Below are 141,180 nucleotides of genomic sequence, written 5' to 3'. Positions count from 1 at the left end.
ATTCTACCAATACTCAGCGCCAGCAATTCACTAGGCGTATCTTCGCCACTGGCCTTCATCGTTCACATTTGTTCACTCTCTATATATTTTCACTACAACAGCATGCTCAAGTGTTTTGGAAAGAACATAAAGAAGGGATACAGGTCTATAGTTTTTGACATCAGATGAGTCAAGTGTTGGTTTCTTGAGGAAGGGAGCAACTCGGGCCATTTTGAAGTCAGAGGGGACGCAACCAGTGGTCAGGGATGAGTTGATGAAACAGGAGGGAGAAGGATTTAGCAGAAGGGAGAGATGATAGGATAGAAGGCGATGGAGTGGTGGGAGAGATTGCGACGGCTCATGGCCATCTGGGTAGGGGCTGAGTGGCTAGGGTTGGTGGAAAGGGAGACAGAAAAGGAAACAAAATAGGGATCAGGGGGGTTGCAGTGAGAATACTTGGTGAACAGCCTCTAGTATTGCTTGCCTTGTGAGCGTATTGCTTGCCTTGTGAGTTGGAGGGGATTGGGAAAGGGTGAGGTCAAGAGGCAAGGAGTGGAAAGATAATTCATCGAAGGCAGACGTCTAGAGGTTGAAGTCGCCAAGTACAAAGAGTGATGTGCCATTGTCAGGAAATTTGCTTTTCAAGGTGTCGAGCTCATTGAGGAACTCTCAAGGGCACCTATTGGGTGATAGAAGACAACAATGTTATGCTTTAGTGGACAAGTGACAGTGACAGCATTAAATTCAAATGAGATGGACAGGTGAGAGAAGGAGAAAATAAAACATCTTCACTTAGGAGAAATGAGTAGCCCTGTGCCACCACTGCGGCGACCAGATGCACTTGTATTATGAGAGAAAACGTAATCAGATGAAGAAAGAGCAGCTGGATTAGTGGTGTTCTCTGGGGTGATCCATGTCTCCGTCAGGGCCAAAAATTCAAGGGACTGAGGGGCAGCATAGGCTGAGATGAACTCAACGTTCTTGACCACAGATCGGCAATTCCAAGCGCTGCCAGAGACCCAGAATTCCACATGGATTGTGTGCGCAGGGTACACTAAATTAGAAGGGTTGCAGCCAAGATGTGTGGAGCGTCTGTAAAGCCTACAGGGAGAAGAGCAAACAGGTATAGAACACACACACACAGTTGCCAAAGCTACAAAATAGTGTAATTTTTATTTTCAGGTGTTTTCAAGACTGATAATTTACAGTCACCTCAGGCTCCCTATTCACATAGTTATTTCCATAATGTTCATTATTTGTTTTAAAAGTGGACATTACCAAGCCACTGACAGTAACATGATGCCATAGCCTACGCAAACAGGTTTTAAGAGTCTATATGAAACATGTGAGGGACAATTGCTCCTCCTGATGTTCAACAGGTGCACTTCTCAAACTATTTACAATGCCAATCTTGTATTAGTGGTGTGGCTAATTTGGCAGAGGTAGATTTGTGTTCTGTGTGTTCTGAAAATATTTTGATATCATGCCATCACAGATCTGGCACCTGAGGGCTGTGGCACCCATCTTACAAAGTAAAGGTTGAATAGAAAATGTAATAAATAAATAAACACATCCAGGACAGAGCAGCTTAGCATTACCACGATGGAGGAGTAAACAGCATACGACTGACAGGAACGACTCCTATGGAAATTTAGCCGTTTTTTCAAAATTATAATTTCTTGCAGTTCTACACTTTGTCCAAGAGGTGGAGAGGAAAATGTGCAGTTTTAAAGCATATGTCCTGCCATTCCACACATTTTGCCATGAGTTATGCAATATTCATATGATATCTGAGTGAGTGACAAACAAAATCAATTGGGGCCCACTGGAGGTCAGGGCCCCTGGGCACATGCCTTGCGTACTCGGTCAGTAATTCTGCCACTACAAGGTTTAGATAGCTGGCTAGACTCAACTAGCAATCTATAAAATGTTAGCTGACATGGCCTAATTAAGTGACTGACATGAGAATAACTGCTGCTTTTTCATTTATTTATTTTTGTTTTGGGGTCCCCTAGCAGATGGTTGTCGCTTATGTCTAGAAACGGCACTGCTCAAGTCATTGCTGCCAGTACGACTCCTGGGTCAAGTCATTGACCCAGGAGTCGTTCCTGTCAGTCGTGTGCTGTTTACTCCTGCATCAACGTTCATGCCAAGCTGCTCGTTCAAGGATTTGTTTATTTATTTTAGTCAGTCAACCTGTATTATGCTGGCCCAAAACAATGGAGGGAATGTTCTGATCAGTGGTATAGTGGTTGGTAAACACACAAACACCCTAGTGACATCTTATCAGAACAATCTGACATTTGGAAAAATCAAGAATAATTATTCTGGGAGCTTGTATATTAATTAAAAGCTCCATCGCTTGGGAGTAGAAGCTGTTAAGAAGTCTCTTGGACCTAGACTTGGCGCTCCAGTACCGCTTGCCATGCGGTAGCAGAGAGAACAGTCCATGACTAGGGTGGCTGGAGTCTATGACAATTTTAGGGCCTTCCTCTGACACCACCCGGTATAGAGGTCCTGGATGGCAGGAAGCTTGGCCCCAGTGATGTACTGCGCTGTACGCACTACCCTCTGTAGTGCCATGTGGTCGGAGGCCGAGCAGTTGCCATGCCAGGCAGTGGTGCAACCAGTCAGGATGCTCTCGATGGTGCAGCTGTAGAACTTCATAACAATTTCAATAAAGACATTTGATGAAGGTAGGCTTTATCAAGCCTTTATTTAACCTCATGGATATGCCTCCTTTAATTTAAAATACCTTCTGCACACATTGAAGGCTTTACCTTTTTAAAGTAGCCTAACAATACATAATATTACAGCAATAAGGTACAGTTACTAATGGATAATTGAATTGCTAATCTATTAACAAGTACTCTTGCCTTAGATACTAGCATTACTTTTTCAAAGTAGCACATGCAACATAAATATGGACTGAAGTGGGAAAATGGCTCTGTCCATCAGAACTTTCTTCTACAGTAGGACGCAATGATCTACGTCATCTGCCGAGCTATCCACAGCCAATTACAATCATATTTTACAAACAGGCTCTCTCCCACTCCTCGGAATCGCTCGCTCCGAAGCTGCCGACAGTCAATAATATTGAAAGCTGATTGAATAATATCAACCGGCTTATGTCCAGTAAGAACGTATCAATGGGAGCCTATAACGAACGGTAGGTATACTTGCGTATCATAAAATAGATAAGTAAAGACCGCATAATGAAATTGTTATAATGAATTGTGGATTTTAAATTTTTTAAACTTTATCAGTATTTGCAAAGGCTAACGACGGTGTAGTAAGCACTGTGGATTTTAGTTTCCTCACTGGAGATAAAAGGATCCTAGAAGACTCTTCTGCATAATTGTGTCCTGTCTTCTGCGAGGTATCCCGACAACCATCGATACTTCGCTGATCAGTCACTATGGAAGGCGAAGGAAAGGTAATGACGAAGAGATACCCAGAAACTGGTCAAATTAGCCGAGTAGCCAAAGTATGCTGATGGGCAAAGATAGTCTTGTTAGCATGTACAGTTTGGTTTGTCTACATTACTTATGGATAGTCTACTAATGTTAACTTTTTTTGCAGTGTATATGGAATAGCCTGGGCTGCACTTGGGCACATGCCATGAAACGACTCGACACAAAGGATGTTTTTAATGTATACCTTTGACAATATCTAGTGTTGTTGGGTTAGGGTTCAACGGGATGGTTCAATTTGTTTGTGGGACCAAAGTCTCAAACTTGCATATCAGTATAGACTGGATCCTTATACTTAAAGCAGAGTATGATGGATTGTTTATTTTGTGAATTACATAAAACGAAATGCTTACAATTCTTTACTTTATTTGAGTTTGACCAAGTGTCAAAACATCTACAGTTGAAGTCGGAAGTTTACATACACTTAGGTTGGAGTCAATAAAACTCGTTTTTCAACCACTCCACAAATTTCTTGTTAACAAACTATAGTTTTGGCAAGTCGGTTAGGACATCTACTTTGTGCATGACACAAGTAATTTTTCCAACAATTGTTTACAGACAGATTATTTCACTTATAATTCACTGTATCACAATTCCAGTGGGTCAGAAGTTTACATACACTAAGTTGACTGTGCCTTTTAAACAGCTTGGAAAATTCCAGAAAATGATGTCATGGCTTTAGAAGCTAATTGACATCATTTGAGTCAATTGGAGGTGTACCTGTGGATGTAATTCAAGGCCTACCTTCAAACTCAGTGTCTCTTTGCTTGACATCATTGGAAAATCCAAAGAAATCAGCCAAGAAAATAAAATAAATTGTAGACCTCCACAAGTCTGGTTCATCCTTGAGAGCAATTTCCAAACGCCTGAAGGTACCACGTTCATCGGTACAAACAAAATAACGCAAGTATAAACACCATGGGACCACGCAGCCGTCATACCGCTCAGCCGTCATACCGCTCAGGAAGGAGACGCGTTCTGTCTCCTAGAGATGAACGTACTTTGGTGCGAAAAGTGCAAATCAATCCGAGAACAACAGCAAAGGACCTTGTGAAGATGCTGGAGGAAACGGGTACAAAAGTATCTATATCCACAGTAAAACGAGTCCTATATCGACATAACCTGAAAGGCCGCTCAGCAAGGAAGAAGCCACTGCTACAAACCCGCCATTTAAAAAAGCCAGACTACGGTTTGTCCCCACATGGGGACAAAGATTGGACTTTTTGGAGAAATGTCCTCTGGTCTGATGAAACAAAAATAGAACTGTTTGGCCATAATGACCTGAACAGATAAGATATAGATTGTTTTGCTGTTTAAGCATTGACAGGACATATGTTTTTGTTGATACCCAGTTTTAGAGGTATTTATTGGTGTAGTGCATGCGGCATAAGGTCCAAAAAGAATTTCACTAAGAAGATTTGTAGGAGTAAAGCTACTCTTAGTGCGTCTCTCTTTTGACATAATAGATTCTCGATGCAGATTCTAGAAGGTGAAATAGCTGAGAGATTCCTGTCGATTTGAGTAAGGGTGAAACTTCTATGGATGTCATTGTGACTGCAACTATTTCACATGGGGTTGAATAGCTTCCTGTTGATGTGATCCCAACATGTGTGGCTAGATCTTGGAGATGGTGTCACTAAGACGACCTGACACAAAGGATGTTTGTGATGTAAAACTTAGTGTATATTGTCAGAGTGTAAAAAACATTAGGAACACCTTCCTAATACTGAGTTGCACACCCTTTTGCCATCAGAACACCCTCAATTCGTCTGGGCATGGACTCTATAAGGTGTCGAAAGCATTCCACATGGGTGCTGGGCCATGTTGACTACAACGCTTCCCACAGTTGCCATGTTGGCTGGATGTCCTTTGGGTGGTGGACCATTCTTGATACACACAGGAAACTGTTGAGTGTGAAAAAACCAGCAGCGTTGCAGTTCTTGACATTCAAACTGGTGAGCCTGGCAAGGCTTAAAAATCCTTCTTTAACCTGTCTACTCCCCTTCATCTACACTGAATGAGTTTAACAAGTGACATCAATAAGGGATCATAGTTTTCACCTGTATTCACTTGGTCAGTCTATGTCATGGAAAAAGCAGTTGTTCCTAATGCTTTGTACACTCAGTGTGTATTGCTGTTGCGTTAGGGTTGAACTGGATGGTTAAATTTGTCTGTGGGACCGAAGTCTCAACTGGATCCTGATACCTAAAGCAGAGTGTATGAGATGGTTTGTATATTTTGTGAATTACATAAGGCGAAATGCTTAGACTGAGAGTTTCATGTTGATGTGAGTAAGAGGGAAACTTCTATAGACATTAGTGTGACTGCAACTATTTCACATCTTGGAGGGGGTGTCACTCACTAAGAGCCTACGCACTTAAGTGTGTTTGTTACGTAAGTTTAAGTGTTCGCGTGTGGCTTGGCGCAGTGTGGCCTGTGTAAGCAAGCTGTCCTGTTTGCGTGCCCTGATTCTGATGTTCCTCATTCCTTAAGTGGATTATACTGAATGGACCACCAGTCTCGGCCAGTGCTACCATAGTGTCACAATGGTGGTGCACCTGTGAAGCTCAAGGATATGACAGGTGTCCTGATCAATTCATACTTTTAATAAAGCGGATACTCTATGTGAACAGTTTACCGACTTCAGATGTGTTGTTCCAACATCAGACATAGCTAGAACATTTGTCATCAACTGTTCCCTCCAGAACACACTACTCTCACTACAGAAATATCCTTCTCCAAAATAAGTCATAACAGGCCTCACATTAGAGCCACCCATGAAAAAGAAATGTGCACCGCATTTCAAGCGTAAACAACTAAAACAAGGACAACTTTAGCATATTACTGTAACAGAACATTACTGATGTTCCTCAGTCCCTAAGGGGATTACACTGAACGGACCACCTGTGTCAGCCAAGTGTTACCGTAGAGTCACTATCACTTGTTAACACAGAGTCCAAGTCAGGTCTCAAGTTCTTGTCCACATTTATTCCACATTTAGTCTTAGTCCCAATTCACCTGTCCTCTCATCCAAGTCTGAGACTTCTTAAATAAAAATCAGATTAGGCTAAATATATCCTCTCAAAGATAGTAAAAAACAACAATTACTTGTAGGCTAATGCTTTAATGCATATGTTCTGAAGAGGATAGAGCACTTTTAGCTATTCTTTGTTAAACTGAAGAGATGTTTGTTTTTCCTCTGTGCCCACAGGGGTTGACGCTCCAGCTGATGATGGCAGTGGGAACAGCTGTGATTGGCTCGCTGCAGTTTGGCTACAACACAGGGGTCATCAATGCTCCCCAAAAGGTGAGTGAGAAGAGGCCCTGTATAGAGTTAAGTCAAGTTACATTTTTTAAATGTTTGTGACCCTTAGAAGCCTGTCCAAATCCATTGAATGCGAAAACCGTATTCTTTCTTGACACCCCTGACTAGCTCAGCAGGTTAAGATGTTCCTCAGAGATGCATGGCGCTCATAGATCTCCTACCCAAAGGTGCCGTAATGCATGTTCCGACAGATTGCATCTCATCTCTCCAGCAGGAGCCCTGCCAGGTCAATCAAAGATGATACATCACATACATGTAGGATCTTTGACTGACGTGGTGAGACTCGCTGGTACGATGCAGTCCTTCTACTGAATTTAACACTTGGCTAAGTGAGTCTGGCAGATATACTGGAGAGACTCTGGTACTGTATGTACTTCACTCCAGCAGCTTCTTAAAGTTACTTGAGGTTTCACTGATGCCTGCTCTGTAAATAAGAATGTGTGAGTGCATGCACTTACATTTGTGTGTGTGTGTGCGGGCGTACGTACGTCACGTGTGATTTGGGAACGGTGTAAGGCGAACGGTGAATCCTGGAGCCTCTTCAGGACACCTGAGCACATAAGCACTGTAAATGGTTGCGGAGATTAAAGATTGCATCAGTCTGAAGGTGTGTAGGCCAGTCAGGTAGCTACTAGGATCCAAGCCTCTTTGATACTTTGTTATGCAAGGCGTGTAATTTCCTCCACGGTCTAGGGTGGAAAGTCACCATCTATTATAGCGAATTCCAGTAACTTTCCCAAAATGCCCAGGTTTTCCTGAAATCCCAGTTGGAGGATTCACAGATTTCCATCTTATTCCAGGAAGCCTCCAACTGGGAAGTTTGGGAAAGGTTTACCATTGTGATCAAATCAATTGTGGTGTGTCCATTACACCTGGCAGAGATAACAAAGATTGTTGTCAAATTCACAGGATTTAAGGGGAGGCTAGAGGAGTAACTGAGTTGTCTGATGAAACGAGTGTCTTTTGCATCCCTCTGATTTTTTAAAAGTTGACATTGTGCACCAATATAGCATTTTAAAAGCCTGTTATATTAAATGAAGTGCCCTTCTATAAATCTCATTCAGCATTTTGACATGTCCTTCCGTGTGACTTCTAGGAACATTTTAACCCACTTAACGAAAAATATTGCCATGTCATTGGATTTAGGTTCAAAGTTGGGTGGAAAAAAAGATGAAAATCACTTACCTTGATGACTTTCTCAAATCCAAATCAGTTTTCCACGTTGATTCAACGTCATCACATTAACTTTTTTTGTTGAAACATGCTCCAATGTTTTGTCACGATCATTTGGATAAATCATGATTTCGCAATGTTCGCATTGTTCCAATTTCGGAAGGGGTGGGGACATTTGGCACATACTTGTCCGTAACTTGCAAAGAGGGGGGTGGAGCTACCACCCTACTTCTGCTCCTCGTTCTAGTATCTTTTATAACACATCTTTCCCTAGAATTTAAACAAGCATCTGACTCAATTATGCAAGATTTTAGTTCTGGGAAATATCTATAATTTCACTATGGTTGGTAATTTACTATGAAGTGAATTGTGATGTGTGTATGATAATTATATTATTTAACGTCTCCATCAACCTTCAATGATGACTATAGTTTATGTATATTCTTCATGTGTTATGTTGTATTGTACCGTAGATCATCGAAGGCTTCCTGAATGACACGTGGAACAGCAGGTACTCTGAGCCCATCCCTACCACATCCCTGACCACCCTGTGGTCCATCTCCGTGGCCATATTCTCTGTCGGGGGCATTTTTGGCTCCTTCTCCGTGGGCCTCTTTGTCAACCGCCTGGGCAGGTAAAACTGCAGTGTTAATGTATTTTAGGCTGGTATTCACATTAAAAGGGTGTGGTAATCAGTGGTGATTTTAGCATGTAAATCTTGGTGGGGCAAACTCAACAACAAAAAATGTGATGCATGCCAGCAAAGCCCACTACACAACACAACACTAAACAATACATGAATTGCACAATAATTGTGACAAACGTTGCCCACAAACTTTTAGGGCCATAAAGCTGTCCCAACAGCAGAGTCTCAACAGCAGTCCCAACACCTTACCACTGCTACACCTGGCTATCAGCGGAGCCTTGCCTGGCAGCAAAACAGTTAATTCAGCCTCGTTTACTGCCTTTAAAAAAACATAGCTGACATGTCTGACTTGCTTAAACAAATGTGGTTTCTACTGACAATTGAGATGTACAAACTATGGCATAAGGCGATGACGAGCAGATAAGAGGCAATCCGTATTTTCGATTAAGACATTAATGAGCGAACTAGGACGGACGTAGTCAATATACCTATTTGTTCAGTATTTTGAAATGTACAGCGACAGATTCCAGAACATGGGCCGTTCTTACAGTATTGTCCCTGTACAAGTCAGAACCGTAGGATAAATGAGGCGTTTAAGCAGACAATGAAAGCTCTTACAATATTCGACGATGACATTTCTCTAAAACAGGCTATAGGCTACATGTGCACCATCACGTCAGAACAGTAGGCTGTTATGAGGGAGGAAATTGACCACATTTTTACGGTGAGGCACATGGGCTAACAGCTTACTACACAACATACATGTAACGGATGTGAAATGGCTAGCTAGTTAGCGGGTACGCGCTACTAGCGTTTCAATCAGTTACGTCACTTGCTCTGAAACCTAGAAGTAGTGTTGCACCTTGCTCTGCAAGGGCCGTGGCCTTTGTGGAGCGACGGGTAACGATGCTTCGTGGGCGACCGTTGTTGATGTGTGCAGAGGGTCCCTGGTTCGCGCCCGAAGTCGGGGCGAGGGGATGGCATAAAGTTATACTGTTACATTGGTGCCGTGACCCGGATCACTGGTTGCTGCGGAAAAGGAGGAGGTTGAAAGGGGGGTGAGTGTAACGGATGTGAAATGGCTAGCTAGTTAGCGGGTACGCGCTACTAGCGTTTCAATCAGTTACGTCACTTGCTCTGAAACCTAGAAGTAGTGTTGCACCTTGCTCTGCAAGGGCCGTGGCCTTTGTGGAGCGATGGGTAACGATGCTTCGTGGGCGACCGTTGTTGTGTGCAGAGGGTCCCTGGTTCGCGCCCGAAGTCGGGGCGAGGGGACGTACTAAAGTTATACTGTTACATACACTTAGTATTCCTTTCTTGGCTACAGTATACATATGTCCCTGGCATATTACATCATTCATGCAGCAGCATACAATACATTTTTGGACTCACTTTGTTGTGCTGTGCTCACTTGAACAGGACGGTGGCGCGGCAGTCCTTCTTGTGGGCTCTATCTAGAAAGAGGTCCAAAATCCCGACTTGGAATTCCGAGTTGGTTAACCGTTATTTTAGGTATTTTCCCAGTCGGAGCTGGTTCCCAGTTGTCTTGAACTAAAGTCTGAGATTTCCCAGTTCTGAGTTTCCAGTTGATTTGAATGCAGCAGAACTGATGCTGGATTGACAGCATGGCAAATGTTTTCAAACTTTTCTGTCCCATGGCGTTACTCCTTTATTCGTGATATCCAATTGGTAGTTACAATCTTGTCTCATCGCTGCAACTCCCCTACCGACTTGGCGAAGGTCAAGAGCCAAGCAGCACTGCTTCTTGACACACTGCTCGCTTAACCCGGAAGCCAGCCACACAAATGTGTCGGAGGAAACATTTGACCTGATGGAGTTCAGCTTGCAGTAGCTCGGCTCGCCACAAGGAGTCGCTAGAGCACGATGAGACAAAGACATCCCGGCCTGCAAAACCCTCCCCTAACCCGGATGACACTGGGCCAACGGTCACTGCCGGCTGTAATACTGCCTGGGATCGAACCCCGGGCTGCAGTGGCGCCTTAGCACTTATTGGTGAATTTGCGATTTCCAACTTGTTGTGTAATGTTTATGGCCGATGAGCACCGATACGCTTTATCTATAATTTCTCTTCATATGACAAGGATTGAAAACGATTTGCCAGTAGATTGTCGACTTGATTCATGATGATGAATGCCAGCTAAGATTTTTAAAGTATGATGTTGACATGATCAGTCCAATCAAGGCTACTGTATATATAATGTGATTTGATGTCATTTTAACTGTGGCCAATGATCTTGAGCCTTCTTGGATTGGCACTTCTAATGTAAGTCTATGGCAGCACCCAGGGGGCTTGAATTGTCTAGCTCCACCCATAGATTTTGCGGTGATGTAGTGTCCCCATGAGTGACAGAACACTGAGCCAATCACGGCGCAACTAGAGAACTGTGTCTCACCACCACAGAAAGCACTGAGCTAGGCTGAAACGCCTGCAAAAAAGAGACCATGTTTGTATGCGGCTTTATTAACTCAATTATTATAATTGTTTTACATTGTTTGCAAACTGATATGTGACATGTATTAATGGCAAAATAATAACATGCTAAACAGGCAAACAGGTGGGGTTCCCACCTGCCCTGAATGACGCGTCGCCACTGGTGGTAATCATGGGTCATTTCGGTTTGTTGTGCTGTCCTGTGCACCTCAACAACAGTATAGCATTTTTGTTGCTTTAGGAAGTGAAGACCTCTGTGAATGATTTGCAGGAGAAACTCGATGCTCATTGCCAACGTGCTGGCGTTCATCGCCGCCGGGTTCATGGGCTTCTCCAAGCTGGCGGCGTCGTGGGAGATGCTGATTATCGGGCGCTTCATTGTGGGGCTCTACTCCGGCCTGTCCACTGGCTTCGTGCCTATGTACGTGGGGGAGATTGCGCCCACCTCGCTCCGCGGGGCACTGGGCACTCTGCACCAGCTGGGCATCGTCCTTGGCATCCTCATGGCACAGGTAGGCACTGTCCGTCGGGTGACTTTATTTTTTAAAGCTAGTGATACAGCACAATCATCTGGACAAATATGGGCTTTCCACCAACATACAGTACTCAAGTAAACTCACAACCTTACCACAGTGTATTTCCATGGTAGTTTATCTTTCATTGACAGCATAATTACAGTGTAGTTAAATATTGTTTCTTACAGGTGTTTGGGATCGAGTCGATAATGGGGAACTCCACTCTGTGGCCCTTTCTGCTGGGCTTCACATTCATCCCAGCCATGCTGCAGTGTATCCTGTTACCCTTCTGCCCCGAGAGCCCCCGCTTCCTCCTAATCAACCGCAACGAGGAGCTCAAGGCCAGAGAAGGTAAGCCTTTGACCAGCTACTGCTACACCCCTCAAACTCCACTCTGGACCTCAAAGCCAGTTCCACTGCATTTTTTCATTGTTCCCATTTATTCAGGGACTGATTTAGACCTGGGACACCAGGTGTGTGTAATTAATTATCAGGTAGAACAGAAAACCAGCAGGCTCCAGACCTCGTAGGGTAACAGTTGAGTATCCCTGTCCTACACCCCTATTCCCACGAAAAGCAGGAGAGCTCTTGGGTGTGCTGGCTTTTGTTCCAGCCCTGCTCTAACACACCATTGAACTTATCAAGGTCCTGACCAGAAGCTTATTAATAGAATTTGGTGTGTTACATTAAGACTGGAACAAAGGGCTTCACCTCGAGTAGCTCTCCAGGAGGGAATGGAGCTGAGTTGTGTATTTCCCTGCAGTGCTGGAGAAGCTGCGAGGCACTGAGGAGGTGGGCGCCGACATGCAGGAGATGAAGGAGGAGGCCAGGCAGATGATGAGGGAGAAGAAGGTGACCATCCTGGAGCTGTTCCGCTCGCCACTCTACCGCCAGCCCATCTTCATCGCCGTCATGCTCCAGCTCTCCCAGCAGTTGTCTGGCATCAACGCTGTGAGTGTGGGACACTCTGGGAGACACACACTGACTAGCAAATAGACATGCTAACTCATGCACAAACACACACACACGCACTTCAAACTATATGGTCCACTCAATTATTACATTTTTGTGCAGGTTTTCTACTACTCCACCAGGATATTTGAGAAGGCGGGAGTCTCTCAGCCAGTCTACGCTACGATTGGTGCTGGCGTGGTCAATACAGCCTTCACTGTTGTGTCTGTAAGTCTGATAAACACTGTACAACATCCATAAACAGGAGCCCAGTCCCAGTGATCATATGAGCATCTCAACAATGAGTATTAAGATTTTTGGGTGGGAATGGAATTTATCAAATTCATTATTGTTTCCATTATAATAGATTATGAGATAAATGTATTGTCCATCTGACTGTAACAACAGAAATGTGTCTTGGAAATGAATCCACTTCCCAACTCCCACTAACACCACCATTCTTCTTCTCTTCCTCTCTCTTTATTTAGCTATTCGTCGTGGAGCGTGCTGGGCGAAGATCCCTTCACCTCACTGGGTTGCTGGGGATGGCATTCTCAGCTGTCCTGATGACAATCGCTATGGCACTACTGGTATGTATAATGGCGCAATAAAAAACATTTTTAAAAATCACTGGATTTGCGTATATCATATTTTATGTAGACGACTACCTCAGGCAGCCTCCTCCACTGATGTTCCCCCGTGTTTTTCCTCAGGACCAGCTGCCATGGATGTCTTACGTCAGCATCGTAGCCATCTTTAGCTTTGTGGCCTTCTTTGAGATCGGCCCGGGCCCCATCCCCTGGTTCATCGTGGCTGAGCTCTTCAGCCAAGGTCCTCGGCCCTCTGCCTTTGCCGTTGCTGGATTCTCCAACTGGTCGGCTAACTTCATAGTGGGCATGACCTTCCAATACGTTGAGGTAAGAAGAAAGAAAACTCACAGATTTCTGTGTTATTGCCTTGATGGCTCTATTACATATGCATATCAATTATTACAAACCGTGTAGTTTGGGTGCTGATTGGCTGAAACAGCATTTCAGCCGTGTCTATATCCAACAATATACCACAGTTATGACACAAAAATAGTTGTTTCCTATTCTTTTTATGTTGGTAACCAGTTTATAATAGCAATAAGGCACCTCGGTGTTTGGTATATGACATAGCGTCGTGCCTAAGAACAGCTCTTAGCCGTGGTATATTGGCCATATACCACACCCCCTCGTGCCTTATTGCTTAAATATACCACACCCCCTCTGGCCTTTTTTCTTAAATATACACAGAGTATACAAAAGATTAAGAACACCTGCTTTTCCATGACATAGACTGACCAGGTGAATCCAGGTAAAAGCTATGATCCTTTATTGATTACTTGTTACTTCTTAAATCCACTTCAATCAGTGCAGATGAAGGGGAGGAGACAGGTTAAATAAGGATTTTTAAGCCTTGAGACAGTTGTGACATTGATTGTGTATGTGTGCCATTCAGAGGGTGAATGGGCAAGACAAAAAATGTAAGTGCCTGTGAACAGGGTATGGTAGTAGGTGCCAGTCACATCTGTCTGTGTCAAGAACTGCAACGCTTCTGGATTTTTCTGTGTTTCCTGTGTGTGTCAAGAATGGTCCACCACCTAAAAGACATCCAGTCAACTTGACACAACTGTGGGAAACATTGGAGTCAACATGAGCCAGCATCCCTGTGGAAGGCTTTCAACACATTTTAGAGTCCATGTCCTGTCGAATTGAGGCTGTTCTGAGGGCAAAAGGGGGGGTGCAACTCAATATTAGGAAGGGGTTCCTAATGTTTGGTATACTCAATGTACATTGATAGTACAGTATATATTATATACCTGTAGTTTTATAATAGCCCTGATGACTTCCATTTTCAATTTGAAGTTGAAATTCAATTTGAATGGAAAAATGTGAAAATAATGTTACTTTTCTGTCTTCTCTGTAGCAACTGTGTGGCCCCTACGTCTTCATCATCTTCACTGTGCTACTGCTGGGCTTCTTCATCTTCACTTATTTCAAGGTGCCTGAAACCAAGGGACGGTCGTTTGATGAGATCTCCGCCGGCTTCCGCCATGAGGCTGGACAGTCAGGAGAAAAGTACGCTCCTGATGAGATGAACAGCCTTGGGGGAGCCGACTCTCAACTCTAAGCTCAACGACAACACTCCCAACCTCCTTCAATACTACTGATAGACTGGGGGGCAACATATGCCTGGGCTTTTCTAGTGTAGGGACGAGTGCCACTCCTATAGGCCTTCAGAGTCCCACCTCTCCTGCTCTCTGTGGTAAACTGATGACTGCAGTATGCATGGGGTTCCAGGAGGGGGGGGGATGAAACTGCGAATTCACAATAGAGATGTATAGAGATAGCAACGTTGTATGTTTCATTATGGCGTCTGACAGCATGGGCAGCACCATTGAGGCCATCTCCATTTTACATCTCTATAGTATTGAGACATCTCACAGGCAAATTTTTTCATGTCTGATCGGGTGGTGCAAACGGGGGAGAGGGGAATAAGTAGACCAGAGCCAGCTATCATAAAAGGGCATTTATGAGACATCTTCATTATCTTGTTGGTTTAAATCCTCATCAGCCTGAAAGGGAAAATAGCTCTTCATCCTATTTTGGTCTCTACCTGCAGCTTAAAAGGGCTGACTAGGTTGCTATTAAGATAACAAAGTGAAACACTGAATTAAACAATGCTTTCCATTCCACTTATCCAATACTTAATATCACCACAAACTATGCAGACACATTCTCAATTCCAACTGTTCATCCACAATTTACTCCAGCAAACTCTGACAATAAAAACAAAACCCCCTGACCAATCTTATTGACAAAAGGTTATAACAAGGCACCATATCCCTGACCTAGCCAAGATATTGAATGTCAATATTTTACTTATTTGTGTCTTGGCTCTTCTGTTACTGAGGAGCAATATGAACTATCTTTGCTAAAGCATTCTATTTACACCATTAGAAATTAATTAATTATGAAGCCAACTCTATTCATGGATGTTTGTGATTATATATCCCTCAAATATTTTCTTTATTAAGTGAAGTGTTATATTGTATCTTAATATATGACTCTGGTAGGACCTAATGCTTGTAATGGAATACCAACAGTAATAATGTATTTTTAATCTCTTTATTTAATGAATTAACTTAATTTAAGTTTTACAATAGTCTTGATCTTTGCACAAAACCTTACTGTGACTAAGTGGGACTTAGTAGTTTCAGCACACCATTCCCTGAAAATAACCTTACATTTCCTCAACCACAGTCCATTGGCATAATAATACTGCACATTTGGTATAAAATGAAATGTCAAACTATACTAGCAACAGTGGTGTAGTGGAGTTACCAGCTTTTTTTGCCCAACAGTTTACCATGCATGGTCTTGTCCAAATTGTTGAACTAGATCACATTTTATTAAAAAACTTTTTTTATTTTTTATTCTCTCAACACAATTGATTTATATTCAACAATAAAATGGAAACTTTCAAATTATATTGCATAATTAGATCATTCAACTAACCAGGCCTATCAAGTGTATTATTGAACTATATTTATAACATTTCTGTATCTGCCCTTTGATCTGTTTAACAAATTGTAGCTGTTGTTTATCCTCAATGTTACTTTTGGAATATGCATTTAAATAACTCAGCAAAAAAAGAAATGTCTTCTCACTGTCAACTGCATTTATTTTCAGCAAACTTAATGTGTAAATATTTGTATGAACATAACAAGATTCAACAACTGAGACATAAACTGAACAAGTTCCACAGACATGTGACTAACAGAAATGGAATAATGTGTCCCTGAACAAAGGGGGTATCAAAAGTAACAGTCAGTATCTGGTGTGGCCACCAGCTGCATTAAGTACTGGAGTGCATCTCCTCCTCATGGACTGCACCAGATTTGCCAGTTTGTTTTTTTTTCTCTGTGAGATGTTACCCCACTCTTCCACCAATGCACCTGCAAGTTCCCAGACATTTCTGGGGGGGAATGGCCCTAGCCCTCACCCTCCGATCCAACAGGTCCCAGACGTGCTCAATGGAATTGAGATCCGGGCTCTTCGCTGGCCATGGCAGAACACTGACACTCCTGTCTTGCAGGAAATCACGCACAGAACGAGCAGCATGGCTGGTGGCATTGTCATGTCAGGATGAGCCTGCAGGGAGGGTACCACATGAGGGAGGAGTTCTTCCCTGTAACGCACAGCGTTGAGATTGCCTGCAATGACAACAAGCTCAGTCCGATGATGCTGTGACACACCGCCCCAGGTCATGACGGACCTTCCACCTCCAAATCGATCCCGCTGCAGAGTATAGGCCTCGACGTAATGCTCATTCCTTCGACAATAAACGCAAATCCGACCATCACCCCTGGTGAGACAAAACCGCGACACATCAGTGAAGAGCACTTTTTGCCAGTTCTGTCTGGTCCAGACGTTGTTGCCGGTGATGTCTGGTGAGGACCTACAAGCCCTCTGTCCGCAATAGGCTGAGAGAGGCTGGACTGTCTGAGCACTGATGGAGGGATTGTGCGTTCCTGGTGTAACTCAGACAGTTGTTGCTATCCTGTACTTGTCCCGTAGGTGTGATGTTCGACTGTACAGATCCTGTGCAGGTGTTGTTACACGTGGTCTGCCACTGCGAGGACGACCAGCTGTCCGTCCTGTCTCCCTGCAGCGCTGTCTTAGGCGGCTCATAGTACAGACATTTATTGCCCTGGCCACATCTGCGGTCCTCCTTGCAGCATGCCTAACCACGTTCACGCAGATGAGCAGGGACCCTGGGCATCTTTCTTTTGGTGTTTTTCAGAGTTAGTAGAAAGGCCTCTTTAGTGTCCTAAGTTTTCATAACTGTGCCCTTAATTGCCTACCGTCTGTAAGATGTTAGTGTCTTAATGACCGTTCCACAGGTGCATGTTCATTAATTGTTTATGGTTCATTGAACAAGCATGGGAAACAGTGTTTAAACCCTTTATAATGAAGATCTGTGAAGTTATTTGGATTTTTACGAATGATCTTTGAAAGACAGGGTCCTGAAAAAGGGACGTTTTCTTTTTTTGCTGAGTTTATAATAATACAATGGGGTGTTCACAGGGTAACCTTTTCAAATGAAATATTGAGCAATAAAACCTTTTTATTACGGTATTTTCTATCATCTATACACCGAAGACTAAGTTCCAACATTAATAAGTAGGACAATGATATCAGCAAATGTGAATATATATATATACTTTTACTAGCAAATGTTACATACACTCCACTTGTATTTTAGAGGGTGACTGCTTTGTGACTACAAATGGGGATTTGTAGTGTGTCCTCTGATTTTCAGAAGTATAGCTACTGTAGTCTTTCAGTCATCTGAGGCAAAACATTTAGGAATTTATTGATTTTTATCCTTGTCTTTGATCAATACAATGTATAATAATTTCCCTACTTGTTTCAAGCTGTGTGTGTCCGTGCATGCATGCAATTGTGTCCCTCTCTCTCTCTCGTGTGTTCTCGTGTACACACCACAAGTCACTAGGCTAGTGACTTTTCTGTAGTGTTGAATGAACACTTCCTGTAAATAACATAAAATATAAATAACTGTAGTTGTAATCCCAAGTAAGCTCTAAGTTGTCAATTACAGAGTGGGGACATATATTATTTTCTAAAACAAATAATTTATTTGTGAGCTGTACAAATTCTGTGTGTTGTGCCTAGGGGGTGGGGGTGTAGATTTTTAGCTTTCTTTTTTATGTAAAAACAATGTGCCAAGACTGCTATATTCACAGTTTTTCCCCTTTTTTATGAGATATTGTATCGTAGCTGGATATTTGTCTCAATAAAAACAAGCTGCACCCAGGGAACCATGTTCATGGTTGTCTTTTCTGTTATTTTTATGTTCAACACATTTAAACAGAGTTGAAAGTTTTCCAAATAATATCATATAAAACTATTTTTGCTGTACAATTTTGCCATATCTTTACCACATCAAATCAAATTTTATTGGTCACACACATGGTTAGCAGATGTTAATGCGAGTGTAGCGAAAGGTTCCGACCATGCAGTAATATCTAACAATTTCACAACTACTTTATACACACAAGTGTAAAGGAATGAATAAGAATATGTACTGTGGCGTACAGCAGGTCAGCCACCAGGGGGAGACTCGTCGAGGCCTGGTGACAGACGGAGTATACATCACGAGGCGATGGCTCCATCTGCTGGATGTGCCAGGACTAATTGGGAGTTGGTGAGTAATCAAGGGCTGATTACTCACCAGCTGCACAAGTCTCATAAAGCTGCCAGAAGGGCAGCACACAGGAGGAGACTGGGGGCAGAAAGGACTCCTGTATAGTTGGGGGACGGTTACAGAGGTAACAGGAGTGAGTTCAGTTTTTGATCCCCACAGGATACAGCAAGACCCAGAGCCCAGAAGACGGTATCCCGGAGAGGGTCTCATGGGGGAGACCTTCTCTTTTTGAACTATTATTTTTAATAAACACATTTGAAACTGAGCTAATCCTACTCTGTCCGTGTCTGATCTGTGTTAATGTTTTGACCCAATCCTCTGGTCTGCCACAGTACAGATAAATATATGGATGAGCGATGGCCAAACAGCATAGGCAAGATGCAGTAGATGGTATAGAGTACAGTATATACATATGAGATGAGTAATATAGGGTATGTAAACATTATATAAAGTGGCATTGTTTAAAGTGACTAGTGATACATTTATTACATCCAATTTGTAATTATTAAAGTGGCTAGAGATTTGAGTCGGTATGTTGGCAGCAGCCACTCAATGTTAGTGATTGCTGTCTGATGGCCTTGAGATAGCTGTCTCTCGGTCCCAGCTTTGATGCACCTGTACTGACCTCGCCTTCTGGATGATAGCGAGGTGAACAGGCAGTGGCTTGGGTGGTTGTTGTCCTTGATGATCTTTTTGGCGGTGTAGGTGTCCTGGAGGGCAGGTAGTTTGCCCCCGGTGATGCGTTGTGCAGACCTCACTACCCTCTGGAGAGCCTTACGGTTGTGGGCGGAGCAGTTGCCGTACCAGGCGGTGATACAGCCCAACAGGATGCTCTCGATTGTGCATCTGTAAAAGTTTGTGAGTGTTTTTGGTGACAAGCCAAATTTCTTCAGCCTCCTGAGTTTGAAGAGGCGCTGTTGCGCCTTCTTCACTCCGCTGTATGTGTGGGTGGACCATTTCAGTTTGTCCATGATGTGTACGCCGAGGAACTTAAAACTTTCCACCTACTCCACTACTGTCCCGTTGATGTTGATAGGGGGGTGCTCCCTCTGCTGTTTCCTGAAGTCCACGATCATCTCCTTTGTTTTGTTGATGTTGAGTGTGAGGTTATTTCCTGACACCATACTCCGAGGGCCCTCACCTCCTCCCTGTAGGCCGTCTCGTCGTTGTTGTTAATCAAGCCTACCACTGTAGTGTCGTCTGCAAACTTGATGATTGAGTTGGAGGCGTGCATGGCCACGCAGTCATGGGTGAACAGGGAGTACAGGAGAGGGCTGAGAACGCACCCTTGTGCGGGGTGGAGATGTTGTTTCCTACCCTCACCACCTGGGGGCGTCCTGTCAGAAAGTCCAGGACCCAGTTGCACAGGGCGGGGTCGAGACCCAGGGTCTCGAGCTTAATGACGAGTTTGGAGGGTACTATGATGTTAAATGCTGAGCTGTAATCAATGAACAGCATTCTTACATAGGTACAGTAATCCCTCGTTTATCGCTGGGGTTACGTTCCGAAAATGACCCGCGATAAGTGAAATCCGCGAAATAGAAAACTTTTTTTTTTTTTTACAATTAGCAACTATTACATGTATACAAATACAGTGACTCACGTGTAGGCCGTTTCGTCGACATTATGGGTTTAGGAGATGTTCGAAATTACAAGATAATTTGGCCAACTTAATGTAAATTTGCCAAGCTGTTTTATGTACGTACACATAACTGCACGAGACGACAAAATGATAGCACAATTCGTAGCATGTTTTGATACAAGAAGCGGGAGTGAGTTTTTAGCGAATCAGAATGCAGAGCACAATGCACCAAAAAAAAAAAAAAAATGCATTATGAAAATCCGCGAAATAGCGAATCCGCGATAAGTGAACCGCGAAGTGGCGAGGGATCACTGTATTCCTCTTGTCCAGATGTGTTAGGGCAGTGTGCAGTGTGATTGCGATTCCGCCGTCTGTGGACCTATTGGGGCGGTACGCAAATTGGAGTGGGTCTAGGGTGTCAGGTAGGGTGGAGGTGATATGATCCTTGACTAGTCTCTCAAAGCACTTCATGATGACGGAAGTGAGTGCTACGGGGCGATAGTCGTTTAGCTCAGTTACCTTCACTTTCTTGGGAACAGGAACAATGGCCCTCTTGAAGCATGTGGGAACAGCAGACTGGGATAAGAATTGATTGAATATGTCCGTAAACACAACAGCCAGCTGGTCTGCGCATGCTCTGAGGACGCGGCTAGGGATGCCGTCTGGACCGGCAGCCTTGCGAGGGTTAACACGTTTAAATGTTTTACTCAAGTTGGCTGCCGTGAAGGAGAGCCCGCAGGTTTTGGTAGCGGGCTGTGTCGGTGGCACTGTATTGTCCTCAAAGCGAGCAAAGAAGTTGTTTAGTTTGTCTGGGAGCAAGACATCGGGGTCCGCGACGAGGCTGGTTTTCTTTTTGTAGTCCGTGATTGACTGTAGACCCTGCCACACACCTCTCGTGTCTGAGCCGTTGAATTGCGACTCTACTTTGTCTCTATACTGACGCTTAGCTTGTTTGATTGCGTTGCGGAGGGAATAGCTACACTCTTTGTATTCGGTCATGTTTCCGGTCACCTTTCCCTGATTAAAAGCAGTGGTTCGCGCTTTCAGTTTTGCGCGAATGCTGCCATCAATCCACGGCTTCTGGTTGGGGAAGGTTTTAATGGTCGCGGTGGGTACAACATCATCGATGCACTTGCTAATAAACTCGCTCACCGAATCAGCGTATACATCAATGTTGTTGTTCGACGCTATCCGGAACATATCCCAGTCCACGTGATCGAAGCAATCTTGACGCGTGGAATCAGATTGGTCGGACCAGCATTGAACAGACCTGAGCACGGGCGTTTCCTGTTTTAGTTTCTGTCGATAGGCTGGGAGCAAAAAAAGTGGTCGTGGTCAGATTTGCCGAAAGGAGGGTGAGGGAGAGCTTTGTATGCGTCGCGGAAGTTAGAGTAACAATGGTCCAGAATTCTTCCAGCCTGAGTCACGCATTCGATATGCTGATAAAATTTAGGGAGCCTTTTCAGATTAGCCTTGTTAAAATCCCCAGCTACAATAAATGCAGGCTCAGGATATGTGGTTTCCAGTTTACATAGAGTCCAATGAAGTTCTTTCAGGGACGTCGAGGTGTCTGCTTGGGGGGGATATACAAAACTGTGATTATAATCAAAGAGAATTCTCTTGGTAGATAATGTGGTCGGCATTTGATTGTAAGGAATTATAGGTCAGGTGAACAAAAGGACAGTTCCTGTTGTTATGATCACACCACGACTCGTTAATCATAAGGTATACACCCCCACCCTCCTTCTTACCAGAGAGATGTTTGTTTCCGTCGGCGCGATCAGTGAAGAAACCAGACCGACTCTGATAACGTATCCCGAGTGAGCCATGTTTCCGTGAAACAGAGAATGATACAATCTCTGATGTCTCTCTGGAAGGCAACCCTTGCTCGGATTTCGTCTTCCTTGTTGTCAAGAGACTAGACATTGGCAAGTAGTATACTCGGGAGTTGTGGGCGATGTGCCTGTCTACGGAGCCTGACCAGAAGACCGCTCTGTCTGCCCCTTCTACGGCACCGTTGTTTTGGGTCGCCTGCTGGGATCCGATCCATTGACCTCGGTGGTGGACCAAACAGAGGATCTGCTTCGGGAAAGTCGTATTCCTGGTCATAATGTTGGTAAGTTGACGTTGCTCTTATATCCAATTGTTCCTCCCGGCTGTATGTAATAAGACTTAAGATTTCCTGGGGTAACAGTGTAAGAAATAATACATAAAAAAACTAAATACTGCATAGTTTCCTAAGAACGCGAAGCATAGATTAAGGACGATCCAACTTGTAGTAACCTGGTATATATATTTTAAGTATTATGTTTATAAATAGATCGCAGTATCACCTCAATATGGAGTTTGCTTTCCGCTATCTCTAGCCCTTAAAATGTCTGCCATATAACTGTGCTCAAGAGAAGCCTCAGGTAGCTTACGCCAGGTGCATTCCTGTAATGTTATTTTTAAGTTACAATTAAATACTAAAAAGGTACTTACGTGTCCGAAGTCATCGATCCAAGAAGCATCCTAAGATACTAATATACGCTACAAAAGCATGTGGACACCCCTTCAAATGAGTGGATTCGGCTATTTCCACCAAGTCAGTTCATCAAATTTCTGCCCTGCTAGAGCTGCCCCGGTCAACTGTAAGTGCTGTTAATGTGACGTGGAAATGTCTAGGAGCAACAACGGCTCAGCCGCCAAGTAGTAGGCCACACAAGATCAACAAGAGCTTAGTGCGTAAAAATCATCTGTCTTCTGACGCTCATTGGATATGGCAGGGCTTGCAAACTATTACAGACCACAAAGGGAAGCACAGCCGCGAGCTGCCCAGTGACATGAGCCTACTAAAACGAGTTAAATTACTTCTATGCTCGCTTCGAGGCAAGCAACACTGAAACATGCATGAGAGCATCAGATGCTCCGGATGATTGTGTGATCACACTCTCCTTAGCCGATGTGAGTAAGGCCTTTAAACAGGTCAACATTCACAAGGCCGCAGGGCCAGACAGATTACCAGGACGTGTACTCCGAGCATGCGCTGACCAACAGGCAGGTGTCTTCACTGACATTTTCAACCTGTTCCTGACTGAGTCTGCAATACCAACATGTTTCAAGCAGACCACCATAGTCCCTGTGCCCAAGAACACTAAGGTAACCTGTCTAAATGACTACCGACCCATAGCACTCACATCTGTAGCCAGGAAGTGCTTTGAAAGGCTGGTCATGACTCACATCAACATCATTATCCCAGAAACCCTAGACGCACTCCAATTTCCATAACGCCCCAACAGATCCACAGATAATGCTATATCTATTGCACTCCACACCATCCTTTCCCACCTAGACAAAATGAACACCTACGTGAGAATGCTATTCATTGACTACAGCTCAGCGTTCAACACCATAGGGCCCTCAAAGCTCATCACTAAGCTAAGGACCCTGGGATTAAACTCCTCCCTCTGCAACTGGATACTAGACTTCCTGATGGGCCGCCCCCAGGTGGTAAGGGTAGGTAACAACACATCTGCCACACTGATCCTCAACACGGGGGCCCCTCAGGGGTACGTGCTCAGTCCCCTCCTGCACTCCCTGTTCACTCATGACTGCATGGCCAAGCACGACTCCAACACCATCATTGCGTTTGCCGACGACACAACAGTGGTAGGCCTGATCACAGACAACGATGAGACAGCCTATAGGGAGAAGGTCGGAGACCTGGCCGTGTGGTGCCAGGATAACAACCTCTCCCTCAATATGATCAAGACAAAGGAGATGATTGTGAACTACAGGAAAAGGAGGAGCGAGTACGCCCCCATTCTCATTGACGGGGTTGTAGTGGAGCAGGTTGAGAGCTTCAAGTTCCTTGGTGTCCACATCACCAACAAACTTTCATGGTGCAAACACATCAAGACAGTCGTGAAGAGGGCACGACAAAGCATATTCCCTCTCAGGAGAAAGAAAAGATTTGGCAAGAGTCCTAAGATCCTCAAAAAGTTCTACAACTGCACCATCGAGAGCATCCTGACTGGTTGCATCACCGCCTGGTATGGCAACTGCTCGGACTCCGATGGCCCAGTACATCACTGGGGCCAAGTTTCCTGCCATCCAGGACCTCTATACCAGGCGGTGTCAGAGGAAGGCCCTAAAAATTGTCAAAAGACTCCAGCCACCTAGTCATAGACTGTTCTCTCTGCAACCTCACGGCGAGCGGTACCGGAGCGCCAAGTCTAGGCCCAAAAGGCTTTTTAACAGCTTCTACTCCCAAGCAATAAAACTCCTGAACAGCTAATCAAATGGCTACCCAGACTATTTACATTGTCGTCGTCCCCCCCTCCACCCCACACTCTCTGGTTATTATCTGTGCATAGTCACTTTAACTCTACCTACATGTACATATTACCTCAATTACCTCGACTAACCTGTGCCCCCGCACATTGACTCTGTACCGGTACCGTCTGTATATAGCCTTGCTACTGTTATTTTACTGCTGCTCTTTAACTATTTGTTATTTTTATTTTTTACTTAAGACTTATTTTTCTTAAAACTGCATTGTTGGTTAAGTGCTTGTAAGTAAGCATTTCACTGTAAGGTCTACCTGTTGTATTCAGCGCATGTGACAAATAACATTTGATTGGATTTGACACGCATTACAGAGCTGAAATCCTATCGCTTCCTCCCTAACCTCTCAGCTCCACTGCATCAACTGTTAAGGAAGGGTGTGGCCTGGAAATGGTCAGAAATACAGGAAGAAGCTTTTGCTACGTCTGAAATCAGCAGAAGTACTGGGGCACAACTCAGCAGACAGACCTCATCTTATCGTGTGACGCCTCATCGTATGGTGTGGGGGCGGTTCTATCACACCAGATGGAGAATGGAGCAGAACATTCACTGTTGTGACCGACCATAAGCCTCTGAGCTCTATGTTCCATGAACAAAAGCCAGTACCACAAATGGTATTTCCAAGAGTTCATCGTTGGGCTGTGTGGCTCAGGGCCTACAAGTACAGAATAATCTACAAGCCAGGTACATACCATGGGAACGCTGATGCTCAAGTAGACTGCCCGTTCCAGAAATCATCGCTCAGGAAGGAGAAAATTAGCAAGTCTTGATGATCGATGTGTTGGATGATGCACCGGTGAACACAGAACAAATCAGGCAATGGACTTTAAAGGATGTAACGCTATCACAAGTGCATGAAGGCCGCTTGGCCTTGAGGCCGCTTGGCCTTGAGTGTTCGAGATGGGTGTGTACGTACTATGGGGTTCAAGAGTAGTTATCCCACCATAAGGGTGGGGTATGCTACTGTAGTTGTTGCACTGGTCGCATCCAGGTACGTCGAGAATGAAAGGCCAAGCGAGGTGGCCAAAGATGGACAAGTACGTGGAAAATGAGGTCAGCCTGTGTACAGATTGTCAGAGTAACAGGAAGTCACCCCCCACCGTGCCATTACATCCATGGAAATGGCCAGGAAAACCATGAACACGACTACATTTGGACTACGCTGAATCCTTCCTAGGAAAAATATTCCTTAAGTGGATGAATGTTACCCCATGAGCACATCACCATCGCACGCTATGATTGAGAAGTTGAGATAAAGCTTCAGTGTCATGGGATTGTTATCCAAGATGGCGAATTTGAGATAAAGCATCAGTGTCATGGGATTGTTATCCAAGATGGCGTAGCAGTCAGACGTCTTTGTCTTGTCCCATGTGTATATATCTTTTTCTTCGCGTTCTTTTTAATATTTTTCCTAAACCTCAACTTCAAAATACTCTCCTGAAACCCGCCTCACCCAATGTGGTGTGGATCTGTTTTTTGTTGTTGTTTTTTTACTAAAGTATTTCAATTTACCTCCGAACTGGAATACCTCAACTGAAGCTAGCTAGCTAACTAGCTACCAATCAGCTAACCACTGCTAGCGGTCATCAGCTAACCTTTAGCTCGGAAAGCTCTCGCCAGTTCGTACAACGCGCTTCAAACCAGAGCATACCAGACCTATTTTTCTCTCCATATCCCCGAATTCCTACCACAAACTCTGAACCTTTTCATCTGGATCATCACAGCTAGCTAACCACAACCCGGGTTGACTACTCCTGGCTAACGTTTCCGTCCCGGAGCTAGCAACAACTAGCCTGGGGCTAGCCCATGCTAGACTCCCGGCTCATCTCCCGGCTCACTCCTGGGCTACAATATCCAGACCCTTTCTACTGCCGATACGGGGCACGGAACCCCATCGATCCTCTACGACTGGAATACCGACATAATCTGCCGAGGATTCCATCAGGCCCCTCAGGCGCGACGCCGGCTGAAGGCCCATTCTGCTAACCTGCTAGGCCTACTAGCTACCTAGAGCTACTTGGAACCCTACTAACTCCAAGACAGGTCTATCGACGTCACCGCACGAAGAGGCAAAAACAGACTTACCCCCAGAATTTGGGTTTAATATTTTTTATGGAAAAGTTTGATCCTACTGATATATGGAGAGAGAGGTTTCCGGCCGTCAGATCATTCACTTGGAGTAGCAAAACAGGTTCCAGACAATCGAGAATAGATTTTTGACTTATATCCAAATGTATTGATAGTGAGTGTGTTACTACAAATATTTGTACTACTCCCCTCACAGACCATAGGGCCATTTACATTGATATCAAAATATTTACCCCTGATACTAACCTTGGCAGAGCATCCTACTGGAAGCTAAATAGCTCATTATTAAATAATGATATGGTTAAATTTGAGGTTAAAGATCTGCTCTCACACTTTTGGGAAAGGGCTTGTGAAGAAAAATCTTATTGCAAGAACTGGGAGCTCTATAAATTTGAGGTGTCCAAATACTTAAAAAAATATGGTAGTAATCTTGCTAAGACCAGAAGAGCTGAGGAGGAAAAGGTGATCATTAAGATAACTTCCCTTTCTCAGAGGTCCCCAGCCGGCCTCTCGGGGGAGGAGAAGATGGAACTAATTAAGTTACAAAATAAACTGGATAATATATATAGATTAAAAGCAGAAGCATGGAGGAGGTGTGGTGGTGTGGGGGTGTTTTGCTGGTGACACTGTCTATGATTTATTTAGAAGTCAAGGCACACTTAACCAGCATGGCTACCACAGCATTCTGCAGCAATACGCCATCCCATCTGGTTTGGGCTTAGTGGGACTATCAGTTGTTTTTCAACAGGACATATTTTCACGCTGACTGGCTAAAGTTGACTAGCTCACTAGCTAGCTACCTACTTCCAGACACAAATGAGAGAACACCTCACTGACCATTTTACTCGCCGTAGCAGAGCTGGTTATTCACTTCATGAATATTAGGCATACAGGGCATGCTTCTGTGCAAATGCACATTTATTATCTGCAGTTGATTGAATCGTGGATTGAATAATGACAAAATGAAAACATGTTTTTAGAAATTGTTGCTAATTTCTTGAAAATGAAATACAGAAATATTAATATCATAATTACATAAGTATTCACACCCCTGAGTCAATACTTTGGCAGCGATTACAGCCGTGAGTCTTTCTGGGGTCAGTCTCTAAGAGCTTTCCACACCTTGATTGGGAAACACTTGCCTATTATTATTTTTTAAATTCTTCAAGCTCTGTCAAATTGGTTGTTGATAATTGTTAGACAACCATTTTCAGGTCTTTACATAGATTTTCAAGTAGATTTAAGTCAAAACTGTAACTCAGCCACTCAGGAACATTTACTGTCTTCTTGGTAAGCAACTCCAGTGTAGATTTGGCCTTGTTTTATGTTATTGTCCTGCTGAAAGGTGCATCTTCCTCTAGGATTTTGCCTTTGCTTAGCTCCATTCCGTTTATTTTTTATCCTGAAAAACTCCCCAGTCCTGAACGATTACAAGCATAACCATGACATGATGTAGCCACCACAATGCTTGAAAATATGGAGAGGTACTCAGTAATGAGTTTTATTGGATTTGCCCCAAACATTCCACTTTGTGTTCAGGACAAAAAGTGAATTGCTTTGCCGCATTCTTTTGCAGTATTAGTTTAGTGCATGTTTTGGAATATTTGTATTCTGTACAGGCTTCCTTCTTTTCCCTCTGTTAATTATGTTAGTATTGTTGAGTAACTACAATGTTGTTGATCCATCCTCAGTTTTCTTATATCACAGCCTTTAAACTCTGTAACTGTTTCAAAGTCACCATTGGCCTCATGGTGAAATCCCTGAGCGGTTTCCTTCCTCCCCGGCAACTGAGTTAGTAAGGACGCCTGTATCTTTGTAATGACTGTGTGAATTGATACACCATCCAAAGTGTAATTATTAACTTCACCATGCTTAAAGGAATATTCAATGTTAGATTTTTTTCATTTGACCCATCTACCAATAGGTGCCCTTTGCGAGGCATTGGAAAACCTCCCTGGTCTTTGTGGTTGAATCTGTGTTCGAAATTCACTGCTCGACTGAGGGACCTTACAGATCATTGTATGTGTGGGGTACAAAGATGAGGTAGTCATTCAAAAACCATGTTGAACACTATTATTGCACACAGTTAGTCAAATCAAATATTATTAGTCACATGCGCCGAATACCTTATAGTGAAATGCTTACTTACAAGCCCCCAACCAAAAGTGCTGTTTCACAAAATATAGATAAGAATGAGATAAAAGTAACAAGTATACCAGGCAGTGATGCAATCAGCCAGGATGCTCTCGATGGTGCAGCAGTAGAACCTTTTGAGGATCTGAGGACCCATGCCAAATCTTTTCAGTCTCCTGCGGGGGAATAGGTTTTGTCGTGCCCGCTTCACGACTGTCTTGGTGTGCTTGGACCATGTTAGTTTGTTGGTGATGTGGCAACCAAGGAACTTGAAGCTCTCAACCTGCTCCCCTGCAGCCCCGTCGATGAGAATGGGGGTGTGCTCGGTCCATGCAACTTATTAAGTGACTTGTTAATCACATTTTTACTCCGGAACTTAATTAGGCTTGCCATAACAAAGGGGTTGAATACTCATTTTTAAACCTCCAATATGTAACTTTTTGGGAGACCTGACAAAATTCACATTGAAATGTGATTTATAGAAATGTCATTCTCATTGAAAGCAAGTCTAAGGAATGGTAGATTTGTTCTATGCGCGCAATTTCTATGCTTGCCGGTTTTTACTTACGGGTTTTGTACACTAGCTTCAAACAGTTTGAAAATACAATATTTTTGGTAATGAAAAGATATTTCACAGCGGTTTAGACAGTGATTCTCTACACTATACTTGCTTGTTTTGTCACATAAACTGAAATTAGGCAAACTATTTGAATTTTAGCATTCAGGAAATGGCAGAGATTTCTACATAGTGAATCTTTAATTAATTTGTTTAAAAAAATCTAAAAACCTAATTCCACTTTGATGTTATGGGTTATTGTGTGTAGGCAAGTGACAAAAAAAATTGAAATTTAATCCATTTTAAATTCAGGCTGTAACACAAAATGTGAAAACTTTCTATAGTTACTGTACATTTTTGCTGATAGCTGCTTTTTTAGGGCAATGACTGTGATATGTGGTTGTTATGCCTACATTAGTTGACTGTAAATCGCTCTCAGGTTTGGGTAGGTTACTTTCTAAGTGTAATCCCTTATAGTTACCTGTTCAAAACAGTACAGTAATGTAATGTAACAGTAATGTAATTTTTGGTTTATCCAAACTCAGTAACATAATCCTATTATATTCAGTTACTTTTGGATTACATTCCCCATGAGGAATTAGAAAAAGACAAAAAGGATCCATCAAATGCCTTTGGTGTGTCATCATAGTGGTCTCTAACCAGGGCAAGGTGACCGGAAACATGACCGAATACACACAGTGTAGCTATTCTCTCCGCAAGGCTATCAAACAGGCTAAGTCCCAGTACAGAGACAAAATTGAATCGCAATTCAACAGCTCAGACACAAGGGGTATGTGGCAGGGTCTACAGTCTATCACGGATTACAAAAAGAAAAGCAGCCCCGTCGCGGATCAGGATGTCTTGCTCCCAGACAGGCTAAATACCTTTTTTGCCTGCTTTGAGGATAATACAGTGCCACTGACACGGCCCACTACCAAAACCTGCGGGCTCTCCTTCACTGCAGCCGAGGTGAGTAAAACATTTAAACGTGTTAACCCTCGCAAGGCTGCAGGCCCAGACGGCATTCCCAGCCGCGTCCTCAGAGCATGCGCAGACCAGCTGGCTGGTGTGTTTACGGACATATTCAATCAATCCTTAGCCCAGTCTGCTGTTCCCACATGCTTCAAGAGGGCCACCATTGTTCCTGTTCCCAAGAAAGCTAAGGTAACTGAGCTAAACGACTACCGCCCCGTAGCACTCACTTCCGTCATCATGAAGTGCTTTGAGAGACTAGTCAAGGACCATATCACCTCCACCCTACCGGACACCCTAGACCCACTCCAATTTGCTTACCGACCCAATAGGTCCACAGACGACGCAATCGCAACCACACTGCACACTGCCCTAACCCATCTGGACAAGAGGAATACCTATGTGAGAATGCTGTTCATCGACTACAGCTCAGCATTCAACACCATAGTACCCTCCAAACTCGTCATCAAGCTCGAGACCCTGGGCCTCGACCCCGCCCTGTGCAACTGGGTCCTGGACTTCCTGACGGGCCGCCCCCAGGTGGTGAGGGTAGGTAACAACATCTCCACCCCGCTGATCCTCAACACTGGGGCCCCACAAGGGTGCGTTCTGAGCCCTCTCCTGTACTCCCTGTTCACCCACGACTGCGTGGCCATGCACGCCTCCAACTCAATCATCAAGTTTGCGGACGACACTACAGTGGTAGGCTTGATTACCAACAACGACGAGACGGCCTACAGGGAGGAGGTGAGGGCCCTCGGAGTGTGGTGTCAGGAAAATAACCTCACACTCAACGTCAACAAAACAAAGGAGATGATTGTGGACTTCAGGAAACAGCAGAGGGAGCTCCCCCCTATCCACATCGACGGGTCAGTAGTGGAGAAGGTGGAAAGTTTTAAGTTCCTCGGTGTACACATCACGGACAAACTGAATTGGTCCACCCACACAGACAGCGTTGTGAAGAAGGCGCAGCAGCGCCTCTTCAACCTCAGGAGGCTGAAGAAATTCGGCTTGTCACCAAAAGCACTCACAAACTTCTACAGATGCACAATCGAGAGCATCCTGTCGGGCTGTATCACCGCCTGGTACGGCAACTGCTCCGCCCACAACCGTAAGGCTCGCCAGAGGGTAGTGAGGTCGGCAGAACGCATCACCCGGGGCAAACTACCTGCCCTCCAGGACACCTACACCACCCGATGTCACAGGAAGGCCATAAAGATCATCAAGGACAACAACCACCCAAGCCACTACCTGTTCACCCCGCTATCATCCAGAAGGCGAGGTCAGTACAGGTGCATCCAAGCAGGGACCGAGAGACTGAAAAACAGCTTCTATCTCAAGGCCATCAGACTGTTAAACAGCCACCACTAACATTTAGCGGCCGCTGCCAACAAACTGACTCAGCTCCAGCCACCTTAAAAATGGGAATTGATGGAAATTATGTAAAAATGTACCACCAGCCACTTTAAACAATGCCACCTAATATAATGTTTACATACCCTACATTACACATCTCTTATGTATATGTATATACTGTACTCTATATCATCTACTGCATCTTGCCATCTTATGTAATACATGGACCACTAGCCACTTTAAACTATGCCACTTTATGTTTACATACCCTACAGTACTCATCTCATAGGTATATACCGTACTCTATACCATCTACTGCACCTTGCCTATGCCGTCTGTACCATCACTCATTCATATATCTTTATGTACATATTCTTATCCCTTTACACTTGCGTGTATAAGGTAGTAGTTGCGGAATTGTTAGGTTAGATTACTTGTTGTTATTACTGCATTGTCGGAACTAGAAGCACAAGCATTTCGCTACACTCGCATTAACATCTGCTAACCATGTGTATGTGACTAATAAATTTGATTTGATTTGATTTGACATGTGGTCAGACATGCTCAGGGGGAAGATATTTACTTGAGCCTATTTTAAATGCTGAATTGAATGTCATTGACAAAACAGAAAGGTGTCATAATGTTTTTCTTCTTTTTTACAAACATCCTTTCTGAATTTTAAAGTAATTCAATAAGTAATCATCTACTTTTTCAAAAGTATCTGTCATTTGATTACAATATTTGTGCTAACATTACAGTATTTTTTTTATCAGATGTAGAGGTTATTCCCCAACCCTGGTCACTCTCTGGATAAGAGCGTCTACTAAATGAGCAAAATATAACTAAAAGAATAGAATGTGGGCAGAGAAAAAAACTAAACAATGCGGCTAGAGATTGATTGTTTTGAAGTTTGGGGTGGCAGGTAGCCTAGTGGTTAGAGCGTTGGACTAGTAACCGAAAGTTTGCAACATCGAATCCCCGAGCTGACAAGGTAAAAATCTGTCCTTCTAACCCTGAACAAGGCAGTTAACCCACTGTTCCATCTGGGCCGCCATTGAAAATAACAATTTGTTCTTAACTGACTTGCCTAGTTAAACAAAGATAAAATAAAAAGTTACAGAAACTCCTCACGTGACCGGAAATATAACCTGAGTATACCGTGACGTAGACAATCGGGAGCCAATGGAAAACCGATTGATCTGGACGAGGCTGTTGATTGGTTGGTTCAAATGGCGAGAAACTTTAAACGGTTACGCCAAAACTCATTTGTTATTTTGCGCTCGCAACACTGCAGTTCAGCTGACGGCTCACTCGATTTCTATTACGTGTTGGTTGTGTTTAAGAGGTACGTTATAATATTTTGTATTTTAATGGACATCTCTTTTGTATCTAATTTACCCAGATAATTTTGATCAACAGTAAACTTACTAGCTAGCTAACGTTACCTGGTCGACTAATGCTAGCTAACATTATTTTGCATAGTTAACTTCAGTACACAATTTCTGGTATTAATTTGGATTTTATATAACGTTAGCTCGCGTGTTTGCTGTAATAACGTATATTTTGTCGCTACGCAGTTAAATGTGTTTGTGAATGAATAACCTTAGCTAACTAACTCTGCTAGACCCATTTGAACAACTCACATCATGCATAATCTGCTTGTTTAGGCAGAGACAATAGGTGCGGTGATGGATGCTGAGATGGCGCAGAGCGAATCGGCTAGTCACTACGAATTCGATGCACCGTCACATGTCATTGATTTCCAAGCATTGGAAACGGAGGACAACGCAGATATTTGGTTTGGTAAGATAGTTAGCAACCTATGTTCACGTGCTTGTGAACAATATTTTGAATGTCATTTAATTCTACGTGAGCCTCAAGTAGAATTCAATGAAATAACAAATGTGAGGGCATAAATGATCGTTTGGATCAGGAAAGTTTCTTCTAACGACTTCAAGTCAATGTTGAATAAAATTATATTTTAACTTTACCGGTTTTCTGTGTGTTTGGTCCTTTTGCAGGTAGGAATGAGACAATATCCATCCACAGGAAAATATAATTACATCAACTTTTCAAAGGGCCAGAAATCTGAACGCACTTGAAGCATGTGCACAATATTAAAATGCATGTAGGAGACTCATTCATGGGTGTAGAGCTCCTGCACATGCTTCAGGTGATAGAAGTCTTAATGCCCTAAAGTTTATGTAGTTACACTTTCCGGTGGAAATATGGTCTCACAATCCTACCTGCAGAAGGACCAACCAAGGACTTGGGTCAATTAAGTTAAAACCATTTTATCCAATATACTGGCTTGTAGAGGTCTTGAGAGGTAACTTTAGCTGACTGAATGCAATTCAACTTCAGGTCTCCAGGCTAGTAAGAATGGTGCTTCCCAGGATGAATGCATGCATTTCAATGTTTGTCAGCATGCTCCAATGGGGGCCTGACTACATGCTTTTGAAGTGGCAAACTTGCCAAGTTCTTGAATTCCCACAATGTATTCCTGAATCATTTGATGCTCTGCAGACCAATGTGCTGGCCAGGATGAGAGACTGTTTGGCCATCTTGCCACCCCAAACAGAAACATACCATTTGGTGCGACCCCCAAAGCACACTTGCCCAGGGCGATTGTATCTCCCAGGGTGAAAGAGAACTCCGACTCGGGTTGGTACTTTAGACAGTTGTGTGATTTATCTAGGCCAGATACATTCACAAGTTTGACTGACCATTGTGTAATGTGCTAATTATTACTGTTTCCACAATAGAAGCCCCAAGCACATCCTCAGTACCCACCACAGCAGATGCCCTGAGCACGTCCTCCAACATTGTCACATCCTGGGGAAATAGGCCAGCACCGGTAGCTGCCCCACCAAAGGGACCGCCTGCCCGACCACGCAGGTATTTTGTTTCTAGAACACTTAGCTAACATCTTGTTTGAGAGTTCTGTGAGGCTCTACATTGGTCAAATTGAGTTTTCACAAACCGATAGATCATTTAGTGCAGCTTTCGTCCTGCTACATTCATGGGTGTTCAGAATATTTTGTTTATTGCAAAAGTTAAAAGGAAAGATCACAAGGATAAAAACTTTTACTCTAAAGTATTGTCTCTGTTCCAAAACAAGCTTCTGCCTGTTTAGCTGTAGACCACTCCAGGAGTAAATGAAGTTCCAGTTGTCTTTGACCTAACTAGTCAGCATTAGACGAACCAACTGTATGCTTCCAAGTGGCAATCCTGTTTCTTCACTGAAGGGTGTCAAAACGCAAAGATGCAGCCAGCAATGAAGGACAGCACACAGCCCCTGAAGCTGCACCACCTGTTAAGAAGCTGAGGAGGTCTGTAAACATTTCCACTATCCTGCCCTCTGCCACCGGTCTATTGTTATGAGCAGCTTTGTGCCTAGGATTATTAAATCCAGCCCTGGATGTAATCATGGTAGTCATCAGTCTAACTGTTTACAGCTCAAACCCAACTGCTGTAAGAACCTTTCGCCCACGTAGAAGGTAAACAACTGGAGGGTCTTCCCCCTTCCCACCATGGTGAAAATGTTTAGAGGGGGCTATTTCGGCATGGTCAAAACTCTTCATTTTTGGGATTGGAATTATAAACAAACATTGGCTGTTGGTCATTAGTGACTGTGCCAATGTACAGTGGGGCAAAAAAGTATTTAGTCAGCCACCAATTGTGCAAGTTCTCCCACTTAAAAAGATGAGAGAGGCCTGTAATTTTCTTCATAGGTACACTTCAACTATGACAGACAAAATGAGGAGAGAAAAATCCAGAAAATCACATTGTAGAATTTTTTATGATTTTATTTGCAAATTATGGTGGAAAATAAGTATTTGGTCACCTACAAACAAGCAAGATTTCTGGCTCTTTCTGGCTCTCACAGACCTTCTTTAAGAGGCTCCTCTGTCCTCCACTCGTTACCTGTATTAATGCCACCTGTTTGAACTTGTTATCAGTATAAAAGACACCTGTCCACAACCTCAAACAGTCACACTCCAAACTCCACTATGGCCAAGACCAAAGAACTGTCAAAGGACACCAGAAACAAAATTGTAGACCTGCACCAGGCTGAGAAGACTGAATCTGCAATAGGTAAGCAGCTTGGTTTGAAGAAATCAACTGTGGGAGCAATTATTAGGAAATGGAAGACATACAAGACCACTGATAATCTCCCTCGATCTGGGGCTCCACGCAAGATCTCACCCCGTGGGGTCAAAATGATCACAAGAACGGTGAGCAAAAATCCCAGAACCACACGGGGGGACCTAGTGAATGACCTGCAGAGAGCTGGGACCAAAGTAACAAAGCCTACCATCAGTAACACACTACGCCGCCAGGGACTCAAATCCTGCAGTGCAAGACGTGTCCCCCTGCTTAAGCCATTACATGTCCAGGTCCGTCTGAAGTTTGCTAGAGAGCATTTGGATGATCCAGAAGAAGATTGGGAGAATGTCAGATGAAACCAAAATATAACTTTTTGGTAAAAACTCAACTCGTCATGTTTGGAGGACAAAGAATGCTGAGTTGCATCCAAAGAACACCATACCTACTGTGAAGCATGGAGGTGGAAACATCATGCTTTGGGGCTGTTTTTCTGCAAAGGGACCAGGACGACTGATCCGTGTAAAGGAAAGAATGAATGGGGCCATGTATCGTGAGATTTTGAGTGAAAACCTCCTTCCATCAGCAAGGGCATTGAAGATGAAATGTAGCTGGGTCTTTCAGCATGACAATGATCCCAAACACACTGCCCGGGCAACGAAGGAGTGGCTTCGTAAGAAGCATTTCAAGGTCCTGGAGTGGCCTAGCCAGTCTCCAGATCTCAACCCCATAGAAAATCTTTGGAGGGAGTTGAAAGTCCGTGTTGCCCAGCAACAGCCCCAAAACATCACTGCTCTAGAGGAGATCTGCATGGAGGAATGGGCCAAAATACCAGCAACAGTGTGTGAAAACCTTGTGAAGACTTACAGAAAACGTTTGACCTCTGTCATTGCCAACAAAGGGTATATAACAAAGTATTGAGAAACTTTTGTTATTGACCAAATACTTATTTTCCACCATAATTTGCAAATAAATTCATTAAAAATCCTACAATGTGATTTTCTGGATATTTTTTTTTCTCATTTTGACTGTCATAGTTGAAGTGTACCTATGATGAAAATACAGGCCTCTTCTCCCACTTAAAAAGACGAGACTTGCACAATTGGTGGCTGACTAAATACTTTTATGCCCCACTGTATTACTTTTTCACATGCAGATATAGTTTTGTCACCTTTGCATGGCATACGCTTTTAGTGTAAGGACTGATGTTTAATAATTAACCTTGACCAATTGTCTTGTGGAGAAAAGTAACCAGACTGTCTTGGTTTGTCTGTTTCCCAGGAGCTTATCACTACCCCCTAGACGCAGTGGTAGTGTCCGTACTAGCGTGCGACTCAACCCCAGAGCAGCCAACCAGGCCCGGCCCGCTGCAGCAGCCGCGAGCACCACACAGTAAGGCATTCTATCACTAATGGATTCAGCAATTAGTCAAGGAGGCACCATGACCTGATATTGGTGCCGACAAGCCTGTCAGTCCTTTCGTCCATGGCTACGTTAAGGAATTTGAGTGTTTACATTTCCCTGGGCACATCCAACAGTCTTATAGCCATAGCAGTAATACCTTATGCAACTAACCAAGTGTTTGCACATGGCTAGGACAAAAGCCTCCACAACCAGTGCTTCTCTAGGACCAGGATTGTAGAACACTGCCTTTGAAGGTTAATATCCCTAGATTGTGTGTTCACCCAGGAATAAGAGCTCTGAGCAGCAGGAGATGGTGCACATCAAGACTCTTCAGAAGGAGGTGGCTGACAAGCGGAAGAGGAACGAGGCCAGCTACAAGGCTGCCTTGGCAGGCAGTAAGTACCCCTTCCTTTCTACGAGTGAAGCGTTGCAAGTCTTCCTGACTTAAGAGGGATTTCATCTTGTCACTCAGGTCAGCTCCCTAAGAAGCTGGCTCTTGCCACCACCGTACCCAAAGAGTTCAACTTCAGCACAGATGGACGCGTCAAGGCAGGCACTGCATCAACCCACATGGAGGTGGACTTCACTGCTCAGCTCCGCAAGCACCCGTCCTCCCCCGTAAGTAGCTAGCTTTCTGTTTGGCCACATCGCTGCTATGGCTGTTAAAAGGATGGTTCACACAAACAAATATATGATTTTCCACTTACCTAGGTTGCCAATTCACCTGACATATTTTTGATTACTTGTTTCTTTTAATTCATCTCCTGAATTATTTCCATCTCAGACCAAGGCGCCGAAGGGTGCCACTGTTCCCAAGCCCTTCAACCTGTCAACTGGCAGCAAGAGGAAGGTGGCGGACCCTGTCCCCTTCATGCCCATGGCCCAACAGATCGAGCTGTTCCAGAAACGGACTCCGACCCGCTACCACCTTCGTAGTCGACAGAGCCAGGAGAGGGGTGCGTATGTTAGCTTTGTCATTGTTGTACATTACAGCTGAGTGGCAGTCACATAGCATACCCTGGGATGTGCTCACTGTATGCATGGCTGGGATTCATGAGATGTGTGACGAGGGAGGTGGCAGCAAATTACAATATGATGTCATCTCTTTCAGGCCCATCGCCTGTGAAGAGTGAGCAGCTTAAGATCACCCACCCTCACACCCCTCAACTGATGACCCGACAGAGGAGCCGTCCCACGGCGGTCAAGAGCAGCGCTGAGCTGGAGGCCGAGGAGCTCCAGAAACTCCAACAGTGAATCCACACTTATGGCTTCTTCACACTCTATCCTTCTACCCTCTGCATAGTAGTTATTAGACTGTTGGGTTACTTTTACCCGTGTGTACTCCCAATGAGACTTGAACAAAGCCAAAACGTTTACTGTTGCTCCAGCTCATCCATAGTCCAACAACCTTCAGCCGGAGGCCTGTTCAGAAGGACAGAACTTGCAGATAGTAATACATTGTGTAGAACCAATATGATTGTTCGACTAGGGAATTGTGTCTACTTATTCTATTGCTATTTGCATTGTTCAGAACACTTTGTCATTTAATAAATTAATCCACCCCTGTCCTGTATATTCCAGGTTTAAGTTCAAGGCCCTGGAGCTGAACAGAAAGATCCTGGAGGGGGCACTGAACCCCAAAAAGCCCACTGTGAAGGAGTCCACGCACCCAGAGGTATTCCATATGCATATGGACAGGAGACATGCGGAGCGGCAAGCCAGCAAGAAGCCAGATGAGCCTGAGGAGCAGCACACCTTCCGCTCCCGCCCGCTGCCGGTCAGGATCCTGGAGGAGGTGGTGGTGAGTGCTACACGACCAACATGTTTTTACTGGATTGTCATCAATTTTTACACTGAATTGGTTGTACAGTTTGTTTCATGTCTGCTCCTTAAGCAAAGGAGAACCGAAGAAGATGGGCACCCAGGCTAGTAGTATGAGGCTTTCAGTTTTTTTACCTCCATACTATCTATTCAAGGCATTCTAGCACTGGTATAACACTGACTGTATATAAGATGTGAAGGCTCCGTTATTAATGGTCTACCCACACCTTTTGGTTCACAGGGTGTCCCGGAAAAGAAGGTGCAGTGTCCCACTGTTCCAGAGTCCCCTGCATGGGCCCTGAAGAGGATGTGCATGGACAGAAAATTGGAGGAGGTGAAACCCCCAGCCCCGCTCAAGGCCCATGCTGTGCCCCACTTTGGCCTGCCCTTTCTGCCTAAGCTCCAGGACAAGACCCAGGTGGAGGTGTGCCCCTTCTCCTTTGAAGAGCGGGAGCGCGAGAGGCGGGTGCTGAAAGAGAAGAGGCTGGAGGAGCTGAGGCACGAAGAGGTAGCCCCACTAACTGCCTTAAAATTGTTCAGATTTCTCCTCGTGTATCATTTGCCTTACATTCTATCAATATGGGTAGACCTGATGAATGATGCCACTAATGGCATTACAGATGCACTTGCCTGTCATTAGATGGCGGAGAGAAAGGTTTTTATTTTTGGATGCTTTGTAAGACTTAAGAATCAACATTTGTTTGGGATTAAGAATGATAGCCTTTTGCTGCAAGTTGTAGAGCTAGGAAATGTTGTCCTAACTAGGTGTTGGTCTGACAATATAGCCTAAATGGTTGTCTGTTACTTATTTAATGTTCTTAACCCCTCAGGCGCCAACGTTCAAGGCCCAGCCACTGCCAGACTTCCATGCGGTGGTCCTGCCAGAGAAGAAGGTGGCTGAGCCCACCAAGCCTGAGCCCTTCAAGCTGCTCCTCGACGAGCGGGGAGCCGCCAAGAATGACCGCTGGGAGCAGATGGTAAGACAAACCTTTAATGAATTCATGCCCTGTTGCTTTCATACTTTGACCATATACAGTACAAGGAATAACTAATTGTTTGATTCTGGTGCCAGAGTATGTCAGTCTTCATGCATGTTTACAACAAATGGTACAAAATCCTATTCCCTGCCACCCATACGGTATTTCCTCCGTTTTGTTCTCAGATGAAGGAGGAACAGAAGCACCAGGCGGAGGCAGCCACCTTCAAAGCTCGCCCAAACACGGCAATTCACAAAGAGCCGTTCATGCCCAAGAAAGAGAACCGCTCAGTCCTGGGTACGTATGACCACAACTGCCTCGCTCACCTCTGCTTTCTGCACTATGGTGGCCATGGACAACCCTGGTCCTGAACCTGTTAGACTTCTTTATTCAACCCCTGAAATGTTTCCACCATTTTTATTTAAGGATTTCCAACATGTCACCCTGAGCAGTTCTGTTGGATCATTACCCATCTCCAGGGGAAGGATGTATCAGTCGAACTGGAGCATATTTCTTCCCCCACTACGAATGACTGTCTTGTTTTTCTTAAGTCTCCTACTCCTTTACATGGGCTTGCCTACTCCTTTACATGGGCTTTGTTTGGGAAACACTGAGCTTGGCTTCTGCACCCCTAACCCTTTATTCTTTTTGCTTCCCACCTTTTACTTTCCAATTTTCCTCCCACCTTTGAGAACACCTCCCCACCCAAACCCTTTTCACCCCCACCCTCTTTCTCTTCCAACCCCTTTTCCTTGGCACTCTTTTAGAAGACATTAATAATTCCGTAGTTCCAGAGGTCTTCCAGCTATCCACAGAGCGCCGCGCCAAGGAGCGGCTGGAGTTTGAGCGGGCGGTGAGCGAAAAGGAGGCGCTGAGGGCTCGCGTGGAGGAGGCGCAGCGGATGGAGCTGGAGGAGTGCGAGAAGGAGAAAATGGCCAGGCTACGCCAAGAGCAGGTAACTATGCAAACCTTAGACCAGCCCCCCCCCCCCCCAAAAAAAAAAGAAATTTTGTTTACGCACTTATAATAACTTTTATTTTACATTTATTTAACTAGGCAAGTCAGTGAAGAACAAATTCTTATTTTCATTGACGGCCTAGGAAGAGTGGGTTAACTGCCTTGTTCAGGGGCAGGACGACAGATTTTTACCTTGTCAGCTCGGGGATTTGATCTTGCAATCTTCCGGTTACTAGTCAAACTTACAGTAAAATGGCTAATGTGAATCCAAACAGAAAGAAAAAATTGTTGCAGTGTGGTAGCACTTGGTGTCCATAGACCATTATAAACCAGAGCTATTGAAATGAACCATTTTCTCTACATGGGGTGCTGGCTTTTGTTCCAGCACACACACTCCTGGGTATTATTCCTTGGGTACAAACTAGGGTATAATCTAGGAGTGACTACCTGAACTTCTTCATGAAACATTTGTCTGTTACTAAATGTTTACCCTACTTAAGATGTGTGTGCTCCAGTACCAACACACCTGATACAACTGATTTTTTGGCTTTTTGATATAGTTGAATTAGGTGTTAATGTTTGAATTGTTGGAACAGAAGCCCTGCTTGAACCTTGGTGTAAATGGGTGTGTGGGTGTTTGAACTGCGTCTTAATGTCCCCTCTGTCCCTCAGGTCCACAAAGCCCAGCCCATCAGACGCTACAAACTGCTGGAGCTGAAGAAGAGCGACGTCACACTAACTGTGCCCCAGTCCCCCAACTTTTCTGACCGTTTCCGCATGTGATGGCTGAGGGAAAGGTTTCGTGTGTGTGTATGTATGTCTGCCTTTTTTATTAGTTTGTAGCTGTACATTAACTGCGGTTGTGAATTCGTCCACTGTAGTATTATACCTTGACTGGTAGAAAGGGTCTATACTTTCATCGTCCTTGATTCAGAAAAGTACATTTGACACATTTGCAGGTGGTTCTTAAGAAAAAGTAATATTCCCAAGAGCTGGTGAAATCCTACGTTTTGCCCTTAGTGGGGAGTGTCTTTGCCATTTTAGCTGCCAGACACGCATTTCCCAACCTCTGATGGAACTACACATTTCTATGCGACGTGCCCACGTCGTTCTGCGCGAGAAATGCCTCGTGTAGAACGATGTAAAATACATGCGCTGTAATCTTTCTGAATATTCGCTTGCTTTTGAAGAACCACCTGCAACTGAACATAAGATACTTTTGTGCTCAATTTGGAAGTAATGTATCGTCAAGAACAGGTTCGTTGGAAAATTAGCTTCTGACCCCTTTCTACTAGCCAAAGTGTAATGCTATTATGGGACAATTCACAAACCTATGTGTTATTGTATAGCTAAGTAACTACTTCTAATTCTATAAAACGTTCTAACTTCTCATTCCCATCTTAATTGTACGTGGCCTGTACTTTTTGTTTGTTCTGATTTACTGTCCGATTTCAATTATGTATAATAAAGTTTTTACTTTTAATATAGTAAAGATTTAGTTCATACACCAGAATTGACAGCCTTACTATCTTATGAAGTGATATCTGCATACTGAACCAGATTCTAAAAAGCAAAAAAAAATAGTTTTTTTTTTACTGAGTTACAGTTCATGAGCAAATCAGTCAAATGAAATGTATTCACTAGGCCCTAATTTATAGATTTCACATGACAGGGAATACAGATATGCATCTGGTCACAGATATACAGTGCATTAAAAGAAATGGGCCTCGGGATCTTGTCACGGTATTTTTGTGTGTTGACTTTGCCATCACTAATGCAATTGTGTCTGTAGCTTATGCTTGCCCATACCATAACCCCACCTCCACCATGGGGCACTGTCCCCAAGGATGACATCAGCAAACCACTCGCCCACATGACGCCATAGACGTGATCTGCGGTTGAGGCCGGTTGGACGTATAGCCAACTTCTCTAAAATGACAGCGACTTATGGTAGAGAAATTCAATTGGCAGCGGATCTGGTGGCCATTCCTGCAGTCAGTATGCCAGTTGCATTCTTACAAAATGAGATGTCTGTGGAATTGTGTTGTGGCAAAACTGCAGACATGTCATAAACAACAGATACCATTAATATGAAGGGGCTAGAAGTGTCTTACAGGGTGAGTTACCGAGTGGCTGAGACAGGCAAGCCCCATACTATTGTGGCGGACTTAATTCTTCCTGCTGCTGCGGATATGGCTGGGGGGGAAAAGGCCCCCAAAAACTATACAGACTGCCTTCATCAAACACTTTCATGACGCTTCAGTGACATGGCAGAAGAAGTTTTGAAACAATTACTGCTTCGCATACAAGCCAGTGAATTATAAGCGTTACAGCTGGATGAGTCAACGGACGTGGCCAACCTGGCACAGCTCCTGGTATATGTCCGTTATGTTTATGGGGGGGGTCAATTAACCCTTGTATAGTCTAAACATTCTGTATACTCCCCTTGTCCTATGGGTCAAAAATGACCTGCCTTCACTAAACCCCTAAAATATAACAGCTTAATTGAATTTTAAACCCCAAATCTAATTTGCTTGAAGAAACAACTTGTCATTCATCAAACTTTGTGATTTATCTGGGTTTAATCAGTGGACACCACTCGTTTTTATTACAACACACCTGTCATTGTTTTCTTTACTAAAGTAGAGGATTATTATTATTCCTAAAGGTACTGCATAGGTGTAAAAAAAAAAAAAAAAATTGCAAGAGATAGCACTTGTATAGCCTAAGAAAGTAGCAGACGTGCTACAAAGTCGTTTTGAAAACATTTTATTGAAGGGAAACAAGTGTTGAACTTTTTTGCCAACAGTGATATATTCTTATATACTGTACAATGAGGAATTCAACTACAAAATACTAGTCTTCCATTTTTTTTTACCATTGCCCCACCCACAAGCAGTATTAAGAATAAGATAATAGATACAAAACAAAAACGTGAAGAACATAAATCAATCATCTCTAATTAGCACATGAAGGACAGTATGGAAGTGTGTGTGTGTGTGTAACAGTATAACTTTAGTCCGTCCCCTCGCCCCGGGCGCGAACCAGGGACCCTCTGCACACATCAACAACAGTCACCCACGAAGCATCGTTACCCATCGCTCCACAAAACCGCGGCCCTTGCAGAGCAAGGGGAACCACCACTTCAAGGTCTCAGAGCAAGTGACGTCACCAATTGAAAGGGTATTAGCGCGCACCACCGCTAACTAGCTAGCCATTTCACATCCGTTATACTCACCCCCCTTTCGACCTCCTTTCCCGCAGCAACCAGTGATCCGGGTCAACAGCATCAATGTAACAGTTTAACTTTAGTCCGTCCCCTCGCCCCGAACCGGGCGCGATCCAGGGACCCTCTGCGCACATCAACAACAGTCACCCACAAAGCATCGTTACCCATCGCTCCACAAAAGCCGCGGCCCTTGCAGGGCAAGGGGAACCACTACTTCAAGGTCTCAGAGCAAGTGACGTCACCGATTGAAAGGCTATTAGCGCGCACCACCGCTAACTAGCTAGCCATTTCACATCCGTTACATGTGCATGGACTTAGCAGATGTATTTCTGCAGCACATAGTATTTGTTTCACAGTCCTTTGGGGGGCAGAATTGGCTGCAGCCTCAGGTGGACCAGGACAAGATTTAGCCCCCTGAACAGCTTTCACAAACGCTGCAGAGGCTGCTGTGCGAGGGAGGCGCTCCCTTTTTTGAATGTGTGGGGTTACCAGGACCGTGCACAGCTGCTCCAGGGACACCCTCTTGTTCCGCTTATCAGGCATCCAGGTAGTGTTGGTCTTGTTTCATATCACGAAGGCATTGTATGAGGACACATCAATGATGTTATGGAAGATGACCAGTGGCCAGCGGGCAGTCATCCTCCTGCAGCTGTAAGTTCCAATCACATCCAGGTTGTCCACGCCTCCTTTGTTGTAGTCCAGGATGATGGCTGGCTTCCTGTCCTCACGATCACTGATTTCAGCCGTTTTGTGCAGTGTGCTAAGGAAGACCACATTCTTGTTCCTCTTTGGGAGGTAAGAAACTAGAGTGGTGGGGGTGAAGGCTAACTTTGATGAAAAGATCTCTCACGAAGCATTGTTGCGAGGAGTGAAGGGGGGAGGTCAGGCTTGTTCTTTCTAACTGTGCCAACCATGGTGATCTTTCTCTTTTTTTAATTTCACCTTTATTTAACCAGGTAGGCAAGTTGAGAACAAGTTCTCATTTACAATTGCGACCTGGCCAAGATAAAGCAAAGCAGTTCGACACACAACAACACAGAGTTACACATGGAATAAAACAAACATACAGTCAATAATACAGTAGAAAAATAAATCTGTATACAATGTGAGCAAATGAGGTGAGATAAGGGAGGTAAAGGCAAAAAAAAAGGCCATGGTGGCGAGGTAAATACAATGTAGCAAGTAAAACACTGGAATGGTAGATTTGCAGTGGAAGAATATGCAAAGTAGAAATGTAAATAATGGGGTGCAAAGGAGCTAAATAAATACAGTAGGGGAAGTGGTAGTTTGGGCTATGTACAGGTGCAGTAATCTGTGAGCTGCTCTGACAGCTGGTTCTTAAAGCTAGTGAGGGAGATAAGTGTTTCCAGTTTCAGAGATTTTTGTAGTTCGTTCCAGTCATTGGCAGCAGAGAACTGGAAGGAGAGGCGGCCGAAGGAGGAATTGGCTTTGGGGGTGACCAGAGAGATATACCTGCTGGAGCGCATGCTACAGGTGGGTGCTGCTATGGTGACCAGCGAGCTGAGATAAGGAGGGACTTTACCTAGCAGGGTCTTGTAGATGACCTGGAGCCAGTGGGTTTGGCGACGAGTATGAAGTGAGGGCCATCCAACGAGAGCGTACAGGTCGCAGTGGTGGGTAGTATATGGGGCTTTGGTGACAAAACGGATGGCACTGATAGACTGCATCCAATTTATTGAGTAGGGTATTGGAGGCTATTTTGTAAATTACATTGCCGAAGTCGAGGATCGGTAGGATGGTCATTTTTACGAGGGTATGTTTGGCAGCATGAGTGAAGGATGCTTTGTTGCGAAATAGGAAGCCAAATCTAGATTTAACTTTGGATTGGAGATGTTTGATGTGAGTCTGGAAGGAGAGTTTACAGTCTAACCAGACACCTAGGTATTTGTAGTTGTCCACATATTCTAAGTCAGAACCGTCCAGAGTAGTGATGCTGGACGGGCGGGCAGGTGCAGGCAGTGATCGGTTGAAGAGCATGCATTTAGTTTTACTTGTATTTAAGAGCAAGTTGGAGTTGGAGGCCACGGAAGGAGAGTTGTATCTTCAGGAGCTGCTGGCTGAGTTCATAAGAGGTGAAGAAATTGTCACATGTGACATTGTGCCCCCTCAGTCCATCTGTCACATCAAGCACAACCTGCATCCCCTGGTTCTTCTCTGGGCCTCCACTGGTCGGCTACCCTGTGTAGACTTGCATCTTCCAAGTGTACCTGGATTGCGCGTCACAGGCCACCCATATCTTGATGCCATACTTTGCTGGCTTGCTGGGCATATACTGCTGGAAAGGACAGCGACCTTTTGACAAAAGAGATTACTATCAGTAATTAGTATCAGTGTCACCGAAAACAATCACATAAATCAATAATATTACAGCAATACATAATACAATTAACAGTGAAAATCACTTACACTACAGATATAAAAATGTACCTCTAAATGGAACTAGTTGCTCATCCACTGTTACTTCAGGCCCAGGGTTGTAGAGGTATGGTAGACGCTCCACCCACTTCTCCCAGACCTCTCTTATGGCCGCCAGTTTATCTCTCACACGTCTTGCAGGTCTTGTCTCACAGTTATCAAATCGTAGCATTCTTGAGAAAGTGTGAAAGACTTTCAGTGGAATCGTGGCACAGAAAATCGCCCTTCCACTCTCTGCATCCCAGAGACTACATGTAGCTTTGCCTCGGGACCTATACACATCCGCTAAGATTAGCAGCCCTATGTAGGCACGCAGGTCAATCTCATCCATCCTTTTCCAGTTGTCTCCATATTTACAGAAACCCTCCAAATCTGTCATCTCCAGGATGATTTTTTTGATGGCTGGTGTGATGAAAATGTAGAATGTTGAGGCGATGTCCTGGGCATGGGCAACTGCATGTCTTGTGGGCCCTGGGGTCATCCTTAAGACATTTTGTGCTGCTATCCTACCCTGGTTGTCATGTGGTGACAAGGACCATTTTATTTTGCTGTTCTTTGACGAAAATGTCTCTCAGCTTGGGGGATTTCTTCTTCATCTGAAGATGATGCATCGTGCCCTGGGTTGTATTCTTCCCCATCTTCTTCTTCAGATACCTCCTCCTCTTCTAAATCATTGTTCTCTTGTTCCTCCTGGACAAAAAAATCAGATCTACAACCCGTTGGGCACTGAAACGTGCACTCATGGCTTCAGCAAAGAGAGAACTGGGGGACTGTCATCTGTAGCACATTTATAGCCTCTGACTGCATTCCTCATTAGTAAACGATGCGTTCAATAAATATTTATTTTGTCAGAAATGTTGTTCATTTTGACTGAAATGTTGTTTATTTTGTCTGTGAACTTGAGTCATGTGTGGGGTCATGGAGGGGAGATGCTGCACATGCACAATAAAGTTTTAGTTTTGTCTGAGTTCAATCAGTAGCACTCATAATCTAAATTTCTCATTGTGCTTATGTGTCTTTGTGGTTTTTGTGGCGTGTAAATTATTTTATAACTGCCGGGTCAAAAATCAACAGCTTTCATGGAAATATGAACAAAGGCGATGTTTCACTTTTTCTAATGTTGGGGTCACTCTAGGAAAAGTAATCAAATTTCAAGTTGAAAAAATATAATTTAGTGTTTTCTTTCTGCTGTTAAACATAGTGGCAGATCATTTTTTACCCTTAAGACAACACAAGGGTTAAGGAAGACTTCCTCTTCTGGAATCCAGGACAACCTGAGAGGACATTTTTAAAGTACAGGACAGCTTTGTGACATCAAATGGGCTTTGGTGGTCAAGATCTGTTGGTATCTGTACTGATGGCACAAAAGCCATGACAGGGAGACATAGTGGAGTGGTAACGTGTGTGAAAGCAGTTGCATCCGACGCCACTTGGGTACACTGCAGCATCCACCGAGAGGCTCTTGCTGCCAAGGGAATGCCTGACAGCTTGAAAGACGTGTTGGACACCAGTGAAAATGGTTAACTTTGTTATAGCAAGACCCCTGAACTCTCGTGTATTTTCTGCATTATGCAATGATATGGGCAGCGACCATGTAACACTTTTACAACATACAGAAGTGCACTGGTTATCAAGAGGCAAAGTATTGACACGTTTTTTTAAATTGAGAGACGAGCTTAGAGTTTTCTTTACTGACCATAATTTTCACTTGTCTGACCGCTTGCATGATGACGAGTTTCTCACACGACTGGCCTGTCTGGGTGATCTGAATCTTGGATTACAGGGACTCTCCGCAACTATATTCAATGTATGTGCCAAAATTGATGCTGTGATTAAGAAGTTGGAGCTCTTTTCTGTCTGTATTAACAAGGACAACACACAGGTCTTTCCATCATTATATGATTTTTTGTGTGCAAATTAACTTAAGCTTACAGACAAAGTCAATGTGATATAGCGAAGCACCTGAGTGAGCTGGGTGCTCAATTACGCAGGTACTTTCCCAAATCGGACAACACAAACAACTGGATTCATTATCCCTTTCACGCCCTGCCTCCAGTCCACTTACTGATATCTGAACAAGAGAGCCTCATCGAAATTGCAACAAGCGGTTCTGTGAAAATTGAATTGAATCATTTCTGGATAGGGCTGAGCTCAGAGTTTCTTGCCTTGGAAAATCGCGCTGTTAAGACACTGATGCCCTTTGCAACCACGTACCTATGTGAGAGTGGACAGACTGTGTGTGGAAAATGATTTATGTGCATCCTTTCAAGCACACCCACAATTTTTGATGAACAAATAAGGTTTTATATGTAAGATGCCTAAATAAAGAGCAAAATTATTGATTATTATTATATTATTATTTGTGCCCTGGTCCGATAAGAGCTCTCTCACTTCCCACGAGCCGGGTTGTGACAAAAACTCACACTCATTCTTATGTTTAATAAATGTATTGTATAGTGTGTGTGTGGCAGGCTTACAATGGTGCTAGCAGCTGGAGGTTGAATGTTTGAAGGGGTACAGGACTATAAAAAGTTTGGGAACCACTGGTGTAGACTAACCATCTTGGGGACCAGAGGTTGAGACACTGGTTGGATGGAGGCCAAACTGTGTCATTTCAGTAGTCAGCTCATTGAGAATAGTATTATGGGGGAACCGTATCTGATAGTTTAGTGAGACTATTAACACACCAATAAATATGCAAATTAGGAGTCTGGTCCAAGCCTGGAAAGGATTGGTTGTAACTTGATTAGCCAAGACCCAGACATTTGAATCACTGCCTTCTATGCCCAAATAAAAAAAATATTGTGTGCACATGCTCTCCTTCATCAGAGGAACTGCGTATGTCCTCTTGACGTCTGTCTGGCCTGACATGCATACCTTCATTATCTGCTACTGTTTCCCAACCCTCAGCGCCCTTGCCCCTCACTTGCCTATTTCTGGACAATGAGGCTGTCGCTGGAAGAGATAACGGAGCAAACCAGCTCACTGCGGCATTCTGCTCTCTGGACAGGACCAACCCCTACTGTCTGACTCTCACCAATACTGGTCTTTCTTGATCTGAGATTCTTCCTACTCTGCCTTCTACCGCTTTCATTGATCTAAGAGGTAGGTACAATTTTAAGAGCTCTGAGAGGAGGCCTGAAGAGTGCCAACCTTTATATTTTTGGAGGGATCTGTAACCAACTGTCCTGACTTTTTTATAATCTGTAACCAGCCTTTTCATTTCTTGAGGATAACTCTGCCTATGTCTTTTAGTCTAGAGGCTTGTGTTTTGCGGAGGCCTATTGAGGACCACTGTTCATCATGGGTTCTGTGCGGTGTACACCACCTGTCCCACTCCCCACAAACCTACCTGTCCTAGAGGCCAAAGTAGATAACTTGACTCACAAGTTGGATGAGCTCCTCTCCAGACAAATAGGTTCCTGCTCCGTCTGCTCCACCTGCAGTCTGCACAGCGGCCAGCCAGAGGCAACAGAAAGGCAGCTTGTGGCCCAGTCCAGGCTGCTAGAGAACTTTGAGAGGAAGATCGGTGAGATGCAGAGGACCTTAGATGCCCTGGCCAAAGGTAACGTTCAATCGGTCTGAAATGACACACGGAAGGATTGTATTGTTTTTGACAAGCTAAGTTTGACTGAGCTCACTACAGGATTGACCCATGGTTTAGTGTTTCAATGTCTCAACCAATACCGTGTATCTGCATTAAAGTTTCAAACTGCATTTCAAAGGAGATGAATAACTGTGAAGTGGACATGAATTACAATGATTTTGCTCACACAATGTTGATGTTACAACAACGTCCATGCTACTGTGAAGATGACAAAGGCTTGTAGGAATTGTGTCCAATTTCCTTTGAGGATAATTCTGTTTTGTCTTGTAAATGAGGTCTGGAGCAAAGGAACCCCCACCGCTGCCAGGAAGCTTCCCCAGCCCCACCCATTGAGCCATCACCTAGGACAGTATATCTGCCAGCCAGGACCTCACTAGTCACTTCTAAGGTACTTTGAGTCTGTTTCCTCATTGTGTGAATGGTTGTGTATACACTGCATTGTCTTTTTCCATGTTGATACATGGTAAACATGTATATCTAAATGACAAAACATAAAGCAACCGTTTTAGTCTGTCTGGTGCTATGTTCTCTCATGGTCAGGATGAGATCCCGGATCAGTTGGAGACAAACAGACAGCAGGATAAGACACAACACACTCCTACCACCCCAGCAAAGAAAGGTAACTATTCATACTCAATGAGCTCTAGACCAAATGTAGGTGACCATAATCCAGGGTGGATTCAATTGGTGTGTTATTTGATAGAGACAGATGCAAAGAAAACATTGACACGGCTGGCAGTAGCAGTTTTCCCATCAATGGCGCACACTCAAAAGATTTTGACTCAAACAAGGACCACAGTGACGAAGAACCAAGCGGTGACATCCATCGAGGCGTCACTTAGGACAGCATCTCTGCCAGTCAGTGATTCATTAAGCACTGAAAAGGTACTCTTATAATATGTTTCTTCATTGTGTGAGTGGTTTTGTGTATACATTGCATGGATATGTGTCTACTCCATATCTCTAATTGGCAAAACATAAAACAAGCCTTTTAGTTGATGATTGGTCAGTGGCACACCTTGTGAGATGCTCAAGCTGCCTCTGTTTCTCTCATGCTCAGGCTGAGACCCAGAATCAGTTTGAGACGAACAGACACCAGGAAACAAAGCAACAGACTCCTATCGCTCCTGCAAAGAAAGGTAACTCACTTCCATTTTAGTGGTATGACTATAGTCATGTCATACTCTGTGAGCTCAAGACCTACATTTGGCTAGATTGAGCTGACCAACATTCATGGATTTGATTTGTGTTTATGAGTTATATGATAGATAGGAACACAGAGAAAGCATTGCCAGATGAATGGATAGACATACAGTTGAAGTCGGAAGTTTACCTTAAGCCACCTTAGCCAAATACATTTAAACTCAGTTTTTCACAATTCCTGACATTTAATCCTAGTAAAAATTCCCTGTTTTAGGTCAGTTAGGATCACCACTTTATTTTAAGAATGTGAAATGTCAGAATAATAGTAGAGAGAATGATTTATTTCAGCTTTTATTTCTTTCATCACATTCCCAGTGGGTCAGAAGTTTACATACACTCAATTAATATTTGGTAGCATTGCCATTAAATTGTTTAACTTGGGTCAAACATTTCGAGTAGCCTTCCACAAGCTTCCCACAATAAGTTGGGTGAATTTTGTCCCATTCCTCCTGACAGAGCTTTTTCAGTTCTGCCCACAAATTTTCTATGGGATTGAGGTCAGGGCTTTGTGAAGGCCACTCCAATACCTTGACTTTGTTGTCCTTAAGCCATTTTGCAACAACTTTGGAAGTATGCTTGGGGTCATTGTCTATTTGGAAGACCCATTTGCGACCAAGCTTTAACTTCCTGACTGATGTCTTGAGATGTTGCTTCAATATATCCACATAATTTTCCTCCCTCATGATGCCATTTATTTTTTGAAGTGCCCCAGTCCCTCCTGCAGCAAAGCACCCCCACAACATGATGCTGCCACCCCTGTGCTTCACGGTTGGGAGGGTGTTCTTCAGCTTGCAAGCATACCGCTTTTTCCTCCAACCATAACGATGGTCATTATGGCCAAATTGTTCTATTTTTGTTTCATCAGACCAGAAAACATTTCTCCAAAAAGTATGATCTTTGTCCCCATGTGCAGTTGCAAACCGTAGTCTGGCTTTTTTATGGTGGTTTTGGAGCAGTGGCTTCTTCCTTGCTGAGCAGCCTTTCAGGTTATGTCGATATAGGACTCATTTTACTGTGGATATAGATACTTTGTAACCGTTTCCTTCAGCATCTTCACAAGGTCCTTTGCTGTTGTTCTGGGATTGATTTGCACTTTTCGCACCAAAGTACGTTCATCTCGAGGAGACAGATCGCGTCTCCTTCCTGAGTGGTATGATGGCTGCGTGGTCCCATGGTGTTTATACTTGCGTAATTTTGTTTGTACAGATGAACGTGGTACCTTCAGGCGTTTGGAAATTGCTCCCAAGGATGAACCAGACTTGTGGAGGTCTACAATTTGTTTTCTGAGTTCTTGGCTGACTTCTTTTGATTTTCCCATGATGTCAAGCAAGGAGGCACTGAGTTTGAAGATAGGCCTTGAAATTCATCCCCAGGTACACCACCAATTGACTCAAATGATGTAAATTTGTCTATCAGAAGCTTCTAAAGCCATGACATAATTTTCTGGAATTTTCCAAGCTGTTTAAAGGCACAGTCAACTTAGTGTATGTAAACTTTTGACCCACTGGAATTGTGATACAGTGAATTATAAGTGAAATAATCTGTCTGTAAACAAATGTTGGAAAAAATATTTGTGTCATGCACAAAGTAGATGTCCTAACCGACTTGCCAAAACTATAGTTTGTTAACAAGAAAATGTGGAGTGGTTGAAAAATGAGTTTTAATGACTCCAACCTAAGTGTATGTAAACTTCAGACTATAACTGTATATTAATTAAGAGGTGTCTGCTGGTATGGGAGCAGAGCAAAGAGAATGTGTTGGAGAGCAGTGGATTGGAGGGAACCAGCAGGGGGTCAGAGGTCAACCAATGGCAGCAGATTCCCACAGACAGAGTGAAACTGAAAGGGGTGGGATGAGAGAGGTTCCAGCTGTAGCGGTTGTCCCATTAATGGCGGACACTCCAAAGACTGAGACGAGGACCACAGTGACGGAGAACCAAGCAGCTGCTCCATCAAGTCCCGCCCCCGCACCACAAAAGCCGTCTGGGTTGGCTGTCCTTATGCCAACCGTGGAGAGCTCCTCCCTTAGACAAGTGCACAGCTGTCCAGAGTCCTTGCAGAGGTAAAGGCGCTTACTCATCATCTAACATACATACAAAAATGATAAATGATTGGATATCATATCTACATGTGAAAAACTCAACACATCCACCACCAATTTGAATCACATTGCTTTCCACCATACAAATTATAAATGCTACTCTGCTCTGCTCTGATTGTGCTGGCCTTCTTTCTGGTTCAGGCTCCAGAGCTCAAGGCCCAAGCCCCAGTATGTCTGCCCTGCCCGTGGACCGGCTGTTGGGAAGACCTGCAGTGTGTTGGGAGGGGCTAGTCCAGTTGCAGCCAGTGGAATACAGATCATAGTAGTCCCTACTACAGCAGAAAGGACCCGGCCCAAGTCCCATACCAAAACTTGCCATAAGGTCATAGGTGAATGTTGACTTCCGTGCACAAAAAGCCTTAGTGTGTTTGAGAATTTTGGGATTAGTATGCTATTATACAGAAACGTGTACTGACATTGCGCTAATGAGTGTTGCCCTCCCAATCTCTCTCTCTCTATCTATCTCTCAGATGACGTTCCCCCCCAGCCAGCTCCTTTCCTTCACCGCTGTGTGTCGTTGCGATCCAACCCCCCATCTGACACCTTCGTCATCCACACCAGAGAGGTGCTGGGGAGGTAAACTGACATCTGTAGCCTACTGGTCTGGAATAGTGGTAGAACTAGTAATCTCCCAGATGTTATCTAATAGCTATTGGGTTTGTGTGTTAATGAGTTAAGAAAAACATATTTTTCCCTCAGCGGACGCTTTGGCAAGGTGCACAAATGCACTGAAAAATCCTCTGGACTAAAGCTCGCAGCTAAGATAATCAACACACGAACTGCTAAAGAAAAGGTGAGTGAGTGAGTGAGTGAGGTACATATTTTTATGTTCACATACACATTTGCCTGTGTTGTTCTCTCAGGAAAGGGCAAATAACGAGGTGCAGGCAATGAACCAGCTGAGTCATCCCAACATCCTCCAGCTCTATGATGCCTTTGAGACCAAGCACCAGCTGGTGTTAATTCTGGAATAGTAAGTGGCTACTATTCCTTCATATTCCACTCTGCTATTCAGTGTCGTTGGTTAGCAAGATCTCCATTACACTGTAGTGCTTCCAAACATTCTACAAATCATTTAACAGGGATCAATAAATTAACAATTAATTAATATACTTTAATGATCTCCTGAGGGGGGATTTGGTTTGCTGGCAGCAGACACTAAAGTACAAAGTACAGACACTCAGAGACAGATATGGAACACTGAATCACCACAAATATGGATACATTATTAAAACAAAGACAAAGTGCATTACATACAGTATACCTCAATCAAAAGTACACAATGGAAAGGGGAGAAAGGTGCAGTGGAGTTGGTCAACCTGATGTCTGTGTGTGGCAGTGTTGAAGGCGGGGAGCTGTTTGACAGGATTGTGGATGAGAGCGCACCACTGACCGAGGTGGACGCCATGGTGTTTGTCAAGCAGATCTGTGAAGGGGTCAGCTACATGCATCAGATGTACGTCCTCCACCTCGACCTGAAAGTGAGTATGGTGGACTGGATGTGCATTCCAGATTTCAAGGCTCACCACCGTCACAAATGCCAAGCACATTTTAATTGCCACTTGAAGCACAGCGTGGTCAGTCTCACCATAACTCAGAGGCATCCATATGTGTGTTGTTGTAAGAAAAGTAATCAATGGTTAATTTATCCAAATGAATTTGCACACTCCAATGTTCACAGCCGGAGAATATCCTTTGTGTGAATCGAACTGGCCATCAGGTGAAGATTATCGACTTTGGGCTGGCAAGAAGGTAATGCCTCTCTTCAGCTGTGGGTGTGACTTTGGGGGATTTATTGTGAGCACTGGTAGCAGCTCTCTCAAAAAGAACCTTGAAAATACATTTTCTTTCTTCCTCGGAATCAGATACAGGCCTCGGGAGAAGCTCAGAGTCAATTTTGGAACCCCTGAATTTCTGGCCCCAGAGGTGGTCAACTTTGATTTTGTGTCCTTTCCCACAGACATGTGGACCTTAGGGGTCGTCACTTATATGCTGTGAGTCTAAAATATCAGCCTCATATTCCCTAACATCTAAGTTAAACCGTAAGTTGTATGGGGCAAATTTACTTCCACGTAAGTAACATTTTTACTTCGTGTCCCATTGACATCAATGCATGACTAAGTAAAAATGTGACTTAAGTGGAAGTTAGGATTCACCCCCCCATGTCCCTACCATGCATGCTCTTTCATTGTGACCTGTTTCCCTGTGTATGTGCATGCGGCACTTCCTTCCTCTCATCCTCCGCAGTCTAAGTGGCCTTTCACCCTTCCTGGGTGATGATGAGAGCCAGACCCTCAACAACGTCCTCTCTGCCAACTGTTCTTTTGAGGACGAGGCCTTTGAGCACATCTCAGCTGAGGCTAAGGACTTTATCTCCCACCTTCTGGTCAAGGAGAGGGGGTGAGGGCCAAAGCTTAAATAATAATCATAACACTCATGATTGTGATGATTATTACAGTTTATTAGTTATACTTCTACCCTGTTCCCTGTTTGGCCAGAGGGCGAATGAGTGCTTTACAGTGTCTAAGACATCCGTGGCTCAACAACATTGCAGAGAAGGCCAAGGGCAGCAATATAGTACTGAAGTCCCAGGTCCTGCTGAAGAAATACCTGGCCAAGAAACTATGGAAGGTCAGTCCAACAGATTTCCTCCACCACACAGTGTGGTTCATTTAGTTGGTTTTGTAGTTGGAAGACACATTGTTCACATTATGGTAGTTTTATCCTCTTTGCACTGCAATCAGCTGTTTCATGTCAATTGTTTCCGGCCAACCATTGTTGATGAGACGCATCCAACCTTACTGCCCTGCTCACTATGTTGTAAACGTGCTTCTGTGCTTGTTCACAGAAAAACTACATTGCGATAGCGGCAGCCAACAGATTCAAGAAGATCAGCAGCGGTGGGGAACTGACCTCTCTGGATACGGAGACGGATACAGTACCTATAGCAACGTAACAATGTCACCCATTAATACAGTACCTACACTGCCGCCTTACAATGTCACCCCCTGTGAAATCTGTACTGACCTACGCTGGACAAACTGCATACTTGTAAAGACCTCCCACATAATCAGTCAGAGAAGGTACTCTTGTCATGGTCTGTCTGTGTAAACAAAACAGGACACAGTGTGTGAATAAATAGTGGCTACACAACATAATTTCACTCATAAAATGAGCAGCAATTTTGTACTTTGATATTTTTATTTTCTTGTGTGGAAATGTATGGAAGCGGATTCATGCCAAAAGATATGACACTACATCTATAAAGGAAATAGTTCAAGTGATTTTTTATACGTAACCTTTATTTAACTAGGCAAGTCAGTTAAGAACAAATTCTTATTTACAATGACGGCCTACGACAGCCAAACTCGGACGGTGCTGGGCCAATTGTGTCCCTATGGGACTCCCATTCACAGTCGGATGTGATACAGCCTGGATTCGAACCAGTGACGCCTCAAACACTGAGATGCAGTGCCTTAGACCGCTGCGCCACTCAAGAGCCCTAATAACAAAATAATGAGAAACCAATCCAATCTAATATGTACTTTATTGTTTACATTCATACAATAAGAAAATGCTTCAAAGATAATATGATAAGAGCAGTTCAGCAATTCTTGTTTTGTATCTTCTTCTATAGGGTGATGGAACAAACAGCTAGAGCCTTGTCCTAAGAGCTAACGAGGATGTGATGCCTGCATACTAGTAACGCTTCCAGCTAATTTTACTACAGGCAACAATGCAATTGAATTAAATGGAATCCTCATTCAATACAATATGATGGGAACTTAACTATTGGGCATAACATCCTTTCGTCAATATGCTAAGCTAACCTCAATTCAAATCTATTACTATAAAGTGTGCATTCGTTGAACTGACAAAAATAAACTCTACACAAATGTTTTCTCTGCAATTACAAGTTGCTCTTTTCTGAGGTAGTCAAAGGACGCGTTCCAGGCTGACTACATTTCAGACAGTTGCATTGCATCAACCAATGGTTGCGTGCTACTTAATTGACGGCGCAGTCGGGCCTCAGATTGCTATATCATATGATGTGGTTAGGTGATATGTTATAACACCTATCCAGGTGTTGTGAGATTTGGCAGGCGTCTGCAATGTAGTCTGTCTAAAACGCTGCCAACAAGTATACAATCATCATGGGCGTGAAGGAACTGATCTTTACATATCAGGAAAGGATACAATACATAAGTACTGGTAAAAGAGACAACAATGTTCAAGGAGGAGAGATGTTATTCCGTACTGATTGTTAATTTTTACATAACAGTTACCTCCACGCCAAGAAAGAAACGGGTACTGTAATAGGATAAGATAGAGGTAGAGAGTTTATGGGTCAATCAATGTCACTGTCTGTTGTATCTAAACAAAACAAGCAATTTGATTAATAAAATCTACATTTTCACTTTAGATCTAATGGCACAAGTTAGAGCCAAAGTAACTAGGAAAGAGATTAAAATGATATACCCTAACCCCAAAGGACAGAGTTCTGTATTAATCTGTTCATCTAGGAGAGCATGTTGTTGAGGTAAAAGGAACAAAACATTTCATAAGACATCAATTCTATCCTTTCATAATGTCTTAAGTGCTTAAACCCAGTCAATAGAGTAGACACCCAAGAGGCACAACAGTAGCATTTTTTAAAGACATCGGTGCAACATTTCACTGAATAAAGGAGACAGTCAATGATATGCAGTAATATGAAACCCATTTCAGTAACACCCTCTAAAGCAGTGTTTGACAAACCTCTCCTCGAGTACCCCCTGCCATTCCACTTATTTGGTATATTCCAGAACAAGCACAGTTGATTGAACTTGTCAACTAATAATCAAGCTCTTGATTACTTGAATCAGGTGTGCTAATACTGTCTGGAACAGACCAAATAATTGGAATGGGGGTCCTGGATAGAGGTTTGGGAAACTGCTTTAAAGGAACATAAAAATCAAACATCTCTAGTTTTTGTATAAATAAGCAGAACATGATAACACAAGTACACTTTTACGTAAACTGCTGTTAAATATCTAACATGACCATTGTCAGACAAGTGACTAACATTATTGGAAAACAAGATGAGTGGCAGGTGTCATGTAGCACTTATGTCCACATTGTATAGACCTTATGCGGTCTTTTCTGAACAAAGTGCAACCATTTGGCCTATTTCTAACAGGCTTCAATAAAACAACATTTTGGTTGCTAAAACACACTTTCTATTCTCCTTCTGCTCATGTTTCTTATTATCGGATGAGGTAATACTGATGAAGTGGTTCTTTGTGTTCAACATCATCATAACAAAAACTATTGCTACTGAAAGCTTAATTAGCATCATTAAAAAAATACAATTCCCATTTTTTTTCCATAAAAAAAATAAATGCAAGCACATTGGATGCCTATATGTATCACTCGTATATTCAAGACTTTCTAGACACTCGTCCTTTATGGGAGGCTTTATTCAAGAATATTTGGAGTGTCCCTTGGCCTGGTGCTGGGGTCACGTGGGTCACATGGTATCAGGCTGCTCACTGTTGAAAGGTCTGGTAGTAGCGAGGTAGGGAGGTGGAAGTGCTCATTCCAGGATTGCTGAACCCCTGAGGTAGCTGGTTGTTGTTGTGGTTGTGGGCTCCGGGGCCCTGGGATGCGTGAAGTTGTGGGGGCTGCAGGAAGGTGAGACCTCCTGGGGCCTGATAGGGTAGGGGGCTGGAGGAGGAGGGCGGCACAGTGGAGGTGGAGGTAGACGGGTAGCCCATCACCAGACCTCCCATACTCATATGAGCACTGTAGGGAGGCAGGCTGAACGGCAAGAAGCCCAGAAGAGGACCCAGGTCCATGTTAGCAGCGCATGACAGCTCGGCTGAGGAGAGAGCGGGGCTCCTGGACAGAAGGTGGGGGTCCCCGGCCACTGGGCCACCCTGGGTTTCTGAAAGCACTTCCCTCTGAGGGGAGGCGGAGGAGGAGGTAGAGGAGGAGGCTGTGGTCAGGTGTGGGGGCAGCCCGCTCTGCAGGTCCATTAGGAAGCTCTCCATGTCAGTGCGGGGATATGAGGTAGATCCATGCTGATACCTGGCCATGTGGCCATAAGGCTGCTGTTGCTGCTGGGGGAGGTGGTGGTGGGGATGGGGAGAGGGGCCTGGCATGTTGAGGCCCACCCCCATGGCTGTGGGCAGGGAGCCCTGCATGAGGGAGTGGTGTTGGTGGCCCATGCCTGGATTGGACATGGTCTGCAGGGGGTAACTGCTGTACATGTCAATGGGGAAGGCCTCTACATGCTCCTTGGAGGAGGGTCCATTGTCGCATTGCACCGGACTTGTCTCCTCCTTTACGGGCCCAGGTGTGGTGGGGGCTGGTGTGGGGGTGGTGGTTGTGGGCTCCTGGATGTGGCTCTTCTTCAGGTGGCGCGTTAGATGGTCCCTGCGACCAAATCGCTGGGCGCAGCGCGGGCACAGAAAGTCACGGCGGCCCGTGTGCACCACCGCGTGACGCCGCACATCCTTGCGAGTGTAGAAGCGCCGGTCGCAGCGCTCGCACGAATACTTCCTCTCCCTGACGGTGGCGGTGACCTCCAGGGGCGGAAGCCTGTCGGTGTGGCTCCCTAGCTGCTCCAGCAGGGCAGGCGCCCCCTCTTGGCAATGGAGCTCTTCAGGGATGGTGGCGCTGGAGGCAGGGGCGTGGGCGGCCAGCAGGTGGCGCCGGTAGCCCAACTGAGTGCTGTACTGTTTGCCACACTCCTGGCAGTGGAACACCTGCCTGTTGGCGTCGTGGGCCTGCAGGTGGCTCTTCAGGTGCTCCTTCTGTTGGAACATGCTCTAGCAGAGGGAACGGCGCTGGGTCTTCTGCAGAGGGCGACGGGCCATAAGCATGAGCAGACGGACAAAACACTCATGGGGTATTTTAAGAGAGGACCTTCAAACTTGACACCATTGGCTGCACCGTTAATGGAGAGTAGGGTGTTGAATGCTGCTGAATGCTGCTAGTGGAGTGTTTCGTATTCTCTCCAGGTGAGGGTCTGTCCGCCTGTCTCCCTTTCCAGTACGAGCTTCTATTAGATGGGGGGGTTCTGCAGCAGCAGCTGCCATAGCAACCCAATAGGGCCTGGGCAAAGAGAGCAGAGTCACTCACTCAGCTGCTAAGGCTCAGACTAGATATGGGTGAGCATCCCTGAGCTTGTGTGAGTTTTATGTTGTTGTGTGTGTTTGTGTGTATGTGTGCGTGTCTCCACAGGGTAATTCTTGGGTAAGGCCCAAAGTTGTGTGCTTCTTCTCCCTGTCTCATCCAGCCACACGAGCCAGAGGACCGGTTGAACGTGAGTGGCAATTTTGCATGACCACAGTCCTATAAAGAAGCACAAGGTTAAGATCAGCCTACAGTTGTTGTGTGATGAAATTACCAGGGTCAAGCTGATGCCGGACACACCCCATGTATAGCACCCATCCAAAGCGATGCACTTTACATTATTTTACCCTATACCTGTGTAATAACCATAGCTATACATCATTGGTAGTAACACTTTTATTACATAGAACTTTAGTCATTACTTTGTAAAGTAATGGAGTTGAGGTGTTTTTGTGATTACACATGTGAAATAAGGAAAACTTTAACAATACTGTAATATAAAAAAATATATATTACTTGGCTTTTTAAGTTGAAGATTTACTATGGTTAGGCTAATTGTGCAAGTGCTGCAGATCAATATTCATCAAGTGAAACCTGGGGTGGCATGATATGAGCATTGTATTCTATATTAGAAAATTATCCTTTTTACATCATTTGATGGGGCAACTGTACAAAAGACACTCTGATCTGAGCAATGTAAAGCAAGGTATGCGAGTTTCACTTGGAAACGAATCAAGAGTCTATATACAACGAACATATGGTTCATCATCAACTCGCGGTGATCAGCATGTATATGAAGTCAAAAACACACAAAAACGTATTCGCGTAGTAACTTAAAAACACAAAGTAAATTAACTTAACTCAATAAATGGACTCGTGTAATTCATGAGCAATGATTGAAAAATAATGAATGGGGAAACGTAATACGAAAATAATGACGTGTTGATAACATTCAAAAATATATTTTTTAAACGTTTGTATTCTGAAAATGTGATGAGCGCTAACAAAACAGTTATGTTTTTCTTAATTACATAAAGTAATGAAAATAAATATACATATTGCACTACTATTTGAAAAGTGCCTAAGAAATTCAGCAAGTTCATGTCACCGAATTTGATCGGTATGAGTAGATTTGTACTATCAGCCTGGCAGGCGTATATTTGGGACGTTTCCGTTGAAAATTGGCGTAAACGTACCTTTAAAACTTTCGCGATTCGGTTATTGGTCCTTTTCTCTCAGATGTTTTGTAAAACTATTTTTCCAATTTTTTAAAGATTTATTCTTTTCGGGGCCTGGGTTTTTCCTCGGCGGCGCTGGAGTTGCAGAGCGCTTGCATTATGGGAGTGTGACGTCAGACACACCACTTTTTGACAAACTTTTGTAGGGGTTGCTAACTAAATAAGGTTCACCAACACTGTGCGACCTAGTATGCAATACTTCATATTAAACCTTAAGACACGGGACAATATTTTAAAACTTGGAAAAGATAATTCCATAACATCATTGCATATACTCATTTTTTCTGTAGAAAAGTAAAACTGTTGAATTGAAGGTGTTGTACGCCCAAAAAACAAGAGGATGGCCATATGGACCCCACATCATGACACTATATAAGAAGAGAGGATGATGGAGGTAGCGAACTCACGTAAGACGGGTATGAGGAGAAGATCCTCATCGTCTTTTCCATCAGATTTTCTGGTCATAATCTGGTTCTGGTTCTGGTCAGGTCTCAGGATGACCAAAAATCCTAAAGTAACCTTAATCCATGTTTCAAACAGTTCCTTCATTGAGGAACTGTTTGCAACATGGATTTAGGTTGCATTGATTGTGTAGTAAGATTGCATAGCCTACTGCTTTTCTTATTTGTCTTGTACCAATAGCTTCAAACTATATAATGTCAATCTCACAGACTGTCTGTCCAGGTTTGGATTCATAGCTCCAGCTGCAAAATGTGTGGTTACATTTCCCCAGCCCCATCCCTCAGTTCATCAAACAATGTAGCAGGATCAGGCTGTTGAAATGACAGATTGTACCTATTTTTATTAATGTGGATGTTCTCTGTGTGACTTGATTTGGGGGTATGGGCAATCATAATGACTAGTACTCTATTTTTTACAGACTATAATCCGTTTTTGTTTGATAATAACCAAAATAATTTTAATTGTCCCTTACCCCAATTTTTGTGTGTGCTAATAAATAGGCAGTTAAGGCTGACACAGACACAGGCCTTTTCCACTGTCATTTGAACAGCACTGCACACCCTAAGCAAACTAGAGTGCTGGAACATCAATGAAAAATATGGCTAGCCCTAGGATTTTATCTTAACGCTGCAGTAAATATAATTATGTCCCCTTATGTCTTTATGTAATTAAATAGTAGCCTAGAAAAATCTTATTTATTCTTGGATTTTTTAAAATCTCAAAACAGAATGTCCCACTGGGCACACGCTGGTTGAATCAACGTTGTTTCCATGTCATTTCAATAAAATAACATTGAACCAACGTGGAATAGACATTGAATTGACGTCTGTGCCCACAGGGGTGGTCTCAGATTTTTCCTCTCCATGTTTTCCTTCAGGTTGATCTCTGCCAGGTTCGTCCATGGACAGGTTACATGTTGATGCCATTGTGACCAGTGCTTGACTTGGGCAGGTGCTCACCAGAGCTGAGTAGCGGCACCTCAAATGTTCTACTGCTTGAGCTCCTGTTCCTCTTTGACAATATTAGCTCAAAAGTATTGTGGAGCTCCTGCACCTAAATATAAACAGTACCGACACCCAAAATGAGTACCAGCACCTATTTCAGTCCAAGTGTTGCACTGATTGTGGCTAATTTTGCAGATAGCAGAGCCACAATGGCTTGATCTTTGTCAATTCTCTCCCACTAGCGTTGGTTTGTAGAGTGACTAGAGAGAGAGAGGGGGTAGGGAGAGTTGTTTTGTATTTCATTCCTGCAGTGTTTTGACCCTTGACCTCATTGTTGTGTTCTGTCCGCCTTGCATTCCAAAGTGACTCACTGGGCAAAAATTGGTTGAATCAACATTGTTAACACGTCATTTCAACCCCCCCCCCCCCCCCCCCCTACAGTACAGCCAATGGTATTTCACGTTGCTTGAATTCATGTTAGTTGAAAGCTCAACCGAATGTAAATCAAAACTAGACGTTGAACTGCCGTCTGTGCCCAGTATTTTTTGCATTAGCATATGTGCTAACATGCATCTATAGGTACAGTGCGGAGATATTTGAATGCAGCACCTATTTTTTTTTTATCAAAACCATTAAAGGAGAAGAGGATTGCAGATGATTTTGAGCATTAGCATTACATTTGCAAAAAATAAGTTGTTAATAGTTTCCTTGTTTTTTAAAAATATATCAATACCAAATTCAGTGTGGTCAATCTTAGGGACGTCCATGAGGGCGATGACAAGTTTCAAGTTGAAAGACCACTGAGGAGTGGATTTAGTGTTTTAAATGGAAACGTAAAATCTGATTTGTCAATATCTCAGCCATCTTGTGATCAATCCCTTCATTAGTAAATTCCAAATGTGGTTTTTATTAGATTTTTATATGTATATTTTGCACATTTTAGCATATGTGCTAATATGCATCAACTGGTATAGTGTGGCCATCTTTGAATGCGTCAATGTTGTTTTCTCAAACTCTTTAGGAACTATTGTAATGAGTCCATAACCAGATTTGGAGTGAATCTGACATTTAGTCCATGAGAAGAATATTATTTATGATTATTTTAAGTATTAGCGTTACATAGTCAAAAAAGTGAATTGTTAATAGTTTCCTTATTTTTTAAGATATCAATGCCAAACTTAACATGGTTCATCATGATAATGGCTTTGATTACCTTAAAACGTTTCAAGTAGATAAGCCATTGTGGAGTGGATTTACAAAGGATTTAAATGGACACGTAAAATCTGATTTCCTGATGACTCCGCCATCTCTTAACCAATCCCTTTGCTTTTCTCCAATTTAGTTAAGGTTTCCACATGACCATATTTCCACGATACAGCGCTTGTTTACGGAAAACAGATGGGAGACAGAGTCGACTACCTGTGCTAATTAGTGTGAACGGAAGACACCCCAAACGTGATGTCACTGAAAAATACTGTCGGTTGCAACTATTAAAACCGGCTAAAGTGTATATTTTGCATTTGTGAAATTATTTTTGATGTGTTATGAAAGTAGAGTGCTTTAAGTTTCTAGAACCTTACCGCAGTTGAGAATTGATTCAAGTTTAGTTGGAGTATTTGGTTGTTTTGGCTGACAGAGCCAATTCGCCTCTTAACAGAACTTGTAAGGTACTTGGATGATAAGGAGTAACGTTAGGCTTCTGAAATCCATTATGGGGCTATGTCAAATGGGGTGACGGATATGAGGGTTTAAGCAAAGATATTTATAACTAACCCAAGACAGTTAGTCATCTGTGTTGGTTTAAATGGGAGCAAATGAAGCATAGTTGTCAGAACAAGTATTGTATTAGCATATTTCCGTTTCATCGTTTACAATGAGTGCAAGGGCGATTTGAGTTATTGCACACGCGCACTTCACAGAGAAGGCTTTCCCTAATGGTAATATGCAAATACATGCTAGAACACACCAATCGTTTTTCGCTAGTTCGTGCTTGGCTCTGCCCACTTCCTTGCTTGTTCTGACAACTATGCTTAATTTGCTCCCATTTAAACCAACACTGATTAATAACAATCTGTTACGAACAGAGTCCACTAAGTTTTGTAGATGTGACCCTTTGACTTTTTTTTCCCGTAACAGATTGTAGTTTTGTGAACAGAAAGCTGTACAGCACTAACCCTTGTTCTATCTGGGTTAAGCAAAGGTCTGTATAACTAACCCAAGATAGACAACAGCCTGTTTTTTTCGATGCGAGCAAATGAATCATAGTGGGCAAGGAGGTAGGCAGAGCCAAGCACGAGCAAGCGAGTTCCTATTTGCGCGTTTTAGCATGTATTTGCATATTTCGTTAGGGAAGCCTAGTCTGTGAAGTGCTCCTCTGCAATAACTCAATTCGCTCGTGCACTCCTTCTAGACAATGCCATTTTTTTTTTACTTTGGCAAAGGGTAAAGTCTACAAAACGTAGTCCAATCTGTTCGTAGCATATTCTAGTTTTGGGAATAGAAAACTGTATTGAGATCAAATGTTTCATCGATGAGAACATTTGCAGAATGTCGGCCAAAATCCATCTCGCGCCATCTTCTCCAATGCAGGCCACTGGGCTTCCTCTCATCACCATATTTGGTGGTGAGCGGAAACGCCAACTGGATGCTTCAGATTTATACATCCAGTGAAACATCTGGCTCATTGTTCTATCTTCGGTGTCAGTGAGACTTCTTCATCCAATATGTCGGTCAGCAAACAAATGTTTAATCTGCATGCCGCCACCTACTGTGCTGGAGTGTGTTAAGTGAGACTGCTTATAACAGCGCCACCTATAGGCCAATCTATGACATCATCTTTTACCAAGTTACTCTGTGCCAGTTACTTTGTGCCAATTTAGAAAAAAGTTACACATTTATGCTTGAGTTATTTGACCATGTCAAGAAAAAATAAAAAAGAATACAGGAGAGATAAGCAATAGGTTAGCTTCGCTGTGAACCCTTATTAATACAACAATATGGTTTAGTATGCGACGTTAGCTAGCTAAGCTCATGCGCAGAAACACGTCATCAGGTCTAACGGTCCATCGATATAAACTAGTTTTGACGAAAATTAAAACGTGTCAGTTTGAGGTTGGAGTTATAACACAATCAGCTACTTAAGACATTGGCTCGAATCTAAAGTTGTGCCTTCAGAAATCGAGAAAACGAACAATTTAAGGAAGAATTGTCCACTTCTCTCTTTGACTTCCCAAACCCCAGTCTGGTCTGTTGAGTCCACTGAGCTATAGGTAGAGTCTTGGGAAGTATCGCGATGTTGGGCCCTCTAGGTTTAGAAACTCTGTGGTAGTAGCTTCAAGACGAGAGGCGCTCGCTCGTTACTGCGCCCCCCGTATGTGTTTATTAGCTAGCTAGCTAGCTTATTACTAGCCTTTAGGCGCGTTACCGTGCACTAGCGTAGAACAATAATAGTTTATATAGCTAAATGAATTAGCTCAACAAGAGGCGTGCCTACCGAGCACCAGACGAGCGAGAGAACGAGCAACTACGTGGTGGGAAGGCTAGCGAAACGGAGAGAAACAGTTCAGCTAACGTTAGCTTGCTAGTTCGGGGTTTCTTGATCCACCGACCGTATTTAGCTTGCTAGGAACTAGCTGCTGCTGGAGGTGCAACCGATAACTAGCTAGCTACTAGAGGGGAGGAAATGAAGGACAAACAGAAGAGAAAGAAGGAACGCACGTGGGCTGAGGCGGCTCGCATGGTAATACTATCTTTAGTTGTAATATAGTAACTAGCTAATGTACTGACAGGGAAGACGAACACTCAGCAACCAAACAAATATTAGTCGGAGCCTGGGCTGTCTGGTTGGCACTGCACTTTAGCTAGCAGGGAGTGCTCGGATAATCTCAAATTAATTTAGCTAAATCGCCAGCATGTTAACAGTGAAATGAGTAAATGCATTGAGCCCCTGATAACGAAATAATTGTATTATTCATATGATTAACGTTAGTCATTCCACGTGTGGTTGTAGCCAGAGTCATGTATTTAGATGGCTCTGGTTGTATCTAAGCTAACGCTTATTGTTGACAGGAGCATAGCTAACATACGGGTACGTCTGCCTTCCAGTTTGACCCTTTGTTTGCTAGCTAGCGAGTTAGCATAACCCACTGTATTGGTAAATTAGTCAGACTACCAGTGGTACCACCATTAATTGAAAATGTAAACAAATAACAATTTCAGAGTTATCCACCGAAGCTAACGTTAATTACACTGTCTCTTATTTTAACACATTTAGACAGGTCCCTCTGGTTATGGTCAGAGCAAGGGTCAGGGGAATACCACCCCAAGCCTTAGCTAATGTTATCTAGGTGGTAGCTAGCTACAACCATTCAAAGATGGATACAGTTGTCTTTATGTAGCTATCATCATGGGTATTTGATAGCTAAGCTGGTGTATGTATGTAAAGTTTTTATTTAGCCATATTGATAAATAAGACTGCTAAGAAGTTGCTTGTAGGCTTCCAGCTAACGTTACTACCCAATGGTATACAAATCATGTCTGTGTTCTTGTGTAATGCAAGTCCTCTTTTGGCTTTCTTCAATGACCATTGCAACATTTTATTGTAATTCAGTTTTCCATTATGTTTTCTTCCGCAACAAGACACCCTATTCTCTATGCTTTGTAGAGTGTTCTAAATATACAGGTCTACTGTATGCGGTAGATTAAATTATTTATATTGTATCAGAGAGTACTTGGATTAAAATTGTGTGTAAAAAGGATATACGATTGGGAATGTCATGAGGTTGCCACTCAGAGCTGTGTCTTGATGCTGAGTAGGATAATCAGGCACCTACATTGTGTAGTTATGCAGAGCCCTAACACACAGTGCCCATTTACTGCTGTAAACGGTCTGCATTCGGCAACAGTCCATAAATTTAAATGGTAGGCAGACCCCTCTTCTGCGACTCAACTGCCAGATGAGGCTGTGTTGCATAGCAGTATCATTGGTGTTTCTTGAGGATTTTGAACTGGATGTAGTTAATGACACATTTTATTCAGTTCACATAGCTATAAAGCCTACCATGTTTTATATTGTGCATGCATATTGCAGATGCATTATAGCTCAACTAATTTCTCCTTTCTAATATGGGTGTGGAAGTTACTTAAATTTTAGGGTGGGGCTCTATTCTGTTGCCAGACCCTACTTTTCTGTTCCCTGCCTATCAGCATCCTTGCACGCCACGGCAGCGCTACATAGCTCAGTGCCATTTTTGGTTTTCACTGTGTGGGGAATGCATGTATTTATATCCGAAGCCCATATGTCACTGCAGAATCTTGTGGTGCGAATGTTTTGGCTAGGCTAGCTTTTGGGGAGCCTAAACAATATTCATAGGCTGAGGTGAGTCCAGTGTGTTCTGAAACTTGTGCTAGGCCATGCTAGCTTCTCATTATTCTCTGGGGCATACAGGAATAACAGACCGATTTAGTGATAAGAGATGTAAACAAAAAAAATAGATTTTCAAGCATGGTTTGAGAACCGCTAGTGAAACACACAAATACCTAGCTTGCACGCTCACACATTCAGATAAATGGGGATGGGCCGGTGTGAAATTGTATCTTCAACTAGATAGAGGACACACATCACCACATGGAACAAATCCATTTAGCGTTGCATAACACCACATACAAAAAAGGAGAACCTTCAAGACACTTTTCATACTATTACCAACAATGTCATGTTGCCTAGACAACCATAAGCACAGTCTGTAGGCTAGTTTATAATTTTCATATAGGCCTATCTGCAGTAAGTCAAAATAATCTATCTGCCATGGCATTAATCAGGAGTTTGGTAGTGGTGTGATGGGTTTTCTCCATGCATGACTGGGCAGGTTCTTTTCTCCACAGATTGCAGAGAACCCTGATAGGTCTAACTTATCCACCATCTGGCCCCTTGAGTTCCTCAGAGACTGTTTTCAGTTTCCCTTTTCTACAGGGACAAGGACAACATAATTGTTACATTGAATGCCACATGTCTTAGTATTCTGTAATCAACGCCTCACCGAATCATGGTGCATACTGTTGCTCTATTGTGATGTGCATCTTTAGTGTGTGTTGTGTGCTTGGAGTCGGCTTTGTCTGCTGGTCTCCCTGACTGAAATACCCTTTCCTCTTCGTCCAATTTCCTGCACGTGTGTCCTTGGGTTAATTTGAAGCAGCGCTCTACTACCCAGTCTGTGTTGTGTTGTTCCTTCTCATGCATCCTGTCATGACGACACACTGAGAGGCGCTGGATTAATCGCACAACCTCAAGCACCTATCTCTGGTCTTATTAATGGAAATTAATCAATAATTCACAGTATTTTTAAGGGAGTGGAGGTGGCACTTAACCACAAATGCTGCTAGGCTATGTAGTGATGTCACTTTATTAGAATTGGTGGTGTAGTGGAGGATAAACATTGTTTACACACCTTTTTATTTTGCGTGAGTGTTTACCCACCTTTTGCGTAAAAATGCATTGAAAGTATAGTGAGCGTTAATTTTTTCACCATAGCTGGCAATCAGCATTTACCCACTTATTTATCACGATATCACTTATTTAAATTGTTATAGTACGTTTATATGAATTGGTTCTCCTGGAGGGATAGGCCTAGTTGTGGGTGTGTTGTGCTATTTCACTGTCTTAGTGGATATTAAAGCCACATGCTTTCTGCTGACAAAGCTTGAGTGGTTAACTCAGGCGTTTTGAAACATTTTAATAAATGGACGCTAGTTTTATACACTGCCTTTTGTGAATCTTCCATTCATAAGGTATGGAGTTCACATTTTGTTGCCCTTTTTCACCAGATATTTCTGAAGCTGCTGTATTCACTTATTGGATGTATGGTATAGTTGGAGGTATATCTTAAATTGTATCTGTATGGGCTATAACATGTTCATGACTGACTGTAATTTTTCCAGGTTCTAGAGAACTTCTCTGATGCCCCCATGACGCCCAAGCAGATCCTGCATGTTATACAGACCAAGGGGCTCAAGGAAATGAGGTAAACAACCACCACACACACACATTTAATTAAAGGGATGATGCGAGATTCTGGCATTTAAGCCCTTGTTCTACCACTTACCCAGAGTCAGATGAACTTGTGGATACCATTTTATGATTCTGCAGACAGTATGAAGGAAGTTAGCATTGGCTTGCAAAACTACCGCTAACTAGCGTTAGCGCAATGACTGGAAGTCTACAGGTACAATAGCAATGCTACAGTAGCATACTGCACGCGGAGACATACAAATGGTATCCACAATTTCATCTGATTCTGGGTAAGTAAGGTTGAAGTTGGAAGTTTACATACACTTAGGTTGGAGTCATTAAAACTCGTTTTTCAACCACTCCACAAATTTCTTGTTAACAAACTATAGTTTTGGCAAGTAGGTTAGGACATATACTTTGCATGACAAGTAATTTTTCTAACAATTGTTTACAGACAGATTATTTAACTTATAATTCACTGTCACAATTCCAGTGGGTCAGAAGTTTACATACACTAAGTTGACTGTGCCTTTAAATAGCTTGGAAAATTCTAGAAAAGGATGTCATGGCTTTAGAAGCTTCTGATAGGCTAATTGACATCATTTGAGTCAATTGGAGGTGTACCTGTGGATGAATTTCAAGGCCTACCTTCAAACTCAGTGTCTCTTTGCTTGACATCATTGGAAAATCAAAGAAATCAGCCAAGACCCCAGAAAGAATTTGTGGACCTTCACAAGTCTGGTTCATTCTTGGGAGCAATTTCCAAATGCCTGAAGGTACCACATTCATCTGTACAAACAATAGTACGCAAGTATAAACACCATGGGACCACGCAGCCGTCATACCGCTCAAGAAGGGGACGCGTTCTCTCTCCTCAAGATGAACGTACTTTGGTGCGAAAGGTGCAAATCAATCCCAGAACAACAGCAAAGGACCATGTGAAGATGCTGGAGGAAACAGGTACAGAAGTATCTATATCCACGGTAAAACGAGTCCTATATCGACATAAGCTGAAAGGCCGCTCAGCAAGGGAGAAGCCACTGCTCCAAAACCGCCATAAAAAAGCCAGACTACGGTTTGCAACTGCACATGGGGACAAAGATCATACTTTTTGGAGAAATGTTTTCTGGTCTGATGAAACAAAAATAGAACTGTTTGGCCATAATGACCGTCGTTATGTTTGGAGGAAAAAGGGGAATGCTTGCAAGCTGAAGAACACCATCTCAACCGTGAAGTACGGTGGTGGCAGCATCATGTTTTGGGGGTGCTTTGCTGCAGGAGGGACTGGTGCACTTCACAAAATAGATGGCATCATGAGGACGGAAAATTATGTAGATATATTGAAGCAACATCTCAAGGCATCAGTCAGGAAGTTAAAGCTTGGGTCTTCCGAATGGACAATGACCCCAAGCATACTTCCAAAGTTGTGGCAAAATGGTCTAAGGACAACAAAGTCAAGGTATTGGAGCGGCCATCATAAAGCCCTGACCTCAATCCCATAGAAAATTTGTGGGCAGAACTGAAAAAGCATGTGCGAGCAAGGAGGCCTACAAACCTGACTCAGTTACACCAGCTGTGTCAGGAGGAATGGGCCAAAATTCACCCAACTTATTGTGGGAAGCTTGTGGAAGGCTACCCAAAACGTTTGACCCAAGTTAAACAATTTAAAGGCAATGCTACCAAATACTAATTGAGTGTATGTAAACTTCTTACCCACTTGGAATGTGATGAAATAAATTAAAGTTGAAATAACTCATTCTCTCTATTTTGACATTTCACATTCTTAAAATAAAGTAGTGAACCTAACTGACCTAAGACAGGGATTTTTTACAAGTAATAAATGTCAGGAATTGTGAAAACTGAGTTTAAATGTATTTGGCTGAAGTGTATGTAAACTTCCGACTTCAACTGTAGAACAAGGGCTTAAATGCCAGAATCTCGCATTATACCTTTAAAGCCCATCTTTATGGTAATGTATACCAGCAACAAAACCAAGAATGGAAGCGCTCATGTTTTAATTTTTTAAAATTTGATCCCCTTTTCTCCCCAATTTTTCGTGGTATCCAATCGCTAGTAATTACTATCTTGTCTCATCGCTACAACTCCCGTACGGGCTCGGGAGAGACGAAGGTCGAAAGTCATGCGTCCTCCGAAGCACACAGCGCGCCTCCAACCCGGAAGCCAGCCGCACCAATGTGTCGGAGGAAACACCGTGCACCTGGCCTCCTTGGTTAGCACGCACTGCGCCCGGCCCGCCACAGGAGTCGCTGGAGCGCGATGAGACAAGGATATCCCTACCGGCCAAACCCTCCCTAACCCGGACGACGCTAGGCCAATTGTGCGTCGCCCCACGGACCTCCCGGTCGCGGCCGGCTGCGACAGAGCCTGGGCGCGAACCCAGAGACTCTGGTGGCGCAGCTAGCACTGCGATGCAGTGCCCTAGACCACTGCGCCACCCGGGAGGCGGAAGCACTCATGTTTTATGTAAAATAAGTCTATGTTATGAGAATATCCATGAGAAAGGAATGTTTCAACTTTGACTCACATTTTTCACAATTCTTCCATGATCTCTACCTGGCCTGATCCACAATATGCTCAACAAAAACAGAAGGTAAGATGGCACAAGAACAAAGGGACAATATTTCCATTTTATGTTTAGCTGTCTCTTTGCATACCATAGGTATTGTTCTGCTTCAGTCATCTTCTCCCACTCTTTCTCCATCACCCCACCCTGTTTCTCTCTCTCTGTCCACCAGTGGCACAGCCCCTCTGGCCTGTCTGGTGACCATGCTGCACTCCCAGGTGAGGGGGGACAGAGTAAAAAACAGCATCTTCTTTAAGCTTCCTGGCAGGATGAGTCTGTTTACCTTGAAGGTATGGAACCAGCCCAATCCACACACCCATATCTCAAACACGCACCTCTTATCCCTACCCCTAATAAACCTCATACAAACCATATCTGGAATACACACACATGCATGTTTGTGATAGCAATCTCTCTTCTGGCTGTCCCTCTGCAGAAGAACGCTCTGCAGTGGACCAAGAGTTCCACGGAGGCGGAGACAGCCGAAGCCAGCACACTGGCTACTGCTAACGCAGCAACAGCAGGGCCAACGGAAGGTGCGGAGCAAGAGAGCTGTGACTCCATGGAAATAGTTGCAGCCAGTGGAGAGAACGATGGTGTGTATGGTTGTGATCACCACATGCCTTCATCAGTGATCATTTAGTGGAGAGTAAATGCCCTTTTTATTTGGTGTTTACTTCCACTGTAAATTAACATTGTTGAAGTTTACATTAATCACCACCCATCTTATCAACCGCCCTTTTACAGTTTATCCACCGTTTGTTTATACCACTACATCAATGGTCTTTATTAAGCACACATATCTAACGCATCACTATTAAATCTCTGACTGCCCTGTTCAAAGGCACTTTGAAAACAACACGTGTCGTGATAAAGGCGAAAAGAGCATGCCTATGATAGAATAAATTGAAGTGTTTTTAAACAACTGCAAACCAGAGACATTTTTTCTTATTTTTAGGATGTGATTGTTGCTGTGGTTACGGGTGCACATGAAACTGCCAACCGTGGCTTAGATCTGTTTTTTATTTATTTTTAAGATAAACATTTTATTTGGGTGAGCTCCTGTTTATCTGAGTGCATGGCTGAAAAGTGCTAGATGATTAACACCACCAATTGTGATAACGGAAACCAATACATGTGCAGTGTGAAAAACCTTATTGTCAGTGTTTGTGGTCCATGGACCATTTATCATCGACTAAACCATTTGGAACCCAGTAAAGAGAATAATTTGGTATCTGACCATAGCCCCCTCTACCCCTCACAGCATCCATAGATGAGAGCTCGTCCAGTGCCTCCTGCTCCACAGAGCCCCAGACCAGGCTGAGTAGATCTGGAGTCTCTGGACAGGTGCGCTCTGAGGCCCAGGCACAGACCCGACTATGTCGATCCAGACAGGTACGCTTTACCCCCTCAACCTGGGCTGTCTGTATGTGTACTGTTGCTCAATAGGGATATTATAGGTGGTTGTGCGTAGGTCGAGTCGAAAGAGGTTTTTATACTACATGCATAGGAAATGATTGCAGATCCCCTTTATGTCTGGCTTAGTGATAACCTCAGCATTCTATTACCTCTCACTATGTCCGTTTCTCTCCTTCTCTGCAGTCGAGCAGACAGAGGAAGAAGGCTGTGATGATGCCGCGGGTGGTCCTCACTCCACTCAAGGTCAATGGTGAACACGTCCCATCAGGTGAGCACTTCTCTCTGCTAGCCCCTTTGCTACCCTAACCCCATCTCGCTGTACCCACACACACACAACCTCTTCCTGGGCAAAAAATGTTTGCAGAATTTGTAGCATTACACACACACAGACACCTCTGAGTCATATTCCTACAGTGGGCTTGGACCATTTCTCACCCAGCATGGGCCTCTACTGCTTTGCCAGTCTTTTTATTTATGTGTTGCCTATTTACTTTTGCAGCAGCATTCTTAGACTGTAACTTCTTCAAGTTTCTCAGTAAGCTCTGGGTAATAAAAACACCGTCTGTGAATGGCCTTTAAACTGTTTTAGTGCTATCTATGGGAAGAAAGTGTAGGAATGGCTAGTGTTCCTGCAGGTTTCGTGTTGACTGAAATGTGACCTGTGTGCAGTTTTGACCGTGCTCCTCGTGCACCCAGAGTCTTTCTCTCATTCTGAGGATCCCCTGAAACCCTCCCCTCTTGTGGCTGATTGTCTGTCAGTCTCTGCGTGCAGAATAACCCTCCTAGCCACTCATTGTCTGAGTGCAACTTCTGTCCTCCCTGCTTCTTTTATGTGCACCTGGAAATTCCAGACTCATATCAGTCCTTCCCTCCCGCCTTACATTTAGCTGCCCAGTAAACCCAATTGCTATCTATGAGGTGGGGGAGCTCTTTCTGAGATTTCTGCTCCACCCTACCCCCCACCCTCCTCTCTCTGTGTTAATGTGGGACTGGGTAACTGCTCCCTTTGCTTTGTCTGTATTGCTCACCTGTCCCAATCCCCCCCACCCCGTGCTATGGGCTCTGCTGCCTCCCCTTTTGGCTTGTCTGCCTGACCTGCCCACCCCCGCCTTCCCGCTCGTAAGTCCCCCCTCACACACGTGACCGGAGTGTCTCACCAGGCTCCCCCTCCCCCCACCTCTCCCCCTCAGGAGCAGCGGGGAGGCGCAGGGAAGACTCTAGGGGGGGTCCAGGCCCCACGCTCCGTGCCCGCCCCGAGCTGGCTAGCTGGAAACGCCCCCAGCACTTCAAGAGCTTGCGTGGCTACCACTCAGGTACAGGGGTTAGACCCGGGTATAATAACCAACCCAACCAACCTCCCTCCAGTAAACCCTAAAACACCAACCCCTCCCTCTTCCAGTTGTAAGCCAGTTTATTTTCCTTTCATCATTGTTCAGGACACCTTTGGCAAAGAGATATGCCTGATGGAACCTGAACTGTAAAAAACTTGACAAATCTGTATATATTATGAATTTAGCTGTCACAAATGAAGAGGTCAAACAACATAATCTGGACATAGTACACAAACTGTAGAACTATTAGATGTATGTCTTAGTTTCTACACAGGCCAGCTGTCTACGAATAAGCGTCAAACCTGGACTTTGGGTCAATCCCAGACTGACAGGGTGATTTGGTAGCTAACCAATAGTACGCTGGACGCTAACATTGTCAGGGTTGCATTGGTCACTAATGCTAACTGAACAGCAGTGCATTGCAGGTTGCTAACTGAATGCCAGGGTCGGCTAGCTATCCCAACACTGGCTACCCAGCCAGGACATACTTAACCGCTCACTGACTGATAGCTGTTGTGATTGTGTTGGCTGCTAAACTAAACGCCTGAATGACTGTGCTGCTGGCTCTTAACTGGAGTTGTTGGCTTGCAATGGAACGGCCATGCTGTGCTTGCTGTTAGTTGAATGATTTGAGTTTTAAACCCATATCCATTGGATAGCATTAGCCACTTGCGGGCCTGTGGTTGTGTTTGTCTGCAGGGCCCATGAAGAGGAGCCGAGGCGGGGTGGAGGTGGACTTTGAGACGCCCGGCTCTATCCTGGTCAACACCAACATCAGGGCTCTCATCAACATGCGCACCTTCTCTGCCTTCCCAGCCCACTCCCAACAGCAACTCCTGCAGCTCCTCCCCGAGGTCGACCGCCAGGTGAGGGATCTTGCTCATAATTTATAATCCTAGTCATCATTTACAGTTGAAGTCGGAAGTTTACATACACCTTAGCCAAATACATTTAAAATCAGTTTTTCACAATTCCTGACATTTAATCCTAGTAAAAATTCCCTGTCTTAGGTCAGTTAGGATCACCACTTTATTTTAAGAATGTGAAATGTCAGAATAATAGTAGAGAGAATGATTTATTTCAACTTTTATTTATTTCATCACATTCTCAGTGGGTCAGAATTTTATATACACTCAATTAGTATTTGGTAGCATTGCCTTTTTAAATTGTTTAACTTGGGTCAAATGTTTCGGGTAGCCTTCCACAAGCTTCCCACAATAAGTTGGGTGAATTTTGGCCCATTCCTCCTGACACAGCTGGTGTAACTGAGTCAGGTTTGTAGGCCTCCTTGCTCGCACACGCTTTTTTAGTTCTGCCCACAAATTTTCTATAGGATTGAGGTCAGGGCCACTACCTTGACAATACCTTGACTTTGTTGTCCTTAAGCCATTTTGCCACAACTTTGGAAGTATGCTTGGGGTCATTGTCTATTTGGAAGACCCATTTGCAACCAAGCTCTAACTTCCTGACTGATGTCTTGAGATGTTGCTTCAATATATCCACAATTTTCCGTCCTCATGATGCCATCTATTTTGTGAAGTGCTTCACGGTTGGGATGGTGTTCTTCGGCTTGCAAGCCTCCACCTTTTTCCTCCAAATATAGCAATGGTCATTATCGCCAAACAGTTCTATTTTTGTTTCATCAGACCAGAGGACATTTCTCCAAAAAGTACGATCTTTGTCCCCATGTGCAGTTGCAAACCGCAGTCTGGCTTTTTTATGGCGGTTTTGGAGCAGTGGCTTCTTCCTTGCTGAGCGGCCTTTCAGCTTATGTCGATATAGGACTCGTTTTACTGTGGATGTAGATACTTTTGTACCTTTTTCCTCCAGCATCTTCACAAGGTCCTTTGTTGTTGTTCTGGGATTGATTTGCACTTTTCGCACCAACGTACGTTCATCTCGAAGAGACAGAACGCGTCTCCTTCCTGAGCTGTATGACGGCTGCGTGGTCCCATGGTGTTTATACTTGCGTACTATTGTTTGTACAGATGAACGTGGTACCTTCAGGCGTTGGGAAATTGCTCCCAAGGATGAACCAGACTTGTGGCGGTCTACAATTTTTCTTCTTCTGAGGACTTGCCTGATTTTCTTTTGCTTTTCCCATGATGTCAAGCAAAGAGGCACTGAGTTTGAAGGTAGGCCTTGAAATTCATCAACAGGTACACCTCCAATTGACTCAAATTATGTCAATTAGTATAGCTTCTAAAGCCATGACATAATTTTCTGGAATTTTCCAAGCTGTTTAAAGGCACAGTCAACTTAGTGTATGTAAACTTCTGACCCACTGGAATTGTGATACAGTGAAATAATCTGTCTGTAAACATTACTTGTGTCATGCACAAAGTAGATGTCCTAACCGATTTGCCAAAACTATAGTTTGTTAACAAGAAATTTGCGGAGTGGTTGAAAAATGAGTTTTAATGACTCCAACCTAAGTGTATGTAAACTTCCAACTTCAACTGTATAACTCAAGGACAGTTTCCCGGACCCAGGTTAAACCTTTCCCTGGACTAAAAAGATTTTTCAATGGAGATTCTCTATTGGAGTGTGCCTTTTTAGTCCAGCCCATCATGTCTCATCATTTCTGTGCCATATTGTTTTTTGGATTTCTCGTACAGCTCTGTCTGTGAATGTAACCCAGTATGTCCTGTCTTCCTCCTTCTCCAGGTTGGACCTGATGGTCTGGCTCGCCTCAGTAACTCAGCTCTCAACAATGAATTCTTCACTCACGCCTCCCAGAGCTGGAAGGAAAGGCTTGCTGAGGGTTAGTACCTACTTACTTAATTATATACTATGGTTGGCATAAAGGCCCACTGATATCACGTGACTAGGGGTTAGTGACTGGCTACACAGTTGGGGAACTCTTTCCTTTCAAGAGTTAATTCGCTAGCAATTTATTTTACTCTACAGAAATTGCCAGGTATTTTTCTAGAAATAACATGGTGTACAATAATAACCCATGAATTACTGTCTCTTGAGTATTCAGTACCAGAAAGTACCCATTGATGCTGTCACATAGCTTCCTACTAAATACCATGCAAATACCAGGGGAAACAGAATCAGTCAATACATGAAGGTATTATATAAAACGCTATAGCCAGTTATCTGTAGGTTAATCCAATATTGTTTGACCTGCTCAGGGGAGTTCACCCATGAGATGCAGGTGCGATTCCGCCAGGAGATGGAGAAAGAGAAGAAAGTGGAGGCATGGAAGGAGAAGTTCTTTGAGGAGTACCATGGTCAAAAGTAAGTCTTCTGAACATCCACAACATCGGCTGTTATTTTTTTAAGCTCCCTGTTATTCCATGGACCATTTGCAAATGTACTTGATTATTTCAACTGTATAACCGTGTCTTTTATGAAAGTGTATATACCCTTTATACTAATGTTGTTCTATTGCTGCAGGTCTGGCCTGACCCGAGAAGAGTCTCTGAAGTTGACGATGAGCGAAGCGGCCGATGCTGCCACCAGCGTTCTGGACAGCAAGGTGGCCTTGGTGGCGGCGGGAACGCCCAAGCGCCGCAATGTGGGCAGGCGGAGGCGCGATGGCAGGATGAGACGGCGAACGCGGGCAGACTTGAGACGCAGGGCGCAACGCACCCTCTGTAAGACCAACTCCCCTACCCTGCAGTCCTCCAAGCAGCTGGAAGGCACGCTCACTTTAGATGCAGCTTCTGTTGCCTCTGTCCCCTTGCCCGTCCCAGAGGCCACCACGATGCAGGGAGGAGAGGTGGTGTTGCAGGCCGACTGTGAACTGGAGGACCCGGCCCAGTGTGCCTCCCTAGAGCCCGTGCCCTGCCCTTCCCCTGTGCCTGCGCTCCCGTCTGTGACCATGCCTGTGCCCACCCCGACCCCCAGTCCCAGCCCTGTATCCATCAGCACCTCCGATGAGCCTGAAGTCACCGCCCGCCTGCTCCCCGAAGAGCCTGCACCTGCCGTCGCCTCAACCTCCTCTCCCTCCTCCTCGTCTTCCTCCTCCTCCTCCTCGTCCTCCTCCCCTTCCTCATCTCCCTCCTCCAACTCAGAGAGACAGGGGGGGTTCACCGCCGGCTTGGATTCTTCCTCCTCATCCTCTTCTTCCTCCACGGCCGCTGCCACCGCTGATCCACTGGACGACGGGGCCTCCATGGTCACCTCGGTCACGGGGGGCACAACCACCAGCAGCCGGGAGAGCAGCCCTGCAGCCAGCCCCACCCCCATCATCGCCACCTCCGCCCAGGCCACCAAGGAGCAGAAGAGGAGGCCAGACGAGCCCCAGGCCTTCTCCAGCTTCCCCGAAAAGAGGCCGCGAATGGAAGATCGTCAGTCCTTTCGTACCACAATCGACGGAGTTCACACGGAAAAGCCGCAGCCGACAGCAGAGGAGCCCAAGGTCCCACCTATCCGGGTATGAGGTCACCATTTTTAATTGTAACCCTTTATTGTGGCTGTAGTGGTGCAGTAGCAGGCACTCAATTTCCTATGACCTGGAATCCACAATCTGTAAAGTAAGTTTGATTTATTGTGATTTGTCTCCACCAAAAATATCAAGCCACCTTGCCAAAAACCAACTTCCTTCTCTGAAGATGGTAAATCATTAGTGATGATTGACTGGGTTTCGGTGTGGAATTCTTAGCCAAGCAATGGATGCGAATGTCTGTTATATGGCCTTTGTAAAATCCATGTTTGATATGCTCTCCTTGTCTGTATCCCTCCAGATTCAACTCTCCAGAATCAAACCGCCCTGGGTCAAAGGGCCGCCAACCTACCAGATCTGTCCCCGCATCGTGCCCCCCGGCGAGGGCTCGCGGCGCTCGGGGACGGGGGCGCGCACCCTGGCGGACATCAAAGCCCGCGCCCAGCAGGCCCGGGCCCAGCGCGAGGCCGCTGCTGCTGTTGCAGCCACTGGGGATGGACCAGGGCCGGGCGGGGGCAGGGCTGGTGCTGGGCTACAGGATCGCAGCAGTGGAAGACGAACGCGAGAGCACCCTGGACCCGTCGAGCCCGGAGGAACAGGCAACGTGGAGGAGCAGGGATCGCCTGCGGGCTCTCATCCGCCTGGAACACAACTACAGCAGTCCAAATTAGAGCCCTCATCTACCCCCACCCCCAACACAGCTGCCTCGTCCCCCTCCCTGTACACCTCCTCCAACCCCTCCCTATCCTTCTCCGAGCCCCCGCAGACCCCCACTCCATCCCCAACCACCCCGGAGGAGCGACCAGGGGAGCTGAGTGGGGAAGATGTGACAACACCACCACCAGTCAAAGGCACCTCCAACGGACTCTCGGACAAGACAGTGCTGCTGGAGCCTGAGTCTGTGTCCAGCCACCTCAGAGGTCGGGGCGAGGGGGACGACTGTGACAGGACAACGGCCAAACATGGTCCCCTGGCTCCCACCTCCATCCCAGATTCTCTGCCCAGGTTCGGGGCCCAGGGAGTGGATGTGATCAGGTCCCTGGCTGGGGGAGGGGGTGTCATCCAACATGGTTCCCACCACGTGGGGCCACAAGAGAACCCCCCCACCCCGGCCAGAGAGGGCCACAGCCAGAGCGAAAAGCAGTCACGGCCCCCGGAGAGGGGGAGAGATACAGCCTCCCTCCCTCGTCTCCCACCTTCAGTCAGAGAGGACGAAGCAGGGCATCACAGCGATTCCACGGAGACGGCCTCCGACTGCGAGAACGAGAGCCAGGAGGAGGAGCCCCACCTGAGCATGTGGAGCCACCGCCTGCCTGCTCAGCGCAATGGCAACATCCAGCACCTCCAAAGGTTGTCTCAGCAGGCCCACGGCCAGCCTGTGATCTGCAGCCCCCCTCTACAGCAGATCCAGCAGCCGGTCATCCATGCTCACGTGTCCAACCACCACGGCCACAGCCAAACTGTAATCCAGCCCTGCTTCCCCAACGGCCTCCCCAGCCAGAGTCTCATACAGCCAGGCCTAAAGCAGCCGCAGCCTGAATGCACTCCCCACCCAGACCAACAGACTCTCGCTGCGCCACACTCCCAAACCCAGAGGGGGCACAAAACGGACCCAATGGATGACTACAAGGCGTCCAGTCGGGGCTCGGCTGAGGAGGACTGTAGGCTGGGGCTGAAGCCTTCTCCCATCCACCCCACCGCTGGCTCCAAGAGGCTCCCTAGTTCGGCCCGGCCTGTGTCCACAGTGGAGGCCAACAATCCTCTGGTCACCCAGCTGCTTCAAGGCAGCCTCCCGATGGAGAAAGTCCTGCCGCAGACGCACTCGTCTAGCAAGCTAGAGATCAACCGCCTGCCAGGGGGGCACCAGCCAGCCCCCCAGTCCCAGCTCAGCCGGCAGCAACAGACCAGGAATCCGGGCCTTCGCTTCAGGGGCCCCACAGAGGCCCATACGGGAGAGTCCCTGGTCCCTGAGTTGTCCTCTCAGAACCAGCAGAAGTCCCCTGTTGGCCGAGGAGGCTCCCCTGGAGCAAGCCGGAGCTTCGGGTCCTCTCCCCCGGGCACAGTGCCCTCCCGCATGGCCTGCCTGCTGGAGGAGGCCTCCTCTCGGGCCACGGCCATGCAGCAGTACCTGTCCCAGCAGCCAGGTGGCGCTGTGCCCCTTGGGGCCGTGCCCGTCATCACATCCCTCTCTTCTTCGTCCTCTTCCTCCAGACGGAACTCCCAAGAGTCGGCTGTCATCAGAGAGTCTCCAGAGAGGCACCACAACAACCTTGCTCAGACCCGGGCCACCCCGGACCTCTGCACCACTGAGGTGGTCCCCACTGTCAAGATAAACTGGCACCCTTCCCACCCCCCGCACCAACAGCAGCTCTCGCCCGCACCCAGCGTGAAAAGCGAGGTCACCTCCCGGCCCTCTTGTCAAGCTCTTGCCAAAACCTCCCCCTCTGGCCCCATGGTAGGTGGTGGGCCAGGTGTGGTGGTCACCAAAAAGGAGGCAGTGAACTCTATGGACGGTTACCTGACTGGAGGTGGAGCTATGGAGGGACTGCTGAACATGGAGATGTCCTTAGCCCGCATGGCTAAGAAGGAGGCGCAAAGCAAAGTTCAATACTCTTCCACCTCCCCCTCTTCATCTTCATCCTCCTCTTCGATCTCCTCCCTCCCTTTCCAGCTCTATGGTAAGCTGCCCAAGCAGGGCGGAGGGAACAGTGTGTCGGCGCCCGGCTTCAGCTACACGGCCAACGTGTCTGTGGTAGACGGCAGCGGCTTCTCGAGGAGCATTGCCGATGGCGTCCTACAGCTGCGTCAGCGCCACAGTGCCAGCCAGAGCGCCACGCTCAGCATCCAGGCGTTCGCAGACAGCGCCGCTGAGGAGGTGGCCCTCAAGTGCTCCTGCCGCCTCAAGGCCATGATCATGTGCCAGGGCTGTGGGGCCTTCTGCCACGACGACTGCATCGGCCCCTCCAAACTGTGTGTATCCTGCTTGGTGGTCAGATAGGCGCTTTCTCTGATGTTGCTACAGTGTTGGTGGTTTGGTGTGCCACCTTCAGCATACCTGCTCCATGTATAAACTGTTAACTAACCTAACACACCCAGGACTTGTGAGAGAAACAAGGGTGTGGGACTTAGGCTTCGACATGAACACGGGCAGGGTGATGCCTTGTATTATACAATCGGTCTGTATTTTGTTGCTTATTTTTTCTAATGCCTTTTATTATTTTGTATTATAATTATTAATGTGAATTTACTTGGCACGGTTGATTTGTAAATTGTGCCTTTTTTTCTTTTCTCAAAAAAACATTTACCTCATCTTGACACCTGTCATCAGTTCAGTGTGAAAATGGTGGCCGTTTGTTATTGTTTTTGTTTTCCTCTCTGGGGAATTTGTTCTAGTCTCTTTCTTGCAAATAAATATTTTTTTAAATCATTAAAGCAAGCATAAATTACGTTCCGTTTTTTTGTAATTGCTTTCCTTCAAGTCAAGACTATACTCTGCAGCTAAGCACAATATTCAAAACTAATCAAGCAGTCTGGTATTAAGCAATACAACTTTTTAATTTGCTTGCAGTATAGTTGAACTTATTTTAATGATCGTCACACTACAGTCCTTTTCCAAACATTTTGTCACACGTAGATATTTATTCTAAATACATCATTTTTACTTCCGCTGAACAACTTGACACATTGTAGAACGGAACCGCAAGAAACATTTGGAGCCGGCCAGTGCTGGAGAAATTTGGCACTGAGAACATAAGACAAAACATTTTATAAACAACCGATAAACACCATCAAAGAGCATTACACTGAAGTTCCAATGTAGACCAATTAGTACTTAAATTCCTTCACAGGTACATACATTCTTCACTACTTTGATTACAGTTCTGCATTAAGAACCCAATGGTAAATTGCTATCCCACACTCATTCACTTTTTACCCCTAATCCAGGGGTGTTCTACAGTCTCCCATTATTTGAAAAGATTTGATGAAAGAATTCACAAAACGAGTGAATTTGGATAATGCTGTTTGACAATGTGGTCATTTCATTTCTATACCTACTGTGTGCAAAAATGTGTTACTATACTTTAATGCCTGGAGCCCTCGACATGTGCCTGAACAGAAATGGCCTCAACAAATTCCCTGCTTTCACCAAGTACATTCAATGCAGTAAGATATGAACACAGAATGAGAAAATATTTCCACAACATTTGGGGCTTTCAGTACTTGTAAGTCCATCTCAAAAGCTCCACTGAATTGTTCGGTCACAGTCAAAAGCATAATTTTCCAAACAATCACATTTACAAAATTCTAAGGGAATAAAGAAGGACTTGGAAACTGGGTGCCACGGTCAGGCACAAGACAGAAGATGGGTAGATGGAGTTCACAGGTAGGGCATTGAGTGACATGAGAATTCAGTGTTCAGAGGAGTTGGGATAGTCCTAGGAGGCTAGTGGTGGTGACGTCTCTGGGGCTGACTAAGTAAGCTTCCAATCCCTAACTCGCCATCCTTGTTTTTCCAACTCAACCGTTACCTCCTAGACACCTCTGGATACGCGTACCTGGGCTATCGGGAGGGGGAGATGGTGCCATTATTATATTGCTTCTACTTATCCAATTCTTCTAGATATTCATTTCAACATTACGTTTTTAGGGGTTGATTTCAAATTCACCTGTTGTTGACTTGCAACTTATTAGGTAGGCTGTATAAAAAATAGTGGGAACTCATTTCAGCCATTCCACTGGAGTTATCAGCCTATTTCTTACACATTCATTACTTCTGAATCCAGAAAGGGGAGTCAACAAGGGCATAGGGATGGGAACAAGTTATAGAATGGGCGTACAGCTTCACGTCTCCTGTCCCTCCCTACTTCTCTCTGTAGTGAAGCAGGTACATCTTCAGAGGCTCAGGGAGCGGCAGACCCAGGATCCTCTCTCTTAGCAGGTTCACTGGAGCCTCATGTAGAAGGGCACCGCCCTCCCTCCTCTCCTCTTCCTCCTGCTCCTCTTCCTCAGGATCTCCTAGAACCCTGCAGTTCCCCTCTTCTTCCACCTCGTCCTCCTGCTCTTCTTCAGTGTCGGTTCCAGAGCGGTTGTTGTTGTTGTCCATCGGCCCGGGGATGAGGCGGCTCATGAATACGTAGCGGTTGGAGAGCAAGGTGGAGCCACGGTGTTGGGCCTGCCTCCGTCGGAACCGCTCCCCGCTGTGGGCCATCCTCCTCCTGGGCAACGGCCCTGGCCCTGCCACTGTCTTCTTCAACGTCAGGCGGATAGAAATGCGAGCCAAGTCCTGCAGAGTCCGCACCTTAAACATGGTCGCTGAGGAGGCACACACACCACAAGATGAAACCATTTCACCCTCCCCACATAGTAAGTGATGGAAGTTCTGCATTCTCATTTTCTAACTATTCCAACATGCATTTGAGACAAGTGTTCAGCTGCTTTCACCTCCTGCCTCCTTCCCCAGTCTCTTGAGTCTCCAGGGCCTGTATTCACAAAGCCTCTCAGAGTAGGAGTGCTGAGCTATAATAATAATAATTTAGAGGGTGCCTATATTTCTTATATTTTTTTCAAATCCTAACTCCCCCGAGACACCCTCGGAGAGTGGGGTCATGGCCAGGGTTCACTCATTATCAACGGCGACCCTGGAGCAATTAGGGTTAAGTGCCTTGCTTCTGCCTCCCCTATCAGGTCCCCCTGTTGTATTCTTTATAATCTAAAATAAAATGTTTTATCCTAGATCAGCACACCACTACTCAGACGCTTTGCGAATAGGGGTTTAGAACTCCAACATGGCTACTCATCACACAAAAGGCTCACTTGGAAAACTACCTCTGCTACAAAGACAATTAAATGACAGATATGCTAGTACAGTACTTACGTAAAGGCACTGCTTTAGGTTTACTGTTGTCTCTGTGTTTGGGCAACACCAGTGGGGCAAATGACACAGCAATGATCTTTTTGGTCTCCCAGCTGTTGTAACCTGTTCGAGTAATCTTGGTCAACTAAGGAGAGGAAGGACAATGATGTGTTAATGTGTACTAGAAATGTGTTTTTATTAAGCAGGGTTAATAAATACATCTACAGTGCATTCGGGAAAGTATTGAGAACCCTTCCCTTTTTCCACATTTTGTTACAGCCTTATTCTAAAATGGATTAAATAAATAATAATGTCTCAACTTACACACAATTGCCCATAATGACAAAACAAAAACTGTTTTTTAGAAATGTTTGCTAATTTCTCAAAAATAAACAAACACCTTATTTGGTATTTTATTAGGATCCCCATTAGCTTTTGCAAAAGCAGCAGCTACTCTTCCTGGGGTCCAGACAAAACATAATACAGAATGACAATACAGAACATCAATAGACAAGAACAGCTCAAGGACAGAACTACCTACCTACATACATACAAATAAATATGTTTTTAGACCCTTTGCTAGGAGACTCGAAATTGAACTCAGGTGCACCCTGTTTCCATTGATTGTCCTTGAGATGTTTTTACAACTTGATTTGTTTCTACAACTTGATTTGAGTCCACCTGTGGTAAATTTAATTAATTGAAAATGATTTGGAAAGGCACACACCTGTCTATATAAAAGGTTCCACAGTTGACAGTGCATGTCAGAGTAAAACCAAGCCATGAGTTCGAAGGAATTGTCCGTAGAGCTCCGAGACTGGATTGTGTCGAGGCACAGATCTGGGGAAGGGTACCAAAACATTTCTGCAGCATTGAAGGTCCCCAAAAATACAGTGGCCTCAATCATTATTAAATGGAAGAAGTTTAGAACCACTATGACACTTCCTAGAGCTGGTCGCCCGGCCAAACTGCGCAATCGGGGGAGAAGGGCCTTGGTCAGGGAGGTGACCAAGAACCCGATAGTCACTTAGGCAGGCCTCCAGAGTTCCTTAGTAGAGGAGATGGGAGAACCTTACAGATGACAACCATCTCTGCAGCACTCCACTAATCAGGCCTTTATGGTAGAGTGGCCAGACGGAAGCTACTCCTCAGTAAAAAGTAGAGGTTGACCGATTATGATTTATCAACACCGATACCGATTATTGGAGGACAAAAAAAGCCGATACCGATTAATTGGCCGATTTATAAAAAATAAAAATAAAATGTTATATATATATATATATATATATCATACACACACACACTTTTGTAATAATGACAATTGCAACAATACTGAATGAACAATGAACACTTTTATTTTTACTTAATATAATACATAAATACACACACACAGCTCTGAAGTGACAATGATACTGAAGAGTCTGCTTAGGAGCCAAATACTCTCAACTGTTTGAATAAAAATAGAGTTTAAGTTACCTGTGATGAATGTTGAAAACAAAAACTGTAATTCCTATATGCAGGAAATCCTATTTTAATAATGGGCATGGTAAGAATTGACGACCAAAGTGCGAGTCATAATTCCCATGACACCTTCTAGCAAAATCTGAAAAGCGGTTCCTTCATTTATTCCATAGGATATTTTTAGATTCACTTAAAATAAGGTCTGTGTTTCGTGTAGGCTTACACCACCTTGCCAATTTTATAACTGTGTAGATGTCCATAGGACAAGGTAACTCTGATCAATATTGGCTAAATATAAGCGAAGATCTTTTTTTTTGTAGAGTGGATTTATGAAAATATGTTGACAAACGTTACCTTATCCTAGTGAGATTTACACGGGTATCAAAACGTTGAGGCGGTTTAAGCCTGCACGAAACACAGACCTTATTTGAAGTAGATCAAGACATTCTCTATGGAAGACATGAACGGTAAAATAACGAAGGAACCCCTTTCAAGTTCAGCCGCAAGTTATTACAGGAATTATAACGCGTCGACTATTTCTCTCTAAACCATATACCTTTGACTAATCCGGAAAATATCACCTCGAAAACAAAACATTTATTCCGTTCCGTATTTTATTTAACGGGTGGCATCCATGAGTCTAAATATTCCTGTTACATTGCACAACCTTCAATGTTATGTCATAATTACGTAAAATTCTGGCAAATGAGTTCGCAAAGAGCCAGGCGGCCCAAACTGTTGCATATACCCTGACTCTGCGTGCAATGAACGCAAGAGAAATTACACAATTTCACCTGGTTAATATTGCCTGCTAACCTGGATTTCTTTTAGCTAAATATGCAGGTTTAAAAATATATACTTGTGTATTGATTTTAAGAAAGGCATTGATGTTTATGGTTAAGTACACATTGGAGCAATGACAGTCATTGATTGATTGTTTTTTATAAGATAAGTTTAATGCTAGCTAGCAATTTACCTTAGCTTACTGCATTCGCGGCACAGGCAGGCTCCTCGTGGAGTGCAATGTAATCAGTGTTAGAGCATTGGACTAGTTAACTGTAAGGTTGCAAGATTGGATCCCCCGAGCTGACAAGGTTAAAAATCTGTCGTTCTGGTTCCTAGGCCGTCATTGAAAATAAGAATGTGTTCTTAACTGACTTGCCTAGTTAAATAAAGATTAAATAAAGGTGTAAAAAAATTAAAAATAAAAATAAAGGCAAATCGGCGCCCAAAAATACCGATTTCCGATTGTTATGAAAACTTGATATCGGCCCCGATTAATCGGCCATTCCGATTAATCGGTCGACCTCTAGTAAAAAGGCACATGACGGCCCGCTTAGAGTTTGCCAAACGGCACCTAAAGGACTCTCAGACCATGAGAATCAACATTCCCTGGTCTAATGAAACCATGATTGAACTCTTTGGCCCCAATGCCAAGTGTCATGTCTGGAAGAAACCTGGCACCATCCCCACGGTGAAGCATGGTGATGGCAGCATCATGCTGTGGGGATGTTTTTCAGTGGCAGGGAGTGGGAGACTAGTCAGGATTGAGGGCAAGATGAATGGAGCAAAGTACAGAGAGATCCTTGATGAAAACGTGCTCCAGAGCACTCAGGACCTCAGACTGGGGCAAAGGTTCACCTTCCAACAGGACAACGACACTAAGCACACAGCCAAGACAACGCAGGAGTGGCTTCGGGACAAGTCTCTGAATGTCCTTGAGTGGCCCAGCCAGAGCCCGGACTTGAACCTGATCAAACATCTCTGGAGAGACCTGAAAATAGCTCTGACACTCCACATCCAACATGACAGAGCTTGTGAGGATCTGCAGAGAAGATTGGGAGAAACTCCCCAATTACAGGTGTGCCAAGCTTGTAGCGTCATACCCAAGAAGATTCAAGGCTGTAATCGCTGCCAAAGGTGCTTCAACACAGTACTGAGTAAAGGGTCTGAATTCTTACGTAAATCTGATACTTCAGTTAATTTTTTATAAATTTGTAAACATTTCTAACAACCTGTTTTTGCTTTGTCATTATGGGGTGTTGTGTGTAGATTGAGAAGGGGGGAACTATTTCATCTATTTTAGAATAAGGCTAAAATGTAACAAAATGTGGAAAAAGTCAAGGGATCTGAATACTTTCTGAATGCACTGTAATAGGAAGAGAAAAAAGGTGCATTTATATGGAGCCTTTCTCTAAACCCAAGTCACAAATGGAGCACAGAGCATTAGCTACACACAAAGGAAACAAGTGTCAAAATGTGTTAGGAGCAGGACCAAGAAAGATGAGACAACACAAACTCTATAACAGAGAATGCAAGGGACAGGGGAGATGAAACCACAAGACACCAGAATAGATTCAAGTTCTAAAAATAGCACTGGGTGAAGAGATGAGATTATTCTAGTTCAGGGATCATCAACTAGATTCAGCCACGGGCCGATTTCTTTCTTGAGCAGATGGTCGGGGGGCCGGGAACATAATTACAAATAATTTGTAGACTGCAAATTGACCGCAAGAAGCCCAAACAGATAATGTTTGACTAAGACATAATCATTTCAAACCTTGCTTACATTTGTATATGATCACGTGTCTCTCTATTATTTATGGGAATACTTGGGAACAGATTTATTTTATCAAAATCACTTGGAGCTGATTTCCTGGTGGCTTTACAGTATATTATGCCCCCCCCCCCCCACACACACACACACACACACAAAAAGGGTCTGAATACTTATGTACTTGTTTTTTATATACATTGGGAAAAAATTCATAAAACCTGTTTTTGCATTGTCATTATGGGGTATTGTGTGTAGATAGAGGGGGAAAAAATATTTAATCCATTTTAGAATAAGGCTGTAACGTAACAAACTGTGGAAAAAATCAAGGGGTCTGAATACTTTCCGAATGCACTGTATAGTTTGTGGGTGTGCACACATGCTGACCTTTTCCTCCAATGGCAGCACTAGGATTCCTCCTACTTTGAGCAGGTTCTTCATGTAGTCTTCCTGCTCCCGCTGCACCCCAGCTCCACAATACACCCGGTCATACTGACCACTCTCTGTGGCTATCTCCAGACAGTTCCCTATCACGAAACAGGGCTCGCAGAACTCAAACCTACACACACACACACACAGAAACACACGTTTCCCCCATTCCAGTCAGATGTTTCTTGGATACCTTTAGTATTCCCAAAACAGTTTTCTCGACAATCTTATCAACGACACCTAACCCAGAATAAATGTGCCCTGTACCCCGAAGACACAGACTTACTCTGTGTGGTGAGTAGCCTACTCACAATAACTTATCTTACTAGCTTGTTACAGAGTAATTACATTTAACTGGTTGCGCCTGATGGCATTATACCAGAGTTATAGGAGCTTCTGCTCTGTTGACCTCCTTTCTCTTTCTATCACTTTCTCTCCAGCTCTCTCATCATGAAACCCTCCTACCTGTCGAAGCTGTCGCTGGTCTTGATGAAGAACTCCAGTTTCTGGTATGCATACTCAATGACATCTTGGTGCAGCTCCACACCATGGTTCACTCCAAATGGACCTACAGTAAGGATGAGAAACAAGGAAAGAGTCAGTCCATCAACAATGAGAGTCCATCAATAATTTACACTTCTCCATTTTCTTTCCCTTAACAGGGCACATCCACAGGCTTGTGTATAGCAGTGGAGACCACAAGTGGCTGAGAGTCTCAATGGCAAGAATTGTGCTCAGCCTCCCTTGCAATGCACTTATCTAATTTAAGTCACCAAAGTTTTGAGAATATCTAGTGAATCTGGAGCAAGTTTATCCTTTTTCACCCAGCCTAGATTTCACCTGGCCAGGTGAGGTTTGTGTTGTCCTGACTCACCCAGTATGAGTCCCACCATGGTGCTGAGGTAGCCCGTGCCACTGCCCAGGTTGAGGAAGGAAAGGCCAGGCTGGAGGTCCAGGGCCTCCATCACCTCTGAGTAGATGCAGGGGGCTGAGAGGTGGATGTTGCCGTGCCTCCAGGCCAGGTCCTTATAGGCGCTGTCCCGGAACTCTTCCAGATAGTAGTCGGCCCGGTCGATGGCCCTGAAGGCCTGCTCCACTAGGTCCGAACGGATGTACTGGGCCTCCTTCAGGTTATCAATCAACTCGTCATTGTCCTCCCCCGCACTCACTGCTCCTCCCATCTTCACAGTCTCACACAGAGAGAGAGAGAAGAGAGAGAGATTAAATGGAATGTAAGTTTGAGAGATCAGGCTGGTTTAACGAGGATTGAGTCACACAAAAGGTGTCAAGTATTGATAAGTTATCCCCCTCATCTCCCCAATGATCCATACCAGCTTCTGTATTTTCTGCAATGCTGACCTCAGGCTCCAGATAATAACTTTTTATTGCTATATTTGGATTAACCACTGACTTGGGACATTATAAAAAACTGGTTATTTTCCATCTGCATTCAACAGAGCCAAGTGGTAGCTGGAGAAAATAATTTGTATTTTAGGGTCTTGAAGGTGTGTGTAAAATACAGGCCTGTTTTATAACCACTTTCTTCAAGTCTTTCATAAAGTTCGTATATCATAAACAAGTCAAATAAGCCCTTTCCCTGTGTTTTCACCAGTAGTCGGGCGGTGGCACTGCCACAGTACACGAGAATCCTAGTGACGGTGGTAGAGAGGCATATTTCCCACCAATCAACGAACACACAAAATACAGCTGCGCCACTGAATAACAAAAGAGTCTGTATTACATAAATATTCTCATTGCCACCAAAACTATTGCAACCAACATTTAGGTCAGCATTTCATACGCATTCGTCATAGTGTTTTGTTATGCCTTATTTCAAATAGTTTGATAAGGCTTTGTTATCAACAACCAACCAAGACGTGCACAAACTGCAGCCGCAATGTGAGCTAAATAAAAAAGTATCACCTTTTTTGTCTCTGTTGATGTCGTCTATGAAGAGCTGCGATGCAGAGAAGATAAATGATGGTCTGGTTGGAGCTAACAAAGAAATACGAAGCAGCTGTCTTTACCTTATAGAAGTGACGTTTAATCGACGCTGCTTTATAGTGTCAACTGTACTTCTCAAAATTATGTTGAAATCGTATATGTTGTTACCTTCTCGTTTCCCCCCCCCATACACATTCAATAGATTTCACCACTATTATGGATGTAAACATTGACCAGCTGACACTAACGTCACACGCAGTAACACCCAAATGTGCGCTCAGCACCCCCGGTGGAGTACTATTGTAAGATCTGGCAGGCGCCAGCAACACCTGGGCAGAGGAACGCGCCATTGTGAAAAAAACATATTTTTTTATGTAACCTTTATTTAACTAGGCAAGTCAGTTATCTTCGATGGAATATTCGTCTTGCATCGGCCGAGATGTAAAGTGGCAATTTTTATCCAGTAGAAATTAGGCTTTAAATGCGATTTCGTAATATCCATTTCAAGTTATTTACCTTGTTTGACATTAAACATAAAGCAGTATGTGGGATGGGATGTATGCCAATAATATTGCCACGTTCATGTTCTAGTCGGAACTAGGAAACTCTGACATTTCCAACATGCTGATAGTAATTATAAATGTGTCGCGTTCAACGAATCAGCAATTCGGAAATTTTCGAGTTTCTTAGTTCTGACCAGAATATGAACGCGGCATAAGACAATTGTAAGCCTATGTGGATACAGTGCCTATCTATAGACAGTCTGCACCCCTGTCAAAATGTTAATATTTTGTTGCCTTATAGCCTGGAATGAAAATGCATTAAAATAGTTGTTTTTCACATTTATCTACACATCTTACCCCACAACCACAGTGTCTCCCGACCCCTCTTGTCTCAGCCTCCAAAATCTAATCAAATTTTATTTGTCACATACACATGGTTAGCAGATGTTAATGTGAGTGTAGCGAAATGCTTGTGCTTCTAGTTCTGACAATGCAGTAATAACCAACGAGTAATCTAACCTAACAATTCCACAACTACTACCTTATACACACACGTGTAAAGGGATAAAGAATATGTACATAAAGATATATGAATAAGTGATGGTACAGAACGGCATAGGCAAGAAGCAGTAGATGGTATCGAGTACAATATATACATATGAGATGAGTAATGTAGGGTATGTAAACATAAAAGTGGCACAGTATTTATGCTGCAGTAGTTTATGTGTCGGGGGGCTAGGGTCAGTCTGTTATATCTGGAGTATTTCTCCTGTCTTATCCGGTGTCCTGTGTGAATTTAAGTATGCTCTCTCTAATTCTCTCTTTCTTTCTTTCTCTCTCTCGGAGGACCTGAACCCTAGGACCATGCCTCAGGACTACCTGGCCTGATGACTCCTTGCTGTCCCCAGTCCACCTGGCCATGCTGCTGCTCCAGTTTCAACTGTTCTGCCTGCGACTATGGAACCCTGACCTGTTCACCGGACATGATACCTGTCCCAGACCTGCTGTTTTCAACTCTCTAGAGACAGCAGGAGCGGTAGAGATACTCTGAATGATCGGCGATGAAAAGCCAACTGACATTTACTCCTGAGGTGCTGACCTGTTGCACCCTCGACAACCACTGTGATTATTATTATTTGACCCTGCTGGTCATCTATGAACATTTGAACATCTTGGCCATGTTCTGTTATAATCTCCACCCGGCACAGCCAGAAGAGGACTGGCCACCCCTCATAGCCTGGTTCTTCTCTAGGTTTCTTCCTAGGTTCCGGCCTTTCTAGGGAGTTTTTCCTAGCCACTGTGCTTCTACACCTACATTGCTTGCTGTTTGGGGTTTTAGGCTGGGTTTCTGTACAGCACTTTGAGACATCAGCTGATGGAAGAAGGGCTTTCTAATTTGATTTGATTTGATTTGAAATTCGGAGTGAAAAAAAATGGATAAAAATAAAATAAAAAAATGAAATAGTTGTGTTGGATAACTGTTCCACTCTCCTTGTAATAGCAATCCTAAATTAGCTCAGGTGTAACCAATCACCTTCAAAATCACAAGCCAAGTTAATTGGCTTCCATCTGTGTTAAATTGTAGTGATTCACATAATTTCAGGATAAATTCAGCAGTTCCTGTTTCTGGATTTTCTATAGGTGCCTCTGCTGGGTAGTGAATTGCAAAGCAAACATGCAACCATGAACACCAAGGAGCTTTCTCCAGAACTCTGGGACAAAGTTGTGGAAAGGCACAGATTGGTATAAAAAAAATCCTTGAATACCCCTTGGAGCACAGTCAAGACAATTATTAAGAAGTAGAATATGTATGGCACTACCTAGACCAAGCCGTCACTCCAAACTGGATGACCGAGCAAGTAGGAGACTGATCAGAGGGGCTACCAAGAGTCCAATGGCAACTTTCTTATTTTATGGTATTACAGCGGTCTGCAAATAAGCCAATGGCAACTTTGAAAGAGCTACAAGATTTTATGGCTAAGACTAGTCAAAGTGTGCATGTGACAATATCCCAAAGCACTCCACAAATTTGGCATGTATGGTACAGTGGCAAGAAGGAAGCCATTACTCAAGAAAGCCCACCTTGAATCCTGTTTTTAAGTATGCAAAAAAATACAAATTCTGTATCCATGTGAAACAAGTTGTGGTCTGACAAAATTGAACTTCTTGGCCTAAATGCAAAGCATTAGGTTTGGCGCAAATCTAACACGGCACATCACCTAATGAATACAATCCTTACTGTGAAGCATGGTGGCGGCAGCATCATGTTATGGGGATGTTTCTCATCGTTAAGGTCTCATCTAGATAGAAGGGGAAATTAATGGAGCAATGTACAGAAAAGTCCTTGAGGAAAACCCAGCATAAATCCAATTGAACATTTGTGGCATGACTTCAAGATTAATGTCCAATGCTCCCCAAGGAACTTAACAGAGCTTGAACAGTTTTGTAAAGAAGAATGGTCTGAACTGGCCAAATCTAGGTGTGCAAAGTTGGTAGACCTATCTGACTCACAGCTGTAATTGCTGCCAAAAATATTAACTCGGGAGATATGCAGTTATGATATCAGTTTTGTATTTATAATATGTATTTTTTTAAATCCACACAAATCCCCTTAAGTGTGGAGTATGGTGTGTGTAGATCGATCGATCGATCTCTCATGGTAATCAATTGCTATTTGCATTTGACATTGTCACTGGAATATTTATCCACCGTTTACATTATGGCTGGTGGGACCCACTCTTTGATGGTAAACAAAACTAAGTGGTTTTAATTTCATTGAACAATTGCAGATATGCTTCATGATATTAGCATTTCCTGAACAAGCCGACAGATGTCATCAGAGCTTAGCCATAGGTTATAAACCACCATGTAATATATGTCTGTTCTCCTTTAAAAAATATATATATTTGTTTTTTGTTGTTGTTATTTATATATATATATATAAATTATATACAAAAAAAAATGTATTGCAGAAAAAATAGTATACATACAAGTATACAAACAGACAATGATATCATATGCTAGGGGGTACAACAAATGACAGATTATACAAAGACCTTAAAAGATGCACACATATTGATTATTTTAACAGCTTTCTTATTAGAATAATGTAGAATGGTCTTAATGTACTGCTCGAATTCCTTATAGAAAACACAGAAGAGTGTTTTTTTATTAGTGAATTTACATTTATGAATATGACATTTTGCCATTAGCACAATTAGATTTGAGGTCAAATTGTTTTTCTTTATCCTTTTTATAGTTAAGGAAACCGAGCAGCACATTCTCCCATAAAAAACAAAAATTATCAAGAATATTAACAATTATTAAACTATTAATATCTTTCCATCATTTCTTTACATGTAGACAATGCCAAAATCAATGCAAAACTTTTTCTGGATTCTCAACACAAAAAGTATGGTTAATGTTAATGTATTTTGAGTTCCTTCATGATTCTCAGGGTAATACTTATGGATCATTCTGAAAGAGACCTCTTTGACCTTGTTAACAAGCAGGTATTTGTGTGGTAATAACCAGACTTTTCCCCCCAACAGATATATATGTCTGTTCTCACCATTTCAATGGTTGTATTTCACAACCTGTGAAGACTTTTGGTGGTAAAAGGACTATCTTGCTGTAACTGTTGGTTTGAGTTACAGAGGGCTATCGTGGTGGTGTGTCCATTAAAACATAGATGGTGGTTTGCGGTTCAATGGGCTGTTGCCCGGTTTATTATTTCAGTTGAATTGAAGATGAGAGATTTAAGGATGTGATGGTTAACAAGGATATAAAAACATACATGCATAAAGCAAACAAATTTATCAAACAGTAAATGTTCTCAATAAAATTATAGTATAAATTAAGAAATAACAACAAACTTACTTTGTCATAAACGCATCCAAAATACACAATATTACAAGAGAAAAGTTGTCTTGTAACAAAACACTGAAACTGAAATAGTAAGGTCTGCCACACTGATTCTTCTTCTTCTTTGGGACTAGGTTGGCGGATCACATCCAACTTAAAGGTGCATACACTGCCACATACTATGCTAAAGTGAGGCCAGTCACGGCGTACCTACATTAAATTATCTTAATTATTCCTATTCCTAAAAATAAAATAAAAAGTGCAACACCAACTGACCCTACACCTATATACACCACTATTTCATAAAAATATAAATCACCACCCCATTAACTCTTCTCCAGTGAAATATAATTGAACCAGGTACTTCTCTGCAGTTGCCATCTACACTCAATAAAAACCCACTACCCCATTACACTACTTTGACCATATCTGCCCCTGCCAACAGCCTGGAAGAATGGGACACAAATAACTAATGATTGGCTGTGAGAAATTGATGATAAAAACATTGTATAGGCTGTTTTGTTAAACTTCAGTGTGGCTTTTGACATTATCGATCATAGTCTTCTGCTGGAAAAACGTATGCGTTATGGTTTTACACCCCCTGCTATATTGTGGACAAAGAGTTAGCTGTCTAACAGAACACGGAGAATGTTCTTTAATGGAAGCCTCTTCAAAATAATCCAGGTAGAATCAGCAATTCCCCAGGGCAGCTGCATAAGCCCCTTACTTTTTTCAATCTTTACTAATGACATGCCACTGGTTTTGAGTAAAGCCAGTGTGTCTATGTATGCGGTTGACTCAACACTATACATGTCAGCTACTTCAGCGACTGCAACACTTAACAAAGAGCTGCATTTCGTTTCAGAATGGGTGACTAGGAATGTTAGTCCTAAATATTTCTAAAACTAAAATCATTCACTAAACCCTAAACCTCAACAAAATCTTGTAATAAATCATGTGTAAATAGAGCAAGTTGAGGTGACTAAACTTCTTGGAGTAACCCTGGATTGTAAACTGTCATGGTCAAAACATATTGATACAACAGTAGCTAAGATGGGGAGAAGTCTGTCCATAATAAAGCGCTGCTCTGCCTTTTTAACAGCACTATCAACAAGGCCGGTCCTACAGGCCCTAGTTTTATTGCACCTGTACTACTGTTCAGTCGTGGTTAGGTGCCACAAAAAGGGACTTAGGAAAATTGCAATTGGCTGAGAACAGGGCAGCAAAGCTGGCCCTTGGATGTACACAGAGAGCAAATATTAATAATATGCATGTCAATCTCTCCTGGCTCAAAGTGGAAGAGAGATTGACTTCCTCACTACTTGTATTTATGAGAGGTATTGATATGTTGAATGCACCGAGCTGTCTGTTTGAACTACTGGTGCACAGCTCGGACACCCATGCATACCCCACAAGACATGCCACAAGAGGTCTCTTCACAGTCCCCAAGTACAGAACAGACTATGGGAGGCCCACAGTACTACATAGAGCCATGACTACATGGAACTCTATTCCACATCAAGTAACTGATGCAAGCAGTAAAATTAGATTTAAAAACATAAAAATACACCTTATGGAACAGTGGGGACTGTGAAGCAACACAAACGTAGGCACAGACACATGCACTGCCTTGGAAGCAGCTAATGAGGATCCATAATGAATAAAAATACAAATACACCACGCCTCAACTCACCCTGTAATGCAGGGGTGTGCAACTCCAGTCCTCGAGGGCCTGATTGGTGTCACACGTTTTCTCCATCCCTAGCAAAATTGCATTCTAAACTGAAGATCATGATTAGGTGATTATTGGAGTCAGGTGTGTTAGCTGGAGCTGGGGCAAAACTGTGACACCAATCAAGCCCTCGAGGACTGGAATTGCCCACCCCTGCTGTAACGCTTCTGAAGTTAAATCTCATCTACCCAAATACTTCTCTGCAGCTGCCACCACAACATCTATTTTCTGTGATTTACTTTCCATTTCTGCGGTACAGTTGATATCCATTACTATGAACGCTAAGATGCCAACCTTACTGAAAAATACCTCACACGTTACCCTATCCCTCTGCACTGGCTCAAATCTACGACTCACTGCAATCCTCTCAGGATCCTTCACCTTTGACCCATCCTCCTCCATTTTCTTCACTGCCTCAGCATATGACACCCTCTGCACTACTCTGACTCTGGCCACTTCTATCTGCCTCTCTCGCAGCTGACACTTCCGATCCCCAGCAACATGATCACCCCTACAATTGAAACACACACAACTTTATCCTCCGAACCTTCACAATCCTCTGTCCTATGGTTGCCTCCACACTTCCCACATCTTGGAATCTCCCTCATACACACTGCTGCAACATGACCATAAACGTTGCACCTGAAACAGCTCAGTGGATTCTGAACAAAAGCTTTAACAGGATAATTGATGTATCCTAATGTAACAGTATAACTTTACGTCAGTCCCCTCGCCCCGACCCGGGCGCGAACCAGGGACCCTCTGCACACATCAACAACTGACACCCACAAAGCGTCGTTACCCATCGCTCCACAAAAGCCGCGGCCCTTGCAGAGCAAGGAGCAACACTACTTCTAGGTTTCAGAGCAAGTGATGTAACTGATTGAAACGCTACTAGCGCGTACCCGCTAACTAGCTAGCCATTTCACATCCGTTACACTCACCCCCCTTTCAACCTCCTCCTTTTCCGCAGCAACCAGTGATCCGGGTCAACAGCATCAATGTAACAGTATAACTTTACGTCAGTCCCCTCGCCCCGACCCGGGCGCGAACCAGGGACCCTCTGCACACATCAACAACTGACACCCACGAAGCGTCGTTACCCATCGCTCCACAAAAGCCGCGGCCCTTGCAGAGCAAGGAGCAACACTACTTCTAGGTTTCAGAGCAAGTGATGTAACTGATTGAAACGCTACTAGCGCGTACCCGCTAACTAGCTAGCCATTTCACATCCGTTACACTAACATGACTTTGTCTGGTAGAGACTCTGACTCAAAAGGACTGACAATGACTCTTCTATTTCACCATGCTCCCCACCGGGTCTGCGTCGCACCAAATGCAGGGCATCACAAACACCAGGAATTTTCTACTTCAATTGCTCCACACTTAACTCAGAAATCACTATTTTCGATACAAAGTCTTTGTTGCCAACCATGTAACTAAAATCCTGGACCACACATCACCTCAGGACTGGAGGTATGTTGACACACAGATCAACCCAGCAGATGACATCCCCAGAGGAAAGAGTCTGGCTGAGTTGTCGGCTCCACACAGGTTGAATCATGGCCCTCCATTCCTTCACCTACCCCCTAATCAGTGGCCAAAGACTCGCTCTGTAGCACCACAGGAGTAACTATCAGAGTTGAGAAAACCACTGTGACTCCGCTGCCAGACGCCACTCACTTCAATACCTGGAATGAACTGATTGAAGCCACTTACCAGTCCATCAACCAAACTCCGCCTCAAAACCCTGGTTCTCCAGCTACTGGTGGTTCTCAATGTGAGATCCTGCTCCTCCAGCACTCCCAGAGAAATTCCTTCCCAGAAGACCTCCATACGCTGGAAAGTGGTAAAGTAGTCCCTTTGAAAAGCCGCCTCCAAAACCTCTCTCCTGAATTGGACAAGTCTACAGGTCTCATTCAAGTTGGGAGCTAGCTCCGGAGAGCTGAGACTCTCGAACCAGAACTGGTGCACCCAGCAGTGCTGTATTCGAAGAACGCAATCACTCGCCTCATCAAACACTATGACAAGCTTTTCCATCTTGGTGCCGATAGGTTGTTTGCTGACATCCACTGCCATTTCTAGGTTCTGAAGGGACGTCAAAATCAAATCAAATCAAATCAAATCAAATCAAATGTATTTATATAGCCCTTCGTACATCAGCTGATATCTCAAAGTGCTGTACAGAAACCCAGCCTAAAACCCCAAACAGCAAGCAATGCAGGTGTAGAAGCACGGTGGCTAGGAAAAACTCCCTAGAAAGGCCAAAACCTAGGAAGAAACCTAGAGAGGAACCAGGCTATGAGGGGTGGCCAGTCCTCTTCTGGCTGTGCCGGGTGGAGATTATAACAGAACATAGCCAAGATGTTCAAATGTTCATAAATGACCAGCATGGTCAAATAATAATAATCACAGTAGTTGTCGAGGGTGCAGCAAGTCAGCACCTCAGGAGTAAATGTCAGTTGGCTTTTCATAGCCGATCATTAAGAGTATCTCTACTGCTCCTGCTGTCTCTAGAGAGTTGAAAACAGCAGGTCTGGGACAGGTAGCACGTCCGGTGAACAGGTCAGGGTTCCATAGCCGCAGGCAGAACAGTTGAAACTGGAGCAGCAGCACGGCCAGGTGGACTGGGGACAGCAAGGATTCATCAGGGCAGGTCGTCCTGAGGCATGGTCCTAGGGCAGGTCCTCCGAGAGAGAGAAAGAGAGAAAGAGAGAATTAGAGAGAGCATACTTAAATTCACACAGGACACCGGATAAGATAGGAGAAGTACTCCAGATATAACAAACTGACCCTAGCCCCCCGACACATAAACTACTGCAGCATAAATACTGGAGGCTGAGACAGGAGGGGTCAGGAGACACTGTGGCCCCATCCGATGATACCCCCGGACAGGGCCAAACAGGAAGGCTATAACCCCACCCACTTTGCCAAAGCACAGCCCCCACACCACTAGAGGGATCACTTCAACCACCAACTTACCATCCTGAGACAAGGCTGAGTATAGCCCACAAAGATCTCCGCCATGGCACAACCCAAGGGGGGGCGCCAACCCAGACAGGAAGATCACGTCAGTGACTCAACCCACTCAAGTGACGCACCCCTCCTAGGGACGGCATGAAAGAGCACCAGTAAGCCAGTGACTCAGCCCCTGTAATAGGGTTAGAGGCAGAGAATCCCAGTGGAGAGAGGGGAACCGGCCAGGCAGAGACAGCAAGGGCGGTTCATTGCTCCAGAGCCTTTCCGTTCACCTTCACACTCCTGGGCCAGACTACACTCAATCATATGACCCACTGAAGAGATGAGTCTTCAGTAAAGACTTAAAAGTTGAGACCGAGTCTGCGTCTCTCACATGGGTAGGCAGACCATTCCATAAAAATTGAGATCTATAGGAGAAAGCCCTGCCTCCAGCTGTTTGCTTAGAAATTCTAGGGACAATTAGGAGGCCTGCGTTTTGTGACCATAGCGTACGTGTAGGTATGTACGGCAGGACCAACTCGGAAAGATAGGTAGGAGCAAGCCCATGTAACGCTTTGTAGGTTAACAGTAAAACCTTGAAATCAGCCCTTGCCTTAACAGGAAGCCAGTGTAGGGAGGCTAGCACTGGAGTAATATGATCAAATATTTTGGTTCTAGTCAGGATTCTAGCAGACGTATTTAGCACTAACTGAAGTTTATTTAGTGCTTTATCCGGGTAGCCGGAAAGTAGAGCATTGCAGTAGTCTAGAAGTAACAAAAGCATGGACCAATTTCTCTGCATCATTTTTGGACAGAACATTTCTGATTTTTGCAATGTTACGTAGATGGAAAAAAGCTGTCCTTGAAACAGTCTTGATATGTTCGTCAAAAGAGAGATCAGGGTTCAGAGTAACGCCGAGGTCCTTCACAGTTTTATTTGAGACGACTTTACAACCATCAAGATTAATTGTCAGATTCAACAGAAGATCTCTTTGTTTCTTGGGACCTAGAACAAGCATCTCTGTTTTGTCCGAGTTTAAAAGTAGAAAGTTTTCAGCCATCCACTTCCTTATGTCTGAAACACAGGCTTCTAGCGAGGGCAATTTTGTGGCTTCACCATGTTTCATTGAAATGTACAGCTGTGTGTCATCCGCATAGCAGTGAAAGTTAACATTATGTTTTCGAATGACATCCCCAAGAGGTAAAATATATAGTGAAAACAATAGTGGTCCCAAAACGGAAGCTTGAGGAACACCGAAATGTACAGTTGATTTGTCAGAGGACAAACCATTCACAGAGACAAACTGATATCTTTCCGACAGATAAGATCTAAACCAGGCCAGAACTTGTCAGTGTAGACCAATTTGGGATTCCAATCTCTCCAAAAGAATGTGGTGATCGATGGTATCACAGGCAGCACTAAGGTCTAGTAGCACGAGGACAGATGCAGAGCCTCGGTCTGACGCCATTAAAAGGTCATTTACCACCTTCACAAGTGCAGTCTCAGTGCTATGATGGGGTCTAAAACCAGACTGAAGCATTTCGTATACATTGTTTGTCTTCAGGAAGGCAGTGAGTTGCTGCGCAACAGCTTTTTCCATTTTCTTTGAGAGGAATGGAAGATTCGATATAGGCCGATAGTTTTTTATATTTTCTGGATCAAGATTTGGCTTTTTCAAGAGAGGCTTTATTACTGCCACTTTTAGTGAGTTTGGTACACATCCTGTGGATAGAGAGCCGTTTATTATGTTCAACATAGGAGGGCCAAGCACATGAAGCAGCTCTTTAAGTAATTTATTTGGAATAGGGTCCAGTATGCAGCTTGAAGGTTTAGAGGCCATGATTATTTTCATCATTGTGTCAAGAGATATAGTACTAAAACACTTAAGTGTCTCTCTTGATCCTAGGTGCTGGCAGAGTTGTGCAGACTCAGGACAGCTGAGCTTTGGAGGAATACGCAGATTTAAAGAGGAGTCCGTAACTTGCTTTCTAATGATCATGATCTTTTCCTCAAAGAAATTCATGAATTTATTACTGCTGAAGTGAAAGCCATCCTCACTTGGGGAATGCTGCTTTTTAGTTAGCTTTGCGACAGTATCAATTCTTTTGGGGGGATTGTTCTTATTTTCCTCAATTAAGTTGGAAAAATAGGATGATCGAGCAGCAGTGAGGGCTCTTCGATACTGCACGGTACTGTCTTTCCAAGCTAGTCGGAAGACTTCCAGTTTGGTGTGGCGCCATTTCCGTTCCAATTTTCTGGAAGCTTGCTTCAGAGCTCGGGTATTTTCTGTATACCAGGGAGCTAGTTTCTTATGACAAATGTTTTTAGTTTTTAGGGGTGCAACTGCATCTAGGGTATTGCGCAAGGTTAAATTGAGTTTCTCAGTTAGGTGGTTAACTGCTTCTACAGTTAACCACTGTAACCGTGCTTCTACACCTGCATTGCTTGCTGTTTGGGGTTTTAGGCTGGGTGTCTGTACAGCACTTCGAGATATTAGCTGATGTACGAAGGGCTATATAAAATAAACTTGATTTGATTTAACTGATTTTTGTCCTCTGACGTCCTTGGGTAGGCAGAAGGAGTCTGGAAGGGCATCAAGGAATCTTTGTGTTGTCTGAGAATTTATAGCACGACTTTTGATGCTCCTTGGTTGGGGTCTGAGCAGATTATTTGTTGCGATTGCAAACGTAATAAAATGGTGGTCCGATAGTCCAGGATTATGAGGAAAAACATTAAGATCTACAACATTTATTCCATGGGACAAAACTAGGTCCAGAGTATGTTTGTGTCAGTGAGTAGGTCCAGAGACATGTTGGACAAAACCCACTAAGTCGATGATGGCTCCGAAAGCCTTTTGGAGTCGGTCTGTGGACTTTTCCATGTGAATATTAAAATAACCAAATATTAGAATATTATCTGCTATGACTACAAGGTCCGATAGGAATTCAGGGAACTCAGTGAGGAACGCTGTATATGGCCCAGGAGGCGTGTAAACAGTAACTATAAAAAGTGATTGAGTAGGCTGCATAGATTTCATGACTAGAAGCTCAAAAGACGAAAACGTCATTTTTTTTTTGTATATTGAAATTTGGTATCGGAAATGATAGCAACACCTCCGCCTTTGCGGGATGCACGGGGGATATGGTCACTAGTGTAACCAGGAGGTGAGGCCTCATTTAACACAGTAAATTCATCAGGCTTAAGCCATGTTTCAGTCAGGCCAATCACACCAAGATTATGATCAGTGATTAGTTCATTGACTATAACTGCCTTTGAAGTGAGGGATCTAACATTAAGTAGCCCTATTTTGAGATGTGAGGTATCACGATCTCTTTCAATAATGGCAGGAATGGAGGAGGTCTTTATCCTAGTGAGATTGCTAAGGCGAACACCGCCATGTTTAGTTTTGCCCAACCTAGGTCGAGGCACAGACACAGTCTCAATGGGGATAGCTGAGCTGACTACACTGACTATGCTAGTGGCAGACACCACTAAGCTGGCAGGCTGACTAGCAGCCTGCTGCCTGGCCTGCACCCTATTTCATTGTGGAGCTAGAGGAGTTAGAGCCCTGTCTATGTTGGTAGATAAGATGAGAGCACCCCTCCAGCTAGGATGGAGTCCGTCACTCCTCAGCAGGCCAGGCTTGGTCCTGTTTGTGGGTGAGTCCCAGAAAGAGGGCCAATTATCTACAAATTGTATCTTTTGGGAGGGGCAGAAAACAGTTTTAAACCAGCGATTGAGTTGTGAGACTCTGCTGTAGAGCTCATCACTCTCCCTAACTGGGAGGGGGCCAGAGACAATTTCTCGATGGCGACACATCTTTCTAGCTGATTTACACGCTGAAGCTATGTTGCGCTTGGTGACCTCTGACTGTTTCATCCTAACATCGTTGGTGCCGACGTGGATAACAATATCTCTATACTCTCTACACTCGCCAGTTTTAGCTTTAGCCAGCACCATCTTCAACAAAATATCTGTAGCCATAAACAATATTCATACACTTTCACAATAATTATGCATAATTATAATTAATCATGAAATATTCCATGATGCTTAGTTTTCTTAGCACAGGTTTTCCTTTATTTCAAAATCAACATATGGCCAAAGACTAATCCATACACAGCCATCATCACTAACACGTGACATAGACAATACAAAATAAATATACATCAACATCTCCATTCACTTTGTTCTTCATTATCAAATAAATATTAAATACGTTCATCACATTTTTCCTAGTTCATTGCAAAGGTGTCTCAAAATACTTTATGGAAATAAAATAAATGATATAAACAAAAATCTAACTCTTTAAAAAATTATCAAAACTTGTCGGTTACAAAATATTTGCACTTAAAAAAGATCCCAGTATTTCAAATAAATAAGATATATAAAACAATTTATAGTTGATATTTTAAAATATTTCCTCTTTTTCAACAATGCAGAGGATAAACAAGTCCTCTCGGTCGCTGTTTAAAAATGTCTTCAGTGTCATTTTTTTTGTAAAAATAAATAAATAGGTCAATAAATAAATGCTGAATAAATAAGCAAAATGAACACAACATGAATAAATAATATATTAAACAGACTAAAATTCATACACAACAATAATAATGAAATCACAAACTATTCCTGGAAGTGCAATATTTATGCCCATAAATACTATCGACATTACTCAATAGGGTTGGAACACAAGTACACTATTTTGGAGCGTATGTTATGATGGGGTATTGGAGCCAGTATACTGCATTCTTAGTCTGTTCTGTACAATTAAAGTGGATGTCTTTTTTTATTATACCCCTCAAAAGGTTCCCAAACACCCACACCAACACATATTACTCCAATGCGCACAAAAACACTTGTGTGTCCATTGATCCTGTTAACCTTCATGCAAACAGGGAGGGGAGCAACATGAAATGGACAACATATTTTCTCCAAAACAAATAAGAGAAAAACCAAGTATATATTCCAAAAGCAAGGGATGATTATTTATGGTTGTTGGGTTTTGTATACCCAGACACCATGTCACCTTGCCTTCTCTCTCCTCTTCTGCCTCTCTTTTGTATGTTCCATTATGTCTCACCACACTTTTAGAGACTACACTTCGATGCCTTTTACTGCTTGGTTGATGGACTCCAACAGAGCGCGGTTCTCCGGGTTTTGGTAGCAATCTTTATTGGAGAACATATGGGTCAAGGTGTCCACGTAATTATCGAAGTTCTGGTCCGACATAGGTTCCTGCTGAAGTAAACACAAGTAACGCTTTAAAGACAAGTTGTATGCGTTAATTTGTAAGCGAGTGCCGTTGCATTTGTGGAGAGTATGTGGGTGTGCGTGAGTGCATACATGCTCTGAGTGATCCATCCCTATGTGTAACTCACCATGTGTGGCAGCCGGATGTTGGACAGGCTGCGGATCAGAGCTTGGCTCAGGCCAGACAGCTCCATGTACAGGGCATCGTTACTCTCCTCGATCTGCTTGTTTTCCTCCTCCATACTCTTCAGGTTCTTCTCCATGGATGAGATCTGGAGCAGAGAATCACCAATCAATCAACCACAGTTCTTCAGTCAGCCACAAACCAGTCAGAAACACTCTTTTTACAATCTGTTTTTGATTTTGAATTGAATTAGGAATGTACGGTCGGGACAGTATTTAGTGGGTATTGTTAACAAGTGTCAGACTCACCTGTGTGTGCAGGTTCATCATATCATCCTCCATCTCTGAGTTGGACTCACTCAGTTCCCCGATCTCTTTGTTCAGCTGCTTGATATCTTCATCATTATCCAGAACTATGGAAATTAAGCAACCAGTAACAACCAATAAAACAACTAGAAACAGTCAAACATAATTGAAGATCATCCAGTTTTACTGATGTATTGTTGACTTGACACACTCATAATGTTGGGACAAATCCTAACTTCCACTGAAATCAATGCATGACTAAGTGAACATTTGAGTTAAGTGGAAATTACGATTTTCCCTGTTATGCAGAAACTGTCAGATTAAACATTTAAGTTACTGTATATCCCCAGACTTACCATCGCTGGCCTTGAACTTTGCTGTAATGTACTCGTCTCCAGGGAACCTGGTTCTCTTCTTATTAGCGGAGGCTCTGGGACAACCAGAGAGACTTGGAACAACAGAAGAGGAACAGAGAGATGAGGCTAGGGATGGAGCACTGCTAGAACAGGGCCAGTTAGTTTAGTTCATTTTAATATGCCAATCACTTTTTTGTCTTTATACAATATGTTTTCCTGTGCTTTAAAAACCTGACTAGATGTAAAAATCTATCAAATGAAATGAAATCATAAAATAAACAACCTCAATAATAACCTATAATAGGTTAATAATGTTTCAGGATTAGGCCCAGCTTTTTGTAAAGTGTTTGCACGAACCCCGCCAAAAAACAATTGAATTTGATTGAGTGTAATACCTGCGGTGTGTGAGGAAGCTGCCGTTGGCGTGTCCTGATCCATCACAGCCGGGGGTGGGACAGGTGGGGCCCTCCGTCTTAAAGGCCTTCCAGGAGAAAGGAGAACCGTTGAGGAGCCCCTCCTTCTGACGCCTCGCTGCCAGCGGGCACCCGTATGCACTACGGTGGGTGGCATACTTCCCACTGATGTGGCCCAGGCTGTCACAGCCGGGCACCGGGCATCTACTAATGGAGGGGGGAAAGTCAGGGATGACAGGGAATGAGAGGGGAAAGGATAGAAAGAGAGAGACAGAGGAAAGCAATCAGCAATAGTTTGAAAACTAGAGGGCCGAAAAAAGGGCGGTCTGTTGTGTGGATGGTAAAGAAAAGGAATGGTTTGTCGTGGACCAACCTTAAAAGCTCAGAGTCTTCCTTGTCATCCTTGGTGGGTGTTGTTTTGACGGCACCTTTCTTAGCACGGGGGCATCCAGACAAACTGACAGAGACGTAGAGAGAAATTTGAATAAAGTCCTTTTTATATTATCCTCCAGTTGGATTTTCTAGGATTACATTTTTTTTAAACAAAAGCAATAAATGATCTGTGCATACCTTCTATGGGAGGCGTAGTTTCCAGTGATGTGACCTGATCCATCGCATTCAGGGGTCGGACACCTGGGAGTCAACCAGAGAAAAGTCAAGTCAGCATAGCACTGCATGAGATATTCATATTTGTTGCAAATGTAGAGATGATATGAAAGCGCTTTGTCATAAAAGTAGCTAACACTTTCTCTATGGGATAGAATTTGTTTGACACAGGAGATCGCAGCAGAGGGAAAACACATCCCCACGCATTGTAGTGACAATACAAAGGGTTCAGTCATGTCAGTATAAAGTAGGGTTATAACAGGGATAGAAAACTCTGGTCAAGGAGGGCCGCAGTGTGTGAAGGTTTTTATTCCAGCCCAGCACTAACACACCTAATTAAAATCCTTGAAGTCAGACAACAATTAGGTTTTTAGGTGTGTTGGAGCTGAACTGGAACCAATGCCTGCACACATGCCTGGGTTAGAAAGAAGGAAGGAAGGGGTAATACAAGCACAGACATACTTCAGTTCAGCAGAGTGGGCAGCCATGAGGGTCCGAAGAGACTTATCAGCAAGAGGACAGCCTGACAGACTAAAGATATGGAAAATATATATATAGACAGAGTATATTGTGTAGTCATTTAATAAGGGCAGAATAAAGGAAAGATCACAATCATAACAATGAATACTGTTTACAGGACTCATAGTAGCACATGATAAGAGCAATAGAGTATAGTAATTATTGAAAGTTCAGGATTTTTTATACAGATGTGTAGATTAGTTGACATTCAGTGTCAGTGAAACACTATAAATGCAGCTGTAAGACGTACAATGTGAAACAGCGCTAGCGACTGCATTGGTTGTAATGCAGGGGAGTAGGGCTGTGTCATACCTCCGATGTGAAGCGTAGTTTCCAGTGATGTGCCCACTGCCATCACAACCTGGGGTGGGACACCTGGAGATAATTGGGAAAGATTAGAAATTCATTCAAAAACATGAGGGTGGATGGCAGTACTACTTTGAACTGAATTCTTTATAATGGTGATGTGTCAGCCTTGATATTAGAGTACTAGGTAGAGAGACATAGATAATTAAAATGTAGGTTATTTTTTACTTATAGTGTTGTTATGAATGCTGGATTGAAGTTATTTTAGAGTATTCTTACAGTAGAACCTCTTTTTTGCAGTCTTTGGGCGAGAACTGGACCTTGAAGCTGGACGTGGTGACCTCGCCTGGGTACTTCCTGTCCTCCATGCTCTCCTGGGTGATGTCATCATCTTCTGCGTCAGAGGAGGTGTAGGAGTGGGCCACATAGTCCATCTGGCAGAAGGTCAAACAAACACAGGTAAGGATGGAGATTATAGTTCATCATTTAATCCACCCTTTATTCAAAAGATGACAGCTCCAGTATAAAAAATCATATAATCAGAACATAATCACACAAGTCTCACCTTGCCATATTTCCAATTGTCGTGTATCACTGGAAGCTGAGGCTAGAACACACACTAACCTCTCTCAAGACTATTACATTACCTTGATTCAGTGCAGCCCTCAGGTTCATTTCAAATCAGAAACGTCTAACACATCATTGTGATCTCTACAGCGCTGTTGGCTGGTCGTCATTGACCTTGCGTAGGCTTAAACACTGGTATACACTGATTTATAAGGCCATATTGGGTAAAATGCCATTTTATCTCTGTTCTTTTTTAGTCAGGTCAGTAAATAAATATTGATTACGGTCCCATTCTGATTTGCTTCTAACAGTACCAAAAATTAGAACAGAACATGTTAGAAATAGTTTTTGTTACTTAGCTCCGTGGTCCTGGAATTCTCTCCTGAACATTTAAAAATGTGATGATCTAGAATCATTGGTGGAGTTTAAACACTTGATCGATGTATATATCATAGAAGAGTGTAATTGTTTGTAGGCCAGCTGTTTTTAGTCAAGACGTTTGTGTTTTTAATGTACAATGTTTTTGTTTTATATGTTTATGTTTATAGTTTTGTTTACTGTTGTTTTGGTGTATGTAAGTTGTTTTGTCTGAAACGTTGTTCCCTCTGCTGCTATTGGACCAGGTCTCTCTTGGAAAAGAGATGTTATCTCAATGAGAAAAAACCTGTATAAATAAAGGTAAAATAAAAAATAAAGATTATCATAATTCCAATGGTTTGGGGTTAGTCGCAGACTTGGCATAAAGCAGTTACCTCATCCTGCTCCTCCTTCTCTTTGGGACAGTTTGGCTTAGTGAAGTCCAGAGGCCCCTCCAACTCCTCCTGTAGGTGGCCCTGGGACGAGGGAACGTCTCCCGGGTGCTGCGAGGAGGAGGAAGAACAGGGGTCTGGTGATTGCATCCCTTCCATCTTGATGGGCTTCTTCATGCTCAGGTCCAGTGTCCCATTCTCATCCACTTCAATATCTATGTCCTGAAGGTACAAGGACTATGTTAACACGTGTGTGTGTGTGTGTGTGTGTGTGTGTGTGTGTGTGTGTGTGTGTGTGTGTGTGTGTGTGTGTGTGTGTGTGTGTGTGTGTGTGTGTGTGTGTGTGTGTGTGTGTGTGTGTGTGTGTGTGTGTGTGCGTGTGTGCGTGTGTGCGTGCGTGCGTGTGTGCGTGTGTAGTAATGCAGTGTGTCTAATAAATAATTTCAAGAGGGAAAAATATATTCTTTATAAAGTCAACCACCAACAGGCTAGGCTGGGCTGAGCTGGGTAGCAGAGAGGCCTACCTTGCCAGCTGGGTCCTGCTGTTTGGTGCTAAGGTTCTCTGGACTCTCCCAGCAGCGTGTGGACAGGTTCAGAATGGCAGTGGCAGCCATGTGAGCAGCCTCGGCATCATGGGTGTAATCGTAGCCACTGGAGGACGAGGAGGAGCTGCTCTTTGCATATCCTCCCGAGAAGCTATGGCCCGGGGACGTGGCCTTAGGGAATGGTTTAGCTGTAGAGGAGAGAGAGGGTGGGTGTGTGCCAATGAGAATTTACCTTCACAGTATAACACGCCCCAAGCCGCCATTACAGTTCTCCTATAACCAGCAGGGTCATGATCCTAGACTATCAACCAATTTCTCTCATGAATACATACTAACGTGAAACGAAAAAGTTATGTTTTGTTAGTTAAAGGGACAGTTCACCCAAATTACAAAATGACATACGTTTCCTTACCCTGTAAGCAGTCTATGGGCAAGGTATGACAGCAATACATGCCTTAGTTTAGTTTCCCTGGCACTGTTTTCACATGCTAACGTTTAAGGAAGTCATGGGACTTATATTTGCATTTTTCATGCATCATGTTCAAATCATCTATAAGTGACTTTGTTGAGCTTCAAAATCAATTGGGGGAGACACTCTAGACCCAAACAATTACAGACCTATATCTATCCTACCCTGCCTTTCTAAGGTCTTCGAAAGCCAAGTTAACAAACAGATTACCGACCATTTTGAATCCCACCGTACCTTCTCCGCTATGCAATCTGGTTTCCGAGCTGGTCATGGGTGCACCTCAGCCACGCTCAAGGTCCAAAACGATATCATAACCGCCATCGATAAGAGACAATACTGTGCAGCTGTATTCATCGACCTGGCCAAGGCTTTCGACTCTGTCAATCACCACATTCTTATTGGCAGACTCAACAGCCTTGGTTTCTCAAATGATTGCCTCGCCTGGTTCACCAACTACTTCTCTGATAGAGTTCAGTGTGTCAAATCGGAGGGCCTGTTGTCCGGACCTTTGCAGTCTCTATGGGTGTGCCACAGGGTTCAATTCTCGGGTCCGACTCTCTTCTCTGTATACATCAATGATGTCGCTCTTGCTGCTGGTGATTCTCTGATCCACCTCTACGCAGACGACACCATTCTGTATACCTCTGGCCCTTCTTTGGACACTGTGTTAACAACCTCCAGATGAGCTTCAAAGCCACACAACTCTCCTTCCGTGGCCTCCAACTGCTCTTAAATGCAAGTAAAACTAAATCATGCTCTTCAACCGATCACTGCCTGCACCTGCCCGCCCATCCAGCATCACTACTCTGGATGGTTCTGATTTAGAATATGTGGACAACTACAAATACCTAGGTGTCTGGTTAGACTGTAAACTCTCCTTCCAGACTCACATTAAACATCTCCAATCCAAAATGAAATCTAGGATCGGCTTCCTATTTCGCAACAAATCATCTTTCACTCATTCTGCCAAACATACCCTCGTAAAAATGACCATCCTACCGATTCTCGACTTTGGCGATGTCATTTACAAAATAGCCTCCAACACTCTACTCAACAAATTGGATGCAGTCTATCACAGTGCCATCCGTTTTGTCACCAAAGTCCCATATACTACCCATCACTGCAACCTGTACGCTCTCGTTGGCTGGCCCTTGCTTCATACTCGTCGCCAAACCCACTGGCTCCAAGTCATCTACAAGTCTCTGCTAGGTAAAGCCCCGCCTTATCTCAGCTCACTGGTCACCATAGCAGCACCTACCCGTAGCACGCGCTCCAGCAGGTATATCTCACTGGTCACCCCAAAAGCTAATTCTTCCTTTGGCTGCCTCACCTTCCAGTTCTCTGCTGCCAATGACTGGAACAAACTGAAAAAATCACTGAAGCTGGAGACTCTTATCTCCCTCACTAGCTTTAAGAACCAGCTGTCAGAGCAGCTCACAGATCCCTGCACCTGTACATAGCCCATCTGTAAATAGCCCATCCAACTACCTCATCCCCAGATTGTATTTATTTATTTATCTTGCTCCTTTGCACCCCAGTATCTCTACTTGCACATTCATCTTCTGCACATTCTACCATTCCAGTGTTTAATTGCTATATTGTAATCACTTCGCCACCATGGCCTATTTATTGCCTTACCTCCCTTATCCTACCTCATTTGCACATGCTGTATAAAGACTTTACTTTTATTTTATTTTATTAAATTTAAAAAATGCAAGTGCTTTTGGATGATTTGGACATGATGCGCGGAAAATGCTAATATCGGTCTCATGACTTGAATAAGATTTGTGCCACAAATGCTAAAAAGTTAGCATGTGGAAACAGTGCCAGAGAAACAAACCAGAGCATGAATTGCTGTGATACCTTGTCCATAGAATGCTTACATGGTAAAAAAAAAAATGTCATTTTGGTTTCCAACAGAAATTCAACAAATGCCAAGATCATCTTACATTTGAAGGCTTTGGGTGAGGTTTGGCTGGTGGCGGGTATCTTTGGAACCAGCAAAGGCTTCCCAAACACCTGGACGTCGAAGCTTGCATAGTCGAAGGAGACCTTGGAGTATTTCTCCAGCTCTTTGGCCAGGTTGGCGCGGGGTGTGGCAGGCACCATGTTGGGTCTGTAGCCGTACTGAGGGATCTCCAGCTGCTTCACAAAACACATAGGTCTGTAGGAGAGAGAGAGAGAGAGAGAGAGAGAGAGAGAGAGAGAGAGAGAGAGAGAGAGAGAGAGAGAGAGAGAGAGAGAGAGAGAGAGAGAGAGAGAGAGAGAGAGAGAGAGAGAGAGAGAGAGAGAGAGAGAGAGAGAGAGAGAGAGAGAAGAGAGAGAGAGAGAGAAAAGAGAGAGAGAGAGAGAGAGAGAAAAGAGAGAGAGAGAGAAAAGAGAGAAAAGAGAGAGAGAGAGAGAGAGAGAGAGAGAGAGAGAGAGAAGTGAAAGGTAAGAGACAGAGGTGGTGAAACAGTCAGAACATTTTGTACAAGAGAAGGGGTAAAAGATTAGTAAAATGCATCAGATGGACAGCTATTGTAGTAAGTGGAGATATGGAGAAAGGGAGGACCAGAGAGGGCTCACCTGAGAACTCTGTCTGAATGTGGGCTCCCAGTTGCGGGCTCGCTGACTGAAGGCTGGGGGTGACTGGGGGTGACATGGCCCCCCTTGGAGAGTTTCTCTGCAGCTGCTATGGGACAACCGGACAGACTGAGAGGGACAAAGAGAGATAGTGAAAATGTATACATTTTCTCATAGAATCCCACCAGAAATAGAAGGTCAATGTCAGGTTGTAATCGTTGGACGGTATAATACCTGCGGTGTGTGTTGCGATTGCTGTTTACGTGACCCTGGCCTATGCATCCTGGAGTTGGACACTTCAGCACGTTCTCGTGCATGGCCAGTACTAGGGAGAGATAGACAGAGAGATATAAGAATGTGTGTCAGATATGCAAATTGTTCAAACGAGTACGTGTAATGTTTCGCTGTTAGAACTTTGGTATTAGCGTGTTAGTGCTCTGCTAGTACTCACTCTCAGGTGGGATCCTGTCTTTGTGAGGGCACCCAGAGAGGCTGCGGTGGTGGGGGTACAGCCCAGTCACATGGCCCGTCCCATCACACCCAGGGGTAGGGCATTTCACCTCCTTCTTTTCTGGATGGGAAGGGGAGAGATGTTGAGTGAGCAAAATCCCTAACAATTGGAACATGATTCTGATTCTATGGCGGGTTAAAAGATATCCTGATAAAGCATAAACTTTCCTACCTTTGCTGTGGTGTCCTCTGTGTCGCATGGCTTGGTCCATGGCTTTGCTGGCCCTGTCGTCGGGGCTGTGGTAGTGCTGGTGCTCTGGAGACTGTTGGTCGACGTGCGGCCCTCTCACCTGCTCGGCCTTCAGGGCGATGGCTTGCTCCAGCAGTCCCAAGTTCCCCCGGGTCATATCCCAGGTCTCTGAGTCATCTGTCACACCCGAACCCTGTGAGAGACAGTCATCTTCCTCCTCCTCTTCCTCCTCATCTTCCTCTTCCTCAGATCGTATCTCAATGGCCACTGTGGTAGGTGGGGCTTTGTGAGAGTCGTGGTCCTCTTCTTCCACCTCCCCTGCTTCTGTTTCCTCCTCTTCTTCCTCCTCCTCTTCCTCCTCTTCAGTCAACGGGGAACCAATCTTTACCTCCCCCACTGCCACTTCTGTATCCTCACATTCCTGAGCAGGAGTACTAGGGGCAAGAGGGATGGCAGGCTCCATGTAGACCACCTCATCCTCCTCTTCCTCCTTTTCTTCCTCTACCTCCTCTTCCACCTCCTCCTCTTCCTCCTCCTCCTCCTTTTCCTCTCCCTTCTTCTCTTCTTCTTCATCTCCCTCCTCTTTTGCCGGATGCCTGCTATAGTCGCCACTGGAATACTGGTGATCTGAGATCTCCTGACTCACAAATTGCCTCTCCTCCTCTTTCTCTTCCTCCCCTCCTCCCTCCTCCTCCTCCTCCTCTCCTACCTCCTCCTTTTGCTTCTCCTCACTCTCTGCTCTCCCTGTTTCATTGTCGCCTTTGGGCTGCTCTATTGTTCTGTGTACATCAACTGTATCCTCATCTTCCTCCTCCTCCTCCTCCTCAGCGGCCTGTATCTCTGCCACTACTTGCACCTCCTCTTTGTGTCTGTCTGCCTCTGCCTCTGCTTCTGCCTCTGTGGAAGCTTGCTGTTGGGTTGTGGTGGCTGTGTCCTTCTGCGAAGTCCCTGCTTCAGGTACAGCTATGGTGTCGGACTCAACAGATGTCTCTTTTTCGGTGTCTTCGGGTACCACCTGTGAGCAATCGGCTGTGTACAGTGCAGAGTTGATAGGTTATTGCTAAATAATGAACGCTCCCTGTATTTGTCTTTCCATCAATACTTACTTTAGTATCATCATCAATCTGTACCACTGCAATAGCCAATAGCAATCCATGATAAATGTGATATATTCCTTGGATTCTGGTCTTCTCTTGACTCACCTTTCATGGACATGGCTGGGTTTGGCGTTTTGCTATTTTCCTTCTCTTTCTGCTCCTCCTCCTCTGACTCCTCTCCCTCCTTATGCTCTGCCTCACTGGCGGCGTCACTGTCTGCTGTGTTGAAGCCCTCGTCCATGGCCAACTTCAGGGGCAGGGTCTTTTTCTTGGGGGCGGGTTGATTCTCTTCTTCCTCCGCCTCCACAAGTTTCCTCTTCTTCACTATTGGGCATCCAAGAATGCTATGGGTGCAAGGTGAGGAGATGGGTGTTAAAGTCTTACTCCAGTCTCCTTTCATTCTCATTTAACACCTGATTTACTTAACAAAAGGTACATCTCAATAGGTGGTCCAGGTATCCTCATGACATGGCACAAGTGGGGGAGGAGCCTTTCCTCTTTTGTTCTCTACTGTTCCTTGAGCAAGGAGGGTGGCCGATGACATCACACAGTCACCATCAGACCAATGCCATACTCCTTGAAGTTTGCAGTTGTCTAAAAAACACTATTTTGCTCAAAACATATTTTTTTTATCCTTTAGTGTATGTACTTTACTGTATTTATACATGGGATATTGTTTTTCAACAGGTAAAGTTAAAAAATCACTGGAGAAATGGAGAACGAATTATCCTTAATACCACATATGTGGTATTTTTAATGGAGCTTTTTCTCAATTTAATAGTATTTGTATTTAAAAAACAGTGTTAGCAGAGGAACTTGAGCGCTAAGAGTTGGTGGTGGTTAGTCTAGTTAGTATATCATACCTTCTGTGTCGTGAATATCTCCCAATGACATGGCCTGAACCATCGCACCCGGGGGTGGGGCAGCTACTTAGTGATACAAACAGAAAACAAACATTTGTTTTATTAATTTTGCACAATGAATTACGTTCAAACTTTGTATGTGCTTTTCAGTTCATCACCAACCTAGTTTATTTGCTCTGAATATCTGCATGCTCTGGTTTTAGTGCACCCGACCAGTCTAAAGCCATATTGCACTTATCAGGAGTGGACTACATGTATACAGTAATAGGACAACTGTGTGGCTGGATTCAATACAGTAGCAGAAAAACACGTATTCTCTCACCTTAACTCTGCTCCCACGAGTTCAACGGGTACTGGGGAATAAAAAGACAGAGAGGGAACATCATAAGACACACACTTATCCTAAATACACGACAAATGAAGCCTTTTCAATTAGTGTGTGTGAATGTGTGGCTGCGTGCGTTTGCTGCGTGCGTGCGTGCCTACTGTACGTGCATGTGTGTTTGGCCCCAGCTCACCTCTGATGCCTTTTGAGCGGGTCCGGGTTCTCGTTTCTGCTGTGTCCTGACTCATCTGAAACACACAGAGTGTCATGACACTGCACTTACTATCTGTCTCTCTTTCTCTTTTTCACACACACACACACACACACACACACACACACACACACACACACACACACACACACACACACACACACACACACACACACACACACACACACACACACACACACACACACACACACACAGCTTCTCACTTTGATTCGAAGGCTCCTTTTGGTCTCACAGAATCTGCTTATTCTGTCTCCTCGCGTCCACCTCTGGTTCAGCAGCTGCCCTCTGAACTCATTTTCTATTGGAGAGGAGAGACATAGGACACACAGTCAGGGTTATACAACAACAGCATACAGCATACATCAGGGTTGGGCAAACCTTTTGGCTCGAGAGCCACATCGGGATTTCGAAATTCAATGGAGGGCCGCACAGAGGCCCGCAAAAGTTTGCCCACCTCTGACATACACTACATTACCAAAAGTATGTGGACAACTGCTCATCGAACATCTCATTCCAAAATCATGGGAATTAATATGGAGTTGGTCCCCCCTTTGCTGCAACAACAGCCTCCACTCTTCTGGGAAGGCTTTCGACTAGATATTGGAACATTGCTGTGGGGACTTGTTTCCATTCAGCCACAAAAGCATTAGTGCGGTCGGGCACTGATGTTGGGCGATTAGGCCTGGCTTGCAGTCGGTGTTCCAATTCATCCCAAAGGTGTTCAATGAGGTTGAGGTCAGTCAAGTTCTTCCACACCGATCTCGACAAACCATTTCCTTATGGACCTCGCTTTGTGCATGGGGACATTGTCATGCTGAAACAGGAAAGGGCCTTCCCCAAACTGTTGTCACAAAGTTGGAAGCATAGAATTGTCTAGAATGTCATTGTATGCTGTAGCGTTAAGATTTCTCTTTCTTGGAACTAAGTGGTCTAGCCCGAACCACGAAAAACAGCCCCAGACCATTATTCCTCTTCCACCAAACTTTACAGTTGGCACTATGCATTCGGGCAGGTAGCGTTCTCTCCATCAAACCCAGATTCGTCCACTGGACAGCCAGATGGTGAAGCCTGATTTATCACTCCAGAGAATGCGTTTCCACTGCTCCAGAGTCCAATGGCGGCGAGCTTTACCACACTCCAACCGATGATTAGCATTGCGCATAGTGATCTTAGGCTTGTGTGCGGCCGCTCGGCCATGGAAACCCATTTCATGAAGCTCCCGACAAACAATTATTGTGCTGACGTTACTTCCAGAGGAAGTTTGGAACTCGGTAGTGAGTGTTGTAACAGAGGAAAGAGGATTTTACGCGCTACGCACTTCAGCACTCGGTGGTCCCATTCAGTGAGCTTGTGTGGCCTACCACTTCGTGGCTGAGCCGCTGTTGCTCCTAGCTGTTTCCACTTCACAAAAACAGCACTTACAGTTGACCGGGGCAGCTCTAGCAGGGCAGATATTTGATGAACTGACTTGTTGGAAAGGTGGCATCCTATGACGGTGCCACATTGAAAGTCACTGAGCTCTTCAGTAAGGCCATTCTACTGCCAGTGTTTGTCTGTGGAGATTGCATGGCTGTGTGCTCGATTTTATACACCTGTCAGCAACCGGTGTGGCTGAAATAGAAGAATCCACTAATTTGAAGGGGTGTCCACATACTTTTGTATATATTGTGTACATACTTAGACAGGCCTATACTGGTGACTTCCTAACCTATTAGGGATACAAGATATAGGACTGTGTGACATGCTTTATTTTTTCCATGTATGGCAATTTCATTCCATGACATAATGTAATGTTAATTGTTGGTGTTCTTCTTATTTGTTGTTATTCTTATTTGTGTAAAAAAAAATCTAAAAAGATTAAACACAAAACAATCCTTGAAGAGCACCCCTAGAAAATCATCACATGTTCAATCTGGACAGAGCTACAGGTAAAAACGGTCGATGGTTGATAAGAGGGTGATAAATAACCATGACTGTTATTGCAAACACAACAAGATTCCCATACACAATAGGGCTGTGTGGTTGGGATTCTCCCAGATAAATATAAGAGAACAATACAGAAGTCCGACAAGTACAGAAGGCCTGCCCATGTGCTATCACTAGCGCTGTTACATCAATGACATTACACTGTTCCAAGATCATGTTGCGTTAAACATGCAGCAATGTGCAAAAAAAAAAGTATCATATAGCATTTTAGGCATACCTATGATTTGGCCTACTTGGCCTATATAGTTGGACGTTATAACCGGTGGTGATTATATTATTTGAGGAATAGCCTTTAATGAACCAGACAGTTAATCAGTATATACTAAAATATTAAACTGCATTTACAACGGAAATGCAACTAGCCTACCCAAAGCCTCCTCCTCGACCATGTTAGCCTATTTTTCTTCTCTCTTGCACATAATGGAATTAGACCTAAAGGCCTAGAGTAGGACACATTTGAATACATTTTAATTATTTATGAATATGTGTTTAAAGAGAAAGAAAATGGCTTCGTGGCTTTGTTTATCGGCCTTTGACAAAAACACCACGGTGCTGTCCATGGTGCTGCTAACACGACCTCACACACTCCGCTATGACACAACGCCTTCGAGTTAATCCGTCTTGCTTAAGTGAGAGAGAGAGAGCCTTCAAATATCAAGTTTGGGTGTGTTTTTCTAGTGCTATTATAATAATAAGGTCGTTGTAATGGCACTCTTAGCGCACATAGCCCCGGGAGATGGTGACATTTGAGGGGCACATGATCATCGGCTCTCGGATATGTAGCTCCACCTCCGCCAGTTTCCTACTGACACATTTGACAGTCATCGACTACAAACACAACCTCCAGCGAGCCGAGTAGGAAAGCACAGGCAAATATATAGCAACGCAGCAGTAGGCCCATTGCAAAGCCACTTTGTAACCAAATAACATGCCGGTTTAGGCCTTGATCATCGATTGAACATCCACATACAACTGAAATATAAAGACAAAAAACATACACGAGATAAGAACAAGAAAAGTAGGCTACATTGCGCGTATAAAGGCCTATGCATCTCCGGATTGCAAAAACACAAAATTACTTTCACAATAGAACCCTAAACCGAAACAAATATGCCTAGTGGTTCAAATATTATTTTATATTATCACCCCGGTAGCCTACTTTCTATAGGCTCTTCGTAATAGAAAGAAAGGATACACCATAAAATACAACTACATGGCTATGTACAATGCCACACAATAGGCCTACAGCTTTCAAACTTATCAACATTAGGTCTATATGCCTCTTTTCTCGAAGTTTCAGAAACCATAAGCAACACGAAGTCTGAAACAAATCACACATGAATGTTTTTACAAACTGTGAACAATATAGCTTATCTGAAACTCATATCAAAACGATCAACGTTTTTTTAAAGGGGACTATCAAAAGAGTTCGTCATTCGTCCGAAATGACATTCTCTGGCCGTTTGGATTACTTTTGGATTACCAAAACAGAACTGTGTGTTCTGTTTGTTCGTGCCATACGTCTATAGTACTGAAGGTTGTGTGAAATAAGATACAATTATGTTCTATATGAATTAGCATCCTAAAGAGACTGCATCTTTAAGAACTAAGACCGGGACATCCATTAGGCGATAGAAACCAACAGCAATGGGTGTTCGCGAAAAGATAATAAATATGTTTACAATCTGATTTGAAATACATTTGAGGAACACACGCATTTAACTATACTACAGAATTTGAAACCATAATATGATTATAAATACCATTATTGAATGGCCTGGTTGCTTCGTTGTTTTCAAGTAGGTAAGGCGGGCCTCCTGATTCCTATTTCAACAACTTCTTCTCAGCGTTGAATACTACCTCCACAATATCCCCGCAACTCTTTCATTGACCGTTAGAGACATCAAACATAATCCGGAGCTCAGTGCTCTTCCACCAGTCTTCAGTTTACAAAAGCGGCATTAATCCAACTTTAAATGTAGAATAGCCTACTCCAAAATTCATAAGCAAAAAACATGGCTTCATTTGCCTTTGTCAGCGAGAACAGGCCTACGTAATATTGCCTTACCTTTCGCTCATGGGTCATTGTTCACCCCTCCCCCCATGCGCTGACATCACCATAGCAAAGCCCACAACATAGGCTAAGAGGTGGCTTCGAGTACTCCGGTAATTTTTTTAGATCAGTTATCATGCTGCAGCATCAATCATAATTTGTTGTAGTCTACACCCTCCATCAGCATCAGTATCAAGGTAAATCTAAGCACCGTAAAAATATTTTGAAGATTTCAGTAGCCCGGGTGGTGCGTGCCTTAGTTTCAGCACCATGGACAGTAGCTAGAGCGCTCTGCTAAAACCGCGGCCCATAAACATACTGTAACGTTGGTCCTTATAGATGTGGTAACTACTCTCAGAGCTAAATATAAACCACTTTCCAATTCACACCGATTTAAATTCCTTCAAAGTTAACTTAAATACCGATATTTTATTGAAGAAGAAAAAAACTATCAATTGCATGGTGTCTGTTACAGACAATGTCTTCGTAGCACAAAAACTGAAACACTGGTGTCAAGGCAAAAAAAAGCGTACCCCTCTCAGAGGGAACTCATTTTCTTGTGCAACAATACATAGGCAATACTCCGCAAAATATGATTAGGCCTACAGCCTGAGCGCCTCTGGACAAAGTAGTAGTAACCCTACAGTGTTTATTTAACCTTTCTCTAACTAGGCAAGTCAGTTAAGAACAAATTCTAATTTACGGCCTACTCCGAAAGACGCTAGGCCAATTGTGCGCCGCCCTATGGGACTCCCAATCATTGCCGGTTGTGATACAGCCTGGAATCGAACTAGGGTCTGTAGTGACCCCTCTAGCTCTGAGATACAGTGCGTTAGACCGCTGCGCCACTCGGGAGCCCAATAAGTATCTTTGCCTATATTTGCTCTCTATTGATTTAGTTTTGAGGAAAATTAAATAATGTTACAGAAAAAAAGCTACTTTAGAACAATGTATTGTTTAAATAGAGTAGGCTAATAAATGCTAATATAACCACGAATATATAGGTTATGACCATAATCTAGATCTAATCACAAATCATGAAGCCTATACCTATACACATTTGGAAAACCAATCAATAATTAAACAAAACGAATATGCTATTAGTAGTTTTATAGTAGTATACACTTTTGAATGCGTGTAAATAAATGCTTTTACTTATTGGGCATATAAAGTACCCTAGTAGGCCTAGTCTATACCCCTCAAACGTCCGGTTGTAAATATGGTGAAAAAATTATCAACATTTTGGCACTGTTAAAGCTGGAGCAACTTCAAAAGAGTTTTGCATATTTCAAGTCTCAACTCCTCTTCGGTTACCAGCTGGGGCCTTTTTCTCCCCCATCTCAGTCACGTTTTAAAGCCCCAGTGCAGATGGACAGCCCTGCTCTGGAATACAATCAGCGTCGGATCTGCTATGACCGGGACAGGCTGTATAAATATTACATGGTGGGTGACCGACGAGAGGGTAGGCTGCTCTCTCGACTCCCCAAAAACAGATGGACCAATCTGACAGACTCCCCCACCCCGCACAAAAATGTTTAATACGCCTGCAGCCTGACGTCTCCTATACAGAGTTAAGAGCCACTAATCCCTGAGGGGACAAAACTTTCCTTTGTCTAACAAAGTGTCTGAACAGAGTGTGAGTTCAGGAAATATTTGGTCAGCACAAAGGGCCTTGTGTGGTTAGGATTCAACATTGTTTTTCTGTTAATATAAATTCGGGCATATACTGAAAAACTTTTCATAAACAGCTGAACGGTTAAAAGGCCCAGAAAATTCAACAACTGGGCACAGACTACAAATCAACCTTTTTAATACGTTGTCGACAAGCTTATAGCTTCCGTACATTTTGGGTTATATTTAGACATTGTGTAAATATAGTTGATTAGTTTTTGCTAATGAAAAACGAAGAAGTTACATTAGCATAATTCGAGTATGTTTAAATCATGTTGACGCCACCTGTGAGTGTTTTGTGGTGGGTGGAAGATGCTTCTTTCTCATCACAAAAGCCAATGCAAATACTGATACTTTTTTTACGATGAATAGGCTACTGTGTCTTTAAATTACTTTGAATAGAGAAGATGCAAGTTTAGGCTACAACAGAAGAGCAGGTAAGGCCTATCCTAACAGTCTAAAAGTGACAGATGCGTAGACCGTCACATCTGCTCCTAACCATAGTTCAGTTAGCCATCAACACATTGCTTGCTGAAGAGAGAGCGAGAAACAGATGATAAATAGGTGACTCACCTAAAAAGGTTTTACACAGCTTCATCTTCATTTTTGCTGTGACTTTTCCCCTTGCACACCGCTTCCAAACACAGCAACTTTACTTCACACTAAGCAAAGTTGGGTAGAGAAACTTACGAGTCGGGAAGGGGGGTATTATTGGGCAGCTGTCGATTTGAACCAATCAGAGGCCACCGGTCCTTTTATTGTTTCCAAAAACAGCAAATGAGAGCGCCGCACACTCTTAGCGTTCCAAAACAATGCCCATTGAAAAGGAACACAAAAGGGTCGCGGTATCCCTAGTAAGTCACAAGTGAAATTCAACTTCTTCCCGGCTCTCTCATTGCAACTCCTCAAAGATGCTTGAGCTTTCAAAGTGTCTCTGAAAGGAAGCTTTCATTTCTTAGAATGCCTCCCTCAGAATCTTATCAGCAGGTGAGAGGAGGGCATACCCTACCAATTTCCCATAATATGTAATGAAACGAATTATATAATACTGAAGTAGTGTGTACAAATGCACAATCAGATTAATTTAGTCAATACAATTATGTTGGTAGCACTTTATACAATAGCATGCAATAAAGTGGTTATAACATGGCAATAGTGTGGAAACAAGTTATAGGCCTAGTATGCCTACTCATAGGCTAATGAAAACTCAGATAGCCTAAACCCTTAATTTCAGTGTAATTACGTTCTTCTTTCAGGCTATTACACCACATTTGTTGTGCTATAGTACAGCAACATGCTACAGTAAGGTTGTGTTCTGTCAGATAGGGATGCCAAACCCAGATCACTGAGTTCAAGTCAAGGTTTGACAGGTCTATCAATCAGTTACTTACAAATCAATGAAGGATGTTTCTCAGACACATGCCTACCATTTGACACACTGTAGCCTGACTGTCATCTACAAATGCCATCTCTCTCTCTTACTTGCTTCCCATTCTCTCATTGTTTTCATCTCTCTCCACTCTCCACTCATGTCTGTCTGTCTGTCTGTCTGTCTGTCTGTCTGTCTGTCTGTCTGTCTGTCTGTCTGTCTGTCTGTCTGTCTGTCTGTCTGTCTGTCTGTCTGTCTGTCTGTCTGTCTGTCTGTCTGTCTGTCTGTCCCTGTGTCTCTGTTAGTCTGGCCCTTCTCCTCTCCTTGTGAATGGTGCTCTGTAACTTTATGGTTCACCATATGTCCTTCTCGTCCTGTGAGTGGAGACTGTGCGCCTCCATAGACCCCTTTGACAGATGGCCTGCAGATATTGATGACCACAGGCTGCAGCCCCCCCCGGCTGCAGCCCCCCCCCCCCCCCCTCACCTCCTTTCTGACAGCACTTCTGGTTGTCGTAAAGGTATTTTGCAGGCTCAAACTTTTGAGAGTTGAGACGTATGGCTGAGACCTGATTATGATTACCTTGAAATTAACTTTTTTAGATTTGGTGTTTTTCACATGGTTTTCATCAATGGTTTTCATCAAAATAAACTGTATTTTGTAGTGTTTGCATCGGTAGTTGTTTTTTTAAAATCTGATGCTGTATGGGCCTATGGATGGGAGCTGTGAGGAGGCATACTGACGGATGGCCAAGTCCTGCTGCACTGCACACACGCATACACACGCACCCCCTGCCCCCTGCACGTTAAGAGCCTGATTACAATAACAAAGGCTGCTCACACTTTGGGGCGGAGCCAGCGGGATGATTTCCAGGCCATTGGCTGCTTAATGAGGACTCTCTGTGTGTGTGTGTGTGTGTGTGTGTGTGTGTCTGCGTGTGTGTGTGTTTGTGTGTGAATAGTGAAAAAAAGGCTATTTGCCACAGCTGTCACTCTTCAGTGTAATATCACTCTAGTCTGTCTAAAGTTAGTGTGAAAAGAACGACTGCATCAATATCCCTGGATCATTTCAATAATTATTTGAAGCTCAAATACAAAAAAAGACACATTTCAGTATTTTCAAGTAAATTGTTCTGGAATTGTTTGTGCATAGGGATCTATGAAGTGACTCAAAGTTGTAAGACTGAAGTTACAAAGAGGAGTAGCTTAAAAAGGTATGGTGTGGTAAACACAAACTGAACTTCAGATAATCGTTGAATAAAAATGTTCTATTTGTAAAAATGCATCACACTTAAAATACCAAGTATTCTGCCATGCCTTGCCAAATAAGCTCAGCAGATGTCGAAAAGTATAGGTTCACTTGTTTTGGTGGAGTGAATATGACAACGTGCCAATAGTCCTCTTTTTTCATTCATCCCTCAACTTCTCAATAGACCCCCCACCACACCCCTCCCAATAAGACAATTTGCCTTCTACTCTAGATGTTCATGCCACCTGCCCTTATACACCCTCCCTCCCACCCAGCTCAGCCCCCCCCCCCACACATAATTAAGCACACTCACTTTCTGGTCTCCAGACTATTTTTGTTTCGTCACCTTGCCTCCGGCAATACAGCAGCCCCCATTGCCCCTCATTCAAAAAGAAAGCCAGAAAAATATAAAATCTACCTGCAGACTGCTGAAGCCCAGCCAATATGATTGTTAGATTAGACATCTTCAAAGATTAATTAGGACCGGCCCACACTCCGAAGTATCCATGGTAATTTTAATTCCACATTCCTGTCGCCATGGCGCAGAGCCAAAGGACTGAGTGAATTCCCCCCCCCCCCCTTTCTCATCCAACTAGCCAGGCTGAGTTGGCATCTGTATGCAAATAACCTTCATGGTATATAGATAATGTATGGAGGGTGAGGGGATGTAGTACTCCCCCATACTTATGCACTAAGATATAAATTGTGTGACATTATAAGCAGCTGCCGGCCTGCTTTCTATGGCTGTCATCCAGAGAGGCAAAGCCCCTTGCAATTGCCATTTGTAAAATATTGATTATGAAATTGTTACAAATGAAAAAAATACTTAATTAAGTCAATCTGCTTACATTACCACATTGTGAACATCTTTTAAACAGTACTTCAAAACCGGGCATTTCTGTGCCTTTGTTATTAAGCTGTTTCCCCATGCATGTTCCTACATCTGTTTCACACACACATCTAAAATAGACAATGCAATAAAGAAAACAATATTGCAGACAATGTTTTCAGGTAGTATTATAATGGTTGGAAACATTTTGATGTCTAGATCTGCACAAATTGAGGACATTTTTTAATGAATGATTTACTTATTTGTTATACAATAATGTATTAAAATTTCTTCTGATGATGACCAACTTTTCACTCTATTCCCTGAAGGTCACAGGGAAACAGGACACCTCTCCCAGAGAAGAAGTGTCACGATGGGCAGCCACACCGGTCACTCTTTGACCCCTGACCTCTCGGAGGTGCGTGGTAACAGAGGTCGCCACCCCGGAGAGGCTTCTCTTTCTCCTCCAGTGGGAGCAGGTGTTGCAAAAGGACTGACCTCTTGAAGAGAATGAAAGGGCTGTTTGATTATTTACTGGAGTTGAATGTGCCACACGTGCCTCTCTCCCTAGGGATGAGGAAGACACTGCCAACATAGACACTGCCAACACTGCAACTCAATTAAACAAACCTAATAATCACATATGGCCTGCTTATCATTTATTATATACTGCATGAACAACAGGCTTAAAAACATATTATTATCTTAGTATATATTGAATGTATACATGTGCATCTGTTTGAATTTAAAGTATTCATGACAAGGTTTCATGTCAATGCTCTCTGTTACCGCTCACTGACAAACTTCTCTCACCAGGAAAGAGGGGATAGAAGGTGAAATGTGGACCTCTTCAGGGCCTGACTGTTCTCGACGCAGAACAAACAAACATGTGCAAAGCAGTGGGTCTACAGAGCCGACCACCTGGAGGTAAACTCATTAAGAGTCCTATAATAACCTTCTGCCAGCACAGCAAGCCTTGCACCATTCCCCCACCAACAAAATTATAACAACCACTACTATTGCACTGAAAAAAGAAACCTGACACAATAGGAGCATCTTATTAGTAGAGAACTGCCCAGTCTTAACATATGCTCCTAGAAGAGAGAGGGAAAGAGGAAGTAGAGAGAAGAGACTCGGTCCAGGGCATTTAGACAGAAGGACAGGGGGGTATACTGCCCAGGACCCTCAGAAGGAAAGGGGAGACGAAGGGAAAACATTTATTCTTTCCTCTCATCTTTCTTCCCTCTTCCAGATCAGTTTCAATCTCATTTCTCTATGACAAAAAATAGAAGTCTGAAGCTTACAGTTATGAACACTGGTATTGAAATGGTGAATTTACAGTCATCTTTTGTTAACATACTAACAATATTGGTTTTCATTGTTTCTTAGGTTGATGGTGTACAATTGAATAGAATAGGCTATTTCATGCAAAGACATCTCATTATCTGTCATGAAGAGAAAAGTGTTAGTTGAGAGTGGTTTTATTTCAATAAGGCAACATGCCATGGTATCAATAGCAGCTATCAATAGCAGCTAAGGCTGAATTACTTGAAACAAATGTAACATTTTCATTAATACACAATAATTATCCATTGCATCGACACAATAAAATCTACACATTTAAAATATATAGTTTCTGGAATGACTGTCAGTGCTGTGGGTATGGGACATACAGGTAAAGGTAACATAAGTCTGACAAAAGTGGCAGTTCATATCTCACGGGTTGAGCAGCCTTGTCATGTAGGATATTGCGCTGTTTTGCTAAAAATTAGATTCAAAGGTTTGGGTGCTGATGCATGTTTGGATATTATTCAAGCCAGTGTAATTATGTTATTAGAGCAACTGTGTTTTTCACATTTGCACTGTTACAGCAGGGGCCATGCGTTTTCTCAGTGAGCAAAATCACAAAAATGGCAGTCCAATCCCTGTTCAAAGTGTGACTTGCATCTTAACCCTCTCAACACGTACATAAGGTTTATACAAAAACAGCTTGATCATTTGGAATATAGCATGTGGATTCCGCTTGCATTCAGTATGCAAACACACAGAGAGAGCTCAGAGAATGGTGTCCCCTGGTGGACAGTGTAGCCAGTGATTATGAAGAGTCGAAATACGAATGTGTTTCAAGGTAATGCGTTGCACGAGATTTTCTATTCCAAAACATTTTTTGAATATATTGATTCTAAAATAACTTCATTTTCAGTAGGAGACGAGTGGACGCGGACATTGGCATAGTACAGGACGAGTAGGACACGAATCAGACAAGTGAAAACTATTTCAGGTGAGCTCTGGCTGGCTAGCGAGTTAGCTAGCGTTTCACTTCGTCTGCTTTATTAGTTAGCCAGCAATGTTGGCTGCATGTTAGCGAACAACTCATTCAAGTTTAAAGTTAGCCAGCGAAGGTTGGCGTTTCTCAAACTTTCGTCCAGATATCGAGAGTTGGCACAAATACTCTGCAAGCTAGCTAGCTATCCGTTCAATGTGTTGCACTCTTGCTGACTCTGCGGTGTACCATTGTCTCGAGCAACAGGCAAGTTTGCTATTTTTACAAACCCCGCCTTAAACTAGTAGCCACTGCCATAACATGACAAAACCTCGTTAAAAATTACAATGTTTTAGAGGATTTTTAAAAATGTATTTCAACAGTTTGAACCAGCTACTTTTGTAATGGAGTTCGGACATTTACTCAAACATTTTACGTTATTTACAGTGTTGGGGAGACTATTCTGAAAATATAGTTTACAAAGCTTGCTACCAATGACTTCACACTGGAAGAAGTTAGCCTTTTAAACACAAAATCAGAATTAGGCAGGTCTGATGCTGAAAAAGAAAGAACATCATTGCCTACTTCACCCATCTTTTCTTTTTGCAAAACAAGTACAGTATAGTTAGCTTCACCACTACATGGCAAAATAAACTACTGCAAACACCACAAAGGTTTGAATTTGTTAAACTATCACCAAGCTACTGAATATTTATTAAATTACTTGTTGAACTACATGTAGTTCACTACTCCCCAACACGGATTATTGACAACACAAAATACCGGTAATACAAATGAAATCAAATGTTATTGGTCACATACACGTGATTAGCAGATCGTATTGCGGGTGTAGCGAAATGCTTGTGCTTCTAGCTCCGACAGTGCAGTCATATCTAACAAGTAATATCTAACAAATTACACAACATATACCCAATACACACAAATCTAAGTAGGAATGAATTAGGACTATATACATATATGGACGAGCGATGTCAGAGCGGAACGGACTAAGATCATGTAGAATAGTATAGAATACAGTATATACATTTGAGATGAGTAATGCAAGATATGTAAACATTATTAAGTGACTAATATACCGTAGAAGTATAGAAAACAGTATATACATATGAGATGAGTAATGCCAGATATGTAAACATTATTTATTTGTTTTTAATTTAACCTTTATTTAACTAGGCAAGTCTTAAGAACAAATTCTTATTTACAATGAAGGCCTACTGGGGAACAGTGGGTTAACTGCCTTGTTCAGGGGCAGAACGACAGATTTACCTTGTCAGCTCGGGGATTCAATCCAGCAACCTTTCGGTTACTGGCCCAATGCTCTAACCACTAGGCTACCTGCTAAGATACTGTAGAATAGAATAGAATACAGTATATACATATGAGATGAGTAATGCCATATATGTAAACATTATTAAAGTGACTAGTATTCCATTCCTTATAGTGGCCAGGGATTTCTAGTCTATGCCTATAGGCAGCAGCCTCTAATGTGCTAGTGATGGCTGTTTAACAGTCTGATGGCCTTGATATAGAAGCTGTTTTTCAGTCTCTCGGTCTCTGCTTTGATGCACCTGTACTGACCTTGCCTTCTAGATGATAGCGGGGTGAACAGGCAGTGGCTCAGATGGTTGATGTCCTTGATTATCTTTTTGGCCTTCCTGTGACATCGGGTGCTGTAGGCGTCCTGGAGGGCGGGTAGTTTGCCCCCGGTAATGCGTTGGGCAGACCGCACAACCCTGATTACAACCTATTGTGGGCCATTGTACCAAGCTCATAATATACACTGCTCAAAAAAATAAAGGGAACACTTAAACAACACAATGTAACTCCAAGTCAATCACACTTCTGTGAAATCAAACTGTCCACTTAGGAAGCAACACTGATTGACAATAAATGTCACATGCTGTTGTGCAAATGGAATAGACAAAAGGTGGAAATTATAGGCAATTAGCAAGACACCCCCCAAAAAGGAGTGATTCTGCAGGTGGTGACCACAGACCACTTCTCAGTTCCTATGCTTCCTGGCTGATGTTTTGGTCACTTTTGAATGCTGGCGGTGCTCTCACTCTAGTGGTAGCATGAGACGGAGTCTACAACCCACACAAGTGGCTCAGGTAGTGCAGCTCATCCAGGATGGCACATCAATGCGAACTGTGGCAAGAAGGTTTGCTGTGTCTGTCAGCGTAGTGTCCAGAGCATGGAGGCGCTACCAGGAGACAGGCCAGTACATCAGGAGACATGGAGGAGGCCGTAGGAGGGCAACAACCCAGCAGCAGGACCGCTACCTCCGCCTTTGTGCAAGGAGGAGCACTACCAGAGCCCTGAAAAATGACCTCCAGCAGGCCACAAATGTGCATGTGTCAGCATATGGTCTCACAAGGGCTCTGAGGATCTCATCTCGGTACCTAATGGCAGTCAGGCTACCTCTGGCGAGCACATGGAGGGCTGTGCGGCCCCACAAAGAAATGCCACCCCAAACCATGACTCACCCACCGCCAAACCGGTCATGCTGGAGGATGGTGCAGGCAGCAGAACGTTCTCCACGGCGTCTCCAGACTCTGTCACGTCTGTCACATGTGCTCATGTGCTCAGTGTGAACCTGCTCTCATCTGTGAAGAGCACAGGGCGCCAAAGGCGAATTTGCCAATATTGGTGTTCTCTGGCAAATGCCAAACGTCCTGCACGGTGTTGGGCTGTAAGCACAACCCCCACCTGTGGACGTCGGGCCCTCATACCACCCTCATGGAGTCTGTTTCTGACCGTTTGAGCAGACACATGCACATGTGTGGCCTGCTGGAGGTCATTTTTCAGGGCTCTGGTAGTGCTCCTCCTTGCACAAAGGCGGAGGTAGCGGTCCTGCTGCTGGGTTGTTGCCCTCCTACGGCCTCCTCCACGTCTCCTGATGTACTGGCCTGTCTCCTGGTAGCGCCTCCATGCTCTGGACACTACGCTGACAGACACAGCAAACCTTCTTGCCACAGTTCGCATTGATGTGCCATCCTGGATGAACTGCACTACCTGAGCCACTTGTGTGGGTTGTAGACTCCGTCTCATGCTACCACTAGAGTGAGAGCACCGCCAGCATTCAAAAGTGACCAAAACATCAGCCAGGAAGCATAGGAACTGAGAAGTGGTCTGTGGTCACCACCTGCAGAATCACTCCTTTTTTGGGGGTGTCTTGCTAATTGCCTATAATTTCCACCTTTTGTCTATTCCATTTGCACAACAGCATGTGAAATTTATTGTCAATCAGTGTTGCTTCCTAAGTGGACAGTTTGATTTCACAGAAGTGTGATTGACTTGGAGTTACATTGTGTTGTTTAAGTGTTCCCTTTATTTTTTTGAGCAGTGTATAATAAGTTATACTCAAGAAAGCCAAGGCATTAATTTAAATTACACTGACAATTGAACAGTAGGACATTTTATACATTATGCCTTTTTAACATTGATCACTCACATACAGCTGCATTATTTTAATGTTTCTCCACTCTAGTGAGAGCCAGGCAGAGTTGAGGCTACACCATGGAGTTCAGCAGGATAGAGTTCTTCCAGGAGCTAGGGGAGAGCTGTGTGCTCCCTACGGCACAGCAGGGAGTGGAACAGGTCTGGCAGCTACTGCTCCTCTGCCTGCTCTGTCGACTCCTCTGTAGGCTGGGTGAGTTCACTTGACCAATAACATTATTTAATGAGCATTAAACAGAGGATGTGCCTAACTTTATAGACAAAGACTGAATCATGTAATGTATACTTTGCCATGACACCATCCACAGTGTGTGGGACACATGTACTGATGACAGATAAAGCATTCAGTATTATCTTACAGATGTCTAGAAAAGCACCCCAATTTGTACAAAGGCCTTTGGTGGTGCCAGCCTGGTACTTAGTGTTTCCTGTCCTCCAGTAGGTCTCTCGTCCTCTGTGAAACACTTGGGCTCAGTGTCAGCGGGTCTATATGCCCTCTACCTGTTCTTTGAGCAGTCCATGGTGTGGGTGTTAATGCTCAGTATGCTCTGCTACACTGTCCTGTTGCTCAACCGCCACTCCAGTAGCCGAGGAATCTTCCTCTCTGCCACTATCCTCATCTATCTACTCATGGGGTAATGAATGAAAATGATAACTCCATCTATTGCTAATGCTGCATCATAGGCAATGTTGCTCCACTTAACTGTTTTCTCCTGGGGTTTTTTTCTCTCCAGAGAGCTGCATATGATTGACAAAGTGACCTGGCATAAAATGAGAGGTAAATGTCCTGCACAGATGTGAATGATTGGATGGCAAGGCAGTATGAGACATATGCATGATTTTATAGATTCAGACACGGACATCTTCCTGTTACATTGTATTTGAGACCTTAGTGAAGGAACAACTGTGCATGCTTTGCCTATCATCCCCACTTCCTCAGGTTCTCAGATGGTGGTGGCCATGAAGGCCATTTCTCTGGCCTTTGACCTGGACAGAGGCACTGTGCTCGCTGTGCCCAACCCTCTGGAGTTCACAGGCTACATTCTCTTTGTGGGCACTGTCATCTTTGGACCCTGGATTAGCTACTCAAGCTACAAAGAGGCAATTGAGAGCCGTAAACTAGTAAGCCACAGCTGAAGAGATGTGCTACTGTTTTGCAAATAAATTATGTATTCTCAGTCAACTTGTTAAAAGAAAGCTGAATTGATTCCTGGATAGTATCTGAATTTACATTTGACATATAGGCCTATAACATATTGGTCCAGATTTACTAAGTGTTTGCGCTGGTGCAAAGTTTACACCTCTTTTCACCGCAGTTAGATCCACATACTGTAGCAGCTTTAAGTAAAAATGGCTGCTAAAATCTGTCCTTTTTTAACTTGGCTTCTCTGTCCCCCAGAGTTGGTCCTGGCTCCAGAAGTTTTCAGTCAGCTGGGTGAAATGCCAGGTATGCTTGGTGATATCCAACTGCATCGCCCCATACCTCTTTCCTTACTTCATTCCAATCCACGGGAGCAGAGGACTGCGCACGTGAGTGCATGTTTCACTGAGCAATTCCTTGGTCATTCCAATGCTATTTTGATATGTGAATGTACACCAACTTTATGTTAGTGATTTCCATTTATTTCTGTTTCTCTGCTTCCAAGAGGCACATAAGCAAGGTACGGGTTATTGTGATGAAGAACATCAAACAAAGTTCTTCAGACAAGCACTGGTAGTAGCAATAGATAACACTTCAAGATGGTGTCAGTGCATAATACTATTCCTGGCATTATTGCTGAATGAAGAAAGGCTATAAACAGTATCTTAGAGCTATCTTGTCTATTTTCCCTGTGTACAGGTGGCTCCATGCGTATGAGAATGCTGTATCCTTCCACTTCAGTAACTACTTTGTGGGCCACCTCAGCGAAAGTACTACTGTGCTGGCAGGAGCAGGTTTCACTGAAGACAAAGACAATATCAAATGGGGAGTTCAATTCATACGATCTATGGTTCAATTAGTGGTACACATTTCATATATTATCAATTTGCCTGTAGGTTAAGTTTATAATTGCAGTATTGTGATAGACACTATGTTACTATGCTATGTACCTATTGTAATATCTGTCTAGATAAGATATGTGAAAATAATGTGTGCGTGCATGCATGTGCATATCCATGAATGCACAAAATGTGTTTTTAGGGATCTGAAAGTGGTTAAGCCTCTGAATGTGGAGTTGCCCAGGTCCATGGTGCTGGTGGTGACCTCCTGGAACATCCCCATGTCTCGCTGGCTCAACATATGTAAGCATCATTACACCTTCAATTTAATATAAACAGATTAGACATAAATGTTAGAACTATGGGCCCTGTTTAACCAACCATATTTACTTTTTTACATATTAAAATGTCAACTGATTACTGTGTCTTTCCCCCATTTTGTTATAGATGTTTTCAAAAGTGCTTTGAAACTTGGCACATTTTCTTCCATCATTGTGACTTACACAGCCAGTGCCCTGCTACATGTGAGTATGAGTCAACCAACTCAGTGATGTCATCTTACGTGATGATTCAGAAAACGTCACTCACCATTGCACTTTAATACTGTTTTTTTGCTTTAGTAAGATTTGATCTGATTTTGAAAATGTCACTGCCTTATCCCTCTGGCTGAGGCCAAAGTGAATAGTTGGTTGATCAGCTTCCGATGTTGTAAAACCAATCTGCCATTTTGTTTTCTCCAGGGCCTCAGCTTCCATCTTGGGGCCGTGCTGCTGTCTCTGGGCTTCATCACCTACGTGGAACATGGTGAAGTTACCGCGCCTATCTGCTTTTCACATTCACATGCTCGCTTGTTTTATGTGAGTTTTGTTTCAAAGGTTGTACATCACCTTATTGTCTTGTCATCCTCTGTCAGTTCTGAGGAAGAGGCTGGCAGCCATCTTTAGTGCCTGTATCCTGTCCAAACAGTGTCCCAACAATTGCCATCATCAGCAGAAGAAGGTACATGCTTGTTGCATCCAGGAATGTTTTCCACTCAAGTTTGTATATCATATTTTGAAGGTGCTTTCCATAAGAGAACCTATTGTTAATTGCACATTGAATGGGTCCATGTGGGGTGAGTGAGCTAGCTAGTGCACATTGCGGGGAGGTTTGGGATTCAGAACACATCCCCAGTGTAGTGAATGATCTGTGCCTCTCTCGTAGGAGCTGTGGGTGTATGGCATCAACCTGGCCTTCAGTGCCATGGCCATCTTCCACCTGACATACCTGGGCTCCCTGTTTGACGCTGAAGTAGACAACTTGGCTGCAGAGGAGGTAAGGCCCACCAATGACCTGCTACTCCTGGCTGGGGCCAAGTTAATGGAGAACATAAGAATTAAACAGTGGTCTATATGAACTGCATGAACGTATTACTTATACACATTTAGTCACCATTGTCCTCCTTCTCAGGGTTATGTGGCCAACCACACCATTCAGAAGTGGTCAGAGTTGAACTGGGCCAGCCACTGGCTGGTGTTCGGCAGCTGGCTCTTCTACCGCCTCATTCAGTAATCTCATTGGGCGAAAGTCTGTACTGAACAGAAGACAAAAGCCTGGTCCAAAAAGAACAGAAGACAAAAGCCTGGTCCAAAAAATACAGAAGACAAAAGACTGGTCCAAAAAGAACCCTTAGTTCACAGGTGGGCCATCTTACCTAGCAAGGTCTGGTGTGGGTAAAGACTTAGTGGACACGGAGTAAGCAAAGTGTAGAGCCAGGACAATTGTCCCACACCATCATGACTGGAAGAATGCTGCATTGTTTACCAGGGTCTTTCTGTATTTGTTTGTTGTGGTGAACACTAACAAACCAGTCACACACAAGTTCATTGCTATGATGCATCACACTGTGGAGATTGAGAACCAGAGGTAGGCTGAAGATTTGTCAGTGGCTTCTGTATAGGCTACTGTTCATCTTCAGGTCTTTTGGAGTTTGATCACACACAATCATTATGAATATTTATGCTTCTGTGTATATCAGTAGCACTATTAGCCTTCTCACACTGCATTGTTCTTAGCCCCAGGCTAAGACTGGTCTAGCTTTTCCTGTGTTCATACAAGCATTTGTTAACCTGGGGCTAAGGTGCAGTGTGCCTTAAGTGAATGTATTATGTTGGACCATTGATGTTATATAATTAGGCACGGGGGTGTGTGTTTTATGGCCAGTATACCACGGCTAACGGCTGTTCTTATGCACGACGCAACGTGGAGTGCCTGGATTCAGCCCTTGGCCGTGGTATATTGGCCATATACCACAAACCCTGAGGTGTCTTATTGCTATTATAAACTGGTTACCAATGTAATTAGAGCAGTAAAAATAAATGTTTTGTCATACCCGTGGTATACGGTCTGATATACCACGGCTGTCAGCCAATCAGCATTCAGGGCTTGAACCACCCAGTTTATAATACATGATGTTCTCGATGGAGGTACTTTATTTCTACTTGTGTATCTTTTTTTCTATTAAAGACATTTTATTTCTAGTTCCGTGGCCCTACTTAAAAACTAATCAATGAACGGTTTATTTGGTAATGGGAGGTAAAACACACCCTAGTAGTTACATTATTTATTCAACAAGGTGAAGGATTGTACTGTATTTTGCAGCAAATTATATCATTTAAAATGCCAGATCAAAACAATGGTTAGTACATCAAGTATACTGAACAAAAATATAAATGCAACATGCAACAATTTCCATTTGTTTACTGAGTAACAATTCATATGTGGAAATCAGTTAATTGAAATAAATTCACAAAGCCCTAATCTATGGATTTGACATGACTGGGAATACAGATATGCATCTGTTGGTCGCAGATACCTTAAAATAAAAAGTAGGGGCATGGATCAGAAAACCAGTTAGTATCTGGTGTCACCACCATTTTCCTTATGCAGTGCGACACATCTCCTGTGCATAGAGTTGATCAGGATGTTGATTGTGGCCTTTGGAATGTTGTTGGAGGCGATTTATGGTAGAGAAATTAACATTTATCTGGCAACAGCTCTGGTGGACATTCCTGCAGTCAAGATTGCCAATTGCACTCAACTTGAAACATCTATGGCATTGTGTTGTGTGACACATTTTAGTGGCCTTTTATTGTCCCCAGCACAAGGTGCACCTGTGTAATGATCATGCTGTTTAATCAGCTTCTTGATATGCCACACCTGTCAACTAGATGGATTATCTTGCCAAAGGAGAAATGCTCACTAACAGGGATGTAAATACATTTGTGTACAACATTTGAGAGAAATAAGCTTTTTGTGCATATGGAACATTTCTGGGATATTTTATTTCAGCTCATGAAACATGGGACCAACATTTTAGATGTTGCGTTTATATTTTTGTTCAGTGGAGTTAATCTTAACCACTAAGAAGAGTATCATTCTTATTACAAGTGTTGTGTACAAAGACAATTTTATATAACTTATTGTCTTAATCCTTAAGAGTCTATGCGTCAATCTAATTGACATAATACAACAATTCCCATAAATCTGTCAGTTTTAAGGTAGAGATATCTGTATGGGCTTTTTTGCATGGGCTGCATCTCAAACCACTGCATCCGCCGATGTTGGCCTTCCGCATCTGCGGTGGAAAGTGGCAGAGCTACAGCACTTTGTCAGACCAGTAGACATTGAAAATTGGTCTTCTCACGAAAACGTAGCGTCCGAACGGTTTGGCCGACTAACTAATATGACCACTATATGGAAAGATGAGACTCACAAACACGATGGTGTACTCCGTTTTTCTCTACGACCCCCACAAGCCCCATGGGACTGGTCTAAAATCAGTACCGCCGATGTGCCAACGTCTGTCTGTAGCATCCGAACCGTTTGGGCTACAAACTAATATAACCCACAGGAGGTTGGTGGAACCTTCATTGAGGAGAGCGGGCTTGTGGTCATGGATGGAGCGGAATCAGTGGAATGGTATCAAATGCATCAAACAAATGGTTTCCAGGTGTTTGATGCCATTCCATTTGCTACGTTCCGACGGTTATTATGAGCCGTTCTTCCCCCAGCAGCCTCTACTGATATGTAAAGGGGAGACTTACGAACACGGTGGTATTTCTGTTTTGCTCTACAACCCCAACAACAACGACAGGACTCGACTGAAGGTAACCCCGGACCAATTATTTTCAATTATGGAAGTATGGAGCTAGTTTTGTACCAACAAAAAAAGGGGTTAAATATGTGTCCAAAAAAGTAAAATATTTCCTGAGCGTTCTTATACTGTATCTCCTAGAGACACTTATTCCTTAATGTTTTTTGATAAAAAATAATTACTTTTCCATTTATGAATGTGTTATTCAATTAATTTCTATGGGCTATAGTAGTAAAGCCCAAATTCAATATTTTATCAAATAATTTAAAACAATTGTTTTGATACCTAGAGGGGTCCTAAAATTCTAAATCAAATAGCTAAATGATACATGGTATGACAACTTTAAAACAATTTGTTACGTTAGTTTCACAACCCAGCTTGTTTAGAGCCGCCTCATAATCGGTTCAGAGACAACACAAGTTGACACATTCCAGAGTGGACTTGGCTCCCCATCTGTCGGCTTACCTGTGTTTAGTCAATCATTAATCACTGCTATCAGGAAAGCATCGTTCAGACGACAGGACGCCATCTCAACACGGAACTGACAAGACACTCGCCAAGTGTCCGTCCTCTGAGAATAGAAAAACAAAGTCTTGTCCTTTATTACATCAGTCTTTCTATACGAGGTCAGTTAGTTCAAAAGTAATTGTCCCTCCCTAAATTTGAGACCTACTCTAAATTCTGTCCTATTCATAATATATTTAGGGTTTGTGGTGTTTGTTAGTGGGAACTGTGCTCTCTGAGAGGATGAGGAGAGGAGTTAACTGCAGCTGGTTAGGAGCAGAGATCCCGCTGTCCTGGGAGTTCTTCAGTGGTAAGACCAGCATTTATGCATTCACATGAACTGTATGGGCTATGTTTTTGAGTGGCCAGAGAATTTGCAGTCATTGGATCTGATACATATCAGGTTCTGTGTGATAAACGTCCGTGCTTGAAGACACCAACATTTTCTTTCTATGCCAAAAACGGCACAATGCTTTTTCAATGCTTTGTCTATGTGCAATATTGGTGTTTGCCGTCTTAGATTCTGAGTGATGCCAACTGAGCCATTCTCTGCTACACCAACCCTGCTAATGTGTTGGGGCATTTCCGCCTGAGACTTACCTCACACCAGTGTGTCACCAGTGTTTATGATAATGTTAGCTCTATTGTTGTTTTCTGGGAACTGTATGTGTTGTATATGATTTGTCCCACCACAAGTCCTTGTGTTGTGCGTTTGTACCCAGTGATCAAGGATGAGCTATGGCTGTTTCTCATTCCTGCTGGGTTCGCTGTGATCATGCTGGCCCTGTTCCTAGAAGAGGTGGGCTTCTTCCTGCGTCACGTCCCCTACTCCAGACGCCGGCGCCTCTACCTGTGGATACTGGGCATGTACCCGGTAAAGGGACCTCTCATTTTTGCCACACATTTCAATTGTTTCGGATAGGTATTTGTACATTTTGTCATTGTTGCCTAACTACACTCATTCTCTTTCGGTCAGGTCTTTGGCTTAACCTCAATCATTGCGCTGTACGTTCCTCGCTCCTCCTCACTATGTAGCTTCATAGCTTCTCTGTAAGTATTGAGTACAACCTCTTTCTGACCATCACTTTGTTTTGTGTACTAATTTAAATTGTTCACATCATTCTGGGCTAAAACTTCCATCAGTAAAACTATCTCTCCATATGTCGTTCTTGCTCTGAAGGTACCACTCCATTACTTTGCTAAAGTTTATGGGGCTCATCACAGACTTCTTTGGGGGTAAGGCCCGCATGCTGGAGATCTTAGCTGGAGAGCAGGTGTCTCCGGATCCGTTCCCATGTTGCTGCTGCTGCTGCCTCCCTATGATAGCCATCAACAGGTACTTTATAACTGGGTGTCCTCCTCAGTGTGCGCATCCATATCGTGATAATGATAGATTCATAAGATATGGCCACATCGCAATAATGATAGATAAACAATATTGCTGTAATGGCCCCATATCGCAATATTGATAAATGCACAATATATCACCATAATCTCCCATGTTGCGATAATGATAAATGCACATATATTGCCGTAATCACCCTGCCCACTACCTCTCCCTCCATAGGACCAGCCTGGGATGGATGATGACTGCTGTGCTGCAACTGTCTGTGGTCAGAACCATCCTGTTCTTTGTCACTCTGGTCCTCTGGACAGATGAGCAGTATGACTATGGAGATGTGAGTGGAATGCATATATCGCAAGACATAATTGCATTGTAACCATTATTTTTTTTAACCATATCCATGCAATTTTTCACAGGTGGATTATGCCAATCCCAATATGTACACGAATGTCATCATAGGCGTGTCTACCTTCTTGTCCTTCTATGGCCACCTGCTGTTTTACAAAGCCACCAAAAAGGCCTTGCCTGGCTATGGGCTGAGGGCCAAATTTGTCTGTATCATTGTAGTGTTGGTGCTGTGTGGCCTTCAGAGTGGAATCCTGGAGACCATGGGGGCCCTGGAGGTGGTGCCCTGCACCGCTCCCTTCTCTGTCCTCATGCGTTCCCAGCGTAAGTGCACTGTGATGGAAGTCCTCCCCCATACATCTCCCTCTCAACATCATCTCCATGTCAATATTGTAACAGTGGAGATACATGTTTATTATTAAAATTATCAATGTGACATTGGTGGTAACCTTTTCTATTTTATTATCTTCCTCTCTCAGTAATTTACCACTACTCTGTGATTGTGGAGATGTTCTGCATATGCCTCTTTGCCCGCCACACTTTCCGTAAAGTGGAGCCT

General features: G+C 43.8%; 9 protein-coding genes across 34 annotated transcripts in view; 6 read left to right on the top strand and 3 right to left on the bottom strand.

Moving 5' to 3' along the window:
• Positions 1-2,975: 2,975 nt before the first annotated feature.
• On the top strand, positions 2,976-18,383 carry LOC139542666 (solute carrier family 2, facilitated glucose transporter member 1-like). Its single transcript, XM_071348381.1, has 10 exons — positions 2,976-3,415; positions 6,664-6,759; positions 8,424-8,584; positions 11,320-11,560; positions 11,752-11,914; positions 12,327-12,514; positions 12,638-12,742; positions 13,003-13,104; positions 13,228-13,431; positions 14,465-18,383. The coding sequence occupies exons 1-10, from the start codon at positions 3,398-3,400 to the stop codon at positions 14,666-14,668; spliced, it is 1,482 nt and encodes a 493-aa protein (XP_071204482.1). The 5' UTR covers positions 2,976-3,397; the 3' UTR covers positions 14,669-18,383.
• A 14,615-nt stretch (positions 18,384-32,998) lies between these two features.
• On the top strand, positions 32,999-42,779 carry LOC139542664 (targeting protein for Xklp2-B-like). Of its 5 annotated transcripts, none has more exons than XM_071348377.1 (17): positions 32,999-33,127; positions 33,450-33,585; positions 34,309-34,446; positions 34,548-34,680; positions 35,031-35,114; positions 35,241-35,282; positions 37,171-37,281; positions 37,579-37,688; positions 37,766-37,911; positions 38,078-38,249; positions 38,405-38,543; positions 38,875-39,094; positions 39,356-39,622; positions 39,945-40,091; positions 40,277-40,388; positions 40,880-41,046; positions 41,721-42,779. In XM_071348377.1, the coding sequence occupies exons 2-17, from the start codon at positions 33,471-33,473 to the stop codon at positions 41,829-41,831; spliced, it is 2,214 nt and encodes a 737-aa protein (XP_071204478.1). In that variant the 5' UTR covers positions 32,999-33,127; positions 33,450-33,470; the 3' UTR covers positions 41,832-42,779. The 5 variants fall into 5 exon arrangements, with proteins under 5 accessions (XP_071204478.1, XP_071204477.1, XP_071204481.1 ...); XM_071348376.1 differs by having other exon boundaries at positions 40,859-41,046; XM_071348380.1 differs by lacking the exon at positions 34,309-34,446 and having other exon boundaries at positions 40,859-41,046.
• Positions 42,780-44,851: 2,072 nt separating this feature from the next.
• mylk2 (myosin light chain kinase 2) lies at positions 44,852-56,795 on the top strand. 2 transcript variants are annotated; one of them, XM_071348373.1, is made up of 18 exons: positions 44,852-45,771; positions 49,624-49,818; positions 49,969-50,278; positions 50,596-50,708; positions 50,861-50,939; positions 51,024-51,205; positions 51,381-51,459; positions 53,266-53,584; positions 53,765-53,952; positions 54,094-54,199; positions 54,323-54,416; positions 54,487-54,596; positions 54,963-55,104; positions 55,305-55,375; positions 55,489-55,617; positions 55,871-56,023; positions 56,122-56,254; positions 56,472-56,795. In XM_071348373.1, exons 3-18 carry the CDS (start codon positions 50,017-50,019, stop codon positions 56,577-56,579), a joined length of 2,268 nt encoding a protein of 755 aa, XP_071204474.1. In that variant the 5' UTR covers positions 44,852-45,771; positions 49,624-49,818; positions 49,969-50,016; the 3' UTR covers positions 56,580-56,795. The 2 variants fall into 2 exon arrangements, with proteins under 2 accessions (XP_071204474.1, XP_071204475.1); XM_071348374.1 differs by having other exon boundaries at positions 44,860-45,771; positions 50,160-50,278.
• A 356-nt stretch (positions 56,796-57,151) lies between these two features.
• LOC139542663 (zinc finger protein PLAGL2-like) lies at positions 57,152-62,126 on the bottom strand. Its single transcript, XM_071348375.1, has 2 exons — positions 61,939-62,126; positions 57,152-60,961 (listed from the first exon to the last, which is right to left on the bottom strand). The coding sequence occupies exon 2, from the start codon at positions 60,430-60,432 to the stop codon at positions 59,152-59,154; it is 1,281 nt and encodes a 426-aa protein (XP_071204476.1). The 5' UTR covers positions 60,433-60,961; positions 61,939-62,126; the 3' UTR covers positions 57,152-59,151.
• A 4,385-nt stretch (positions 62,127-66,511) lies between these two features.
• LOC139542660 (polycomb group protein ASXL1-like) lies at positions 66,512-83,568 on the top strand. Of its 4 annotated transcripts, none has more exons than XM_071348362.1 (12): positions 66,512-67,125; positions 70,323-70,405; positions 73,149-73,266; positions 73,413-73,572; positions 74,241-74,371; positions 74,579-74,663; positions 75,586-75,708; positions 76,426-76,592; positions 78,394-78,490; positions 78,867-78,972; positions 79,132-80,113; positions 80,424-83,568. In XM_071348362.1, the coding sequence occupies exons 1-12, from the start codon at positions 67,069-67,071 to the stop codon at positions 83,118-83,120; spliced, it is 4,806 nt and encodes a 1,601-aa protein (XP_071204463.1). In that variant the 5' UTR covers positions 66,512-67,068; the 3' UTR covers positions 83,121-83,568. The 4 variants fall into 4 exon arrangements, with proteins under 4 accessions (XP_071204463.1, XP_071204466.1, XP_071204464.1 ...); XM_071348363.1 differs by lacking the exon at positions 66,512-67,125 and adding an exon at positions 68,746-68,763; XM_071348365.1 differs by lacking the exon at positions 75,586-75,708.
• LOC139542661 (protein-L-isoaspartate O-methyltransferase domain-containing protein 2-like) lies at positions 83,245-92,635 on the bottom strand. Of its 6 annotated transcripts, none has more exons than XM_071348369.1 (7): positions 92,533-92,632; positions 92,344-92,415; positions 91,295-91,610; positions 90,886-90,988; positions 90,379-90,550; positions 85,998-86,121; positions 83,245-85,435 (listed from the first exon to the last, which is right to left on the bottom strand). In XM_071348369.1, exons 3-7 carry the CDS (start codon positions 91,599-91,601, stop codon positions 84,984-84,986), a joined length of 1,158 nt encoding a protein of 385 aa, XP_071204470.1. In that variant the 5' UTR covers positions 91,602-91,610; positions 92,344-92,415; positions 92,533-92,632; the 3' UTR covers positions 83,245-84,983. The 6 variants fall into 6 exon arrangements, with proteins under 6 accessions (XP_071204470.1, XP_071204472.1, XP_071204467.1 ...); XM_071348371.1 differs by having other exon boundaries at positions 91,295-91,601; XM_071348366.1 differs by having other exon boundaries at positions 92,344-92,635.
• A 12,844-nt stretch (positions 92,636-105,479) lies between these two features.
• Positions 105,480-123,788, bottom strand: LOC139542659 (myelin transcription factor 1-like). 7 transcript variants are annotated; one of them, XM_071348353.1, is made up of 23 exons: positions 123,697-123,788; positions 117,617-117,711; positions 117,375-117,429; positions 117,179-117,209; positions 116,857-116,922; positions 116,099-116,337; positions 114,879-115,925; positions 114,648-114,767; positions 114,431-114,521; positions 114,200-114,325; positions 113,581-113,795; positions 111,142-111,350; positions 110,621-110,839; positions 109,581-109,735; positions 109,308-109,370; positions 108,939-109,007; positions 108,441-108,503; positions 108,244-108,327; positions 107,853-108,077; positions 107,458-107,549; positions 107,105-107,208; positions 106,801-106,944; positions 105,480-106,660 (listed from the first exon to the last, which is right to left on the bottom strand). In XM_071348353.1, exons 1-23 carry the CDS (start codon positions 123,725-123,727, stop codon positions 106,517-106,519), a joined length of 3,687 nt encoding a protein of 1,228 aa, XP_071204454.1. In that variant the 5' UTR covers positions 123,728-123,788; the 3' UTR covers positions 105,480-106,516. The 7 variants fall into 7 exon arrangements, with proteins under 7 accessions (XP_071204454.1, XP_071204456.1, XP_071204457.1 ...); XM_071348355.1 differs by having other exon boundaries at positions 105,480-106,657; XM_071348356.1 differs by having other exon boundaries at positions 110,621-110,728.
• A 4,807-nt stretch (positions 123,789-128,595) lies between these two features.
• Positions 128,596-136,811, top strand: LOC139542657 (protein-serine O-palmitoleoyltransferase porcupine-like). Of its 5 annotated transcripts, none has more exons than XM_071348351.1 (15): positions 128,596-128,697; positions 128,776-128,850; positions 130,444-130,559; positions 132,344-132,505; positions 132,752-132,947; positions 133,047-133,090; positions 133,253-133,434; positions 133,712-133,842; positions 134,153-134,280; positions 134,497-134,595; positions 134,740-134,816; positions 135,033-135,096; positions 135,206-135,291; positions 135,496-135,606; positions 135,742-136,811. In XM_071348351.1, the coding sequence occupies exons 4-15, from the start codon at positions 132,373-132,375 to the stop codon at positions 135,841-135,843; spliced, it is 1,353 nt and encodes a 450-aa protein (XP_071204452.1). In that variant the 5' UTR covers positions 128,596-128,697; positions 128,776-128,850; positions 130,444-130,559; positions 132,344-132,372; the 3' UTR covers positions 135,844-136,811. The 5 variants fall into 5 exon arrangements, with proteins under 5 accessions (XP_071204452.1, XP_071204451.1, XP_071204450.1 ...); XM_071348350.1 differs by having other exon boundaries at positions 128,773-128,850; XM_071348349.1 differs by lacking the exon at positions 130,444-130,559.
• An 838-nt stretch (positions 136,812-137,649) lies between these two features.
• Positions 137,650-141,180, top strand: part of LOC139542656 (organic solute transporter subunit alpha-like) — a 4,173-nt gene continuing 642 nt past the window's right edge. Inside the window, exons 1-8 of one of the 3 annotated variants that reach the window (XM_071348345.1) lie at positions 137,650-138,440; positions 139,133-139,241; positions 139,654-139,805; positions 139,908-139,981; positions 140,112-140,267; positions 140,499-140,610; positions 140,693-140,945; positions 141,101-141,180. The exon at positions 141,101-141,180 is cut by the window's right edge and continues 642 nt beyond it. In XM_071348345.1, coding sequence (XP_071204446.1) covers positions 138,036-138,440; positions 139,133-139,241; positions 139,654-139,805; positions 139,908-139,981; positions 140,112-140,267; positions 140,499-140,610; positions 140,693-140,945; positions 141,101-141,180 — 1,341 coding nt within the window. In that variant the 5' untranslated portion in view covers positions 137,650-138,035. Of the gene's footprint in view, positions 138,441-138,926; positions 139,242-139,653; positions 139,806-139,907; positions 139,982-140,111; positions 140,268-140,498; positions 140,611-140,692; positions 140,946-141,100 lie in introns of all 3 variants that reach the window. The other 2 variants (XM_071348346.1, XM_071348347.1) reach the window with 2 other exon arrangements.

Source organism: Salvelinus alpinus, chromosome 17, assembly GCF_045679555.1.
Source record: "Salvelinus alpinus chromosome 17, SLU_Salpinus.1, whole genome shotgun sequence".
In the NCBI taxonomy this organism is placed as follows: Eukaryota; Metazoa; Chordata; class Actinopteri; order Salmoniformes; family Salmonidae; genus Salvelinus; species Salvelinus alpinus.
The sequence above is the reverse complement of the archived record's forward strand: the minus strand, read 5'-3'. Positions and strand labels throughout refer to the sequence as shown.

What these genes read in the sequence shown, in the direction of transcription:
- LOC139542666 (XM_071348381.1), top strand. An exon ending in TTTGTCAACCGCCTGGGCAG is followed by an intron (nt 8,585 to 11,319) that starts GTAAAACTGCAG and finishes AATGATTTGCAG; the next exon opens with GAGAAACTCGATGCTCATTG. An exon ending in CAATCGCTATGGCACTACTG is followed by an intron (nt 13,105 to 13,227) that starts GTATGTATAATG and finishes GTTTTTCCTCAG; the next exon opens with GACCAGCTGCCATGGATGTC.
- LOC139542664 (XM_071348376.1), top strand. Translation starts at nt 33,471, where the DNA reads ATGGATGCTGAGATGGCGCAGAGCGAATCGGCTAGTCACTACGAATTC. An exon ending in TCGACAGAGCCAGGAGAGGG is followed by an intron (nt 38,250 to 38,404) that starts GTGCGTATGTTA and finishes CATCTCTTTCAG; the next exon opens with GCCCATCGCCTGTGAAGAGT. An exon ending in AGAGAACCGCTCAGTCCTGG is followed by an intron (nt 40,389 to 40,858) that starts GTACGTATGACC and finishes GCACTCTTTTAG; the next exon opens with AAGACATTAATAATTCCGTA.
- mylk2 (XM_071348373.1), top strand. Translation starts at nt 50,017, where the DNA reads ATGGGTTCTGTGCGGTGTACACCACCTGTCCCACTCCCCACAAACCTA. An exon ending in CTTAGATGCCCTGGCCAAAG is followed by an intron (nt 50,279 to 50,595) that starts GTAACGTTCAAT and finishes CTTGTAAATGAG; the next exon opens with GTCTGGAGCAAAGGAACCCC. An exon ending in GACTTTGGGCTGGCAAGAAG is followed by an intron (nt 55,376 to 55,488) that starts GTAATGCCTCTC and finishes CCTCGGAATCAG; the next exon opens with ATACAGGCCTCGGGAGAAGC.
- LOC139542663 (XM_071348375.1), bottom strand. Translation starts at nt 60,432, where the DNA reads ATGTTCCAACAGAAGGAGCACCTGAAGAGCCACCTGCAGGCCCACGAC.
- LOC139542660 (XM_071348362.1), top strand. Translation starts at nt 67,069, where the DNA reads ATGAAGGACAAACAGAAGAGAAAGAAGGAACGCACGTGGGCTGAGGCG. An exon ending in AGCCAGTGGAGAGAACGATG is followed by an intron (nt 73,573 to 74,240) that starts GTGTGTATGGTT and finishes TACCCCTCACAG; the next exon opens with CATCCATAGATGAGAGCTCG. An exon ending in GACTATGTCGATCCAGACAG is followed by an intron (nt 74,372 to 74,578) that starts GTACGCTTTACC and finishes CCTTCTCTGCAG; the next exon opens with TCGAGCAGACAGAGGAAGAA.
- LOC139542661 (XM_071348366.1), bottom strand. Translation starts at nt 91,601, where the DNA reads ATGGGAGGAGCAGTGAGTGCGGGGGAGGACAATGACGAGTTGATTGAT. An exon ending in TGCTGCCATTGGAGGAAAAG is followed by an intron (nt 86,122 to 90,378) that starts GTCAGCATGTGT and finishes TCCTCTCCTTAG; the next exon opens with TTGACCAAGATTACTCGAAC. An exon ending in ACCTAAAGCAGTGCCTTTAC is followed by an intron (nt 85,436 to 85,997) that starts GTAAGTACTGTA and finishes GTGCCTCCTCAG; the next exon opens with CGACCATGTTTAAGGTGCGG.
- LOC139542659 (XM_071348353.1), bottom strand. Translation starts at nt 123,727, where the DNA reads ATGAAGATGAAGCTGTGTAAAACCTTTTTAG. An exon ending in CAGAGGACACCACAGCAAAG is followed by an intron (nt 114,768 to 114,878) that starts GTAGGAAAGTTT and finishes CTTCCCATCCAG; the next exon opens with AAAAGAAGGAGGTGAAATGC. An exon ending in AACTACGCCTCCCATAGAAG is followed by an intron (nt 108,328 to 108,440) that starts GTATGCACAGAT and finishes CGTCTCTGTCAG; the next exon opens with TTTGTCTGGATGCCCCCGTG.
- LOC139542657 (XM_071348349.1), top strand. Translation starts at nt 132,373, where the DNA reads ATGGAGTTCAGCAGGATAGAGTTCTTCCAGGAGCTAGGGGAGAGCTGT. An exon ending in CAATTGAGAGCCGTAAACTA is followed by an intron (nt 133,435 to 133,711) that starts GTAAGCCACAGC and finishes TCTGTCCCCCAG; the next exon opens with AGTTGGTCCTGGCTCCAGAA. An exon ending in CAAAGACAATATCAAATGGG is followed by an intron (nt 134,281 to 134,496) that starts GAGTTCAATTCA and finishes GTGTTTTTAGGG; the next exon opens with ATCTGAAAGTGGTTAAGCCT.